The sequence below is a fragment of the Aphis gossypii genome, chromosome 2, assembly GCF_020184175.1.
Source record: "Aphis gossypii isolate Hap1 chromosome 2, ASM2018417v2, whole genome shotgun sequence".
Lineage (NCBI taxonomy): Eukaryota > Metazoa > Arthropoda > Insecta > Hemiptera > Aphididae > Aphis > Aphis gossypii.
The window spans coordinates 31959651-32103829 of NC_065531.1; the positions used below are offsets into that span (position 1 = coordinate 31959651).

General features: G+C 26.7%; 14 protein-coding genes and 1 long non-coding RNA gene across 24 annotated transcripts; 6 read left to right on the forward strand and 9 right to left on the reverse strand.

Moving 5' to 3' along the window:
* The first annotated feature begins 5174 nt into the window (after nt 1-5174).
* On the forward strand, nt 5175-9287 carry LOC114119825 (glutamate receptor ionotropic, delta-2). The gene is made up of 2 exons (XM_027981539.2): nt 5175-5908; nt 7823-9287. The coding sequence occupies exons 1-2, from the start codon at nt 5205-5207 to the stop codon at nt 9108-9110; spliced, it is 1992 nt and encodes a 663-aa protein (XP_027837340.2). The 5' UTR covers nt 5175-5204; the 3' UTR covers nt 9111-9287.
* Nucleotides 9126-14057, reverse strand: LOC114119824 (MICOS complex subunit Mic60-like). 2 transcript variants are annotated; one of them, XM_027981538.2, is made up of 13 exons: nt 13817-14057; nt 13636-13733; nt 13372-13563; nt 12989-13095; nt 12537-12647; nt 12072-12210; nt 11804-12008; nt 11563-11700; nt 10844-10975; nt 10561-10789; nt 9927-10082; nt 9575-9863; nt 9126-9512 (listed from the first exon to the last, which is right to left on the reverse strand). In XM_027981538.2, exons 1-13 carry the CDS (start codon nt 13841-13843, stop codon nt 9314-9316), a joined length of 2022 nt encoding a protein of 673 aa, XP_027837339.1. In that variant the 5' UTR covers nt 13844-14057; the 3' UTR covers nt 9126-9313. The 2 variants fall into 2 exon arrangements, with proteins under 2 accessions (XP_027837339.1, XP_027837338.1); XM_027981537.2 differs by having other exon boundaries at nt 12537-12680.
* Nucleotides 14058-14263: 206 nt separating this feature from the next.
* LOC114119816 (structural maintenance of chromosomes protein 3-like) lies at nt 14264-18817 on the forward strand. Its single transcript, XM_027981521.2, has 2 exons — nt 14264-14425; nt 14489-18817. The coding sequence occupies exon 2, from the start codon at nt 14607-14609 to the stop codon at nt 18219-18221; it is 3615 nt and encodes a 1204-aa protein (XP_027837322.1). The 5' UTR covers nt 14264-14425; nt 14489-14606; the 3' UTR covers nt 18222-18817.
* A 1163-nt stretch (nt 18818-19980) lies between these two features.
* Nucleotides 19981-25869, reverse strand: LOC114119819 (serine/threonine-protein kinase RIO2). Its single transcript, XM_027981530.2, has 7 exons — nt 25491-25869; nt 25253-25394; nt 23131-23299; nt 22824-23033; nt 22544-22735; nt 20696-20788; nt 19981-20606 (listed from the first exon to the last, which is right to left on the reverse strand). The coding sequence occupies exons 1-7, from the start codon at nt 25554-25556 to the stop codon at nt 20069-20071; spliced, it is 1410 nt and encodes a 469-aa protein (XP_027837331.1). The 5' UTR covers nt 25557-25869; the 3' UTR covers nt 19981-20068.
* Nucleotides 25870-26015: 146 nt separating this feature from the next.
* On the forward strand, nt 26016-27188 carry LOC114119820 (DNA-directed RNA polymerase II subunit RPB3-like). Its single transcript, XM_027981531.2, has one exon. The coding sequence runs from the start codon at nt 26152-26154 to the stop codon at nt 26971-26973; it is 822 nt and encodes a 273-aa protein (XP_027837332.1). The 5' UTR covers nt 26016-26151; the 3' UTR covers nt 26974-27188.
* A 1440-nt stretch (nt 27189-28628) lies between these two features.
* On the reverse strand, nt 28629-37904 carry LOC126550519 (uncharacterized). The gene is made up of 3 exons (XR_007604643.1): nt 37780-37904; nt 36170-36302; nt 28629-28811 (listed from the first exon to the last, which is right to left on the reverse strand). It is a non-coding gene; the product is annotated as an uncharacterized LOC126550519 (long non-coding RNA).
* A 225-nt stretch (nt 37905-38129) lies between these two features.
* Nucleotides 38130-42754, forward strand: LOC114119829 (zinc transporter ZIP3-like). Its single transcript, XM_027981544.2, has 4 exons — nt 38130-38567; nt 38625-39243; nt 41708-41932; nt 41999-42754. The coding sequence occupies exons 1-4, from the start codon at nt 38433-38435 to the stop codon at nt 42070-42072; spliced, it is 1053 nt and encodes a 350-aa protein (XP_027837345.1). The 5' UTR covers nt 38130-38432; the 3' UTR covers nt 42073-42754.
* A 2139-nt stretch (nt 42755-44893) lies between these two features.
* On the reverse strand, nt 44894-46673 carry LOC114119828 (uncharacterized). The gene is made up of 3 exons (XM_027981542.2): nt 46149-46673; nt 45321-45519; nt 44894-45220 (listed from the first exon to the last, which is right to left on the reverse strand). The coding sequence occupies exons 1-3, from the start codon at nt 46569-46571 to the stop codon at nt 44988-44990; spliced, it is 855 nt and encodes a 284-aa protein (XP_027837343.2). The 5' UTR covers nt 46572-46673; the 3' UTR covers nt 44894-44987.
* Nucleotides 46674-46714: 41 nt separating this feature from the next.
* LOC114119826 (trafficking protein particle complex subunit 13) lies at nt 46715-49127 on the forward strand. Of its 2 annotated transcripts, none has more exons than XM_027981540.2 (10): nt 46715-46785; nt 46852-47078; nt 47149-47317; nt 47382-47591; nt 47655-47763; nt 47861-47957; nt 48021-48247; nt 48411-48511; nt 48737-48890; nt 48953-49127. In XM_027981540.2, the coding sequence occupies exons 2-10, from the start codon at nt 47027-47029 to the stop codon at nt 49046-49048; spliced, it is 1215 nt and encodes a 404-aa protein (XP_027837341.1). In that variant the 5' UTR covers nt 46715-46785; nt 46852-47026; the 3' UTR covers nt 49049-49127. The 2 variants fall into 2 exon arrangements, with proteins under 2 accessions (XP_027837341.1, XP_027837342.1); XM_027981541.2 differs by having other exon boundaries at nt 46721-46785; nt 46936-47078.
* Nucleotides 49128-49604: 477 nt separating this feature from the next.
* Nucleotides 49605-61880, reverse strand: LOC114119814 (kinesin-like protein KIF21A). Of its 4 annotated transcripts, none has more exons than XM_050202315.1 (21): nt 61406-61880; nt 60613-60835; nt 60281-60535; nt 60001-60219; nt 58526-59023; nt 57975-58446; nt 57631-57870; nt 56971-57520; nt 56711-56915; nt 56485-56640; nt 55570-55736; nt 55014-55154; nt 54801-54938; nt 54466-54619; nt 54301-54406; nt 54057-54234; nt 52117-52263; nt 51766-52054; nt 51491-51690; nt 51249-51393; nt 49605-49915 (listed from the first exon to the last, which is right to left on the reverse strand). In XM_050202315.1, the coding sequence occupies exons 1-20, from the start codon at nt 61447-61449 to the stop codon at nt 51297-51299; spliced, it is 4479 nt and encodes a 1492-aa protein (XP_050058272.1). In that variant the 5' UTR covers nt 61450-61880; the 3' UTR covers nt 49605-49915; nt 51249-51296. The 4 variants fall into 4 exon arrangements, with proteins under 4 accessions (XP_050058272.1, XP_027837319.1, XP_027837318.1 ...); XM_027981518.2 differs by having other exon boundaries at nt 51272-51393; nt 55014-55157; XM_027981517.2 differs by having other exon boundaries at nt 55014-55157.
* A 3034-nt stretch (nt 61881-64914) lies between these two features.
* On the forward strand, nt 64915-65952 carry LOC114119823 (uncharacterized). Its single transcript, XM_050201918.1, is given in 3 exon segments — nt 64915-65082; nt 65422-65751; nt 65753-65952. Coding segments are annotated over 2 exon segments (363 nt in total). The 5' UTR covers nt 64915-65082; nt 65422-65433; the 3' UTR covers nt 65798-65952.
* A 1362-nt stretch (nt 65953-67314) lies between these two features.
* LOC114119821 (rab3 GTPase-activating protein non-catalytic subunit) lies at nt 67315-73926 on the reverse strand. Of its 3 annotated transcripts, none has more exons than XM_027981534.2 (23): nt 73621-73919; nt 73458-73544; nt 73297-73384; nt 73050-73179; nt 72775-72979; nt 71894-72221; nt 71755-71829; nt 71543-71671; nt 71307-71486; nt 71100-71240; nt 70789-71027; nt 70578-70726; nt 70318-70516; nt 70051-70251; nt 69871-69984; nt 69597-69791; nt 69102-69488; nt 68851-69032; nt 68537-68770; nt 68332-68472; nt 67900-68052; nt 67674-67829; nt 67315-67608 (listed from the first exon to the last, which is right to left on the reverse strand). In XM_027981534.2, exons 1-23 carry the CDS (start codon nt 73703-73705, stop codon nt 67465-67467), a joined length of 3942 nt encoding a protein of 1313 aa, XP_027837335.1. In that variant the 5' UTR covers nt 73706-73919; the 3' UTR covers nt 67315-67464. The 3 variants fall into 3 exon arrangements, 2 of the variants coding, with proteins under 2 accessions (XP_027837335.1, XP_027837334.1); XM_027981533.2 differs by having other exon boundaries at nt 73458-73547; XR_003592063.2 differs by lacking the exons at nt 67315-67608; nt 67674-67829 and having other exon boundaries at nt 67913-68052; nt 68251-68472; nt 73458-73547; nt 73621-73926.
* Nucleotides 73927-76264: 2338 nt separating this feature from the next.
* On the reverse strand, nt 76265-88120 carry LOC114119831 (uncharacterized). Its single transcript, XM_050200141.1, has 11 exons — nt 87723-88120; nt 84572-85158; nt 82153-82375; nt 81624-81843; nt 81301-81550; nt 79693-79738; nt 78458-78724; nt 77761-78350; nt 77458-77680; nt 77148-77367; nt 76265-77026 (listed from the first exon to the last, which is right to left on the reverse strand). The coding sequence occupies exons 1-11, from the start codon at nt 87955-87957 to the stop codon at nt 76750-76752; spliced, it is 3138 nt and encodes a 1045-aa protein (XP_050056098.1). The 5' UTR covers nt 87958-88120; the 3' UTR covers nt 76265-76749.
* Nucleotides 88121-90675: 2555 nt separating this feature from the next.
* LOC114119839 (ATP-citrate synthase) lies at nt 90676-108777 on the reverse strand. 2 transcript variants are annotated; one of them, XM_027981558.2, is made up of 14 exons: nt 108362-108777; nt 95860-96025; nt 95604-95789; nt 95347-95537; nt 95027-95285; nt 94390-94923; nt 94146-94325; nt 93917-94040; nt 93741-93856; nt 93476-93672; nt 93118-93398; nt 91994-92682; nt 91642-91915; nt 90676-91300 (listed from the first exon to the last, which is right to left on the reverse strand). In XM_027981558.2, exons 2-14 carry the CDS (start codon nt 96013-96015, stop codon nt 91209-91211), a joined length of 3279 nt encoding a protein of 1092 aa, XP_027837359.1. In that variant the 5' UTR covers nt 96016-96025; nt 108362-108777; the 3' UTR covers nt 90676-91208. The 2 variants fall into 2 exon arrangements, with proteins under 2 accessions (XP_027837359.1, XP_027837360.1); XM_027981559.2 differs by lacking the exon at nt 108362-108777 and adding an exon at nt 98157-98341.
* A 1665-nt stretch (nt 108778-110442) lies between these two features.
* LOC114119836 (serine/threonine-protein kinase 16) lies at nt 110443-114163 on the reverse strand. Of its 2 annotated transcripts, none has more exons than XM_027981552.2 (6): nt 113794-114163; nt 113047-113290; nt 112774-112960; nt 112543-112697; nt 110804-110932; nt 110443-110718 (listed from the first exon to the last, which is right to left on the reverse strand). In XM_027981552.2, exons 1-6 carry the CDS (start codon nt 113868-113870, stop codon nt 110566-110568), a joined length of 945 nt encoding a protein of 314 aa, XP_027837353.1. In that variant the 5' UTR covers nt 113871-114163; the 3' UTR covers nt 110443-110565. The 2 variants fall into 2 exon arrangements, with proteins under 2 accessions (XP_027837353.1, XP_027837355.1); XM_027981554.2 differs by lacking the exon at nt 113794-114163 and adding an exon at nt 113364-113769.
* Nucleotides 114164-144179: the final 30016 nt, after the last annotated feature.

Here is a 144179-nt window from a genome sequence, read left to right on the forward strand (position 1 = left end):
AGGGGCGGATTTAAGGCACTCCGAACTATGCGGTCGCATAGGGTGGCAAAGTTATGTTGAATATTTATTTTGATTTTAATGATTTTATAAAATTATTTTTAAAATATTATCTATCACTTCAAAATTTTGAAATAGTGGATTTTGTATATTTATTTTTAGCAAAATAGTATTTATATTTTCCAGGAACTCGTCTACAACAACGATTGTATTTTATTATAGCTTATCTTATTTTTTATGAAATATCTCGTTAGAAAAAAATATGATAAATTTTAAGTATTGAAAAAATTTATTTATTTGAGGATATTTTATTAAATAGAAATTTAAAAGTTTTTTTGGATAGGGGCGGCAAATTTAATTTAGGATAGGGGCGGAAAATTGTTAAATCCGCCCCTGTGGAAGGTATATCCGTAGTGTACTCCTGAAATTATTGAAATTATTTGTATACAATAAACATAATACATATATAATATTTTATTTTGAATTTAATTACTATAGCAAGAAACAAAAAAAAGTTTTTGATATGTCACGTTAGAAAAATTTGCCACTATTAATTAAATTACTCGTAATCATAATAAAATTCTATGAACTTTCAATTTAGGTACATAGCCTAATGTATAATGTATCCAATATCCACAACCTACAGCCAACAGAGCATAATGCGTACATTACATCTCGTACTATAAAATTATAAAATATACCCATGTAATTATACTAGATACCTAATATTTCAAAAACCAAAGTTGCATGTACAAAACTGCAATATTCACTTTTATTATAATAATATTGCATTACTAACATAATTACATAAATGTAAAAATTAAATTAAAATAAAATAAAAACAACTTTATTATTCACAAAACAGCATTTTTTATAAATAGAATTAATGTCGATCACGCTGTACCTATACATATATACGCTGTCCCTGTAATACCTACCAAATTATATTATTATTAAGCATATTATTATAAATCCAATATTCATTACTTATTACTATTTTATAAGAGCATATTATAATATTAATTACATTTTTATGAAAATTACTAAATTAATGTTTCATAAGCTCTTTACGTATACTTGAATATAAATATTAGGTTTAGGCTATGGGACATGACAATATGACATATTGACATGTAATAGCTTTATCAGTTGCAATGTAAATTTAATGCACTATAAATAAACTGTTAAATAAGCATTATATAATAATGCTTTTAATTCACTTATACATGGGGAAAATGCCCCTTGCCATGTAGTTTATTTAGAATCTATATCACCATTAAGTAGATTAAAGGAATGGATGAGTAAAATTTTAATTTAATGATAAATCATTGCATCGGTTCGAAAAACGATTCTGAATGGATAAGGTTTGACGGTTTTTATTTCTAAAAATATTTTAAAACTCATTTATAACACTATATAACTAATTTATTTTTCTATTAGTACCTATTTCGGTTTATGATTAAACTGATTTATAATTATTATTTTATAAAAATAAATTATATATGATTATTTTAAATATAAACAGCTTTAAATTAGTCTAAATGTTTTGAAAATTTAATTGTCTTTCAAAAAAAATATATTTTTTTTAATCACAACAAAATAACGTTAAAAGAAAGATCATTATTTTAAATTTTGTCTAATGTTGAACTCTAAAATGAATATACAAAAAATTACACATATTATAATATGTGTGTGGATTTTCGTTATTAAATTGTATTATAAAAACAACTTTTGAGGAATCATGTATAAAATGTTAAAGCCCTATAGATATTAAATTTAATATATTTATAACTACAAAATTATTGGTGAATTGTAAACGTTATTTAAATATAAAAAAATTACACGATTAGAAATAAATTAATTTGTTGAGCGTTTATATAATCATTCTACTTCTTACAATTTATTATTATACGATGAAAAATGTATTTTTTGATGATAGCTATTGAATTGTTTGAAAATTGAACTCGGAATTAAGTTTTATAGTTTAAACTACCTACCTAATTCTTTAGTTTAATTTTTTTCTGTAAGCGGATAATAATTTATTCATCAATAATTGAGCTCCACTTGAGTAGTTTTTTGAATACTACGATTTATCATCACTTTAAAATCTAAGATGAACACACCTCTACCAGACTCGTTCAAGAGAAGGTTACCTATTCAAAACCTATTACACGTGCAAAGTATTCTCCACGTACGATGAGCGTTTTTTTTTTTTTTAATTTTTTTTTTTTTTATATATATAGGCATAGGTACAACATTTTTGATTTAAATTAAAAAAAAAAACGAATAGGTACAACTATTCTTTTTATTTTATCAAATAATCGTTAATTTATTTTACTGACATTTCTTTTTGTAATAGTATAATATGCATTATATTATACTATTAAACATATGAAATCTATTTATTTTTTTTTCATAAATTATAACTTATTTAAAAAATACAAGTTTACTATGTTATAAAGATAAATTATGATATTGAAACAAAAAATTAATAAAACCGGTTAATATTTGTGTAAACTATAAACATTTTAACATTTTATTTATGTCAAATGTTATGTTTTATATTATTTTAAAATCATGCTTATTAATATGTACCTATTAATATTAATATCCTACTAATTTACCTAACATTAGTACATTGCAAATAATACCCATTTACCACGCGACTTATCTTTTATCAGAAGTATCTATAAAAGAAAAAAAGAAACTAACACATTTTTATAATATGGAGTATGGGCGTGACAGTTTGACAGTAGTGACGTAAATTTTTTTGATGAATTATATAAAATCCACATATTTACTTGCTCAGTACCTACCAAGGGACTAGGGAGGAGCTGTTAACAAAATAACATTATTTGATAGCAGATTTGTTTTACTGCAAATTCTTATTGAACTTCAATAAAATTATTTTTTTATAATTACTAAATACTACGATTATCAAACAAATCAATAAGTTTTAATTATTATATATAGGTACAAATTATAAAATAATTATCTATTAAATAATTTACAGTAAAAAAGAGGTTCTCATTTGAGAAACAAAAATGTATATTTTTACAGAACACTCCTTTCATAGTAAAAAAGTACTTTAGTACCTACCCTTCTTATTTAAAATTTTAATTTTTCTTAAATTTTTGAATCTATGTGGTATGTATATTGAAAAAACTTGAAAATTTAATAAAAGGTTTTAAATTAATTATTCTTACAATACAAAATTGTTTTTTAAATTATATACTTACATTTTAAATGCTAGTATAAAATATTAAAATGATATTTATACTTATTAGCATTTTAAGAGAACGATACAAAAAATCGATACTTTCATGTTACATTATTATTTGTTGCATAATTGTATCGTAACATTTTTACAAAAAAAAAAAAATTAATATGAATTTATGTATTTAAAAAAAGTATTATATTTTATTTAATTACAATTTACTTGTAGGAAAAAATTACAAAAAAGTATAATGTTATTTAAATATGTATTTTTTTATTTTTAATTTTGATTATTTTCTTATTTGTTACATATATACCTATTATAATTATATAATAATATGATCTTTTTTTCCATTTCGACTCTTCCATATTTATCTATATATTGGGTGACTTGCGAGAAGAGTCTCGCTGGCTACCCATGGACAATAGCCTATATATATAGGTATATAGTTATTATTTAAATGTTTACTCATTTTTTATACAGACAAAACTGTTTAAACGTGTGATTTGAACAATATCGACATTTATACATTTTGACATTTCATGGTTTAAATAAATACTATAGCGGTCCGTGATTTTTGTACATAATATAATCATAAATCGCACCATATGTGTCTACTTTATACACATCCACAAGCTTTAACAGTTATTGTACTTATGTACACATCATTGCAAAATGTGTAATTCCGTCTTTATATATATCTACGTGTAACATATTTTTATAGTATATTATAATAATATTTTATCTATACAAAAACATCATACATACCAACAACTACACAATACACATACAGTGGCATTCATTTCTAACACATATAATTATTTTCCTCAAGTCAAATACAATTACGTATCTACTTATATAAATAATATTTACCGTAATTAGAGCAATAATATAAAAATGTACAATGTATAATGTATATAATGTGCAGTTTTTCCATTACGTAAATTAAGTCAATTGTCATGTCAAACGCCAACGTGCAGTATTAATAATATCGTCACATATTACTCGCATAGTATCTATCTTACAAAACAGTATCCAAAAATTCGGCCAAGAGAATAACCTAATAATATAATTTATAGGTACGCAGCAATACTGTATATATTATATTGTGTATTTTATTAGAATTTAGTATTTACAAACTGCAGGATTATGAATTGAACGAAATTCCATGTCGATGAATTTATTCTAAATTTAAAAAAACAAATAACTATTACACAAATGTAATTATAGACATACAATTTTTAAATACCTACTATATTTTAGTTAGCACGAATAAGTGTTTTAGATGATATGATTATATAAAATTAAGTCAACCATTTTTTGTTTAATGTAGGTAGTTATTGCATATTTAAGGGGAAAAGATCTATTGATTTGGTATTTTATATTAACATAATATATAATACGCTGCAGGCACCTATAATATGTTAAATATTTCAGTGTAAAAAGTTTATTTTTCATAACTTCTTAAAAATAGTTTATCTATATTATACAGCATACAAACACGTCTATTATTTATTGGAACCCTTTAAGCCGAGGTTATACCTAGGGGAGGTTTTATAGGTTCAAATCATATAATCATTGAAACTTCAAAGCGCATTCTTCCTCATTTTTGAGTACATAATAGTGCTTACTATGCATACATGGTTATTTTATAGTGCATTAAAGCCCTCCAAATTATAACTTAATATTATATAACTATACAGTCTATAGTTTTTATACCATATAGACTTTCGACAATAGTCTTATATTATGGTTTATACACATTACACCGCGCACTGTACGAACTTCGGATAAACGACAATAATAATGACATCAATTCTCAGTCGCTCTAAAATCTAAGTTATTCCCAATATAGGCACGTAATAAAATTATAACTATAAATGTATGATAGTTATATTACATAACATATCATATATCAAATACTACATGAGCCAATGAACGTTTTTCAGAGGTGACTTTTAATGGAAGTTACGTATTGTACAGCAACAAAATGAAACGTAGTGCAGGTGCTGTGGTCGCGGTGGTCGCATTGCTGCAGGCGGCCGCGGCCGTTGGCGGCCCGACGACGCGACGGCGGCTGCGGGACCTGGCGCTGGACGACGACGCTCACCGGATCCGGCTGGCCCGTCTGGCCAGGTCCGTAAACAAGATTATCGACGAGTACTTGGGCACTAGGTCGGTGGTGATGTTCGCGGACGAGGTGGACGTCAGCGAGCTGGGCCAGCGGCTGCTGGTCGACATGGGCCACCCCAGGCTGCTGGTGCAATCGTCGGCGGCCACGGACGCGCGGCTGGCCAACGGGCTGGTCGTGTACCTGGAACCCGAGGCCAGAGCGCAGCGCCGGGACGGCCGGTCGGCCGATTACGACGCGGTGCTGGGCCGGTTGCCGTCCAGCGATCACTCGCGGCACATGGTGCTGTGGGAAGGCTCTCAGCGGCCGGGCGACCGCGTCGACCTGCACCGCATCCAGATGCTGTTCGAGGCGTTCTGGCACCATCAGCTGGTCGACGTGGCCGTCCTGGTGCCCGTGTACACCGGAAGCATACGCGTGTACTCGTTCAACCCTTACACCGGATCCCGGTGTAACGGGGCCGGTCCGCCGATCATGGTCAACGTCTGGAGCAGCTCGACGGACGCTTTCGTCAGGCCCGACAGAGTATTCGGATTGGACAACAAGTTGAAAGACTTGCACAAGTATACAATGATATTATGTGTGTATTATGTAGTATTGCCTACCGTGTCTACTGTTACTGTCGAGCTTTAATAATTATTGCGAGAACACAAAAATTAATTCGACTTTTGTAAGGGTAGGTATTTCGTTTTAGATCTATAACATCGAAAACAACTTATTATACACAATTCGAGAGGCAAGAAAAAACCTTTTTCATAAATTTTATGAAAACTATTCCCATATCTAGTTCTATATTTTTATCACGCTGTATTATTGCCAAAAATCAGTGAAATTTTTCTTCATTTGAACTTGAAGTTAATCTTAAATTAATATAATAAGTACCATTGATTTTATAATAGACATAAAAATATAAAATATTCGTTATAGACTACGCAGTCTATTTTATTTTATATTTTACTAACACAACATTTTTTTTGAATTATTTTAAAAAAAGGTATCAACTATGCACACCTACCAAACCTTTTTTATCGACATTTTAATAGAAGTTTATTTTTGAAAAAATGGTCTCGTAATAGTTTGTTTGCTGTTAAAATATTCGTCATATTATCTGTAATACCTACCTATATGTTAATTTAACATATCAATAATACACAATGTATGGTAGACACCAAAGATACAGTAGACGGTCGTGTTCATAAGTCGAATTCGAAAGATGATCCTTTCACATTGAGTTTAGTTGATGTGAAATGTGAATGATTATGACTTCTTGGGCAAACCAGAGAAGGTAGTATTTTTTATGTTAATTTTCAAGGATCATGAAGTTGCTTTATGCACACTCAGACTTGTACCGCAAAATACTTATACCTATGTAATGTTTATCTAGTTTTGGTAGATACACCTTGGCACACTGCGTACAATCAACTTGTTTCTTTGTAAGATTTTGCCCGTTTGTATAAAATAAATTTAGAATAGGTATAGAAAAACAGCACCAAACAATTACGTTTATATCGACATGCTACTTATAGAGCCATATAATCTATGTAGGTACCTACCTATACACACTTTACGGTAATAATAGTTGAGTAGTTATTAATTTTATAAAATATTTATTTAAAATGACTTACAGATAAATACATTTTTTTTAAAAAAAAATTGTAGTTAATAAAATAATTAACATCGTAATCCAGTTTTCTATCAACCTTTAAATATCTATAAAAAAAATAATATCTTTATATACTTTTTAGTTTTTAGATTTTTTTAGTATACAAGTATAAACTATTTTATATTAAATTTTCAAATTTAAGCTATTCAAATCAATTTTTTTCGAATTATACTGGTTTTACTTAAAAATTCCCGTTTTTCTTAATTTATTTTTTTTTTTGCGTCTCCGATTATTTAGAAAAGTATTAAAATTTTCAATTTAAACTACCCCTACGATACCAACTAGATCCAATTTGTTACCAAAAACGAACCACAAAGTTTAAATCTAAGCATTTTTACTTATACTCAAGAGGTGATAATAGACAGAAAAAACACATCATATAGGTATTGAAATCAATCCACTCAGAATCCCAAAGTATAGGTATACAGCTATTTAAATTTTACCTAAACCAATTAATTTTAAGTATTTTCCATATTTATTTATTAATATACCTTTCTATACATTCCATACTCCGTACCTACATACGTTTGTTTGTACTTAATTCTAAATCGTTATTTAAATGGGTTAAATACATCAGGTTATAAGACATATTAGGTACATACATATTTTAATTGAATTAATTTATTTTGAATTTCTGATGAACGATGAACTAAATCTTTATTTTATAATTTAATTATTGTTTTTAAGTACAAAAGTTTCAATAAGAATGAAGGATTAGAAAAATTAATATCAATAATAACCATATATACTCAGAAGAACTTGCCTACCGACATATGGATAAATAATAAATATTTTTCTGTTATATATTATTCAGATGTCCGTTGAAATGCTTGGGCATACACAGGCCACCCGTGTCAACGGTAGTGCAAACAGAGAAAGGCTTCAAGCTGTCGGGATCAGGTTTACGCATTATCAATTTCATTCAGGAGTATATGAACTTCACCGGTATTGTAACCATGGCTGTAGGCCATTCCGGCGTACATTTCGTCTCCGAGACAGCCTTATCGGACAACGATAGTTCACCGATTGGTGTGAAAGTGAAACATAAAAAGGTGGACTTGGCGTTCGGACGGTTCACGAGAATTTTTGACAGCGAGTCCGATGTGGAGTTCATCAAGGAAGACCAGATGGAGTGTTTCACTTGGGGCTTGCCCAGTGGCATTGGTCACGATCCAACGCTGTGGATCAATTACGTGGCAGAATTTTCACTAGTCACATGGATATTAATCATAATGAGCATAATATTGGCGTTTGGCGTTGTCGTCACACTTTCACAGCTCACGTCCATGCTGAAACAGCCGGCGGCGACAATCTCGTGGAGTCCATTATTCATTCTGTTCTACACATACGGTACATTCATCGGTGCTCCCATCAAGGTGACACCCAAATCCTGCGCACTTCAAGTATTTCTATCCAACTGGTTATTGTACAGCCTTGTAGTGACGAGCGCGTACCAAGCGTACTTGGGTAGTCTGATAACCATACCACAAACGATACCCGAAATCAACGACCAGCACACATTGTTGAAGACCGACTTAAACTTGGTAGGTAGACAAGACATGTACTATCTAATAAACTCGTCGGCGGGCTCAAGTAACGATTTCAAAGAGTTGGTCGATCGCTATCAAATATTACCTCCCGAAGACTTCAGTCATTTCATCCAGAGGATATTATTGAAAAGAGACACAGCCGTTCTTGCATCCAAACGCGAATTAATATTTTATGCACAAAGATACAAGACCATTTTTAACGACTCGAGACACCTACACGTCTTGCCCACATGCACAATCGAGTCATACTCATCGACATTTATGCTTCGAAGGGGATCACCGTTTCGGCATAGAATTAGCACCATTATGTCACGACTCTCAGAAACGGGTATAATGCAGCAATGGGATAGGGAAAACCTCAGAGAAGAACAGGTACACAATATTGTATTTACCGAGGATACGATTCTTTCTATGTCACAATCTTTCGGAGCGTTTGTAGTTTTGTTTTTTGGTTTGTTTTTGGGCTTCTGTGCGTTTATTGGTGAAATAATTGTATACCTTATAAACAAATTTTGCATAAGACATACAAAACAAATAATGTTCATAAATTAACTAAAAAACAAAAACTAGATTAAACCTACATTTAATAACAATGTATAGAGAATCAATAATACAAAATTAGCTGTACTATAGCTGTATAATTTGTTAATTTAATTAATAAACATTTTGTATTAGATTCTGCAAACAAATAAATTACAAGCTAATAATAATTCTATGAATAAAAATAAACATGTATTCAATTAGAAAATGTTACATTATTTTGATGTATTATTAACGCCTACATGAGACCGTAAACTCTCTGATGCATAAGCTAAAAGAGTCTGAGCAGCTTGCTGTGTTGTTAAATAATCACGAGTTTCGTTCATCCAATCATTTGCTATTATTTTAGCACCTCCCTTCAATAAATGCATATACTGCAAAGCTTGATAATAATTGTCTCGTTCAATCCAATACCTAAAAAAAAAGTTTGTATATACAATGTATTATTATTATTATAATGTAATGTGTTAAATTACCTGGCTCGTTGGAGAATATCAATATTATTTAATTCATTAACATTAATAGGTGCATTGTTTAATTCTTCTACAGAAATTGGTACAGCCGATTTAAAAGTAAAAATTGTAAATACAAATGATGTTACCAAATCAAATAGTTTCACATTGGTATCTGGTACTAAAGCCATGTGAAAAGCTTTATCTTCAACATTAAGAAATCTGTCCTTTAATGTTTCTTCTGTATAAACACCTCGAGTTAATACTCTTTCAGGTATTGTATCCAACAATTCTTTTATTATTTTATGGTTTTCTAAATTAAAAAAGTACAATTTCATTATATATTTTTATTTTGTTTCAAAATATTCATACATACCGCCTCCTGATTTTTTTATATTATTTACTAAATCTTGTAAAGGTATTAATTCATGTTTTGAATCATTTTGATAAGTATCAATTGCTGCAAATAATGACTGACAGGCTTTCCATAAGTAAAATGACTCATTCAGTTTTTCTCGTTTTTTGGAATGCTCTGAAACAATAAAGTAAATTTTAATGACCACATAAGTTTCTTTAAAACTGATCGCTTACAAAAATAAGCATTTCCTTTGAAAAAAAAATGAGATTGTGATACAATTTTTTTAAAACATGATTCAAGAGATCTACATTAAACTTAATTATTATAATTTTTTTTTTTTTTTTTGTTACTGATAAAATAATGAATAAAGTATTTTATATTGATTATGTATGTAATATTTATTAAAGGATTAAAAATTGTTTTATTCAATTTATTATTATATTTCTTTATTTTTTAGTCTAAATTAAACATATTTTATTACTAGAATATTTTTTTTGAAAAAAAAAATACCATTTTTATATTAATGTCTATTACAAAATGTTTCAGTATTTAAAAATATAAAAATAATATTTATATAGCACAATTAAATGGTATCACGAATAAAGTGTTATTTTTTAATAAAGTTTAGCAAATACAACTATAAACTAAGTACCTTTTACTGCATCATTAATGCCATTCATAACAGCTATCATGCTCAAAACTTGTTCTTTATATTTAAGCTTCTCGATTTCAGCTTTTTCAGAGTATTCTAAATGTACACGGCGTTCAACTTCCTTTTCAGCTAAATTAGCAGCTTCTTTTAAGTGATCCATATGCACTTCAGTTTGAAATCTCAATTGTTCCTTAAATTTTGCCTCACTATTTGCCTTTGATTCAAAACTCTAAAGAAAAAATAATTAAAATAAATTCTATAATGCTATTAAACAACTCCTTACTTCATTGATAAAATTATCCATGTGCCGTCTACGATTTTTTTCTACTTGAAATCCTATGACTTTATTGATAGCTTCAGGATTACCATTTTTTAATGCATGAACTACATCATTTACTTGTTCTTCGCCAATTATCTAAAGAAATAAGAAATAACCTTATAAGTATGATTAATTAAAATTCAATTGTAACATTAAAACATTTAACACTGTTTTGTTATTTATATAACTTTATTTCAAAACTTTACTGATATTTATTTAGTCTCTGATATAATAGTTCAGAAAATAATATTTGTATTAAACCCTCAAAAAAATAAAAACATAATGTCTAGCAAAAACTGTGCATTACCATTAGTGATGGGCACAATCGAGTGAAAACTATTGAACTACTCGATGGTTTAAACTATCAAATGTACCAAAACTATCGAAACTATTGAACTACCGAGTGATTTATTCAGTAGATAGTTAACACTTATAGAATAATATCACACTACCGAATGAAAACTATCGAGTAATTTACTCAATAGTTTTTCTAAACAATCGAGGTTTAAAAATATCTATTCAATCGGAGAATCCCTTGGTTGTTTTATAAACTATTGATAGTCAAAACTAGTCAGTAGCGCCCATCACTACCATTCAATATACAATGAGGGAAAATACTCATTGGACACCCTGAGCATATATAAAAATATAATAATATAAAATAAAATAAATTAAACATTTACTTCTTGTTTAAGCATTTCATTTTGATAAAACATTAATTTTTGCGTTATGAAATCAATAAACACTTTAAATTCAGCTTCTGTCAACTTCAAATTTTTTTCATCGAGCCTTACATGAGGAAATAATGATTGTAACTCTTCCTAAAAAAAATTAACAACACAATCATAAAGAACGGTTTATCAGTTAAAACAAGAATATCAAACATTATAGTAAAAAAAAAAATTAGAGAATTGATTAATTTACTGAGAATTGTTTTCTAATATTCATAATTTGTCCATTATATTTATTAAACAGTAATAAGTCATCTTTTTCAGTTTCAAAATTCTTTTCCAAAGTTTTTATCTTCATTTTTAATTCCATAATGTTATTTTTAATAATTTCTTTTTCTTCATTAGTAACATCATTTTTAGAATCATCTAATGAATATTGCATTTGATCTAAACGCTTCCTAATTATATACAAAACCAATAAAATATTAATGAATATAACACTATAATTATCACATAATTACCTAGCTTCTTGAGCATTTACTTTAGCAGTTTGAAAGAGTTCGTCCTTTTCCAAACTGACTTTTTGTAATTTTTTCAAAGTTATAGAATTGTTTTTTTGAGGAATATTATTAACAGTTCCATTTACTAGTTCATAATAGTCTACAAATAAAGTTTCATAAAGAATAAAACTTATTAGTTTAATAGAAATGAAAAATAATAATAATACAAATATAATATTTGCATAAATTATTGATAAAATATTTCATTGTTGATTTAGTATTCTGAACAAAGTCTTTAAATATTTATTTAAATAAATATATATAATATTTAATAAATATTTATTTAAAAGAAAAATCAACTTCTTTTTAAAAATTGTTACAAAATCAAGAATAAAAAATAAAATAAAAAAATGATTTATCATATTGAACCAAATAGCCTGAAATCATTTTAAATAATTAAAATACAATAATGTATTGTTAACTCACTTTTCAATGCATCCAATGCTTCAGAATAAGAATTTGAAACTTCATTAATTATTTGAGTTGCCTCACTTCTTATTCTTGTTAAGTTCGAAGTATCTTTTTCAGTATTACTTTCTAAAATGTTTTTTTTTTCAGTTAATTTCTTATCTAATTAAAAAAACCATTAATGTAAACATAAAATAATAAATTAACACATTAACTGTCAAATGACTGCCAGCGGTCATCTATAATTGAATTATTACAATTTTTTAATGTAATACATTTTTTTTTTCAAATACATAGTAAATACAAATTTGGAAAACATTGAAAAATATACCAGGCGTATATCAAAATCTTATTGTATGACCGGAAACAGTTGTATGGCAGTCAACATGTTAATAGTTACATGAAATGATAACTACCATTAATATCATATATTTCATTATTTTATTTAAACAATCTCAATTATTAGTTACCTAGAGGTTTGTCTGTTTTTGTTGAAATTGTTTGTGATTCTTTTGATTCATGTTTCAAAGGAGTTGATTTTGTAATATTAACATCCTGTTTATTAACTGGAACTAGTCTAAAATTAATACAGAATAGGTATTATACACACATTTTTAATTAATTCAAAATGCTATAAGAAAATATAATATTAATATTTTTATTTAACTTATTTACTAATAAAGTGGATTCAAATTGAATTAAAATATATCCACATTTCTATAAGTTTAATTTTTCACAAATATACATTTATTTTTATTTTTAGTCATAGATTAACCCTACTAAAAATTATGATTGTTTTAGTTCTGTATACTATAGACACTAATACACTAATTTATTTATTAAAAATCCTCACTTGAGTTTTACATTGTTTGATTTATCTTGTGTGATTTTATCTTCAAATAGTAATACTTTTAAAAGTTCATCTGAACCATATACATTAGTTTTTAACCACTGCCTAAAATTTGTATCGTATTTTGCATAAACAACAATGGAACTAAATCCAAATAATAATGAACCAAATGCATATTTTCCTATATTTGATTTTCTGCCAACAAAAAAATAATAATCCATAAGCCATAAAATTAAACAAGGTGTCCATTACATGATGTTAGCATACCCAGAACTTGAGGAATCCGCATGAACAAATCTATAGCACAGTGGTTTTTTACGGGCTAAAGCAGACTGCCCAAATTGAAGTTTAACACTAGATGAAGTCTTAAAAGAAAAAAATATAAAAAGATAATATTAAACACACTTAATTTATCTATAGTATCTTATTTAATTTTTAAAATACTTACTTTTGAAAATCGTTTCAAATTCAACATGTTTAGCGACCAAAAACCTTTTAAAAGGAATTAATTATTCTAATGATTGACACTCTTTCATCTACCTTAACTATGTTAATGACAAATTGACAAATGCGAAAGAGTAATAACAATCAGCAATCAGATATAGTTAATATACTGATCGCAATTTTATTCGGTCAATCGACGACCGGAGCTACAAAAAGCAATAAACTTACCCTTTTTAAAGTTGATAACACAATGAACTGATAGTTGATAGCTGATAAATACAAGACCCCAAGGACATTCAATTTCAAATTCAAGATTGCATATTATCACAGAACAATTTAAAATGATGATAACAAACAGATTATTATTTTATTAATGTGGTATAACGATAATGTTGGCAGACTTCGATTTTTCATTAAGGTAGCACTGCTTATCATTGAAAAATTGTAAACAAAACACAACTTCTTGTCTTCTTTAATACTGCTTGGCTAGTTTACCGACTTTTTAAAAGACGTATTTTATACTTTTTATGTTTAATTCCGAAATAATTTTATCTGGCACGTATTTTTAATAAGTTTAAACTTAATTTAAGATCTCTAATTATGTTAAAAACAGGTAATATTCATATGATAAATACTTTAGAATCCATTTAAGTAATTAGTTAATTTTAATTTTTAGACAATGAAAATGAATATAAGAGATTAATGACGGGCACTATGAAAATTCAAAAACATAATCTTCGTACACGGTTTTGTCAAAAAGTACTAACATCTATTGTAACCTATTAAGAATCACCATGTTTATCAAACAAGTAATTATTCACGGTTTTAAGAGTTACCGTGAACAGACAGTTGTTGAGCCATTTGACAAAAGACACAATGTTGTTGTTGGCCGAAATGGTTCGGGAAAAAGTAATTTTTTTTATGCTATTCAGTTTGTACTCAGTGATGAGTTTTCTCATCTTCGACCTGAACAACGTCAAGCATTGTTACATGAAGGTACTGGACCCAAAGTCAACTCTGCCTATGTGGAGATCATTTTTGACAATACAGACAATCGACTACCAATTGACAAAGAAGAGGTTGTGTTAAGAAGAGTTATTGGTGTTAAAAAAGACCAATATTTTTTAAACAAGAAAATGGTACCAAGAAGTGATGTTACTAATTTATTGGAATCTGCTGGATTTTCTCATTCAAATCCTTATTATATAGTTAAGCAAGGTAAAATTAATCAAATGGCAACATCCCCTGATTCACATAGACTCAAGTTATTAAGAGAAGTAGCTGGCACTCGTGTTTATGACGAACGAAAAGAAGAATCAATTGAGATATTAAAAGACACTCAAACAAAATTAGACAAAATAGTAGAATTTATAAAAACTATTGAAGATCGTTTAAGTACATTGGAGGAAGAAAAAGAAGAATTAAAAGAATATCAAATATGGGATAAAAAAAGAAGGACTTTAGAATATTGTATTCATGATAGAGAACTTAAAGAAACTCAAAGAAAATTAGAAGAATTAGATAGCCGAATGAGTAATGTTGATGAAGAACAAAAACGTCTTACTGCAAAAGTAAAAGAAGCAGCACACGAAGCTAAAAAATCAACCAAACACTTGCGCGATGCCAAACGGCTAGTACATAGTGTCAAAGAAGACAAAGATACCTTAAATTTAGAACAACAGGAATTGATTAAACAAAAAACCAAATTAGATTTTACAATTAAAGATCTTACAGATGAAGTGCAAGGTGATAATAATTCTAGAGAAAGGGCTGTCAGAGAATTAGAAAAGTTACAAGAAACTATTAAAACAAAAGAATCAGACTTGCAAGAAATAAAACCTAAATATGAAGCTCAAAAGAAAAAAGAAGAAAGTTGTACTAGAGAACTTGGACTCAAAGAACAAAAGCGTAAGGAATTATATGCTAAGCAAGGACGTGGTAGTCAATTTGCATCCAAGGAAGATAGAGACCAATGGATTCAAAAAGAATTAAAATCTTTAACCAAACAAATAAAAGATAAAACTGATCATAAAGAAAAATTAACAGAAGATTTAAAAAAAGATGCTGAACGCTTATTAGAACTTGAAAATTTGGTACATAGTAACTCAACTGAATTAGAAAAACAAAGAACTGCGATCGATGAATATAATAAAAAATACTACGAACTGAAAAAAAATAAGGACCAATATCAAAGTCAAAGAAATGAATTATGGCGTAAAGAGAGTTCATTGCAACAAACTTATTCAACATTAAAAGAAGAATTAGGTAAAGCTGATCAATTACTTCGAAGTATGGCTGGTAAAGCAATTTTAAATGGGAGAGATAGTGTTCGTAAAGTCTTGGAAATTTTTAAAGAGCGCGGTGGATCTCAAGCCAATCTTGCTAAACAATATTATGGCCAAGTAATTGAAAACTTTGATTGTGATGAAAGCATACAGACAGCTGTTGAAGTGACTGCTGGTGGAAGAATGTTTTTTCATATTGTTGATTCTGATAAGATTGGAACACAAATCTTAAAAGAAATAAATAATCAGAATTTACCTGGTGAAGTAACATTTATGCCTCTTAATAGATTAACTGCCAGGACAATAAAATATCCACAATCCAAAGATGCCATTCCAATGGTAAATAAATTGAATTATGCATCTCATTTAGATAAGGCTATGAGATTTATTTTTGGCAAGACTTTGATATGCCGGAATTTAGAAATAGCTACGAGTATATCTAAGCAAAGTATGTTAGATTGTATTACAATTGATGGAGATCAAGTATCATCTAGTGGCACACTTACTGGAGGGTATTTCAAAAATGTCCGATCCAAATTAGAAATACAAAAGCAACGTAATGAATTAACAACTCAAATAAAAGAATCTGAAGAACAGTTAACTGTACTTAGAACACAATTAAATGATGTTGAAGGCAATGTTAATATAGTCATGGCGGATATGCAAAAAACTGAAACTAAAAACAGTAAAGCTAAAGGAAATTTTGACAAATTAAAAGGAGATATCAGACTTATTAAAGAAGAAATGGTTGGAATTGAAAGATATAGGGTGACAAAAGAAAGATTACTTGTAACTGCATCTTCAAATTTAGAAGCAATGCAAACTACGAGATCTGGTCTTGAATCTGAATTACACCAAGAACTTATGGCACAATTATCTGTCACTGATCAAAAAGAAATGGATAAACTTAATAATGACATTAAACAATTGACACAAGAGAATAAAACTGCATTTTCAATGCGCATGAAATTAGAAGCAGACAAGAACAAATTAGAAAATCTATTAACTAACAATTTGATTCGTCGTAGAGATGAATTGTTACAAGCATTACAAGAAATATCTGTTGAAGAACGTAAACGTACATTAGAAAGTAGTAGGTTAGAATTAAATGCTATAGAAAAAAAATTAGACACAATTAATGTAGATATGAAAAATATTGATACCAAAGTACATGAAGCAGTTAAGAGACAAAAGAAATGCCAAGAAGAAGTGGACAAATGGAAAATTCAAGAAAAAGAAGCTCAAGATAAACTTGAAAACGAATCTAAAGATCTTTGTAAAGTATCTTCTAAACAAGAAATGTTACGTAAAAAATTAGAAGAGTCAGAAGCTAAAATTAATGATCTCGGAGCTTTACCCAATACAGATCTGGTTACTAAATATATGTCTTATTCTTCAAAAAATTTATTTAAAGAGTTAGAAAAAGCTAATAGTCACTTAAAACGCTTTAGTCATGTCAATAAAAAAGCATTAGATCAATTTATAAATTTTTCAGAACAAAAGGAAAAACTTGTTTCAAGAAAACAAGAACTTGACCGTGGTTATGAAAAAATAGAACAGCTTATGAATGTCTTAGAACAACGGAAATGTGATGCAATACAATCAACATTTAAGCAAGTATCCAAATATTTTTCTTATGTATTTTCCAAACTTGTACCTGCTGGTCATGCAAAACTAGTCATGAAAACTGTCGGGGGTGAAGAATCAACAACAATTAATATGCGAGATGAAACCAGCGTTGGTAACTATTCTGGTGTCATGATCAAAGTGTCATTTGTTGGACAAGGAGGTGAAATGCGGGAAATGAATCAATTATCAGGTGGTCAAAAATCTCTTGTAGCGTTAGGTTTGATATTTGCTATTCAAAAGTGTGATCCTGCTCCGTTCTACTTGTTTGATGAAATTGATCAAGCATTAGATCCTCAACACAGAAAATCTGTTGCTGATATGATACATGAAATGTCTTCTGAAGCACAGTTCATTACTACAACGTTTAGGCCAGAGTTGCTGCAACATGCGCATAAGTTTTATGGTGTTAAGTTCCGTAATAAAGTAAGCCATGTGGAATGTGTTACCAGGGAGGATGCACACGACTTTGTCGAAGATGATACAACTCACGGGTAATAGATTATTATTAAGTACGCTTTATCTCAAAAGTTTATATTGCGTAAAAATAATAAATTATTGTATATTTAATCAAGCTGTTTAATTTAAATCACATCAAAATTAATATTAGTCTAGCCATTGTTGTCCATTTGTTTGAACCATATGTAGTGTACCTACCTAAACATTAAGTGAATATATTTTTTTTTATTTAGTGATTATAGAGCTACTAATAATTTTCAGCATATTACATTGAGTTACTTTTAAATTCTACCAAATATTAAGAAACACATGTTAACAATTCATGTCCAATACCTATTAGATATAAGATAATGACTCACGCTTTTCATTGAACATATGTATTGTTTTATGTATTTACTAGATTACTAGACTATTAGCATAATCACTATTTTGTTGGAAGGTAATGGAATTCCTTTTACAGTTTTACTCCACCATGGCACCTCAAATAGCAAGCATATTTGCTAATCAGTAACCACCAATTATACGAATGTAGTAGAATCTTGATAGTTAAAAACAAAATTGTAATTATTGAAATATATTTCATATTATATATGAGATTATACAAGAATTTTTTTATTTTAATTATCACAATTTAACATTGATTTTTAAATTACATTTTTGTTTTTTACTTTTTTGTAAATGATAAGATACCTACTAAAGATATTAATTATTACAGTGAGTAGTTTCTATAATATGCTGTAAATTTATTGAGGAATTTATTTACATTAAACAATAGACACATAATTGTATAATTAACCAACATTGAATTATTGTAATTTTTGTAATAATTTTGACATATATTATTAAGTTTGCAACTTTATAAATTATAATTATAAATAGTTAATAATACTTCTTAAAATTTAATTGATTTAATTCCAAAATAGATATTAAGTTTAGTAATGTAAAGTATCAAAACCAAGATACTTAGCTTAAAGTTGTTAATTTTTATTTTTATTTTCTTTATGATCAAAATTTACAGGAATTCAACTTATAGAACCTTAATATCAAAATATTTCATTTAAATAACATTAAGTTTGATATAAAACATGCTTTAATTGAAATATTTTTATAATAAATACAATTTCTTATTGAATTGTTTTTATTTTAAAATACTTTTATGTTTTTAGAACAGTATTCAATTTTAACCTTATAAAAATATAACATTTAATATTTTAACATAAATAATTATTATAAGAATTGGTTTTAATATTTATACAGTAAAAATGTATACTACATTAAATATACATATTCTTTTTTAGAATTATATATGGTTAATGACCAAGCTGTCAAAGCAAAATAAAGATCTATTAAAAATTAAAAATAATTTGATAATCTGATCAATAAAATATTTTAAATTAATTTTTTTTTATATTGTTGTTTGATACATGATATTTTTCAATTCAAGTTTGTTTTAATTTGAAATATTTTGATAAAGTATTTGATAATACAGTTTTAAAATCATTTTTGTTAATTATTGTGATTAATATTTGTCATAAAAATGATCAAAATTATTAATAATTACTGTAAAAATTAATTTTTATTTTTAAATACAGTTATACTATTACAATGTTGCTACTTTTAAGTAAATTAATTACTTTGCAAAAATTAAATTTTGAATTTTTTATTCTTGGATGTGAACATTTATATATTAACCTATGTAAAATACTTTGAATATAGTTTTAATTAAAATTGTGTTGTTTTTCTTTTAAAAGGAATATCCAATGGTAAGGAACTACGTCAAAATAAAAATCACTCTAAATGTTTAATCAAAAAAATATTGTTATTATACAATATCCACATTATATTATACTCAATAACATAGTTCTAAATTGTACATAACAAAATATCTAACCCCATATTCCAAAACTATCTTTTATTGTATCTTTGTTTTCTCTCCTTTGACGATTTACAGCACTAGCTTCACCTTTAGCAAGATTTCTATGTCTTACAGCTGCTCTTTCTCTTTTTGCTAATGCTTTTTTCACTCTGTCCCTAATTACTTCTGGTGGTATAGTTGTAGCTGTTGACATACTTCTAACACTATGTATATCTGAATAACATACTTTTGATGATGCAACACTTTCACAATCATCATCTTCACTCAATGATACATATTCTTCAGAATCTGATTTTACATTATCTAGCTTTTCTTGAGCTAGTGGGATAGTAGAATTACCAAGAACTATTGAAGATTCTTCTTTCATTAGTTCAGCTACTCGTTCTGCTAAATGTTCCACTTCATCTTTTTCATTTTCATAAAAATCACTTTCTTCTCCCGATTCTTCTTCGACACTATCGACCATACCCAGTTCATGCAATAAAAATTGATCCATATTTTTTGTAAAACCACTAGCAGATACTTCAACATCTAAAAATTCTTCACGGCTGTTAAAATGAAAATTATATTTTTAAAGTAATTAGTAGAAAATATATAACAATAAAATAATTTTGATTTAGTTTTAAACATTACTTACATAATATCTTCAAACGTTGGATATAAATGGCTCTCATAGTTAAATCGCTTTTTGAAAAATTCTCTAATGCATTTAACATCTCTATCAAAATACCTAAGATAAAAAATAAAGAAGTTCGATTTCATTTTTCTAGATTTTAACAATACATTTTTTTTTTTTATAAAATTAATCATTATTAGGATAAACAATAAATTAATTACCAATAATAATAAGATTGCATTTTTCCAATATTCATATCATGTATGTGATATACATGTAATGAGTATTTATAATATTAAATAATAAATATATCTATCTACATACAGTGGAGTATTTAATACAACTTAAATATCTTGAATTTGAAAAACATTTTAAAAAAATTGTAGTCATAGAAAAAAATGTATATTATTATTTATATAAATATTTCAAAAATACATTACATAACATTTTTATCATAAAAAAAATTGTCAAATAGGTACATTATTTGTGGGTGAATAGAAATAGGTTTACACCTTTCAGGTGTTATATCTCTGGATCTAAAATATGTACAATGCTGTGAATTACATCAAAATTTAGGTCTCACCGTGTACTACATGATAGAAATTTCAATGATTACCTAATTATAAAATTTGAATTTACAAATTTTTTTAAGTGCGATGTTTCTATTCACCCATAGGTATGGGTGAAAAAAACAGCTGCTTAATTTTAATAGAATTTGTTATTTAACCCTAATACGGTTGAATAAAAACAAAATTTTGATATATTAAAAAAAACCGTACAAATTACTTAAATACAGCCTTTATTATATAAAAAACAACATTTTGCATAACCGCGGGGATCTGGTTTGTATACATTTGGCATGTTTCTATTCACCCGGAAAACAAAATGTTTAGATTAAAAAATATATAAAAAATAAGCAATTTATTAAATAAGATTGATAATTATGTTACTTAATTTTCAACATCCATCCCGAAAATGTAAAAAGAAAAATTTGGAGTAATCACATTTTGTTCATAAGAACCATAATGACAGAGTTGATACACATTTTTTGGAGGTAAAATAAATTTTGCTCTTATCAATTTTTTTATCAGCGATTATTATGGAAGTAAAAAATTTTCAATTGAATTCAATTCTTCACAACATAACTAATTTAATACATCAACAAATAACAATAATAGTTATACTTAGATTGTAGTTATTGGTCCATGAAACTTATTTTGAAATTTTGTTTCTATTCACCCACAATTACGGTACCTAACTACTTTAGTGTACAATAGAGTCAAATAAACCTTGCCATTGAGGAGGTACTATTATTTTAAATTTAAATTAAATGAAATAAAAAAAGAGTAATGACTTCTTAATTTTAGGACAAAAACATTGTTCTAATAATAATAAAATTTTAACAAATATTTATACATTTTTTTCTAACAATCATCACCTATTGGGATAGTAAAAGTGCTTTGATATTAAACTTTGTGGTTAATTTTTAGTAATAAATTAGATATGGTTGTTATCTTGGAGGTCCAAAATAAAAAAATTCAGTGTTTTTCAAAACAACCGGGAAAAGTAAAATAAATTTAAAAAACCAGATACTTTTACATCAAAATTTATAAAATCTTTAATCTTTATAGTTTAAGTTTGAAAATTGAATATCAAAGAAGTCATAATTGAACTAAAAATAGGTATACAAACATAATTATTTTTTATAGATATTTGAAATTTAAATTTTGTCAAAATTATACATTTTAATAATGTCAATTATTTTGTTATAATTCAAAAAAATTATTCATAGGGACTAACAACACCTAGCCAAATTATGCATACCTATCTTATACAAATGAATGTTGAATGAAAAACTTAAATACTCACATTTTAGCATTAACATGAGTAACTGACACCATTTGTGGGAAATCAATTACGATTGGTTTTTCCTCATCATTAATCATTATATTAAATTCATTGAAATCGCCATGTATAACTCCGTGTTGAGCAAAACGAACAATTAAATTCATGAGATCATCGTACAAATTTTCCACATTATCAACTTCATAAAGACGACATCTAAATCATTTTAAAAATTAAAACTTGGTATTAAAAAAAATATACAGTAATTTTCTAATATTTAAATATAGAAAAGAAAAATACTCACAAAGGGTGTCCATTTACTAATTCCATAAGCACACAATGTCGATTAACATCAATTGGTTTTGGAACAGGAAAATCTCTTTTAGATAATGCTTCCATATAAGCATACTCTTTTGTAGCTGAAATTCTTGATAAATACAGCCAGCCAGCCTTGTGACGATGTGCATGATAATCTCGTTTTTCTTTTAAATTACGAAAACATGTTCTCCCCAATCTAAATAGTGACAAAAAAATACATAATAATGTAAAATATTAAAATAATTATATTTTATAATTTATTTTATAAATTATAGTTAAATATTCAAATATACCTATGTAATTTTAAACATATTGGTTTATCTTCAGGATCAGCAACAACATAAATATTTGATTCTTTACCAACACCAATCTGATTACCAAATGATGAAATAAGTTGACGAGAAGTAAGTGTTTTCAGTGCCAAATAGTCATAACCAGTATTAGTTAACCTATAACCATCATCTAAATAACAAAAATTCAAAATATATTAACTTTATAATTTTTATTAACATTATAAATATTATTTATGTATAATAACACAACATTATAAAACATTGTTTTATGAATATTAGAAGTTTAATTGATTGTATGTAAACATAAGCTAATAATACATTAACAACTTCTGAAATAATGTAGGTAAGTCATAGACTCTTAAGTGTATAATTTTTAACTAAAAATTGGTAGTGATCCAATGTGTAACCTACTAATTATTTTATTTTATACAATTAAAATCCAATTGACAATAAGTTTATTGTCAGTGGCATATTTTGAGTGATTTATTAACCTGAATAATTAAATTGGATGAAGTATTAACTAAGCTTAAAAATATACCTCAAAAAATTAATTATTTTCGCTAGAGCAATTTGAATACAAATAACCATATCATGATAGACATGAATAAAATACTACACATTGGGCCTTTTTTTTAAGCCAGAGTGTGTCCAGATATGAAGCAACCCCCCTCCCCCACAAAAAAAAGTAGTTATTTGGTATTACATTGATAATTATGTGCACATTGCCTACCTATAGTATACGTCAAACTGAAAGCTAATAAGATAAAATGGGCAAATATTTATTGTAGGCAGTTTAACAGTCCATCAGATTATGTTAGTGTGTGAATAAATGTATGCTAATTATTAAGAAAATTACTATGATTTTAAGTGTCAATAATTTGATAAAAGTGTCTTCTAAATTATATATTTCTATAAAAAAAATTGTTAACAATTATTATATTATTAGTTTTTATAAAATTATAATATTTAGAAAATAGACATAATATATTAATTTATTTATTTATTACTTTTATTACCTAAATATTTTTTTCATCTATATTAATATAAATAAAAAATGCATCAATTAAGTTAAAAGAAAATAACTAAACTGATATAGTTTTAGGAGCATTAAATGTCAAAAAAAAGTACCTAACCAGTCATACTAATCACAGATATACATAACTGACTGTAAACCAGCAACAAAATATTCTGAATAGACAAAAATTATTTTAGTTGCATGTTACTTAAAGAAAATCCAAGAATAATATAAAAATTAAAAACCAATGGTGCTTCTACTTTGCTCACTAGACATCTCCAGGAAGAATGGTGATTTCCTTACATCAAAACAAAGAAACAATCTTGGAATATCTTTGATTATTTCCAATACCTATTTAAAGTATTCTTAACAGGTTATTAGTGCAATATTTGTTTATCTCTCAGATCCACGTGCAACATAGATAACTCTTTCACCTAAAATCAGTTTTTTATGATATTTGAGTAACCTTACGAGGAAAATCACCTATTACAAAAACTATAGAGGAAAATATTTTTGAGGGTATGACATATAGGTTTAATGTTTTATTGTTATTTTATTTTATATTTGACTTTCAAAATAATAAAACAATGTTGTAAATTTAAATGATATTTATATTGTTTTGAGACAATATTTAGACAAATTGATACGTCATACCCTCAAAAATATTCTCTATCATTTTGGTAATAGGTAATTATACTCCAAGATTAATCAAAAATATAAAAAATAATAATAATTCTGCATAAATACATTTTGTCTATGTTGCGTATGGGTCTGACAAAGAAAACAAAACAGTGTGCTGATATACTCTTAAGGTAGGTATCTATTATTTAAATAGATATTTATAAAGGTAATAAGGTGGGTCAAATTACAATAATACATTTTTGACTAAGATGAGTCAAAAATTAAACAATCAATTACCAATTACAATCTAAATTTAGATTCATAAATCAATTTATTACACTTAATTAATAATTTCTATAGGAATTCTTATTGTTTGTACCTAGATATTTCTTTCTAAAGGTAATTCTAAAAATAAGATTTCTAATTTTTAACTACTGTTCAGTTGCTTGTGTGAATCAACATAATGAAACAAACCAAGATACTTACAATGTTTTCCTCTTTCATATGACAACAGTCTATGTTTACAAAGTTCCTTTAAGATTTTGTGAACACCACCATGATGTAGATTTGCAATTGAAGCAGCCAATGAGGCTGGAACTAGTTCGTGGTTTTTCATTCCCATTTCAATCTGTTAAATATATTATATATGATTATGACAATTACCTACATATTTTCATTTAGTTTAGTGTTAACAAGACAATTTTATAAATTTAACTATACTTACAGCAGTTAAAACTCTAAAGTCTTCACGAGTCAAGTAACGCAGCATAGTTACGTTTAACTTCCCCATAATTATAATTTCTTGGGATGTCGTAAGTTATACTAAAACGTCACGAGTTTGCTTTTACCCTTTAGTAATTCGAATGAATATTGTATATTTGTAGTACTATTGATAGTAGGTATCACCGCATCGGTATCCACTTCGTTTGTATTGTAATTTGTAAACGAGTAATGTGTACCTATCAGCTAATACATTACTACAACTTTAGTACTGTGAATAGTGAATAGAATATTAGCACGATACATGGTATTATACATTTATACTACTGCAAACTGCGAAGATCGTGGACCGTGGTGTGAAATGTGAATATTATCAAATTTCATTTATCAATTTAAAAAGATATTTCAATGATTCTCAGATTCTGTATTCTAATCACAAGCCATAACGTGAAAAACGGGTATTGAAGAACATAACCTTAAAATTTAGTTGGATTCTTTGGTGATTGCTTACAATGCATAACAATGATAACAATGTTTATAGCATTTATGCGTTATTGGTATACAAAAATTACAAAGTATAAATTATAAATTATAGTATAATATAGTTTATTTTGTTTTTAGTTAAAGTATTATAACTATTTAAAAAAAAAAAAAAAACAATAATAATGCCTTATGCTAATCAACCTTCCGTGCATATATCTGAACTGACTACTGACTCAATTAAATTTCAAATTGAAGACACTGATCTTAGCGTTGCAAATAGCTTACGTAGAGTTTTCATCGCCGAAACGCCGACATTAGCCATCGATTGGGTTCAGTTGGATTCTAATTCTACAGTGTTAAGTGACGAGTTTATAGCATCTCGTATTGGTCTCATACCATTGACATCTGATGAAATAGTCGACCGCCTACAGTACTCCAGAGATTGCACATGCTCAGACTTCTGTCACGACTGCAGTGTTGAGTTTAACTTGAATGTCAAATGTTCAGAAGAGATGACAAGACATGTAACTACTGCAGATTTGGTTAGCAATAATCCACGTGTAGTACCCGTTACTTCAAGAAACCAAGATAGTGATATTAATGAATACGGAGAAAAAGATGATATACTTATTGTCAAATTGCGTAAAGGACAAGAATTAAAAATTAGAGCATTTGCTAAAAAAGGATTTGGCAAAGAGCATGCTAAATGGAATCCAACTACAGGTGTAAGCTTTGAATATGATCCAGACAACACAATGCGACACACATTATTCCCTAAGCCAGATGAATGGCCTAAAAGTGAATATTCAGAACTCAATGAAGATCAGCATGAAGGACAATATAACTGGAGAGCAAAACCAAATAAGTTTTTTTTCAATGTAGAAAGCTGTGGATCATTAAAGCCTGAAAATATTGTTCTAATGGGAGTTGCTGCGCTCAAAAACAAATTGTCAAACCTTCAAACACAATTCACACAAGAAATGGATGCACTCGCTATAAATTAATTTTGATTTATATGTTTAAATTTAATAGTTTCTAGTGTTTACTACACTCAAAAAAAATCTTTAATTGTAATACTTATATTTTTAAAATTAAAATTAAAAATATTAATATATTACCTAATATTATTATTGTACTATCCTGGACTTGGAAAAAAAAATTATTTTAATATAATATTAATATTAATTGAAATTGAAAATAAATTATGATTTATACTATACTTTTATAGTTTATTTTATTATTTTTCGTTTCTCTCATGTAAAATTGATATTTTTAAAATACTATAGTAAAATCAATCATAATATTTATTAAGATATAGAAGTATAAATATTTTCATACTTCCTAACAGCAGAATTTAAATATAACAATTGCATAAACAAATAAATATCAATTACCCTCTTTAAAAATTAATCATTAAATTTAAAACTAAAAGCTTGTAATATTAAATTTTCCATCTTGAAAGACCACCCTCCACTTAAAAAAAAAATTAAAAACAATAACACAACATCAAAGTTATTAAACTTGGAGGTTGGTTTTTAATAGCAAATTTAATTTATTTGGTACCTAATTTGAAAATTCAAAAGTAAAAAATTATCTAGAAAATGGATAATAATCCAGAAAAGCAAAAACTTAAATTAGAAAAAATGGGAATTTTTACCTACAACAAATTGTTAGCTAAATAGGTTTCATTTTTCTTGTAATTTAAAAAATAAAACGGCTACCTACATAAATGTAAATATTTTAAATTTTAGATATATTTTTTTTGCACTTTAAAAGTTAACTTTTTTATAAATGAAAAACCTTAAAAAAATAAATGTAAGATTACTCTTAAATTGTTATTCCAATAAATAAAAAGTATCAAAACTACATGACACCAATTTTATCAATTTAATGAATTCAAAGTTCAAAGTTTTACAAAATTCATAAATGTTTTTTTTAAGTTCAAAAGTTTTAGAAAAATTGATACAAGTTCCTTACACCAACATTTAAAAAAGTAACTTAAATTCAAAATAAATAATAATCTTTATCAATTATATGGGTGGTAGAAGTTGAAATTTTGATGACATTTTTTATTCCAAATTTCCAATAATTAATAAAGATAAATCCTCAACTAATATTTGTTATATTGAGATATTAATATATTATATTATATACATATATTTTTCAAAAAACATAATTAATTCCTATTATAGGTATACCTACTTTAGAGTTTAGACTAATATAATTTGTATAATTAAGGTATAGGTACTTACTTCTTCAAACCTCGGAGCACGACCTTCCTAACTCACACGGTGTACACTACCGCATCAAAGTCTTTAATTCCTATTTAAGTTAATGATTATAATAAGCTAATAAAATGAGAAATAAGGAAGATAAGATGGAAATGTGACTTCGGGAACGTCAAGTGGCAAGCCGACTCAAGATTCAAAAAGACGGAATCTAATGGAAGAACCGAAGAACGTAAAGTAATTTTAACGCTATTCCCTCCCTACGATGTAGACGGTTCATAAAGGAATAAAAATGTAGTACCAAATACCTGAAGTACTAATAATAATTAGTATATAGTACATCAACCACAACCAAAAGTATTACAAGTAAATGTTAATAATTTGTTTCTTTACTATAATCTTTAATGTTTTTATCAGCTTCCATGCAGTGCTTTCACTAAGATTTTCCATTCATTTTGTCCATTCCAGACTTCAGTACTACTAATTCATCGACAACTCTTAAATCTTGCATCACTCAATCTAGACACTGCGTCATCGCTGTCTAGGTCTTCCACTATAAGTCGTCAACAGGGTAAATTCTTGCAAATTACTTTATTTCGTTATATTTCCATCAGCTATAAATAAAAAAATATATTAAAAATTCCTGGTAATGAAAAAATATTTTTTTTAGATTAAATATTTATATGATAATTTTACTAATAATGTAAAAAATGTCCTATACATATTACTTAGTCGTGGATACTATAGTTATTATTATAAGTATCTACGTGACATGGAATTAAGTTGAAAAAAATACACTTATTAAAAATTCTTGTTAAAAATAGTAAATTTGTTCACAATTCATACTATATAATAACTGCGTGGTCTTGTACTTTTATCTTAAATTTTGATCTTAGCTGTACCTTGAAGTCTTGGGTGAAACCTTGTAATCAGAGTACCTAATAATACAGTTTCTAGTAATCTAGACGATCTATTGTGAATAACTTAAAATTATTATTTATAAATAAGTTAATAAGTATATATTTTGAACATTTCATAGATATAAAAATAATAATAAACATAATGAAAAAAATTTTTTTTTATTACAAAAAAATAACTAAAATCATTGATTTTCTTCTTAAATATATCCGACCATGTCAACATTTAAACTAGAAATGTCCAATGTCGCAACTACCGTGTGTGCAAAGTGTGCATTCCACATTGGCCCCCAAACCGTTATAGCCAGTTACCTATAGACCCTACACCATCGATAAAATCATTGGAGTAACAAGAAATTTTTCTTAAATTGGAAGTAGAATTTTAGTAGAAAACTGTAAACTTTATCACTACCAAAAAAAACCTACTTTTTGAAGAAATATTTAGACCCCAAATTAAGACTCGCACACCAGTGACTATAATAGTCACTTGAGGCACTGGAGATGTTTATAAAAAAAGTTAGATATGCAAAATAATTTGTAATTTAGTATTTATTTTGGTTTCTGCAAAAACAATTTATAAGGAATTATTTTATTAAATTAACAAAACAATTTGTAAATTTTCATAAATGATAAAATTCAGCGAATAAATTAACTTTATAATGATGTGTATTTTTTGTCTGAAGACACTTTTTAAAATAGAAAAACGCTTTGATTTTCAATGTCAGTATATTTACTGGTAATGATTAATTGGATGTCAAAACTAAAAATCCCCAACACCTAGTACCTACTTATTTTAATTATTAGGGGGAGGTAAAATCACTCAGGATTTTTTACATAAAATTAGAATTTAATGATATTGATTCTCTATTAAACTGTAAATACCTATTATTCATAAACAAATAATCATATAGATACACGAAATTTACAATAAATGTTGAGTTCTTATGAGTTATGACTGGAACAAAATAAAAGTTAGTGTTATTTCACATCATTTATAATGTGCTAATTTTGAAGGAATTGGATATTCACGCGAAAATAATGATTTTCATTTTTGTTGAAATTGAATATTAAATAGGTACATTGGAATGTACTTGAAATGTCGAACACATTTTTTTATAATGAAATCTCTCTTAATGGACAACTCTAGTCTCTAATTAGTGGACACTTCTCAATAACAAACTATATAAATAATCGGGATAATTTATTATACTTACCGAGAAACACGAACCTTTTGTACATAGTATTAATTCTATATTTCCTATAAACACATTTATCTTAATGTATATAATTGAATGAAATTTATGAATACAATAAATGTTATAATTAGTATAGCTATTATAGACAATTATAGTAGGTATTTAATATTTTCTATAAATTATATGTTTTAAAATATTCTGACTGTTTTTAGCTATTCATAGAATGATATTTTTTTAGTTTAATTTCAGTACATTAAACATGTGGAGTACATTTTTAACAGACACAGATCAGTTTAAATTACTAAGAATATGAAGGATAAAAAGTAGATAACTCGTTCAACACATATAAATCAAAAATATTCTAAGAAAATCAATCTCCTTAATTATCTTTATATTATATATCTACTTGGCTACTTCATAGCTTAATAAAAAATTAGGTATTTTACATTATCTACCTATATCTATATATTATATATATTTATTGCATAGCATCAAAAATTTTTTTGTAAATAGGTACCTATAAAAGATTACTTTTTAACATCAGAGTATGATACAATATTGCTTCATATTGATTGTCTGGAATGTGAAATTTCGTACAATTATCATCATATTTTATACATTGATATGTTTTCAAAATCAAACTATATTAAAGATTAAACATGTTTAACATAGCGAATAGCGATACAGACTGTTATATATTTATATGGAATATATTATTATTATAATAGATTATAGTCTACACATTATTCTATATTGATGTATAATATATACGTATGTCATACATAGGGCTAAATAAGAAACTATATAGCTACATATTATAGACAGTATCATTTCAAATGCCAATAAGTCATACTATCAACTATGTAAAATTTAATATAGTTAAATCAAAGATAATCTTAATATATAAGCCATAATTTACTGTGGTCATGTCAATAAAAATAGATAGAACTAAAATATAATTCAGTAGGCAGATATCTAAATTTAACTACGGACTATATAAGTATAGAGACATAGTTAACCATTGATTATAATAGGTTTACTGTGAATGTCTACCGTATAGATAATCATGGTATTAATGTATATAGTAATATACCTATTGCTCAGTAATTTAGATCAGTTTCAAATGTTGTTTATGAAATAATATTGTTGAAGAGAATAATATGAAATCAACATTTTAGAGTTATGCATTCTTTGAACCAAGTTTTTATGCTGCCCAGTTGTGTTTGATAAGATAAGGATAAATAAATATATACACGTTTGACGTTTTTACATAAAATTATACTTAGGTACCTACATGATATTTTTATATGTTTGCCCATTATTCAGTTATGTAGCCATATGTATAGGATGTACTATGTAGATAATAAAATATGTATTAACTATTAATATATACAACCAAAATAGAATATTTTTTATTCGAGTGATATTTTTATTACAACTTATAAAATATATAATATAAACTATGCATAGATAGGCTTATACGTTACGTATGATGATTTATGTTTATTGATGAGTCTCTTTTTTCCTTTAATAATAAATTTGTTGTAATGTGAACTTTAAATACCTTTACTTATGAGTCATATTTTCAGTTGTAGGTTATATATTTTATGCTATTTTTGATAATATTTAAAGATAATCTTGAGACAAATCAAACTTTTTTTTTAACAAACATTTTTTTACTGTAATTGTGCGCTAGTTTTTTCAAAAATTTTAATGTGTCCAAATAAAAATTCATTAAAGTAGAATGTGAGTTATTAGAAGTATATTAGAGATCTGAACATATTTTGTCAATTGGACATTATTATAAAACCAATAAGTACAATATATAACGCACTGCTCAAAATCTAAAAAAAAATTCGTACCAAAATAACCCTTAAATTGTAAAAAAATTTAAATGTAAAATATGGTCATTTTAAGCTCGATCAAAAAACTTGAAAATTGAAAAGGTAAAAGGTTATTATTAAGTTAACCCAAGTACCAATAGCTTTATGATACCTATATAAAATACAGTAAATTATATGTTTAAATATATATATATATATATAACTTGTCAGGTTAAATACGCCTCCCCTCTCTCGATATGGCTATTATTAGTGTTATATACACTGTATGTCTATATAATATATCTAGCCACGTTTATACGGCTAAGCCAAATTCTACTGTGTTGACCTTTCCCATTCCCATTCTTATTTACTTTCTTTCAAGTTTCCACCCATTCATCTTAAACGCTTTCCATACTGAGAAAACTTAGTACGACACTTCGATCTCAAGAATATTTTGTTTAAATGTTCATCCCCCTAAGTTTCAAAATTTTCTTCCCCTAGAGCCTTATTGGCTATAATATCATATCTAACCATACATTCTCCTTATAAATTCTCATAAACTTCTATCTTATTTACTCTTTAATTTTATGCTACTGAGTACTGAGACTAATAAAAATAAAAATAAAAAATTATAATTTTGTTATTTTTAGTTAGAAAGTACATCTTTAGTATGTTTTTATAATATTAACTTTTGAGATAACTATCCTGAAACAACATTTTTTCAATTCCCATCATCTTAACCAATTACAAACTTGATTCATAAAATTCAGAAAAAATATGAATGAATTAAAGTCCTCCTACATAATCATTAAATATTATACCCTCGTTATTACTATCCTGTCTTTAACAATAACAGATATATACCAACTGACAAATCCGTAAAATATCTTGAGATTCATCTAGTCTAGATAGACGATTCACATGGAAACTCACATTAAAATTAAATCTTTAAATCATAAAATTCATCAATTATGCTCTTTACAAAATCCTAAAATATCACTGCAAAAAAAAATATTAACTATGTACAAACTACTCACTTTGGCTTCTTATGGAATTCAATTTTGAGGAACATCTAAAAACTTAGATTTAAGAATTAAACAATCTTTACGATCAGTATCCTTCAGAATAATAATCAATGACTAATGAGTCTTGGTATTTTAGTAGGTAATCGAACCCGGCATAATCATACGTATAAAATACGGATCATTGATGCAAGGTTCTCATAATTATTTATTATTAACAAAAAAACTCGACCAAACCACTGCAAATGGTTATTAACAATTTTAAAATACCTAGCATGTTTGTAGACATGTTTATTTTTTGTCCACAAATATTAATTACTAAAAATTTCATTCAAGTAAATTCTAAGGGATGGCAATCATAAAAAGTATACACCTATTCAAAATTTATCACCCATCCACAATGCTGCATCCGAATTACATGCTACCTCTTAGAGAAGTATGTCCATATTGCATGCCGCTACATGCACCCACAAGCTTATTTACCTATACGAACTACTAGAAATTATTTATTCCTAAATAAAACAATTTGTCAATATAATGCGGAAAAAATATTTTAATCAATCTTCTTTTTGATTGTTTTCTTATATAATATAATTAGTAAATACCTATACCAAGTATTAACGTTGATTTCACTTAATTTTAAATATATCTCTATACATTACGACATTTCTATACAGTAATATACCTACGTTTGAACCTATTATGATTAAAATTTTAACTTTTGGCTGATCAAATAAGTAAGTACTTAGTATCTATCTATACATATATGACTATTATATTCCAAGATCTTTAAATATAACATAATAGCTAGTAGATACCCAAAATTATATTTTTAAAAATACTGCTACAAAGGTTTTCTATAGTTTGAAGCTTCCATATCTACTGATTAGTGATTAGAAAATAGAAATGAAAAATTATATTAATAAAAAAAAAAAAAATGATATGTAACTAATAAAAAGATTAATTTATATTTTTATAAATATTGTCAGTACAGAGATTGGTTGGCATAGAAGCATACCGAAATATAGTGGTCAATCAGCTATGTTCCTGGAACCTGTAATCTGTTATTTGGTTTATTTTTTCTTTGTGAAACTATGATCGATCTAAAAACTAATTGAAATTATATTTTTGATGACTTTTAAATGTCAGCCATTAATGATACGACCATGAACCGTAATATCGCTATAACAGGCACCTGGCACATGTCACACACAATATTACCTATATAGGAATTAGCATCACATATTTTATCTACAATAAGTAATAATAATGATATTATTCATTTTTCAAACTATTAGTAATAAACTTCTTTATAAGTGTGGTCTGTGTCATAAAGTTATTTTTTGAATAAGTTATCGAATTCGAAATCGTATTAATTTCATTTTGTCCGTGACGACTAACAAAACGTGTAATTTTTTTAAATTTAACAAGCAACACGTGCATATAACTGCTGTTGCGTACTAATTTTTTTATTGACTATTACCTATTAATAAGTGTACAAATAAATATAAAATGTCTAAAATCAATAAAAAAAAAAAAACTCCCACTTAAGATCAATTATTAGTAACTCCAGATACATATATTAACTAACAAAAATTATGACTGAAAAATCCCCTCTGTTATATAATATATAATATATTATATATATAAAAAAAAAATATAGTGCCACTTCTTATTATGTAGTAAAAATTCATAAATGAAAGTATCACTTATGAATTATGACTAATGAATGATACTAATTTTTTCAATTATTTATGTAAAAATGTAATAACTAACAAAAAACATGCTAATTGTGTATTACAATAATGTATATGATATGCCTAATTGAATAAAAAAAAATAATACAATAATTACGATAAAAAATATATGTATTATAGATATTAGATAAATATAAATATAATTGACCTGTATATAATCAACATATATTCATTTTTTACGTATAAGCTATAAGTAGAAGTAGAAGACACTTTTTTTTTAAAATTAAAAATATATTTTATATTTTGTATTTTAAATAGACACCTATTTTTGTGTATCTTATGTATATTATTAAATAAAACAAATTACCTAAATTTAAAATTACAAGATTAATAATCAGTATTTTTTAAATTATTTATGTCAGTTCTACATCAAAATAGCAACAAAAAAAGAAAATTTGAGCGAAAATTAATTCCGAACATAAATTGTAACATAACCTACTGCTGTAAATTATAGGTGCCACTGGGACACTATTATGAGTGTGTTAAATTTAAATTTAAAATGTTTATAAAAAATAATAATTGTCATTTATATTTCTTAGATCTAAGAATGAACTATAAATTACCTATATCTTGTTTTAAATTTTGAAAAATATTAAGCCAGCAACTAATTTGACATTAACATTAAATTGATTAAAAAAAACTAAAAATATTTAAAATTTCTCACCCCTGTAAATAATATTTAATTCATAAATAGTTTTCACTTTGTAGTAATATATCTATTTCCTGTTAAACCACTATTCATTATAGACACGCGTGCATAATAGAAGATAGTGATTAAATCTTTTATTTATGTTCATATAGAATATATTTTATATTAGCATTTTGCAGTAATATAATTTTAAAAAATATATTGAATGTTTTTAAGCTATTTATTTGAATTTTGATATAATTTAACTAATTTAATAAATTAATTTGATTTTTTAAATGTTGAACATTTTTTCTTATAACCAGATAACCTATAGGTTATTATTTTGATTTTTGTTTATGCTATTTTCATTTCTTAATTAAAAAAACTTAAACAATTAGTACGACTAGTACGAGTTTTCATAAATTTTTTACAGAAGCTTAAAAATACCTATCAAAAATACATATTTATTTTTCATATACGTTATAAATTCAAATTTTTATAGATTCGAAACTTTCAGTATTGTGAATTTATTTTTTATACAAAATAAAACAATTCGAAATTGTTAGCTTAATTTTAAACCATTTGCCTATATTTTTATACTACGAATCTATTCAAAGTTTTATACTTACCAATCTATATTATTCGGTATTTCGTATATATGTTTCCAATACCTTGAGTGATGTGATTTTATTGGTAAACACTAAACATTAATAGTAGTTTCACATCAATATCTTGTTATTATTATTATTCATATCTTGTTACCTGTTGGTAAATTATAAGAAAATGCTATAATATAATAATATACCTAATTCAAACAAAATATTTTTGAAAATATAGATGTTAATAAGTAATAATGGCTTAGTTCAAAATTTAATACATTCCTATCATTGAATTAAAATGTAATATTATATATTATCCATGATATATTGATATAATATTATCCATTACCATAAATTACTATACACTCATAATGTACTATAGTAAAATTTTACTTCTGCCATTTTTATTCGTTATTTTCAGTAGCGCTAATGTTTTTAGTTCACTGGGATATAAATATAGGTATATACCTATTTCAGTATGTACCCCAAAATTATGTTGCCACATACTAGGTATTTTAAATTTTTAAGCTTGAAACTGTGATATTATAGAGAATAGAGATTAAATGGGACATTTACTTTGTTTGAAAGTCGACATATCGGAGACAATAATCATTATTGTCGTTTAGGTACCTGTGTAACTAAATAAGTATAATATTTAATTTATTACTAAGCAGTTGACAATTTTTTATCGTATGTATTAATATTATAATTTAAAATATATAATCAACAGAGAATGGAATGTAATATATATTTTATTTATATTGCATAATATAATTAGATAGGTATTTTAACTTCATGTCATTAAACACATTGATTATGTTGTACATGGTTTTTACGATGTAATTGATTTTTAAATTTGTTATTAGTTGAATTTTAATGCACGACAAGCGTTATTTTTTATTATAAACGTTTTAAATAACGTACCTGTTATTAAATACTAGATTGGTATAAATGGTTAAATTGTTAATACGTAACATAATATGAATATTTTTTTGGTTGTTTTTGTGTTTCTGCCTACTCATTTTTCACTAGCGAAGTAGCAAATAAAGATAAGTATGACGTTATTACTTAGCACTATTTAGCAGGTACCGAGTAATTATTTTAATATTTATGAATTGTAGTATTTTTTAGTACAAAGATTAAATCGACCTATTTATGACTTTGAGTTTATAAATATTACACGATGTCTGCAAATATTGCTAATATCGACATGATATCCTGCGAAATATCGAATTAAATTGTCGCCGAACGCTGATTAATATTTTTTTATTTTTATACTGCGTCTCCGTATTTAGTAACTGTATATTAAATATTAATGTGTTGTGCGCTCTTCAGTCCCTACAATATATTTAGCACCAATATAATTGCTGTCCGTTGCGCAACGCTTAAATTAGTAACATTAAAACTGAACATTTTTGTTTACTTTAAATCATAAAAAAAAGAAAACAGCAGTATAAATAAGTAAGTTTGTCGAAAGTCGTTACCTACGTCATATTAAAATGTTAATTCAATTTTATATCACCTACTAACATTAAACACAATATTATAGTTTAAATAATAAAATACTAAATAGTCAAGTAAAATATAGCAAAAACTAAAAATGTATTAAATCCTCAATCCCTCCTATTTTTTTTACCTACGTAAGTAAAACTAAAAAATGTAATCTCCGAGCAGAACTGTTTTGTTCCCATGTAGGCACAATAAATGAATAAATGATCACCACTCGCAACTATAAATAAGTGTACATTGTTATAATTACAGTCTTAAGTAGAAGCTGTCAACTTCTAGTTGTCCGACCACTGATTCCGACCTTATCTTCTATAAGACCATTTTTGTATCACACTATTGTCGCTTGTGATTAAATTGTGAATCACGGCGGTCGAAATCTTACTATCGTCTTTGGGAGTTCCGAGATAACCTCAATCATTGAAAATGCCTTTTCCAATTTTTTAGAAGCACTGAATCCCGTATCTAATATCCGTTTGTAAATTGGTTGCATACATGCACTTGTACTGCACATGTAGTTGTAGGTATACGTCCAGATAACTTTCCCGACACTTAACAGAGTCGACAGTTCTGATAAATTTATTGCCACCGTTGGTCGGCAATTCGGGTGTGTGCAATTCGTTAATTTTTTTTGTGAACAATTGATTTGAATTTAGTCTAAATGTAACGCAAAGTATTCTTTCGCGATGGTGGTGGCCGTTGGAGTTGGGCCTGTTTCCAAGTGATGTCAAAGACAAACAACGAATAGAAGAATCTTAGTTTGGTGAAAATACATTAATAGATTAACATGGATCAGTACAGTGCCAAGGCGCTGATTATTGCTTTATCGATAGTTTCAAGACTATTTTTTGGTTTCACCCCGTTACTTGTATCCAGAAAGTTATTATCCAATAAATCTACAGATTCGCTGACATCCAAGACAGTAAGTATTCTTAAAAATAACTAAATTATAGTGTATTCATTAAATTCTATGTTTCAGCTGGAGTATCTAGTTTCATTATGCTTAAGTTTGGGTGGAGGTGTGTTGCTAGCTACCTGTTTTGCTCATTTGATACCAGAAGTGAGGGAGAGCCTCATCGGGCATTTGCCAGAACACTATCAACATTACCCACTTACTGAATTGGTTGTTTGTATGGGTTTTTTTCTTGTCTACTTTGTTGAAGAATCTGTAAAGCATTTTGTTAAGAAACATAAAAAACGTAATAAAGCAAAAACTACACGACACTGTGATAGACTATTACAATGGACTAACAGTCAGTTAACAGCAGTAAAGTCTGCTGATGATGTTAATTCTGTTAGTGTAGATCAAGGAACAGGAACTCCAGATTGCCAAATTGAACAAAATAATAATGAAATGTCACATGTACATAACTTAAGAAGTCTATTAATTGTACTAGCATTATCATTTCATTCAGTTATGGAAGGACTAGCTATTGGCTTGGAAGAAAATATGGAAAATATGGGTTTCCTGTTTTTAGCGGTTTCTATTCATGAATGTACTATATTATTTTGTATTGGCATAAAATTAGTGACTTCGTGTTCGTCTTTGACAAATATCACATTAAATATTGTTGTTCTTACCCTGGTATCGCCTTTTGGTAAGTTGAACATTTTTTTATTTATAATTGATTTTGATCTCATTTATATTATTAAATGTAATTAAACCATAAAAACAAATTCTTTTAATTTACAAAATGTAACAGTTATAACTGGCAAATCTAAATAACTAACTCCTTTCAAAAAATATAAACATATTAAATAAAATATTAATTTGAATTGAATAATGTAATTAATTACAGATTTGTCAATTATTTCTATTATGTTGTTAATATAAATAATATAACTTTATTTAATAGATATAGAATATAAATATATTTTTCTGTGTTCATTTATATACATAATGGTGAAGTAGTCACAAAGTAATGGAATGTATGTAGATTATATTATAATATAGAATATAGTAATTATGGCTAGTACTGTTAGTCTTTAAAAAACAGTGCCTTACATACTTGTGTAAATTGCTTTTTATGATTCTTGAAATATTGAAAAATATCAACATTCGATTAGACAATTAATCCTTTTTTATAGGCAATTTTATTTATTTTTGAGGTATTTTAAAAGTGATTTTTTGATTTTCTTAATTAATACTGCATAGTTTTACTTAACATAAACATAAACTGCTAAAATATAGTATAGGTACTAAGCAAGTGTCAGTTATATTACTTATATTAAGCTCAGAATTGTTTATAATAATAAAGTATTAGTATATAAATATATTATAGTTAACTTACATTATTAATATAATTTTATAAATAATAGTTAGATTAGTTCATACAATTTTAGATTATAAATGAAGTTACACATATTCAATTTAATTTACAGTGATTACTTACCTTCTAAATTATTTGTATATACAAATTAGAAATTGAAGCATTTGCTTAGTATTAGGAAAGTTCCTATTGTAATTTGATAAAATACATATTGATTTGATATAAATCTATTTGGTTTATATATTTAAAATACAATTATTAGAATGTTATAATCATTGAGCTTATTTTTGTTATTAATTAAAATGTTCTAACTCACAAAGAATTTAATGGTAATGGAGTAAAAATTTGATTATTTGTTCTATAAACATTCAGCTCTGTTAAATATTGTTCATTATTTTGTGAATATAAATAAAATACTAATATTAATAGGTATTGCATAATAATATTCCACAAGACTAGACATTTTTATCTAACCTATGTCTCTACAAACATAAAATAATTTTAAAAAATGTTGGAACATTTTCAATGTAAATATAGAATTATTTAAATCTGAAAAATCTCATCTTTTATGGTAATTTTTAATTTTAGTAACTTAATCTAACCATATTTTATTTTAGATTTTAGTTTTTACTTAAAGCTGTATTAAAAATTTGGAATTATTTATTTTTTTGTTATTATTGTTAAAGCCACAGTCAGTTAATTGGCCTATGGGCTTAGAATTAAAAGTGTCCAATATGGTAATATTTAAGTTGTTCATTACTCACGGCTAACAATTTATTACTTATGAGTTATTATGATTATAAACTGTTAGTTTTGTAACAGTTATATGTAGATAATTTTTTTTTGTAACTATAATTCTTAATATTATGTTATGAATTATATAATATGTTTTCCCCGTAGGGATTTCTTTCAAAAATGTATTGTAAAGAATTTTAATTACAATTGGATTATGTTAAATAAAATATGTATATTTGTGGCCATAATATTTAACTGTGTTCAACTGACAAATTGATCATTAAATTTTCTTTCTTACTTTATATTTAATTCTCTTGTCATAAGTTTTCATTACAAATTAGCATTCAAAATCTAAATACAGTAGTAGTATTTAAAAACATAATTTATTATGCACATTTATTTAGAATACCTTATTGTAATTTTTATAAAATTAAGTTAATATAAAACACCAAAGTAAAGTAATAAAATTCTTCATATTTAATCTAAATATAAAATATATGTTATTTTTAATGTAGATGACCAAATTATGAAAACAAAATGTTCTGTGCAATGTTAAAATAGTTTTTTAATTCCGATATCTGTATATTATGCATAATTTACATTTATTGCAATTTCATTTTTGCTAAGTAATAACAATTGCATCATAAATTAAATTTGTATTCATTATGGAAGGCGAATTAAATAACTTTCTAAAAATATGTTTTAATAATATTTTATGTAATTTACTTTATATGACCTTGTGGCTTGTAAGCAGTATTTATTATGTATTCACAATTCTTGATTTCTTATCAGGGTTTAATTTTAAATTTCTTTACCAATATATAAGATAGAATTTTATTAGGTTGTAATGACCATTATATTATATTGTATATTATGTATACTAAATATCACAAGCTTAAAAAAATTTATAAAATTATATTTTAACATAAGTAATAATTTTACAAATATTAAGCATTTAATTTTAAAAAATTCTGTACATACTTATTATTTTAACATTTTATTTCAAACATATTTATAAATTAATTATATTTTTTAATTACTTTTAATATCTTTTTAGGAATATTATTGGGATTGTTATTAACATTGAATACATATGAATTGGACCAGAATTATCATATAATTGGAAATGCAACTTTACAAGGCTTAGCTGCTGGTACAATCCTGTATGTAACATTTTTTGAAGTTCTAGATCGAGAAAGAAAAAAGGACACAGCGCCTGGTTTGCTCAAGTTACTGTTAACTATGATTGGGTTTTTCTTTATGGTTATGTTAGAAATTTTTGGTAAATAAAAGACAAATTTATACTATGAATTTAACAAGTATATTAAAATGAGTTTTGGTATTACAGGTGGACACACCCATAAAGAATTTGATCATTCGAGCCATGAACATAACAACTGCTCCACAATTCATAGACCTTAACATGTATTTATACTGATCATTTCAGATGTATTTGTTACCAGATGTCCAGATATTAAAGTAATAATAATCCTGTACTCCTTAAACATACACAATTTGCTTGTGTAATTTTATAAAAGCCCAAAAAAATACTTCTGAAATGAATTTTACTGAATTACTCGCCTGGCATTAAGATTAAATTAAGTTGTAACAAGAATCATTTTTAACGATCTTCCATTATATTAATTTTATGAGTAAATAATAATTTTAATATATAAAATAATATTCCATCATGGATTATTATTTTTATTTTGACGAAATGTGAAATTCATACAATTTATTATACATGATATGTATTTGACTTGAAATTAGTCTTAACTTTGTTTTAGTGTTCCTGATAATTAACTGAAACAACTATGAATTTAGTTTGTAATATTTTTTAGTTAGCTTAGTTTCAATATTTTTATATTATTTTGGGTCATGTTACAATTGTATACTTTAAAACTAATTATTTATTTACATTGTAAAAATTATTTATATATAAAAAAAAAAAAAAAAAAAAAATACTTTTGTCAATTGAAACTTAACAAAACTGATTCTTAAATGGACTCATAATATTTTGTTATAGCTCTAATACATGGAACAAACATTAATACTTATTTGTTCAGTATTTTTTGTTTGAAAAATAAATGTTGTAAATCATAAATCTGTTAAACTTTACTTGTAACATTTTGTTATCAGAATCAAGGAAATTTTATGGTAGATACCATATCAATAAATTTTTTTTTTAATTAATGTTTTATTAATTATTTTCTTGTAATTCCTTTAAGATATTTTAGTTTCAAAGTAATAAGTAATAACATTATTTTTCTAACTTATGTATTAAGTATTAAAAAATATATATATAATTTTTATTTTTTCAGTCTAACACAGTTGTCTTAAAAGTATTTTTGAATTTAATAAAATTCAAGTGCATAAAAATATTAATTTAAACTATATAGAGTCTTGAAATAATTTATTTGTTTAATAAAAATAAATTATGGAATAACTTGATAAGTTTATAATAGTGCCTAAAGCCTAAACACATAAAAAGTGTTATTCAAAAATTCTTAATATCAAATTTATAGTAAATTACTGAACATGAAAGCAAAGTTATTCAAAGCTGACTAACAGAAGTAATATAAAATATTAAACAGGGGCGGCTCGTCAGGAAAGACTTTGACACTGTGTCTCCCCTTTTAAAAAAAAAACTAGTTACTTGTAAATAATAATTAATAAAAATAAAAATGGATAAGAATATTTTTATTTGAATTGAAAATATATAATATAATTTATAACGTTTTCTTTGTTTATTATTATAAATTGAAAGCCACTAAGTCTAAAACCTATAAATAGTTATTTTAATAGAAACGCTATATTAGTTTATTCGACGATGGTGACGGTCGTCGTTACAGTGCAACTGCCGCCCAACTCTTTCAATCATAATATGTAAAATGGTACGACCAGTTTGATGGAAAGCTGGAAGGGGCCAGGGAGAATAAGGTGCATATTATAGACGCTATTGAAACTGGGTTCACGACAATAATTTTGTTGCCGTATCACGTGCTGTTCTTAGTCGTCTTCATAATTGAATGTATTTTTATTGTTAAATAATTATAACACATTTACCACAGCATACTATCTTCTATCTAATATTTATTATATTTGTCATTATTTTAAAAATGCAAAAAGACCAAATAATAGACTTTTTATTAACTAGTGGTTAACTAAATATGTAATACTGTAATATAATTAGTTTTTTTTGTTTGTTGTTGTAAGGAGCTTATGTTAAATAAATTTAAGTCTCCCCAAAATATTAACTCACGAGCCGCTACTGATATTAACTTGTTACCCGATAGCATAATTGTGTAATTATGAATTTAAAGATTAATTTTAATAATTTTTAATAACCATCAAAATTAGTTAATATGCCCATGAGCGAAACTTTTATGATATTAATTTAATGATTTACAATAATAAAAATTTCTTTATTTGTTACTCAAATATACACAATAAATTGACTAAACATTTATTGCTACAACACTCCTTCTAAGTTATGTCTGTGTTGGGAAAATTAAGTTCTAAATATAATTGTTATTTATAGTAAAATTATACAACACAAAATATACATTTTAATATAATCTTATGATTGAAATGACAAATACTAATAATTTGAAGATTAAAATCACTTGAAATAAATGTAAAGTAAATAAATCCAATCATATTTCTTAGTAATTACTAATTAGTGTTTTATTAACTTTGTAACTTGGTATACGCCATGCATGAGATTGTTTTATAGTTAAAATAAATTTTGGAATAATAGTTTTAAATATAATAGCTAAGCAATCACAAAGGTTAATTGAATAGATCTAGTTATTTAACTTATAATTTTATAAACAACTGTTTTGATCAAGTTGAATAAAATCGAATTTTAAACCCTACAAAACACAATTATAACTGTCATATCACAATACTTATTTTATGTAAAATTGTATAACTTATTAAAACTTGTTACTTACACAACAGTAAGATGTTTAATGGTTAAAATGTACAATGTTTTAACAACAGATGTACTTATTCAATTTTATTATGAAAATGCAAAAACTAATATTCATTGCATTTTAAAATTTTAAAACAATTACAAAGAAATATGAAGAAATTGGAATTATATTGGCCTAAAGTTTAAGTAAAAATGTCACTAATGTTATTTTTTTAAAAAAAAAAATCAATTCTATTCTGAATTCAAATAATTAATAAATCATATACCTACATGGTATTGGATAATATAATAAGTGAGATAACAACATGTTAATAAATATTATTTAATTATTAAAAATTATATAGTATGAAATCTAAATTACATTAACATATTTAGTTACAAGAAAATTGTATAATACCATTTACAGAATTGTTTTATCGTGTTCTTCAGCTTTTAAATGATTGATCGCATTTATAGTCCATGCATCCTTGACTCCTTCTGTATATTCTCTAATGAATCTATAGTTCAACACAAATATATTACTCTTTAATTCTTTTTGTATGTCTACAATTTCTTCAGATCTTTTTTTGATCTCTTCTAAGTTATGAATTGCGTGATAGCACATTGTTATTTCAACAAAACGCCGGTCTTTAACTAGAAAATAAAAAATTTTTAATATACAAAAATGTCAGTAAAATATGCTTTTATTTTAATAGCACATATCAATCAATTCAATTGAAATAGCCACACTCACGCTTTGTGTCATTAATAATATCTAACTGTACTGGTAAAAATAAATACATGTCATCGTTATCAAATGCCATGTCTTTTATTTCATTGTCACTGAGATCTGATACGATCGATTTCACCTGTTCCAGCACATCATTGGTGACCAGTCCCTGTAGTGTGGAGAAGTCACGTTTAGAAATGCAATTAGAAACTACTTCAACAGCCTGCAAAAGCAACAAAGTGGTAAATAGAAGCTTGTATGCTTCATTTCATAAATTTAAGTTGTACAGATTTTAATAACCAGTTAATGTAAGCAATGTTAAGCATTCCTGTTCATTTATTAAACTTACATAGTAAGTACCTACTATAAGTATAATTTAGTTAATACAATTTGAATAGTTCACTTTAAATTTGATAATGAATATGTCTTGATTGTGTACCTCATTAAATTTATTTTGTGCCTGTTACTATTACTCATATTTCTTAAGAATTTAAATTGTTAGATAGAAAAAAAAATTACAAGGCCTATGCTTCATTCAAATAAATAATAAATTGGTATATTAACTACCTACTCAGAAATACTTGTCCATTAAAATTTCACGTTCTAATGAATCTTATGTTTAACTATACAATGAACTACTTTAAACATGATTTTTCAACATTCAAGATAAAATAAATTGATCTCAATAGTTATAACAAAGATTTGTTATTTCTGTTGGTTCTTTTAGTTTATACCTACTTATTTAAAAATACTAGATGTACACTATAATTGTGTTTGAGCATTTGGGATTGCTCGTTTAAAATAGAGTAAAAAAATTAATGTAACTACAAAAATCTGTAATGATAAACATACCTTTCGAGAGTTTTTGGCAAACTCTCCGAGACTGAAGTCTTTATCTAGTTGTGGTTTGATTATTAGATATGAATATAGCAGAGCTTTGATGGACTTAAAAACGTTGGGCCAAATGATTGGTGGAAATTCCGGTACTTCCGGGAAAGGCCTGTAATTCTTGCTGCAATAATGCCGGTGGTTGTCGATTGATGTAATGCAACTGATGCTGTTGGGTGTCGGACGCAGAAACGATGACTGTTGCAGTTGTGTTTTATTCGGTTGAACTCCGTTGCTATTTGTGTTGTGGCTAAAATATTTGACACCGAAAGAACTATTGCTCAGCATACTAATCGCGTCAACATTCAGCGATCTACCCAGGTCATGAAAGGGTAAACCGGACAAAAACTTTTTACATACAATTGTTGAATACATCGTTAAACTCATATAATTGCTTGTGTGAGTATTTAATTTAGAAAAATTTTAAAGTTAATGAAATAAAACATTAGGAAGTAGGAACTACAAGTGAAATCACATACACATATTATTATTGTTAAACACTGATAAGCGATAACGAAAAATGTTATCAATGTTATGATCATAGTAAGTTTCGTTTTCACAGATTTCTAGAACAGAATATTTAGTATAGATATATTCTGTGGTAAGTTTTCCTAAAATCTGGATAAAACTTTATAATTATAATAATATGGAGATTATTTTATATTAGGGAATTTCTGTGTGGATATTAAAAACAATTAAATGATTATTTTTGTTTTTCCAAACCATATTTTGTAATCGTTGTCTTTTGCAGTCGAAACTCGAAAGTTTTCATACCATTTTTACGTAACAGTATTTACCTTATTTAGTTCTTCTATAGAAATAACAGTACCTAATATTTAAGTATGGCTTCTATAGAAGTAAAGGAAGTGATCGAGCATCCTATAAAATTGAGAGGTATATCTAACAGAAGAAAACATTTTTGAATGGTTACATGAACAACGTTTGTTTTGTATTTTATTTTTAGTAATGCGCCTCGGTAAGCCTGTTATGTTTAACTCAAAAGTAGTCACTTGTGATTCAAAAGATTTACCCGGAACTGTGTTCAATACACAATTAAAAAAAGATGTAACTGCATTAGCTGATGCAGAAACGTTGGCAGCTGGTTCATTTCTAATGGTTCCTAATGTCCTAGAGTAAGTAAATTTTGAAAAGTTTAATAATCAATCAATTTATAGATGTGTATTGATGTTTTTTTAGAAATTTGTATCTTGGTGAAACATTTCTGTGTTATATTTATTTGAAGAATGAAAGTTCCCAAACAGTCTATGATATTATTTTAAAAGCAGAAATAGATACTGCAACATCACATATACCAATTTTGGGGCCAAAAGCTTTTCCTAAGTTGGACCCATATGCTTCGATTGATGTTATTGTAAAACATGAAGTAAAAGAACATGGTAGTGTCAAGTAAGAATTGTGCTTAAGTGAATTTGAAATGTCATTGGTGTAAAATAATGTATGTTTTCTTAGTAAATTGATTTGTCAAGTGGAATATGATAGGAAACATTCTTTTGAAACAATATTCAGCTATAGAGTTCCAAAACCTTTAGATCTAAAAACAAAATTCTACAATACTGTAGTAAGCTTTTTAGAAATTGTTATACTTCAATAAATAATAAATATATAAACTACAAAAGTATACACAACTTTAATTTATATTGTTATTTTAATTTTAGACTGATGAAGTTTACTTAGAAGTTCAAGTCCAAAATATTATGTCGACTCCAATCTCATTAGAAAAATTCATCTTAGAATCATCAGTTGGATATAATGGTAGTTATAAAATTATTATTTTTGATAATGAATAATTATTTACATTTTTTTTTTTAATTTTAGTTATTTCAATGAATCATTTACTTGAAAGTTCTGATAATAAATCTATTTTTGGTGATATGGACATACTGGATGTGAAAGAAACACGCCAATATATGTATAGATTGAGTTTAGATCAAACTGCTGAAAAAAATCCCACAAGAACAAATAATCTTGGAAAATTAGATATTTTATGGAGGTCTAATATGGGCACTAAAGGTCAAATACAATCTAGTCCATTAGTTAGACAAGTAATTTCTTGATTATTTAAGTTTTATTAAATGTTGATAGTTAAATTGGGTATACATCTATCTATTTTATGAGAAATAACAATTTTTGATTACATTACTGTTGATGTACTGTTATAGTACTATTTAAAAAATTTAATTAGACCTTATTAAAATATATTGTTAGATTCCAGAGTTAGATGACATAACATTTTCCATAACATATTTGCCTGATATGGTGTTTTGTGAAGAACAATTTGACTTCACTTGCTCAATAAAAAATAACAGGTAATTTTTAAACAAATATTATTTCAAAAAACAGATTTAATACAATGTGAACAATTTATGAAATACAATGATGTTAAAAAAAAAGAAAATAAATAAATTCAATGAATAATTTGTCATTTTAAAGGCAGATTACAATGTAGTTTATTGTTGGATAATTTTGAAATTTTTATAGACCATAAATATTAGTATTTATATTAAATTAATGATTTACACATTTTACTTCAGAAACCGTGACATGCAGCTTGTTGTTGAAGTCAGTGATGAAGAAGATAGTAATCTTGCTTGGACTATGATATCTGGCATACAATTAAGACTTTTACCACCATACGCAACAATTAAAACTGTATTCTCGATGGTAGCATTAAATCATGGCTTACAAGTATGTTTTTACTTATAAATGAAATTGAAAAATATTTTTTAATGTTCTTTATTTTTTTTTAGGTCATATCAGGTATTAAACTAAAGGAATTAATACTGAACCGTACATATTCATACAATAACTTTGGCCATGTATTTGTTACTCAAAATGTTAGTTAATCTTTATTCTTTAATAATAGTTTCTGTGATATTTTTTTTTTAAATATAAAATAATTTAAAAAAATATTGACCTTAATCATTTAACAGTTAATACTTATTATTGTTATTATTTTATTCACTTAAGTAATAACTAATAATTAATAAGTATCTTTAAATATTATACACATTTTAAAATAATCAAATTTTTTATTTGAAATTAAACGTGTAATACAATATTTTATTTATTTATAATATGTAAATATATTTATACTATGCTAAACATTGCTGTTTTGATCAGATCTATTTTCAAATAAATATTAAAAATAATACATTTTGTTTTGATTTTTAAAATGGATTAATTAACATATATATTCTATAAAAAAATCAAGTATTTAATGTATTTATTGCGCATCAAATTATTAAATAAAAAAAATTGTAAGTAATAATCAGTACCAAATACCATAAAAATAATACTAAATGGTTATTTGAAAAATATTGAGCGTTTTTTTTTTCCTAAAAATAAGCATGCAATTAGTCGTTTTCTTTTTGTGTTCAAAATAATAAAAATAATTCCCTACCCATAATAAATAATATTTTGTTACGAAATATGCATATCTTTGGAACCAATTCGTAAGGAACACTGAAATACACAGTTCAGTAAAAAGATACTCAAACTAAGTAAATATCACAGATTACAATATAGGTTTTGTTTGCTTCGGTTTATGACAAAATATAGCATGTACCGAAGATATCAGGTGGCTAATCAATACGATTATGGTCAACACAAGTATACCGATGTACTGGAGTACTGTTGCAATGCAAATGATTGTCCGTCAAGCCATTGCGTCTAAACGATACTTAACACGCCATAACTTCACTGTTCCATCACTGTAAATATCAAATAATGACTAGTTACAACTTATAAGTTTAATACACACCAAATAACGAAAACACAAAACATGCGAAGCATCATGCATATAATAGATGGAATTATCAAAATAATGAATATAATTACAATATATTATAATATAGTAAATATATATAAATATATTAATTTTACTTTATTATTTATTTTAATGGACTGGTGTAACTAGTAACTACACAATTATTACTTTAAAATTATTGTTTAATCTTTTGTTATTATTAACTCAGGTTAGATCATGATATAATGTTAGATGTGTTCACAGATATATAAACATGAATGTTTATGTGTCATACAAATAATGAATAAACAACTTAAAACATAAGAATTAAGAATTTATGAGGTGGACTTGAAATGTACTATAAAAAGGTTATAATTTATATTTTATTAAGGATTAATGACTATATTTATAAAAATATTTCAATACGATAAAAAATACAAAAACAAGTCATTTTATTACTAAATATATTTTTATAAATTTAGTCATTTACCTAAAATAAGGAAAACTTAACATATACTTGTAGTTTAGTCAAGCTAACCCGATTAGTTATTACACACTTATTAATGATTAACATGAGTAGAAAACTATACTAATTATTTGTAGTGAATAGTAAAATATAAAAAGTATGCATATTCTTTTTTATAGGAAAACATAATAAATAAATAAATAAAAACAAATATCTAATTTTTGTATGGAAGAAATAACTACAATAAAAAAAAATTTTAAAAAGTAAATACGTGGAAGACAAGTGAACACAAAATTTTAGGTGGTTAGGTGTAAGGTAGGTAAAAATTACCTCAAATAACAACAATGCTTATCAGTGGTGTGATGAGCTTAAAAATATTTTTTATCAATCACCTATTTACTTAAATTCTTTTAAAAGTGATTAGTAATACATTTAAAAAATATATATATATATACATTATAATATGATATACTTTTGATTCTCCGCCACCAGTTAGACAAATAAAATATTAACAGTTGATAACAAAAATATAATGATAAATAAAAAAACATTTATAGCTAACCCTAATTAAGTTCAAAATAAAAATTCACAACTAAAACAAACATAACATTAAATAAATATTGAATAACGAAACAATAACAATAATAAAAATAATAATAATCAGATTCCATGCAAAATAAAAAATGATTTTCAGAAAGAAGCGCAAAATTAACTAATAAAATTGTTTACTCTAATAACAATTAAAATAAAAAAATAAAATATTTGAGCAAATAAAATAAGAAAATAAATAATTTAAAAAAACTAATAGTTAACTATAAAATGATGTTATAACCGCGTTTATAGATGAACCCATACATAATGTTTTCAAGAGTTAGAATATTCACATGTCCAGGTTAAACATACGTCCTGTTGACATTGTCATGGCCGTTGGAAACGAGATATTTTGAGCCACTCGCCACATCTTCACTTCTCCACGGCTGAAATCATCGCATACACACACCACATGCAAAACTGTCCCTCCACCATACCACCGCTACATATGTATACACTAATATAATGAGAATTAACACATACTGAGCTGCAGTAAAGACATGCGTTGAATTTGTGGCAATAGCATTAATTGGAGAATCGTGTGCTTTCATCTCTCCAAGAAGTGAGCAAGACGACTCTGACCACATTTTCAAAGATCCACTACGGCACACACTCAATAGTATTGGATGATCAGGAACAACAGCCAATCCACAGATCCAATCTTTATGAGCATTATTTATTGACTAAAAGTAAATAGGTTATTTATTGACAAATAATAATAATTACTAACAATGAAAAACTGAGGAAAAATTATTTACAGTTACTAATTCTTGTTTGTCCAGATCCCATTTTTTAATAGCATAATCTCTTGAACCAGAAAATAGTATTTCATTATGTATTGCAAGTGTTTGTATTCCATCATAATGGGGGGGTTCGAGATTAACCGTAGGATTATATGTTCCAACAGCCTCCTCATCAACTTCAAACATCTTAATGTAATGGTCTTTAGATCCAGTAACTATAATATCTTTGTTATCAAATCGACCTACTGCTAAACACATAACAGCAGCTGTGTGACCACTACTCAATTTTCCTCGAACTGTAAACCTTAAAATCAAAATAATTTATTACACTTAAATTCTCAAAAAAGTTTTAAAAATAAATATTACTTTCTCATATCCCAAATTTTCACTTTGTCGCCAGATGCCATATACAATGTTCGTCCATAATTATTTAGTGCAATATCATTCAATAAAATTTCTCCAACTGGAATTTGTGATGACATTACTGATCCATTGTTAACAATACCAGATGAGCTATAACAATAAATTAAAAATAAGTTAATATTACTATTTTAGTATCAAAGAAATTTTTTTCATAAGTGAAATACAATAATTAAAAGACATAGTTAAAGATCTAATATTTTTAAATCTAATTACCTATTTAGCTCAGTCAAATTTAACAAAAAATAGGCTTAAAAAAACAAAAATAAAAATACATTTAAACTTTTGGATACATCCTTAATACATATATTGTTATGAACAATTTGTGAAAAGCTTACATCATTATTATACGAGTTTCAAAGGTTATTAAAAGTCAAATGTCACAAAAACAACCTTTTCATAAATATTTCATTTTATAAAGGTTTTATGATAAAATATTTATAAAAAAATTGGTAGAAAAGAAAATGTGATTTTTTTACTAAAATCAAACGACCTTTTCGCAAATATTTTGCTTTATATGGATTGCACAATAAAAAAAATTGTATGGAAAAAGTTCTATAAAACATTTGTGTATTTCATAAATTATACTAAATATATTTCATAAATATTGTTAGCAAATTGACTGCAGAGCAACATTATATTTCCAATATCATTCCATAGTGATGTAAATTAATTTTTTTAAGTATATACATAATATAAGGATGGCAATCGATTATGTATACACTATCAATGACTCAGTGATTAATAGTTACAAAAAAAACGACTTGGACGTTATTTTCACTGCTGATTTTAACTTTTGCTCTCACATTGACTCTATCTGCTGCTAAGCTCTCAAATCACTTGGCTTCATAATGCACACCATGAAAGTGTTCAAATTGTCTATATCTCTCAAAACTGTTTATTGCTCTTTACTCCGAAGCTTACTAGAATATGCGTCTGTGCTCTGGGACCCATTTGAGGTAATTGATTCTTGCCACTTAGAGCGAATTAAAGGCGCTTTTTGTCGTTCGCAGCTTACATGCTAAAAATTGTCTATCCTCCTCATGACTATACTCCAGTGTTGCACGCACTTAACCTTACATCCTTAGCAGACAGATGCGTTAAAGCTAATCTAGGCTTTTTAGAAAAGTTAATCGATGGTTCAATAAATGCCCCTTCACTGCTTGCGGAAATTAACTTTAAAGTTCCACATCGTGCCACAAGATCTTGAGTTCCTTTTATTGTACCTTTCCATCACACCAATTACAGTAGAATCAAACCAATTAACCGTATGATGTGGTTGGGTACGAGGACCCCACCTTTCTTAGTTCACCTTAATATTGTGTTATTGATCCTGTAGTATCTTTTATTATTTTGTTATCATATATGTAATTTTATTTGTCCTAATTATTATAATTTATATTTATTGGATCTGTAATTTTGCTGTATTATTGGGCCATCACCCCTTTTATATGTTAATTATGTTATTTACTGTATTATTGTTATGTGCTGTACTAATAAGAAATTTTTATTCCGTAAATTAATTAATAAACAATAATCTATTAATGCTACTATATCATAAAATCCGAAATGTTCTCCTCTATGCCATCATTTTAAAAAATATTTAAATTTACAAATAAATGGATTAATGACAATTCATTCATTCATTTTTTTTTTTTGTATAGTGTATAAATTATAAATAATAATATACAACTACTGGCGTCTATAAAAATACTTATATAGTGCGGTTGATAACAGTCACATTAGCAGTCAATGTATTGAGATAAATATAATGTTGAATTAAATAAAATACCTACAGACTATAGTAATATTAAAAACTTAAACAAGAAAAATTTGTTCTATTAACATACTTTTATTATTTTTAGTTAATTGTTTACTAATATTACCTGAGTGTCTTAATGCATTTAGATAATCTCATATCCCAAACTCTTACATATGAAGAAGTTACACTAAATACGAGTTGAGCATATTCATCATATTTTATTGCAACCACACTATTTGGGTGACCAGCTAATGTTTGAATTTCTTTACCACTGTTAAGATCCCAAATTTTTACAGTCTTATCTAATAAAAATAAAATTAATTAAAATTGAATATTAGTAATTTGCATAAATAATTTAATATACTAACCTTTTGAAGCACTGAACAGCATGTCATCAGTAGCATAAACTGCAAGAACTGCTCTAGAATGACCTTCTGTGATATGTGTACACACCAAAGGAGTTTTCAATGAAGTCTAAAATGATAAAAATAATTCTAAGATAAATATATGATTACACTAAAATTAATACTTACTTTTCCTTGATATGGTTGTATTACACCTTTAGATCGATGTTGTTCATTAGGTTGAGTAGTACTGGAGGTGAGGCGAGAAAAAACATTTTCATCACGACTGATTGCTCGACGATAGGTAGGTGGTGAATTTGGAGGGCTTTTGTTTAGTCGATCCCTGTTAGGTTGAAAAATAAGCACCAACACCAATGAGTTAGTATAGTTAATTTAATTATGAGATTTATAAAGCGTAATAAATAATTTTAGTTAATTAATTGAATTTAAATTTTTTTTAAAAAAAAAATGGTGAAAAAATAAATTAGGATTTTAAAAAGTTAATAGTTAGTAGGAGCACTCACATTGAACCAGGTTTGCCTAGTAAATTTGTATTGGGAGAAATTATAAAAGTTCCTCGCCTAATGGGACGAGGTGATACAGATTCTTGTCTTTCAATTTGTTTTCGGCCCATTACTGGTGATGGCTTAAACTTGTCAGGTCTAAAATATATTTTTATTGCATAATGAATATAAAACCTCTAAGTTAGATATTAGAATACTAGATATACAATATACCTTAAGAAAGAAGAAGCACTTGGCACACGTACGAGAGGTACTCGTTGGTCTACATTTTTGGTGGCATAAAGAAGTTCTTGGGCTTGAGCAGGTCTGCGTCTGTGTTTACTTGCCCCAATATCATTTTTGGAATGTGTACTACTTCTGAAATCATAATTAAACAAAATAATTGTTAATTACAAAAAGTTATACAACTTAGTATAAAGGATATCTTCACAAAAAAATTGTAATAAATTGAAATATTATAGATTTGATAATAACCAATAAATTGCATATTTTTTCTTAAGTTAACTTAAAACAATTGTGTAAGCAAAAATAATCAGTAAATACTAATAATTGAAATATAGTAATTAGTAATAAATATTAGTTATATGTTTAACAAGGCATATTAATTAAATTCTTAATACTTAAAGCAGATTAAATTAACTAATTAACTACTTAAAAAATTAAAATAAAAAAACATGGATTTTTGCTTTAAAAGTAAGAATTAGAATCTATACATTTCTAATAATAATAGCCTTAAGTCTATCAGTAATTAAGGTTAGTTTTTACTTACGCCATATCTGAAGGAGAGGTAGAACGTGATGAAGATGAAGAACTCACTACAGATCTGATATCTCTATCACTACTGGTAGTCATACTTATAGGCATTTCATTAATACGTTCTCGACTGGACAACATGTGTTCTATTAACTGTCTTTGTATTTCGTTTTCTTTTTCAAGCTGAGATTAATAAGTCAATAAAATTTAAATGAGTTTTAATTAATGTAAAAAAATACTAAAGCTATATTTAAAATATGCGTTAATTAAATCAGTATTAGATAGAATTAAATAAAAATCAAATATTAACTATGTAATTTTATTAAAGTGATATAGTCTTAATATTTTATACCTTTTTAATAAAAAAAAAAGTCAATATTATAATATATTTGAATAATTAGACCATATCTCATCTTAATATGAGAAATGTGTTATTATAATGTTACATTTTTCTATGTGATGGTACAATAATGTAACTAAAAATAAAATAAAATATATTATATTATTATCCATTAACTATTGTTATAATTTTACCAGGATTTCAAATGGATCATATTAAGCAGCTTGCACTGTATTAAGAATTAAAAATAAAATATATTAATAAATGTAGTTAAGTTTCTGTACCAACTATATTCAATAATTATTGTTAATCAATTTATTTTTAACTTTATAAGCAATGATTGTAACAATATGGATAGTAATACCCATCACAACAGACTGAGGGTCATTTTTACAATGTCCTATTAAGTGTCAGTTAAGACTAACCGGTAGAATTCTATCGGTTGACTGATGATAGATTCTTCCGGTTAGTGTTATCAGGCACTAACCAAACATAAAAACGGCCCTTAATCTGATATTTAAATTAAAAATTTTATTCAATCACAATACTTTAAAAAAAACTAAATTAATAAGTAAATTAAACAATCATTACTTGTTGCATTTTAGTTTCTAACTCTTTCAAATTCATATCTCTCTGAGCTGCAAGACAAGAATTATGTAAAGACATTTGAAAAAGTTTATCCAACACATAAATAGCATCTGGTAGATTATTAACATGGCCATTTAACTCCAAACTTTCAGTAACAGTCTGTAACACATAATATTTATTTAATATACTGATTAAAAATAACCATAAAAGAATAAAATAAACTAAAAACCTTAGAATCTTCAATTTGCAATATATTCTCTTGAAGTTCCTTTATACTTTCATCAACATAATCTAAATTAGCTCTGATTGCTTCAATTTCATCTTCAAAATCACGATGTAAATTACTATCACGAGGTTGTTGAACATGAGCTTCAGCTAATTTTTTTAGTTTAAAATCTAAATCTGAGTGTAGTTTTTTACGCTCTTGCAATAATCTAAAATTAAAATGTTATTTTTATACAAAATTAAAATGATAAATAAATAATTTACCTTTCCATATTTTTTTCTAAAGAATATAATGTCTGTTTATTAAGTGTTAAAGCAGATATATTCTTTTCTAAATTAAGCCATGTTTGTTTGGAACTCTTGCGATTAGCTTGAGAGCCCACAGCACCTGTCCGGTTATTATTTATAACTCTTGCTGCACGACGAAGTGCAGTTACTTCTTCTTGTTTTCTTTTTAATACTGCATCACGAACACGAGATTTTGATTCAAGATTTCTCATTCTAATTTCTGCTCTTCTAGACTCTTTTCTCAGTTGAGCTATTTCTTTAGCTTTTTTCATTTCTGCCTCATGATGTCTGGTAGTTTCTTCTTTTATTTTATTCATTAATTTTACTTTGGTGCGTTTCATATCATTTACTTCATATTTAAGTGTTCGTACTTGATTTTCATACTGAGATTGATCTCTTAGAAGTTTTGCATGTTCTTTTTTAGCAGATTGTAATGATTTTAATTCTTTCTGCATAGTACCAAGTCTACGTTCATAATCGTCCTTTACTTTTTTTACTTTTTCAGATGGATTATTATTATTATTACCTAAATGTAAAAATAAACATTCAATATGAAAAAAAAAGTAATAATAATTATATTGATTAAATTTAAATCAATAAAATTTATTTAGATAATAAGAAAAATTGTTTAATTACCAAGAGAAGAAAGGACTGTATCTCTCTCATCTTGAGTTAATTTAATTTTTGTTTGTAGCTGTTGAAGTTTGTCTTCGTAATGTTGTCGTAAGTTGGCTAATCTACGCTGAGATAACTCTAACTCTTCAATAAGCTTTTGCTTTAAATTAATTTCAGAAGTTAAATTTGCTAATTCTTGACTGTATTGGCTGTCTACACTTGCTCTCTCATTTTCATCATCAGATGAATTATCTTCACTATCTGAAAAATAAAAAATAAATATTAGAAATAATATTTAAATCTGTAACACAATGAAACTATCAATTTATCACTGGTTTTTTTTTTTTAGTTAATAATAATAATACCGTCAGAAATTGAAGGTTCACTTTCTGTTTCATGAGACTTAACAGACATTAATCGTTGTAGCGTTTGTTTTTCATTTTCTAATTCTTGTTTTGCTTTTGCAATTAATTCTTTTGAACTGTACTCCTCATTAGGAAAATTCACATGAGTTTTTATTGCTGAAGAAGTATTCTTACGTAATTGACCACACATATGTTCTGATTCAAGTAATTTTGCTCGTAATTCTTCTATTTCTTTTAAATAACCTTGTATAACATCAGTCATATTAGATTCTATACCAGCATCTGTGTTTAACCAGACTCCAGTTGCTTTTTCAGCTAACAATTGTGTATTTTTAGAAGTTAGAACATCAATAGTTTCTTGCATGGCTTTAATACGAGTTCTCATATTAGCTAATTCAGTCTGTAACATGGTATTCTCAAGATATGTATCATTTACACATTCTTCGCCATTTTCATTTACAGTTCTTTTACCCTAAATAATTTTACATAAAATTAATAATTGTAGAAGTGAAATTTACAGTAGAAACTAGAATTGTGTCATTATAAATTACCTGCTTGTATTCCATAATATCTAGTTGCAGTTGTTGTATTTCTTGTCGTAAAAGTTGAATTGTTCTTGATGATTTGTCTTGGTTAATTACCACCTTGTTTTGAATATTACGTGCCCGATTGGCATATTTTAAGGTATTCAGTGTTTCCATAAAATCTCTGTCACTTGGCGAAACACATGCAATCATCACGGTACGACTATTACCTCCCAAAGAGTCTTGAAGTAGTCTTGTTAGTTTTGAGTCTCTGTAAGGTACATGTAGAGCTTTTCTAGACCTATCTCCTAGTGCTGATATAACATTTCCTAACGCTAATAAACCACAGTTAATTGATATCCCTTCTTTGGCTCTGTCTCCTGTAGCACCAGTCCGTTTCAACCTTTCCGAACCAGCCAAGTCAACAAAATGAAATTTGGCAGTAAGAGTTTCAAATTCACCAGGATTTTGATTACCAGTAGAGTTTGTACCACAATCTTCTAAAGTAGATTCAGTACCTTCATCCTAAAATCAATTTAAATTTAATTGTTTTGAATAAAATCTTAGATGTCCTATACTGGGTAATTTTTTTATTGAACAACACTCATTATTTCAAAATCTATTATCTGTTTTTGAAAATATTTTGTTTTTATAATTTACAGTTGAATTAAAATATTTTTTGTAGTATTTCGATACATAAAAATTTTAATTAGGATGAATAGTTTATGAGTTTTAAGTATTTTAAGTTTAGATGAATGGAGTAGTAGACCAATTGTTTGGGGTATTCTTGTACCATTTCACTCTGTTCATCCATCTAAATTTATAAAATATTAGTAATAAAAAAATGTTGTTTTATTTCAATTAGAAATTCCACACTCCTGTTGTTTTGAAAAAAGAAATAGATTTACATATGATCTAATATATTGATTTAAGTTTTACTCTAATAATAATATTGAAAACATTTAAATTTATAGAGAAGTATTCAAAGTATCTCCGCTGGGAGGTTTCTTCACTCTGAGTTTCATGTGTACTATATTATATTCATCAAATAAGCATATTGTTCAATTTATATAACAAATTTCAGAATTATATAAAAAAAAATAAAAATTTTGAAATCTATTTTACATCTTGATAGCGAACAGTGTAAGCTTTACCATCCGCTGTGTGTGTCAGAAAATGTCAAAAATCAAAATTATTTTATGGTGAAATGATGTAAATAATAGATATGTTATTTTTCTTAAAAAGAAAAAATCTAACTTGAAATTTAAAAGAAAAAACACGGTTTTTTTTAAAAAAATAATGGAAATAAAATATAATTTTTACTTGGCAGATTCAAAATATATTTCATAACAAAATCAAATTTGTTTTCAACATTTTAACTAGAACATTCAAATACATATAGATCTATTTTACTCCAAGTGATAAATTTCCTAAATAGATTTTAAAATAATGAATGTTGTTCAATAATGATAATCACTCTGTACATAAAACAACAAATATACCTCTTGTTTAACAAATCGTTTTTGTTGAATGTTAATAGTAAAGACTGCATGACTTCTTGATGATTGTGAATTCATAGCGGTTGCTGCAGTTGTACGTGATAAAGCTCCTTGACGTAAATTAGATAATGCTTCAGAGGCTGAATTTATAGGTTTCCACGATACACCAGTTACATATATATTATGTTGCATATCTTCATGAATACGAATACCACTTTTATTCTAAATAAAATTTAAAAGTGTAAAAATAGTTATTATAATTGATTAATTACAATTAATATACTTTAGCTATAGAATAATCATTGGCGGTGTCAAATAAATCAATTATTTCTTCATTATATAATTCTAAAAATTGTGCAGTAACAGTAAAATGAGGAGAAGGATCTCCAATATCCAATGATTGTTGTTTTATTGATTGTATTCCATCAAATAGTTGATGTATAGCTCGTGGAATGATGCCTATGGCGGACGGGTCTGTATCATCAATATTCTCCAAGTCAAAACCTGTGCCCATTGTATATGTTTTTCCAGATCCAGTCTAAATAATATAAAAATTTGTTTTAAATATTTCAAATATTTCAATGTATGCACTATGCAGGTTAATTATTTATTTACCTGGCCATATGCAAGGACTGTTGCATTATACCCTTGTAAAGCACCAGCAACAAGGCTAGATGCACAGTTTTCATAAACAGTTTGTTGGTTTTCATGTGTATCAAACACAAAATCATAGGTAAATGATTTATCTGAACCTAAAGTCACTTGTGGTTCACCGGGGGTTACATTAGTACAAATACGACAGCCATCAATTACTTCACGTGCAATTTGTGGACGTATTCTATAAAATATTATCTAATCAGTACATAAGAATATAGGATGTGAAAAATGTGTCATAAAGAGAAAGTTCAAACAAAGTGAGTATAATAAAAACTATACAATGTATATAGTGTCTATACACATACTCAATGTAAGCTAATTAAATGAAAACTATTGTTATTTGTTCTAATTTTAACAAAATAATGACCTCTGTTGATGAAAAACAAAATATAAACAAAACAGAAATTAACTATCCAGCTATCACCATATATGGAAAAACCACTTGTTCCCCCACATGAAAAATTCATTTTTTTGCCACTCCTTGTCATTCATAGAGATGGGCATTGTCGGCTTATGTCATAAATTATGAAGGCCATGTGACCCATTACGGATTTATTATATACCATATTAATAGATATTATAGAAATCATGGATAGTGATCGAAGGCCAATGTAAAGTTAACACCTGCAATACTTTAGATATCACATTACCTTTACCCAATACAACAATTACACATAGATAGGTACAGCAGGACTAATGCACATACCTAAGAATCATTGAAAGTAATATGTTTATAAAATTTATTCCTCACCTGACGGCTACTTTCACAGACAACTCATCCTCTGAAAACGACATTATGACCGAATAAAAATAAAAATAAACCACGCACTGGAACGTCAATAACGAGGAAAATAATAATAGTTAAAACAATGATGTAGAAGGCACATTCGGCTGATCATCAGGAAACAAACTACAGTAATATTAAATACACAATGTACGTTCGAAGTTGGACAGCAACAATTGATTCCGGTCCATTATTGCAACGCATGAAGTCATTTTGAGTATTGAGTAATAAAAATAATTAGTTACTGGTCAGTGGTGACGACAACATGTCGTGGTGATAAAAATAAAAAAAAAAAGCTCGTTAACTGGACGACAAGACAGGTACCTACAACAATAGTATAGCCATGATACTATGATAGTAATATTAAATATATAAATAATAAAATAAAAGTGTTCCGCGGACGATCGCAAGGTACGGTGCGCGCCTATCAGACGACTGCGGCTGCGGCGCTGTCGATTGCCGTTGTCGGTCACGGCACGCTGATAACGAAAAAAACAATAACAAAAATAACCGTACCGAGTAAATAGACGGGGTCGGTAATTGGCTTATAGTATACTTGTCCTCGGTTGTCCATGTGTTACAGTTATTTGTCTGGTGGGAGGTTGCAGTGGGATCTCTATTCATACTTTAAATACTGAACGGATTAGTGAATGCATTGATTTTACAATAATGTTTTTTTTTTATGTGTTATGTGGGAACTTTTTACAATAGAAAAAATGTATCTATCTTCAACTTCCATACGTTTTCTCATAGGAAAGAGATTCTCGTGGGTACTTAGGGAGAAGGAAGTTTCCCACTTCTTTTTTTATCGTTGAAAAAAATAACAAAATTAGTAATAATGTGTAGATAGGTACTTGAGATTTTCAACAAATTTTGGGATTTGCATTTTATATCAACTACTAACTAGGTATAGTCTTGAAAATATTTTGAATTTTTTGGATTATTTATAAACAAATTCAATTTTTGAATGTCGTTTAAAAAACTTAATACAACTAATACAAGGTATCTTACAAGTTACAAGTTATAACTGGAATTAAAATAAAGGGAAGTAATCACTTAGCTGTAAAATGTACTATAATGTAGGAGTACTATGAGTTAAATTTTAATTAAATAAGAAATTACCACTTACAAAAAACGATTCTAATTTCTAATCGAAAACATTTTTAGCTTACTTATATTGCTAATTGCTAGGTAGTATGCTTCATATCTTTATTATATAAAATTAATAATTATGTTTTTTAACATTGCTATTAGCTATTTAAAGTAATTTATTTAAAAATTAATATTGCGTTAACGGTTAGGTGGTAGGTAGTGAAGGGTAAACACTAAACAGTGAACAGCCAACCACCCCCCAACTATTTGTTTTTTCAAATGTTTCAAAATTACAAATATATAAGCTCGTATGACCTCAAATACGAGGACACGAGCCACGAAGTATACTCGATACCTATAGGTAGTAGGTACTAACTGTAAGAACAGAAAATTGGTTATTTGCCACTTATTTTATCTATAGTAGGTATTCAATTTAACACTTCGCTGATCTCTCTTTTCTGGACACAATTACTCTATTATATAGACTATAATATTATCATAGTTCTATGTGATCGTATATTGACGTTTATACACGTACGATTATGCAAGTATCGAATACATTCATGTATTTAGACCAGTAGTTTTCAAATTGTGCTTCGAGGATTCCAAAGGCCAAGAGCGTTTTAATGGTACTATACGGTCAAATCATACATCTAAATTCAATTAAATTCAATATTTTTAATTGAAATATACGTAATAATAAAAAATAATGATTTTTTTATTATTATTAAATATTAATATTCACTTATATTCTCTGATTTTGCTATATCGTCAGTGGCGTATTTACGGGGGTGGTCCTTGGGTACTATAGACGCCCCCCAGAGAAAAAAAACCGATACATATAACATATCTTTGCAGTCTAGTAAAGTTATAACTAATAAGTATGTAGAAATTGGTATTCTGTGTATTCTGACGACGGTTTCCAAGTTACAGTTAAATATAATGTATGATAAAGCCATAAAGGCAATAGGTAATATAGTTCTCGTAGTTTATATAGGTAAATTATTTAATTATGTATAAACTGTGGACCCCCCCAGAAAAATGTTGAAAATAAGCCACTGTATATCATTATATCGGAGTAAAATATGTTACCTACAATATATGCCCACAATTGGTAAATGCTGACAGTCACCTGGTGAATGTCGACATACATCCTAAATTGGTGTATGTACTATGTTGACAAATTAAAAATGTGGTAGGTAAGTGGGTACCGCTCTGCTGTACATTAAGTGTAGAGTAGGTCATTATAATGGGTGTGTTAAATTTTAATTCAATAAACCTGGTACCTATAGTATCTTTATATCATAATTCTGTATGAAAAACGATTCTGAGTGGAAGCGGTCATCAGCCTATAGTCTATATTCTATAGCTATAGGCAATAAGTAAGTATATTTCATCATATGTGTTTTTGATGTAGTTATTAAAATTAAAGTTATTTATTTTACTTTTATATAGTATTACAATATTTATAATAATAAAGTTAATAAAAAATTTTCCTAATAGGTATATTGCATTTATTATATATTATTACCTACTTATTAGTTATTAGTACCTATTTTATATTTAAATATTATGCAAATACGACTAATACGAGGTGTGTTCAATAATTAATAAATACCCAAACTAAAATTATTAGGTATACAGAAAAACGTTATGGACGTTATAAATAACCTTAAGTATAGAATTTTACGATGAAAATTTAATTTAAATTTCGTCAAAAATAAATTATTCGTAAATATTACATTTCATATAGTTACCAATCAGGGACGTACAAGGGGGGGGGGGGTATTTTGGGTGTTCAAACACCCCCCGAAATCTATGGTTTTTGTAATAAAAAATTGATACTAACAAATTAAAACAATTTATATAATTTGAATAATGAATAGTATATTACATTAAAATATAAATTTAAAAAATCCACCTAAAAGTTTAAAACGGATACATAATGTACGAATCGAAATACTTGAAATCCTCATTAAATCATTATTATAATAACCAATTAAGCCAATAGGTATCATTGGGTAAATCATGATGGGGAATGGGGATATCAAAATCTAGCAAATTTAGGCCTTAGCTATAACTATGGCATAAACAGGTATTATAATATTATAATATCTATAGCCGTGGCTAATGGCTATAACCAAAACCAATCATTGTATTACCGGATCGTGACATTTTAAAACATGCTACGCTAGCATGTTATTGTTTCTATAATTCATGGCCCGATTTGTGTTATGCCCGGTTAATAATTAAAAATATTAACCCGCTAGATAGGGACACTTGAGCATGGATTCCGTTATCAAGTAGTTACCAGACCCTTTAATCCAAGAAGACCATGCGGCGCTGAGTAGAATTCTGGAATAGATAGTACTATCACTACTATCTTAAAAAAAAAAAAACGTAATTTCGTTATAGGAAAAATTATTTAATTATTAATTATTGTTCTAAGCCTGTTCCTATATATTAAATGATTAATAATATTTGTAAGTGATAAATTATAAATTAATTGGAAGTATAACTTTTATAATAATACATTATACTCATTATTTATAGTAAGTTTAAAACCATGAATGTATATTAAATAATAGGATATTATATAGGTACCTAGTGACTAACGATTAGAACTTACAGTTTATTATAAATTTATGAGTAATTGTGTATTTTAAATGGTTACATCTTATGTACATTCCATAGACCATATCTGTCTAATGTTTGATTAAATTTTTTTTTCTGTGTTTATTTTATAAATATTTTTTTTTAACTCACAGAAATAAGTAGTACCTATAATTTATTAATATTGTTGCATTACTTATAATAATAGGTAACTAATAATAATAGCTTAAATAATTTATAAATGTCAAATTTCTTACATTTTAATTTTTTTTTTTTAGAAAGAAATTAATATGGAAGTTGAAACTTTATGCTCCAAATTAAAAGGTGAACGTCCACCTGTTCAAGTAATTGAACATAAATCAAGAAAGCGAACAAGCCAAGTTCAAAAAACCAATTATACAAAGTCAAATACTTTGGATTCAAAGACTGATGAAAAAGTTAATTTAAGGAAATTACAAAATGAAATATTAAAATTTACAACTCATTTTGATGCAAGAAATACTAAAGCAAAAGAACAGCTTGCTATTAAATTAGGAGCCAAACCTAGAAAAAAGGAAAATTTAAATTATAAGCAATTAAAAGAAAAATTAAAGCAAGAAATTGAAGCAAAAAAAAATCAAGAACAACTTTTTCAATTACCAAAAACAATGGTAAGGACATCAAAAACTCATAAAAGATTAAATATTAAAAAAAATAAGTCACAATCTACTGATATAATTAAAAATTATGGAACAATAAAAAATAAAAAATAAAAAATTTATATTTAAACTTACGGATTATTAAATAAAATCATTGTTGTATAGTAAATATTTGTTTATTATTTTTAAATTTCTAAACATAAGATTATTCTATCAACAATATTTTCACATAAATATTTTGTATTATTGTAATATTAACTATCTGTATTTTTTTTTTTTTTTGATTTATTACATACTATTTTAGTATGTACATAATACATTATAACCCAAAGAGAGTCTTAAAGGTAGAAAGACCTTTTTGTAATTTAGTTAAATTTTAGTGGACTTAGAAGAATTATTGTGTATTTACCTATGAGATAGGTAACAATTACCTTTATAAAACTGATGATCAAATATCAAAAAAAAAAAAAAAAAAAATTACAATAACTTGTCGTTAATGGACAGGATGTGAATTATGCAAAATAAAAATATTTTTAAGTTCCAGATTATGTTTGTAATCTGTATAACTTAGATATTTAGAATATTAACATAGATGAGGACAATTTATTATTTTAAGGATGTACTGTACTACTGTGTTGTTTAAAACACTTTAAAACTTAATATTTTATGACAAACAGGCATGTACACAAAAAAAAATTTGGAGGGTTCATAAAAAAATTTACAATAATCAATATTTATCGATGATTGATGATATAAATAAACTATACAATTATTAATTTTCGGAGGGGGTTGACCCCAACCCCCTCCTGTATATGTGCCTGATGACAAATTCAGGTCCAGATTAAGGTTGAAAAATATGTAAATAATGTAGGTTACAGCTTAAAAACTCATAATTGATGCAGTAATAGGGTTACCATGCATTGGATTATATTTTTAAGATACAAAATACAAATTATTTAAGATTTTTTTTTTTATAAAAAATATAAGTCAGTGCATGTCGATTAGATTGTATTCATTCTTAAAATTATTTCTTAGTTCTTACCATTTTGTTCTGTATGTCAAATAAATCCTATGTCATCTTAATATTTTATTAATTCAAGTTGAATGAGGATGGATTTTGTATGATGTTTAAAAAATTTAAAAAGTTTATACAATAATTATTATCTTATAAACACAGATAAAATACTTATTAGTTTTATTTTTTTTATTAGTATATAATATAGTATATACAATCTGTAAATTAGTTTTTTACAATAAGAATATGAGCTAAAATATTTAGTATGACATATATCGCATGATAAAAGGAGCAACCCAGTGGCTACACTTTATACATTGATTTGTTATGTTGGATATTTTTTTGGGTGGATTAAGAATTAATTTAGGTCACAGCACCATATTTTCTTAAGCCTTCTTTGGGGATTCCTAGATAAAATACTAAACAAATATTTTTACAGAAGATATGTTAAATAGGCATATTATGCAATAAAATAATTGTAAAAATAACCAAACAACAATTATTTTTAATAAAAAGTATTATGTGCTGCTTAGCACTAAGATTTATATTTATTGGTCAATCAAATATTCTACAAAAAATATATTACATTATAATATGGTGTTATTATTTATTGCATTGTGAAATATTCATAGGTAACATTTTGTAACTTAACATTTACATGTTTATTATCAACTATTAATTAAGGATATCAAACTATCCATTAGATTGTTAACAAATTCATGTTGATTATTATTTTCTGGTAATAAAGTTATTACAGTTTGTACTAATTCTAAAGTTTCTTTTAATGATGACTTTTCAACATCTATTGTCACCTAAAATCAATAATTAGCATTTATTTTAAATTTAAATACTTAGTATTTTATATTGTAAAACTCACCGGACTTTGAAGCCAAGAAACAATTTCTGGGCTAAAGTGTACAATTTTGGCATGAAAGTCTAAATCACTTATGCATACTTCAAATTTCAATCTATGTTTGATTACATCCATTAAATGTTTTATAAGGTTTTCTTTATTATGAACAACTGGTATAACCTATAAAATAAATTACATATTATAATGAATATATTTTTAATTCAAATAAAAAAGAAAATCAATCTTTTACTTCTTCAGCTAAGCGATCGTGTCCTTTACTATACAGTGAAACGACTTGACATATTCTAAGATCTTCTAAATTAAGTTGCCAATCAAAAGCTAATTGAAATATTTTACTTATCCAAAACATACATTCATTACTTTCAAATTCATATTGGCCATCCTAAAACAGTTTCATTGTTTATAATTAAAATTGAATAAAAAAAAAAAATTATGTTAAGCTTGGCTAATTATTTTAATGCAATATTATTTAAGCTTGAATAAATATTCATGTATTAAATATTAATTGGTCAACACAAAACATCTATTGTTTCATTAATAATTAAATATTAACTGTAATTATTGATATTGATTACTTAACATTTTAAAAAATATTCTGCTAATTGATTACAATGTTCAATTATTTTTACAGTTAACCGCATAAAGATTAACACATATATACCTCACAATCTTTTTGTATTAGGCAAACTGCTGAATTAATAGAATTAATTAGAAAATTAGTTTTGGATTTTTTAACTTTTGTTCTAGGTGTTTCTTGATTGAAGGTGTTTTGGTTCAAATTAGAAACATCAATTTCATGAATCTATATAAAAGATAATATTATAAAATTAAAAATATATATATATATTTGTTTAATATTAACTTACATTACAGTCAAATAGACTGTTTATTGGTTTATTGATGTGTAATGAAAATTTAGCCAATATATGAAATGTTCTAACAAACTGATGAGTCAAAAAAAGAGTTTCTTGATCAGGACTAGGTTTATTTAAAGCTATTTGAACAAGAGTAAGTTTATGTTGGTTACTGTTTTTCCAATTTTCCCAAAAAAAATCATGTTTTATTTCAGCAAGCTCAGCTTCTTCTGCTGATAAGGATGCCTGAAATGTTATAACTTGATTACCATTAAACAAAATAAAATATTAATAATTTATATTATATTATTAATTATTATGCCAACCTTAATAATGATGTCAAAAAAATGTTCACATAAATCAAAAAATTTGACTATATATTGATCTGGCATCCCAACATCTTGAATACATAACTTATCTTTAGGAACTTTTCCAACGCGATCAATAAGCCTTACAGCTGATAAAAAAACTGGTGATATATGTGTAGACCACACCAAATAACACATATCTGAAAGTTTAATTAAAACACAAATTATAACATTAATCACAATCTTACATCATAAAATATTATACTTGCTTTCTTTTGTATGCAAACATGGTATTGTATCAGCAACATTTAAAGCTGTTTTAAGCGGTCTAAGATCAGCAACACAATTTTTCCAAGCAGATGAATATTCCCAAAAAATATTACTTAATAAAGTATTCCCATTTAAACTATGTGGAAAACATGTTTTGAGACGTTTTAATGTGTCTAATACTTCTTTTTCTGCCATATTTAATGCTTTCACTTCAATTGCTGTTTCTGTATCTATAACAAGTCCTTCTTGAATACCCATAATTCCTTTATTTTGATTAAATGGTTTAGTTTTTTTTTTATCGAAGTCTATTAAATACTCGTCAATCACTAAAGTAGGATCTAGGCCTATACCAGTTAACCATTTACTAACAAGTGTAGACACTCCACCTAAAGAACAACGATAATGTGAGATATTTATGTAATTAAGTAGCTATAACTATTATAAAATATTATAAATTATAATTTATTACTAATAAATGTAATTAGTAATATTACCACGTCCAAGTTGTAGTAAATCTGTTAGTGTAATGGACGAGTACTCATATTTTAAACAGTGAAGTGTTCCAACTGAACTTTTTGAACAATATTTTAATGTAGCATTGAGATGGCACAATTGTTCAAGTCTTTCTATTAATAAATTCCATTGATAGTCATCATCAGAAATACATTCCCATTCATTATTAACATTAACTATAAATATAAATTTTACAAATAATTCAAGTAATAAAAGAACTGACTTTCACTCAAGTAACTATGCTCCTAAACCAACCTGTTTTTCTACTAGACGCAATAGTTTTACATATTATGGCTCCAGTTAAACAAGCAAAAGTATTCGAACTATTTGAAAACTGATCTTGAGTTATTTTCCAATCAAATTTTATTTCTGAAAATAAAAATAAAGAATTTTAAATAAATAAATTTCTCATTAGTTTATAACATAAACTCATACCATTTGAATTACAAATTGTGTCAATTGCTCTGTGAAAATTTAACATTTCTGTTACAATTGTTAAGGTGAGAGGTTTTGATAGCCAATATTTAACAGCTAAATATACCATATCTGGTAATTGAATACCACTAGCTATCCATGCAGAATTCCATTCTCCAATATCATTATCAAAGTGCATAATAGGTTCAAATATATGTTTACCTAAAATATAATTATTTTTTTAATGTGCAGTTTTATAAATACATATAAATAATGAGCAAATCTTACATAATTCATCAACATTTTTATTAATATTTACAGACACAATTTCACCAGTTGTATTAAAATAAGACAGTAGTTCAATTAGATTCAACGATTTAATGTCATCATAAAACATCACTACAGTTTTTTTTTTTGGCTCTATAGGAAGTAAAGAAATAATTCTATCCATATCTTGATCGGTTAAACGAAGCGTTTTAGACAATTCCTTTAAAAGAGTGAATATGAATAAATGTAAATATACTCATTAAAATATTATACTTGTATACTTGTATTTTATCTTCAGCTGATAAAGATGATGCCTGGACACGATGCTTTTCTTGAAAATTGGATAAAAATGTTAAAAACTTTATAAGTTTCAAATGATTGTCAGTATTTTTCAATAAATTTTCATTATAATTTTGAGATTCACTTTGCTCTAAAGTTAAATTAAAATAATCATATAAATGTAAATATTTAAATTGTTTAACAAAGTTTTACTTCTTTCTCTTAAATTTGCTTGAAAGCTTTTCAAAAATGTAACCAAGGCATTTTGTGTTATACTTTTACTGGTTGTAATATAATCAAATGCTTGTTGCCTTACTTTATCAGTCATTAAATTATTGACTAATTTCACAACTTCTTCACAGAGTATTTCATCATCAACATTTTCACTCTTGCATAATGATTTGAATGTTTTAAACGTATACATATCTTGAGAAAGTTGACTATTAGAGCAACTAAAAATATTAATTTAATAATATTATGTGATTATGTGTATCAAATATTTTAGTAAATACTAAATAATATACCTTTCTATACAGTGATAAGGCACATTTATTTCTGTGATATTTTCTGTTTCATCAATAAAATAACAGCGATAATTAGCATTATATATGTTCATTCTTGATGTACTTAGAGCTCCAAACAAACCAAAATTTGTATAGAATAGTCTAAAACATTAATAGAGTCAATAAGATTTTAAATTAATGTCTTTAAAAGTTTGTAATAGAACACACCTTCCAGTTTTAGAAACTTTGGAGACTGATATTTTTTCATAGTTGTGCATCGACCATACTTCGAGTACTTCTTTATTTGGTATAAACATTATTAAAAATAATGCTTGTTTAGAACTAGAACTCTTATTTTCATTGACAACAAGCCATCCAAATTGAACGTCTTTATATCCATCCCATGTTCTAAATATTGAAAATAATTATTGTTAACATATAAATTAACCACAAACCTTAACTACCGTATTATTCCTCCAGCATTGACCTCAAAAAGTGTTACTTTTTCCAAATTATCAGAGATCACTCCTATGGATAATTGGGGACTTAATTCAATTTTCAAAGCTTCACAATCCATTTCATTGAGACTAAAACTAATTATTAATTTAATATTTTACTATGTTTATTATTAATATTATACAGAATAATTTGTATTTTATTTTAGTTTAGTTATTACCGACATCCAAGCTGTTCAGGTTGTTCTTGAGTATCAGGGGTTTCGTTTAATGATAAATTATAAGTCAACCAATAGCTAAAATTACAAACATAGTTAATTAATTTATCTTCAACTTGTTATGAATCTATTAAATTCTTACGGCAATGTCTGTATAAAAGAAGATTTCAATTTATTTGTAACTGCTTTGGTTATATTCCCAAAAGTAGGTTGAGCATGTCCTCCAATTGTATAATGAATTGCTAAGTATGGTTCATGGCCAGCAGTTATAATTTGAGTCATTTGTGGTATACAATTTTGTTTATCACCACTAATACCTTTACAGATATTGGCTGCTACTATGTGTTGAAAACTAGTAATATCATATTTTGGCCCAATAGCAGCATCATTTATTTTTTTCTGAACATCAAAAGCCCACTTTTTATATACTAATGGAGAGATACTTATATCCCCTGTACAATTTGCTTGAACTAAAATATTAATAATATTCAATTAATAAATATAAATATTTGATTATAATAATAAACTTTCGTCACTCAGATTTAGTTGACACCCACCACTTACATCTTTATTGTTTTCGATGTTATAATCAATAATCAATAATTTACATAAAAATGTACAAATAATAATTATACATAAATTATATATTATATATTTAAATAATTAATATTACACATAAAAATTTAGACGATTAAAATAATATGAATAAATAAATCGTAAAAAAATTAGGCATCATTCATATATGAATAGATATAATATTCAGAAAATAATAAAAATTAAGCAGGTGGCCAAACCTACAGTACATACATTTTATAATATCGAAAACACTAAAAATCAAAGTGACGGGGTCAACTAGACCAGTACCACTTTTTCTATAATTGTTTTATTATTTCAAATAAGTGAGATTTATAAACATATATTATTAATTTGTGGAGAATACAATTTTATTTAAACCCAATGCTTTTAATTTGATTTAAATTAAATAAAAAAAGAAAAATTATAAATACTTATTTTTACACTTACTTTTAGCCAATTGATTTTTACAAGACCTCAAACTATTAATAAACATTGTGCCATCAACTGTACACATAACTTTACTATATAATATTGCAATTTCTTCAGGTTGTTCTACAGTTGGAGGATTAATTTTAGCAGGCTGATGACTTTGACACCTTAATTTCAAAACAGCACTATTATGGAATAATTGTGATAGTAATAGGTCTCCATCCTAATAAATAAAATAGATTAATAATTATTTGATAAAAATGAATTAAAAATAAAAATTAATTGAGAATTACTTCAGTATAAAATTTGACAAAACCGCTTGAAAATCCAATGGCAATGCAAAACCAATCAGGACTACAATGAGTAGACAGTTTTGTATCGATTGCTGCAATCGGTAGACATACAATTGATGTAATTTTTTCACTGAAAAATATGAAATATATTATATTAAAGAATACAAAAAAAAAAAAAAATAATAATAATCATCATTTTTTTTAACAATTATATAAAAAATGTAAAACAAATATAAGTATAACATACTTGTTTTCTTGGGAAATGTCATTACTATAAAATGTTTGAAAAGTCTGGCTTATAATATTATCATTGGTTGAACTGGAAAACCACTTAGCTATAAAATTAAAAATAGCAAAATATATTTTATTTTATATACTAACAGATACAAACAAAATAAATATATTTACGTGTAAAGGTAATTATTTTATTGTCATAACCAAATACTATGATTTCACCTCCAGGAGATACACAATTTACAGTGTCATTGAAAACATCTACTTAAGAAATAAACAAATAAATTTTTAATTTTGTTATGTAAATAATTATTTTTATATTTCTATCATATAATACCTTTAGTGTCATTAGATCCAAATAAATAAGCTTTAATTTTTGATAGATCAATAGCTCTGGCAAATACTTTAAGCTGAACCGACATGTTGAAATGTTAATGAAGAAATTGTTAAACACCTACGTTTGCATAATTAAGTATAATATAGGCATATATTTTTTATGTTAAAACACTTGAAACAGTAACCATTAATATATTTTAAAAGCAAGTATAAACATTATTAAAAACAAATATAAAACAAAATTTCTCAACATGAAACATCAATCTTTATTGTTTCTTTTGTAAATTATTTGTTATTTATTTTGGTTTGTTATCTATATTATAGTATCAACAATTATTTACTTCATCACAGTGATAATACCACAGACATAATAATATTCTGTGCAACAGAGTTGTGTGATAATAGTACCTACTACGCAGTTGTACTGCAGACCTGCAGTATAGTAATAATACGTAATAAATAATAACATTGTATTGTACATGTACTATTACTGCTATTGTAGTTAAGATGAATAATTGATAATTAACATTCAATCCACGTCGACTTCGCCCAAAAATTATTTATTTTGTCCTATTGACCCCCGTATGGCCGTATAATATAATATTATTATGTAATTGTATTTATGTATCAATTAACCGTACTACTGAGCTACTTATAAATATTCTTCTGTGATTTTGTTTCTGTAGCAGAATTTGAAACTCGTCATCACCAATACGGCAATATCAACAATAGATTTTATAGAAATTGAGTAGACAAAAACCTATAATCTGCTTCATTAATCGTATAATTTGCAACCCTCTTCAGTGTATTTCTAAAACTTATTTGTCCATCACAGATTGCTACATATTTTCAGTTAAGCTTAAGAAAAACACCTTTTCAAACTGGGAATATAATAGACTACAGACATGGTTGAATTGTAGTAGCATTTTTTCCGATATTATACAAATTCTAATCACTATTTAGTTGGGAGTTGTAACCAATTCTCAACTAAATAAACTAATAGCCTTCCAAATGGTAAATGAGTAGATAATAATGGTTTTGCCACTCCGAGTTTTTTATCAACTTCGGAAAAAAAATTTAATCCCAAATGGCTTCATCAATTACAATAAATTGTTTATCTTCAAATTCTTCTTGGCTGTACCAAAATATGTTAACTAAAGTTCCATAAAATGCTTATAGAAATGAAGCTAAAACGTAAAGGAGAATTAGAATAATTGAAATCGTTGCACAAAAAAACGTGTATATAATAATTAATAGGAGAAAAGAGGAGATGAATTGCAAAAGACAGAGAAAGAACAACATAAGTCATTTCTGCAGACCAAGAGCCAAACATCAGCTTAGTTGAAAACATATTGCAGGTACACTCATAAACTATAATCCATACAATTATAATAATATGAGCATAACTGAACATACCTACTAATATTTACAAATAGAATAATCGTAGGTACAAATAATTTGATTTGAATACCATACAGTGATTACAGTGTCCCTGTATATTATTGTTACATACATACTATAATACCCTACCAAATTCTTTGTATATTCTAGCCGATATTTTAACAGAGGGGAAGGAGTCTGTACTCTGTAGATCAGTGTTTCCTAAAGTGGGCAATATCACCCCCTTACGGGTGATAGAGCTATGCAGGGGGCGATGAAAGTTCAAGCTTAATTAATTATTGCGTACTTTTGTATACATTTTTTATGATAAAGATTGTTTGTCATTTTTTTTTTTTTTTTTTTACAAATGAATGGTAAAGATGAAATGTTTAATTTAATAAATGTTCGATATCTGGCTTAGTTATTCAAGAATACCGAATCAACTTTTGCGTAATTACGCTAACCTTAACGTATTATTTAAACAAGATAAAACTTATTTAAACTTTGAGATTCGAGTTTATCGTAATAAACAAAGACTGTTAATGCGATAACGGACGATGTCATCACGGATTTCAATATTGAACAATCCGAATGAATTGATTTTTCGTTTAAAGCTTCTGGTTATACAGGTGTTTCCAACGAAATACTATAGATTTTCGAAGAATTGCGCGGATATATAAAACCCTAGAACAATAAAACTTATTATAGATAAGTTCTCCAAATGTCTAAGTGAGATATCGTATTTGAACTACACAAACATGCTAGATAAAATTATACAAGTAGCATTGATTATAGAATAGACCAGTGCCGAATCTAGTATATTTTTTACCCGGGACAAAGTATAAAATTAGCGCCCTCCCCTTTGTTATGCCCACAATTTGGCACCGCAATTTAGCGCCCCCGATAAAAACTTCCGGGCAAGTGCCCCGGTTCGCCCCCCCCCTAGATCCAGCCCTGGAATAGACTATAAGAATAGTCTATTCTATAATCAATGCAAGTAGTATAATAGGCAAGGTATATATCCACCTTGAGTACCATAGGACAGGTAATGTGTAGTGTGTACGATAAAAATTATGCGCCATAGACTGTTTTACGATATTTACATGGGCGATAGCACTAAAATCAAAAACTAATAAAGAAGTTTTAAATGCAATGTCGAAAATATTATAACTCAAATGCTCACCAAAACTATTACACAGCTCGATAAAGGCTGCGAATTGTATTAGACAACATGCGCCTGTAAGTATTAAATTATAAAATAAAAGTTTTAATTAAAAAACTCATAATAGATAATTTATTAGGTATTAATAAAATCTAAATATGTAATCTTTAAAAACAAAGTCAAATTGTTGTATTTTAAAGATTTAAGCTATACAATATGAAAACAGTAACTATACTATATATTATCGCCTATGTGAAACACATGGACGCGTATCATACGCGACGTATCGTATACACACGCATTATTAGTTTACATTATAAGTTCATAAAACCGCTAACTTCAAGAAATCATAAAGTATATTAATTATTAATAGATACATGCTAAATATGTTGCAGGTGCAGGATATTATAATGATTGGCTGTTTTGTACATCCTATAGTATAGGTATATTTCAGTGTATGTATTATTAAACTTGTTATTAATCAAAATTATCAAGTATTAGAACTAAATATAGTAGATTTACTACTTACAAGTTTATGTAAGAATACCAATTATTGTGATTGTAACTAATAATCATAATACCTATTTATTATTTTTTTTTCTTAGAAGAATTTATAGTTTTAGCTTTAAAAATATATTTAATCATCATCGCTATCACAAATATACTAATAGCAGTTATACTAATAACTACAAAACAAACGTCTCCTAGGAAATATTGGCTATAATTTAATACAATACTACTACTCTTAAGGTGATTAGCTCCACCATAGCGGAGAACATATTCAATCCAATATATCGCCCGGTCCATAGGTCTTGGATGGGTATCTTTAAATATTTCACTTCGTAACTTCGAGTTTTCTTTATACCTAAAATTCATCATAAATTATCATTATCTATACAATGTATTATTTTGTATCTACCTATGTCACTATAAATTAATACGTATTTAAATAATACTTTTTTTTTTTTTTAAAAAATTATACTTACTTTGGATTTGTAAGAACTTCATTTATGGCAGATAACATGGATTTTTCATTCAAACCAATATGATCTACCATTTTCCCGATGCCATTACGTTCAGCTAATTTCATGTTCATGTGTTGGTCTCCAAAGAAAGGAATGCCAACAATTGGCAACGCATTATAGGTAGCTTCTTCAAGACCGTGTACACCTCCGTGTGTGATGAACAGACGAACGTTTGGGTGACCTATTCAATAAATATTATAATAAGTATGTTAGAATTTAGGTAGGTATCAGTGTATAATGAAAATTTTAGTAATAGATAGTTATTAGATACCCAAGATATCGGGTTGCGGGAACCAATCGCTAACCATGACGTGATTGGGCAATTGTGGCAGATTTTTTGAATCCCACTTCCACATTACTTTTTGTTTCACTTTCTTTAAAACGTTTATAAAAATGTCTATAGTTGAATTTGGTAAAGTGGACGGATCCACAATGGTACCAAAACTGAAATATATTACTCCGTACTCGGCAGATTCAACGAACTCCAAAAATTTCTACAAAACAAATTAATTTTTAACTATAAGTAGTACTCGTACTTACACCAAAGTATCCAATAATAGTAAAATGTTCGTACTCCGGTTAATGGTTTTGGTTCGTTCACATGAAGTCCTGCAATTTCAATTGTACCAGGCAGGTAGGGTCTTGTAACACCAATACTGTAATGTGAATTGATTAATGTCACTGACACGTTTCTCAACATGTCCTCAATGGGAGGCCTAGATTCATAACCTTTATATTTAAAATATTTATCCATGGTCTCTTTTTGTAAAGGTAAATAATAATAATCTTCCAAAAATAATTGATAAATTCCAATGACAGTATTTTTGAACCGTTCGATGAACGACATTTGATCAGTTGCTCTGGTTCGCTGATCAAGTATGTACGAAAATGTAGATGGTTCACCAATCCATTTACTATTGGATGGCCACAACATCGAAACACCTAAATTAATAACTGGTGCTTTGTATTTATGGCCTAGTGTGATTGTGTATTCTTGGCAAAATGGGAAAACCATAACTAGATCAAATTCGTAGTCTTGGGATAAAATGAAATTTTGCATTTCTGGTTTGGAAACCATTTTTGAACCTAAAGATGTAGACATACGCCACATACCAGGTAATACTGTTAAAAAACTATGACTAGCTAACTCCATTGGATCGACACCTATACCAACAAATATTCATAATATCCATATTAAAAATATTTAAAAATATGTATTCATTTTACACGTTTTATATTATTTGTTATTTGAAATAATTAATATCACTTACTTTTTAAAATATTTTCATCTACTGAAATTGGAATGTCTGTATAGTTTGCCAATGGTGTCTTCAGTGGAAATATGCTAACTACTGTAAGATTATGTCCTCTAGCAGCAAGTTCTTTAAATAATGGTTGAAATCCTCTAAAGTGACTTTTAAATGGCATCGGTGCAAAAACAAGTATATTAGCACTTTGTGTAATAGTGATTAGTGTAAGAAGTTTAAAAATCCATATGATAAAATTGTAATTTTTCATTTTAACTGTGTGAATAATCACTTATTTATGTTGATCTGCTATTTGTTTCAAAAATATTTACCTTTAACCAACATAATCAACAAATAACAATATAATTATATATTTATATTAAATATAGCAAATTGGAATATTAGATTTGTTATGATTATTATTTTATAATTCTAATATTAAATAAGAATACGATTTATTAAAATAGTTTTAAATTTATACTTTATACTTTTAATTTATGAACAAATTAAATAACTGTTCAAAATTATATCTTATTTTAATTTGCACTGCGTAAATAGTTACGTAAAAAAATTGTGGCCACATTATCTCAACAGTCAACACCTAGTGTCAAGTAATGTTTAATTTTTTGGTATCGTCAAAACAGTTTTGATTTTACACTAAATTATTTAGTACAACTTTTTATATTTTTTTCTTGCCATAAATATGTATACATATAATATATATATATTTTTTATCGTTAAAATATATTAACAAGAGCTATTAGTTACATAATAATATTAGGATATTGATTAAGTAATTAGTAAAGTAAATAACTAGATTAGATTACGGAAATATTGGTCAAAAAGTCCGAAAATATATAATATTCTCTTTATATTTTTATTTATAATTATATAATTAATATAAATAATTTGTTAATTTATATTTATTTTAACTGGTGTATTTTAATTTTAACTGTACCTACTTATTTAAGAATATCTGAATATAACATATAAAAAAATATAATAATATAATTTATATTTATAAAATTTTTAAATTTTACTAAAAAAAAAAACAAAAATTAATACTAATTATATTTTATTACATACAATCATATAGTAGGTATATATAATATATATTGTGGTCTCAAACACGCGGCCCGCGAGCTCTTTCGATGTGGCCTGCAATAAATATTTAATTCTTCAAAAATTTTTATTTTTTATTTTTTTATTTTAGATTTAGTATTAAAATAAGTCAATAATAAAGTGTTTCGTCCGCTAACCTTTGACGTAAGTATATATGGCCCGTTGGTAATTTGTGTTCGAAACCTATATAATAAATTTTAGTTATAAATATCAAATAAAAATTTAATAGAATATTTTGTATTTTTTGACTTTTTGTCGCTGGAATTTTCGTCATAGATTCCTAGATTACAACGATTTTTTTTTTAAATAACATTATATGATTTTGTTTGCTTAAGGAAAATTAAAATAGGTAGGTACTATCGTGTACTTATATAATTATACTGTCATAGCGGTTATCGACTATAGGATTAATAAGAATAACATTTTAAATCAGAAATAGATAAGACAGTTATAATTAGTATAGGTGTATTGTAGTGATTCCCAAACTTTATATTTACTGACTGCTCATAAAAAAAAAAAAAATAACAGACGCCCTTTTTAAAAAAAAATGTATTAATAAAAAAGTGTCTACGCAATGAAAAATTAATTAAGCTTTCGTCAAACCCCTGGAAAGCCCTAGGGCTTATAGTTATCGCCCACTTTGGGAAACGCTGGTGTATAGCAATCAAGCATGTAACCGTGCAATTTTTAGATCTATTACTTTGATTCTTATCGTGTAAATAATTTACATATTAAAAATTAAAATCATGCATACTATTTCATAATAATCTTAATGTATTTATACGTGATACATAGTTTATTAATCTAATAGACAATTTTGAATTACGAAGAATCAGCTAGTTTAAGTTAGATAAACGTACCTTTATTAAAGAAATCAGATCGTCCCGAACGAATAGGTAATAACTATTTACAACGTAGGTTAGTTAACATCTTACATTAATATTGATATGAATAGAATTGTTAATACTTGCTACGAGAACTCAAGGTTCAATATGATTCGACAATAATTGTTTAGTAAAATGTATAATAGGTAGTGGAAAGAATATAATACGTTAATGTGTATGAGGCAGACTGGTCTGAATGTATAGCAATATTAACATAAAAATATAAAATAGTCTGACAACTGAAAACCTTCAAAATCTTTAGCTTCAAAACCTTTCTAACGAGAGTCCACTCGTTTATAAGATTATTTAATTTAAAACACTTCACTCATTTGCTATATATTTTAAAAGATATATATTGTTTATTATCATTATTACACATCACAATGCTATTAAAACTTGCTTTGAAAATAATTGCATTTTAAAACTGAAAAGTGTTAAAAAAATTCTAATTTTAATTTACTATAGGTAAGTACCCTCTTAAAAATAAACTAAGAATCTAAAATTCTGTGAATAATGGATAATTGGACAATATAGTACTATTAATTATTATCTGTAGTTATTTGTCTTATATTTAATGTTAATATAACATTTTTTATTACATCAGGAACATTTAAGTATGAGACGGAATAAAAATATTGAATTTAATATTTATATTTTATATAATAATATAATATATTGTATATTTGTATACCTATTTATCAGTATATCACTGTAGTCGTATACGGTTAGTTTAACATGGTATTTTAGATTTTTAGATAAGAACTAGTTTTAAATTTTAATATTTTAAATAAATTTAAACTAAATGTTTAGCTCAAGTGATCAAGGTTTAAAATAATTAGGTATATGTAGTGTAATATTTTAATACAGTTTATATGTAATTTTTACAAAAAATAAATAACATGACCAAATTAAACATACAATTGGTATTAGTAAAAGAAATACTATGTCTAACAAAAAATACTGTACATCATTTAACCCCACTGAGTCACTTTTTAGATGCTTAGCACCTCCATTTCGAATAACATACTCAACCCAGTAGACAGCTCGATCCAATGGTTTCATCGGTTGATCTCTGTAGATCCGACTCTGGATTTCTACATTCTTTTTAAACCTAATTAAAGAACATATTGGATAACTTTATAACACAGTATGGTATATTATAATCAATTATTTTCAGCGCTTACGTTGGATTTGACAATACTTCTTTGATGGAATTTCCGAACGATTCTTCAGTCATTTTTGAAAAATCTACTACTTTACCATAGCCCGTTTTCTCTACATATTTCATGTTTAAAAATTGATCACCAAAAAATGGTACAGCAACTACAGGTTTTTCGAAATAAACGGTTTCTTCTAAACTATGTAGTCCTCCGTGAGTAATGAAAAGTTTGACGTTTGGATGAGCTATATATAAATAAGTAATATATAAATATTAAAATGTGTGAAAATAAAATCTAATTATTTTGTATATGAGGTAGGTATATATTATTGGTAGGTATCTATTGACAAACGCATCTTGGGAAATAAATTATGAGAATCCAGCCATCTTAAAAATGATTACTTACATAATTTTAAACAATATATAAAAAGTATAAGTAAATCAAACGAAAAAATGATTTATCAGATACTTCCCATTAAGCATACAGTTAGTATATCCCTATACCTACTTATCAGTTATTTGAGTTATAACTTATATTGTACTAATATATTTACCTAAAATATCATTTTGAGGAAACCATGAACCAGTCATAATATGTTGAGGTAATTCAATAGTAGAATTTGGTGTCCATTTTATTATTACTTTTTGTTTTAATTTTTTTATTGTGCTAAGAAAGATGTTTAATTTTTCTTGAGGCAAGTGATTTAAGTTAATCGACGAACCAAAACTGAAATAAATTACTCCTTGTTCTGCCGAATCCACAAATGTTTGAAGATCCTATAACAAAAAAGAATACAACACAATATAGTATATATATTTTTAAATTCATTTTTTAAGAAGCTCATATATTTTATTTAACGATGGGCTTATCATAAAGTACCTATAGATATAGTTGTACAATTATGTTATATCAACAAGCTACAAAAATTAAAGGAAAACCTGATATACCGCATACAAAATGTAGACAGCATATTTTAATACGAATATGTAATTTTCTTGTTATTCATAATTATATCATCTAAAAGGCCCATTGCTGTAAAATCTATACTAAATAAATAATATGGGAGTAGCTATGCAGGTAGTATAAAGTATGCAGTAGTTATACCTATTCATAGTAATAGGTAATTAATATTATTTATTTTAAATTTAAATTTAATTTAAACGTTCTAAATACTAGGTACCTATTTAACGATATTAAATTAATACAAATACAAACAAATCGAATAAATAGAATCGTTGTCGCGTAGGTATATAAAAATCATAGAAATAAAAGTGAATAGGTAATATTTTTTTTTTAAATGTCATAGAAATAAAGTTTTTAATTGAATTAATTAAAAATTATGTTCCGGGAAGCATTTTAAATCTTAGCGGGCTGTAACTTTATTCTGTTGAGTTTATTCATTTTCCATTGGTAATAGCTCTTGGCTTTAGTAGAATCCGTATTAGGTGCAGTCTCGCCTATCACCATTCACCGGAATGCGATGGCGTTTGGAAAAAAAACCTAAATTTGTATAGAGGTGTCTGGCGGTGTTGGGAAAAGTCCAGAATCAAGTCACCTACCATGGAAACGTTCATTGGTGCTGAAAAAGCCTTTGACTGCACACCGTACTATATATAGGGAAAACCCTACATGTCACGCGGAGACGCCGGGAGTCGATTCTCTATGGTTGTTTTTAACATCTACGATCGTCCTAACTAATTACTATTATAGTATTATACCTTTTGATTCTATAGGTGCATCTTTGATTGATTTTGTTATGATTTATCATTTATAACTAGGTACTTATTATATAGTTTGCATTAGTAACTTAATGTACTATGTAGGTATGTGCTGACTGCTGTTTAAGCTGATTTCAACAATTGAAATATTGTTACACGCATAAAAACCTTACGATATAATAATCATTTATCCTTGTATACTGAACGCGCATAATATGGTCACCAAGAATAAATCGATTGTACAAGTTTGTACGTCATGCTGTGTCCAGTGCTTGACTTGGCAAAATTAAAGTAGGGGGACTCTGTAAACTTTTAAAAAAAGAGCGTCCCCATCACTTTTTAAACATAACTGAGCCGTGGGGGCTACGCCCTCACACCCCTTATTCTCCCTCTTTAAACATATAAAAACTATTTATAAATTATCAATTACAAAAAAGAATTACTGTAAATATTATATTGTATTTTATAGTTATACCTTATTACATATAACAACAAACTTAAAAGTAACTAAATAAAAAACAATCCATTAACTACTTATTTAAATAGTTCCATAAATTATTATCAATAAATAAATTGTCAAAATTATGATGTTATCTCGTGCATTTTGATAAAATTGCAAAATAATGCAGCGTGCTACCATTCCGTACATTCTCCTTATAAATATAAGTAGAGGTACCGTACGCTTAAATTTCTGAAAAATTAGTTGGGGTACTCTGTCCCCCTGCGTCCCCCCCAAATCGAGCACTGGCTGTGTCTTGTTATTGCAATCGATGCATGCCATCGGCCAGACCCGCACTCTACATAATACTTAGCTTCCACCGTAAGTAGCTGACGGAAGATTAGAACTTATATGTTATAGTAAGCCAAATTAGTTGTAAAATATGTTAGGATGCATTATGATCGGAAAGCACATACATTATGCAGCTAATATTGACCGAAGGTATAGTTATACCATTGATTAAATATACATTTATATCCTACTATAAATGTATATTAATTAATCAATGGTTATACTAGAATCTAACTATAAAGAACTATAAAATGTCTTAAAAAACATGTCTAATTTTATACTTAAAAAACATACTTCGAGCAGTGAGAACAAATTAATATACACCTATTATAATAAAGGTGACTTGTAGTCTGCTCCATATATAGTCGGAAGTGAAAGACAAAGAAAAAGAGAAAAATGTATACGGTATATCTAAGGTTAGTAGTGTCTGTATTTTATAGTTTTACTAAATTAATTATACGTACAACAGACAGAGATTTGGGCTCTTTGATGTGCATACCACCAATATCAATAACACCTGGAAGATATGGTCTGGATATACCGATCGCATAATGAGCGTTCACTAGTGTTAAGGATACATTATTCAACATATCTTCAAGCGAAGGCCTGGATTCCCAACCTTTGTATGTGAAGTGTGTATCCATTATTTCCTTCATTTTAGGTAAATACAAGTAATTTTCAACATACAATTGTAGTATTCCAGTAATGGTGTTTTTCAATCGTTGAATGAAACTCATATTGCTTGTTGTTTTCAAAAGGACGTTCGGTATGTAAGAGAACGTGGAAGGGACATGCAACCATTTGCTAATACTGCTCCAGATCATGGCCGGCGCCAGATTAATAACGGGGGCGTTGTATTTATGACCTAAGGCCACGGTATATTCTTGACAACACGATTCTATTATAACTAAATCGAACGAGTCAGTATTTGTTCGAAGAAACTCCTCCATTGATTTATGTGTCAATACTTCAGAAAATTTGAAACCAATGTCCCATACCGAGAAAACTGAAGTTAGAAAATTCATGTCGATCGAATCCATAACATTTCTTTCTAAAACAAATTAATTATAAATATCATTACTGGAATCAGAGAGCTCTGTGCAAGAACCACACAAGTCCATTTTTTAAAAAAATCTAAAATTGGCATTTGATTAAGAAAAAGATTTACAAGTTTTTAGAGTATTTATCTAATATTTGTACAAAAACGAGACAATTTCAATAACCCGTAGATATAGGTAGATTTGAATGTAAGGTATTTTATTAGTTATTTTCGGTATATGGAATTGTCTGGTTTTATAAAGGTACGAAGAATAATCGATACAGTCATATTTAAATAGGTAAATAAAACAAAGTTTCAGAAAAATTTGAATAAATAATCTTATTTTTTTGAATTGAAAAAAAATAAAGAATATTAACTGTATACAATTTATATAATTCTGTTCAAAAAACAACATAACATCAATAATTTGAAATCTATTATAATAAGATTGCATCTCGAATAAATCATAAAAATTAAAATTAGCTATGAGTTAATACCACATATTTTTTATTATATGGTCTAACGTACTTAAATATATTTTAACATTGGTTTTATTGTTAACTCAATACTTCTAAGTTTTTAAATATGAAATTGTTCAGTTTTTGAATGGCTATTATTATTATTAGTATTTACCTGGCAAACGTTTGTTTTTTTTAAATAATAACGGTAAAAAATAATGTAATAGGTATCAATACGCATAATAATTATAAAACACTTAATTTTTAAATATTTTTACATACTTTCAGGAGGGAGGGTTTGCAGCCTCTTTTAACCACCCTCATAAATAAGATCCCGGCTCAAAAAAATAGTTAATAGATATTTCATAATGCAGATAATTTATACTATATTTTTATATAATTTATTTATAATATTAGGTCGTATTACAATATTGATTTTTGGTAACAAGTACCTTTTTAATTTTCTGTATTAGTATTGGTTATACCTATCGGCTATCATAGCTTATTATGATTTATATACCTGCCATAGACTTTATTCTATATTATAATATATATGATACATCAGACCTGTGTGCAAGATTTCTTCATGGAGAAGGTTATGACATGTTGTAACTATTTCTAATTTTTGTTCATATTTATTTAATTTTTTTAAGAAAAAAAATTAATATTCTTAAAAATGTCGATGGAATCTGCGTTTCCTATATTCCTTAGTGAATAGAATAAAGGAGTATGCTATAATAGAAGAAAAATAACTTCGTCCCCTCAATTCAACCTCTATAATAATAAATATAACCGCAGTAATAATAAAGGCGCCCGGTGCCAATGCGTTTTTATACACAAAAGTATACGCTCTACGGGAATATGGATCCTGTCCTGTAGAATTAATCAAATTTATTTTAACTAATAGAGGGTAATATTCTACAGGCAGCATCGATCTCCGTTTTTTAATATATTAATCTCAAACTTTATAATCTGTCTTCAAAAACAATACAATTTTAAACTATTTTGTATAAATTATATTTTACTATTATTTTTAATAAAATAAAAATCGAAGTTCGATGCGGCCTGTAGGAAGTCTTCTTCCTTCAAATAAAAATATAGGTAGTTACCAAAATCCGATAATTCTACAAGGCCTGAGAGTTATTCCCATGAAGTCATTTTTTTCGATATTACACACCCTACAAACCCCCATAAATAGGTATCAGGTAGTAAATTAGTGGAAAAGTATTATAATTAAGGTGGTAACTAAAATACAAAATTGAATGTTCAAATTTTATAGAATTGCGGAAAATTTTAAAACCTGGCACCGGGCCCCTTAATGCAAAAAATGGCAATGGAACAAGGGAGTCAACCATTCACCCTTTTGTACCACGAACCTACGATATACAGTGTCTAGTACTCTAGTGTATACAGTATTTTTTTTTGTATTAAATTTAAATGATTTAATAGTGTCTAAAAACCTAAAAATACAAAATAATACTTAAAATTGCATGAAAAGTTCATAAAAATTCTAGGATGATTTTTGAAAAATTAAATTGATTTAATCAAAACTTTATCGCGTTGTCATTTAGTCAGTTTTGGTTCTAGAGCTGTTATGGTAAAAACAACCAAATTGACTCAAAAAATTTGATCTATCCGAATTTGGTATTCAAAACACCTGTTGCCATTAAAAAAAAAATGGAGTTGTATTGCGCATGTGCACATGAAAAGATCTAAAAATGTAAAAATCATCAAGAAATGCGTGTATTTAGGTATTCTCTATCTCCTCCCGAAAACCGCATATCAATCTGATGTCACTAGACAGAATAATTTCGTGTTAAAGATATACTTTTAAAAAGAATTACACTGTATACACATATTATATACATTTTATATAAGATTTTTCAATTTTCATAAATTGTTCTAGCATTATGTTTATGTAATAATGCAATAAACAAGAAAACTACCATTTATTAGGTGCTTTTTAAATTAAAAACCTACTTCAGAGATCGAATGGTAGTATTGTGGTAACAGTTCCCACCCATTCTTTGTTTTTTCAACGGAAAAAAAAGGTACCTAGGTACTTCAATAATTTTTACCGGATTAGAATTCAAATATATTATTTGATGGTTAACGAACCATGTCCTTTGGGAATAAATGGTCCAATATCTGTGTAGTTGGCAATCCGACGATTTTGAGGGTATGAACTAACTACTGTTACGTTGTGTCCTCTGTGAGTCAATTCTTCGAACAACGGTTGAAATCCACGAATATGGCTTTTAAACGGCAAAGGCATAAACACTAAAATATTCGACGCACTTGTGACGGCGATTGCAGAACATGAAATTATATAAATAAATATACTTGGTAACATTTTGTATGTAAAAATTCAAAAACGTAGTTTTAAATGAATAATATAATTCGCTAGGTACTATACTAGTACGATTAATGGTAAGAAAAATAAAAGATAATTTTATATAGGTACAGGATGCATAGAGCATTCATCATCTACGTTATAATATAGGTATATAACTGACGTCCTTTCGAGATTATAATTTTATAATGCATATTTATGTTGTATAAACATAATAAATTGTGAAATGGCTAATTATTATAATAGGCGTTCTATTATATTGATATAATTTATGTAGAGTGACCTATACCTACTATTTATTTTAGTCGATTAGCCATTAGGTATGATATCTTCATACAGCATTATATTATCATTAATAATCGCTATAGGAACCATTAAAATAAACGCTAAGGTATTTACATAATGATTCACTTATATATTATTCACTTCCATTTTAGATTCTAAACGGGTGAAGAATATAATATTGATTTTACGATGATTCGATCTTCATATACAAAATTGAATCTAGTTTTTAATTTTAAGAGGTCGAAATTAAAAAATCCCATTTTACTTTAAAAATTAAAATTTAAAATTTTCATGCAAAATAATTTTTTGATAAAGTATGGATTTTATTTTTTTGTTTTAACTTTTTTATCGAGTTAAATAAGTTATTCTTATAAATACTCGTATGTACAAATGTTTAAAATACATTGGTACAATTTATTTTTAATTTTTAGTTTGTACAATTTGTAGTTTTTTTTATAAGCAGTAGGAACAGTAGATGGAAGGATTCAATATTAGGGCTTCATGACATGGGTAGTAGTGGTTAGTCAATTAGCAGGTCATGACACCAGCGACGCTTGTGTAAAATCTAAAATTTAGAGAAATTTAATATAAATTCCTCATTAAGTATATCATACAGAAACTTAGTTTATAAATTAACTTCAAGAATATAGATGTATAACATGTATATTCTTTCGAATTTTTATAATACGTAGACATTTTCAGAAAAATGATTATTTGAGTAATCAGTGGTGGATTCGGGATTTAATTTTTCCTTTTTTTTTGTGGGGAGAGGAGGTACGGGATAATAGTAGACAGTAGTAGCAACCCTGCACGGTTATGAGATACAAATATAATTTTGTTACAAACGTCACACTCCAATACTCCATTAGGTACTCACCTATATTTACTATCGATTTAATAAAACCTAACTAAGGCTAATGGGGAGAAAGGTCCCACGAGCTCCCCTTAAATTTGCAATTGTAAATAATTTACAATTATAGTAGAAAAAGGAGATTCAAGTACAAAAACTATCAAGAATATGTTCTTTAAGTGTACCTACTTAAAAGTGATAAAAACTCCAAAACTCAAATTTTGAATTACTATCTGTATTATCATCTATTTAAAAAGAAATAAAGATAGATAGGCATAGTTAGCATGCTTGATAATGATAAATCACTATGTATACACTCTATACAATCGAGACGTAGGCTATCTAATTAGCAATTACTTATATATTTCATTTTAAATATAATATTTAATGATATCTATTGCATGTTGATAACACACTAGTTAGAGGCATTGATTATACAATATAATCTATAATCAATGCTAGAGGTATAAAGTAAAATTTAATTAAAACTGTATGCATGTCCAATGATTTATTACTATGAATTTAAATTCAAAAAATAGGTAGCTAAAAAATGTACCTATTGCAGTGACTTACTTTTCAATGATGAGGTATACTTGACACAATGACACTCTTATATTTTTATTTGATTTCATTGTCGTGTTGTATAAATAAATATAGTTTTGATAGGTATGTATTAAAAATAAGGCGCAATTTAAAGTAAGCATAATATAAAATATAGTAGGTAGTCATTCAAGACCGAATTGAATAATTTCGGCTTCCAAAGTTTTAATTTATGTCAGTATTTAACACATGACTGGTTCTAGCTCATATTAAAATAAAATATGTGCCCAAGTTTTAGATTTTGAACGGAGAAATTGATTTTATGTTTCTTTTTGTGGGGTTGCTACTTTTTGTAGCATTAAATTTTAAATTTAGAGAGTGAAGTTTGATATTAAACTGGATTAATCTATCTTAGTATTTTGAGAGGGTAAATGGACAAATACAGACAAGTTTTTAGAAAATTCGATTTTGTTTTTAAATGATAATTAAAAAATGAATAACTGTAAATTTGATTTCACCAAATTTTTATATTAACATTTCCTAGCCAATACAATTTTCAATTTATTATGGTTTATGTATAATACATTTTTTGTTTTTGAATAAAAAAGCTTACCATATTTGCTAACCATCAAATCATAAATTATGTGTAGCTAATTAACTAATTTTTAAAAAGATAAATTTAATTTATTTGTTTACAGTATTTTATATTAGTATCATTTTGATTAGAATTAACAGGTACACTATATGATAGCTATTTTTTTTAACCAAACAGGATTTTTAACTTAAAGCTCCATTTATTTCATCTATTTTAATACTTGCCTATTTTTAAAATCATATTACTTTTATCTTTTAATACATAAATAGTATTACTTAAGATAGTTAATATTTAAGTATTGTACAATGTTTGATTAAAATATGAAATTTGTGGTTAAGTATTTATATTATATTATGTATTTTAATTGTTTATTTTCTGAGTTCTATCAAAAGTAACAAAGTTTAAAGCACTAGGACATTAAAGGATTAAAAGAAAATTAAGAATGTAGTAATGTATTACCTCTACCAACTAAGAAGTTGGAGAAATTTATTATACATTTCAGACCGGTATGAGAATTTACATCTGAAATAACACTAAAAATATGAAAATAAAAATCTAAAAATTGAATATTATCACCATTATTTAAGTCAATACATAATCAAGTCAATAATAACAAACTTATTATATCTTAAACAATTTCTAAAAAAATCTTTTTAAAGACCAACAAAAAAAAAAAAATAAAAAAAAAATAAAGACGGTGCATTAAAAATGTATGCAATTTTTGTATGGGCTTACATAATAAACCCAATGAATAAATAGTAATTATTATGTACAGAGTAATAATTATTAATAGTGGTATCTAATCAAATGCAAAACTGTTTTAAATATTGAAACTGAGATGCTATTTAAAAATGCTTGTGTGTAGACTTATCAGGTAATAAATTGTGCGCAACCAAAACTTCTATTGGTGTTTATATAGCGCAAATGGATTTGTTCACTTGTCGACCAATTAAAATAGAAAACAAAATTTAAAAAATTCTCCTAATTATATTGTTCTGGTAGAACATAAGAAATGTCGTCCCATGGATGACGATAGAGTCCTTGTTTTAATCTCTTCTGATCCATAAAATGTCCTAAAAAGAAATAAAAACATGGAGTATTAATTAAAAATATGTTTTTGTACTGTTTAAAAGGATGTTAGCACACTATGTTTTCTTTCTCTGGCTCATGGGAAACATTAACAATAAAATTCCTTTTCATCAATCTTTTTTTGAGAAAAAACTTAATATTGATATTATCTCAAAACAATTAAAGATCCATTTAAGCTTACATTTTTTTTAATATAAAGCTAAAAAAATAATTAAGTAGATAACTGATATATGAATGTATGTATATAATAAGTATATGTAAGAGAAAACAAATACTGTGCTGACATTTTTTTGAAATATTCTTTATATTATGGTATATTACTAACCAATAAATCCAATACTTCTTCCAAGTACAAATAAACTGTTAATTGAACCCATATCAATATACTCTTGGGCTTCTTCTCGTGTAAAACTTCCACTATTTCTCAATAAGTCACAGAATGATACAGCAATACATCCATCAACATTCAATATAAGATTGGGTTTTTTGGATGTAGTGATTTTTTCTACTTCAAGAGCATAGTTCAATAATGGTGTGGCTGGGAAGTTTTCCAAAACAAATTCTTTTATGATCTTTACCCTCATGTCTGGATTGTTGATCTAAAAAAAAAAAAAAAATATCCATAGTTAATATTAACATTTAAATTTCTAAGAAAAATAAAAAAATAAATCGCTTACCGATTTTACACGATGACCAATGCCCATAATGAGTGATCCTTTTTTACGCATTTGGTTCACAAACTCCATTGGAATCAATCCAGAGTCATATGCTTCAGTAAATTGTTTAGCAGCTCCATCCAAAGCACCACCAAATCTGTCTCCAATAGTCAATAATCCAGAAACTAGAGATGAAACTAGATCTTTACCAGCTCTTGCGCAGACAATAGTATTGTGAGCACCAGATACAGCTGGTCCGTGATCAGCAGTTACCATAAGACACATTTCAAAGAATTTGCACACATATGGTGGCAAAGAACGTTGGAACCACAAAAGTGATATAACTCCTCCAATACCCATATCTGCTTTTAGAACATCACTGATAGGCATACCAGCATACAATAACTCTTGTCCACGTTCATCACAAATACTAGTCATGAATGAAGCTGGTTTACGAATAAGGCCAAGTTCACGTGCCCAAGAGTAGTCCATGGGAACAGTTGGTGGTGGTAATTCAGCTTGAGGAATGATAGCACCTTCTTTCACTAATTTCTTATAAACATCATGAATAATATCACCCAAAAAGTCAAATGAAGTTGGTACAAATGCACCAGCCTCCCGGAGGCTGGCATTTTTGGTAGTAGCTGTTTCTTGATCAGAGTTGGCACATGAACCAGCATGACCAAATTGAACTTCAGACGTAAACATACCTGATAGAAATACATATTGTTTTAAAACATATTTTTATATAAAGATGATCTGTAGCGTGCTTGACGTGCTAAAGCAATCAGGGATATAAGGAAAACTACAGACTTTTGATTGAAAAATACTGAAAAAGTATAGACGGGTTTTTAAAATAATAACTGATAGTTTCCAAAGAACTAATGAAAACCTGTTATAACTGTATATGCTAGGTAGTAACTAGTAAGTATACTAGTTTTTCGTACAAAAAAGAAATTAATGAGAAACAATTAAGAGGTTAGATCTTGGCAAAGATGGTATGATAAAGTAGAATAAGATCAAAAAAATCATTGCACTGTTGAAAATAAAAACGGTGTTTGATAGAAAGAAGAAAAGATCATAATAAATGTGGCACTGGTTGTAAACAGATTGTTTTAATCCTATGATAATGTGTTTAAGCTTACTTGCACAAGTTCCAATACACCAAGCCACAAGTGGTTTTGTGATTTTCTTTTGAGTCAAGGCTTCGCAAACCTCATATTCTTCAACTCCTCCAACTTCACCCAACAGTACAATCATTTTAATTTCAGGGTCTGCTTGGTATCGCATAATGTGATCCATAAATGTAGTGCCTGGATAACGGTCACCACCAATAGCTACACCTTCGTATACACCATCAGTTGTTCTTGAGATAATGTTATTTAACTCATTAGACATACCACCAGATCGAGAAACATATGCAACACTATAAATACAATTAAAATATAATTAATTTCAAACTTTTATATAAATAAAGAATTGCCTCAAAAATTGAAAAATTACCTTCCCGCTCTATATAATTTGGAATGTAAAATATTGTCCATCATACCACCAGTGTTACCAATCTTAAAACCACCAGGTTTTAATCCACCAACAGTGGCAGGTCCAATAATTGTAACTTTCTTTTCATTGGCTAATAATATTAATTTTCTTGTCATATTTTCAGGAATGCCTTCAGCAATAATAGCAATAGTTCTTATCTATACAATTTACAGTAATATTAAAGGATGAAACAGTTAGGATAGAAGAATCAGTGTTTTAATCTTACTTGAGGATAATTTAGAGTTTCAAGTGTACTGTCATAAGCAGATCGTAAAGAGGCAAAATTTACTAAGACATCAGCATTTTGATGTCTCGACATGGCATCTTCCATTCTTTTGTACACTAAAATATAAAAAAAAAATTTGATTAGATGTATCAAATAAATAGATAGATATCACTTACCAGGAATTAAAACTTCTTTATGTCCCCAGTAAAATTTCAATTTATGATCACCAGTGAATGGATATACAAGACAAGCAACAGACGGTTCATGTCTCCGGCAAACAAAATCAAAATCAAGCATACTCTGGAAAATAAAACCAGTTTATAATATTTTAATTAAATAAGACTTATTTTAAATAAAGACTGCATTAAAAGATAATAAAAATTAAGTATGATAATTATGATTTACCTGTACAGCTCTAGTTTGCATTCCCCAAACAATAGCTCTTGTATTGCTTCCAAACAAAGGTTTAACAGCAGGGGCTGTCAAAGTTAACTTAGGTCGTACAGATGATGTTACTGTTGGACTTGTAGCGCCATTTTTAGATCCATCAACAACTTCTTGTTGTGCATTCACAGAATTTGAGTCCTGAACAATTGATTTTTTATTTTTCAATATCAATAAATAACTTAATTATAAGCAAATGTATTACCTGTCCACCAGGTAAGAGAAAATTGGCAGTAACAGATTCTTGTTCAGTTTCTTTTGGTATTGGTTTTTTACCCAGAGCATACCCAACAATAGCTGTCATATGAGTTTCTGGTCCGAATACATAAATGGGAATACGTAAAGTCTTTCCTACTTCCCTTATGATTCTAAGACCTTCTTGATAGTTAGGACCAGCACGACGTACGTATATTGTGATATTGTGATCTAAAATTTTAGTCTGGTATTCTGTCAAAGCTGTGACGATACCTTTAAATGTTGCTGCTACATTAGTGAAATTGGCAATTCCACCTCCAGTAATTAAAACTTTGCCATCAGGATGTTTTTCTTGAGTCATCAAACCCAAAATTGTTTTTGCATACTCATAAGTTTGTTGTTCTGATGGAGCACCACTGTATTCTCCATAATTGGCTAATTCGCTACTACCACCATAGTCACAAATGGTATCAGCATAAATAACAGAGGCACCACCTCCAGCAACCATTGTCCAGATACGTCCTTTTTTGTTTAAAATTGTTAACTAAATAAAATGAAAAATAATTAGAAATTATTAGAAAACCTTTTTAAAAATTGAAATGATTATTATCAAAAATACTAAATAGCATTATTTTTATATAAATTACTTTAAGTGAGGCTCCACTTTTAGCATCTAAATCTGCAATGTATGCTTCTTCTGGGAAGGCATCTCTTCCAAATGGTGGTGGGTATTCTATTTCACCCCAAGAAGAACGACAAATAAAATCAGCAGTAGAATCAATTTTTGCAGCCAAATCCAAAATATATATAGCACTATCTGTTACTACCAATGGGTTAATTTCCAAGTATGTGAAGTAAAGATTAACATACATTTTGTATAAAGCAACTATAAATGTTGCAATGGTTCTAAAATATATGAATTTTTATAAATTTTAAAAATGTATTAGTTATTTTACAATGTAATTACTTTTGTTTGGCTGGGCTGACTTTGGTTAATAACTTTTCTAAGATTTGTTCCTCAGTTACATTTTGTCCAATTGGTACTTCAAGTTTTAATGCTTTAGCATCAACATCTCCAATGTCTACACCACCCTCGTGATGGAAGAGAATTGTATCAGCATGGCGATGAGAGTAGATACATACATATGCTTCTTCTTCCTACTCATAAAAATATCTTTAGATATATTAATTTATTTTAAACAAACAAGCATAAATTCTACACACATCTTTATGAGGAATGAATGGTTCAATGATGAAATTTTTCAATTTTCCACTGGCACGACCAATTTGTTGGTCTTTTCCCAAACGCTCTAGAATCCACTGTTTAGCTTCAGAATAGTTAGTTTTTACTTTGATCAAGCCTAATTTACCACGACGTTTTATTAACTGATCAGGTTTTGCAACTAAGCTCTAAAAATATTAAAATATTCATTAACTATTATTAATATTAATTAAAAATAAAATATTTAAAAAAAAATACTTCAGTTTTAAGCCATGGGTTATCTAGTACGAGATCTTCCCATTTTGTGTTTTCATTAACTGAAGCAAACCGGCATTTCACAGCAGATGTTAATGGGGCTAAATTTCTGTTTATGATATCTTTACCGGTTGCTTCACTAATTGCTTTGGCTGACATTATGAATCAACTGAAATATAAAATATATAATAAGTAATTAAATTAATAGTTTTTAATTTTATTAATTAATTATTACATTTTTTGAAAAAAATATAGACCACCCATAAACCCCAAATAAAAGTGTGTTTTAATTTTCATGTGTAATATAAAATTTACATTGCTTTATACTGCCAAGAACTATGAATTTAGACAAACCATAAAATATAATATGATGTTAGATATTGCTGATAGCAATACTTCGATAATACTTTCTTTCTAACGTATAATTTATTTTTATAATCTTACAACAGATCACTTGTGTTTTAAGTCACTCCTCTAGGAGGATTACCTTATATTATTAACAAAGACCAAATTCTTGATGGATAAATTAGTTAAATTAAAAAAATGTTAAAACATTAAATCCAAGTACATTTTAACAAAAAAATGCCTGGTCAATTTATTAGTGACTATTGAGCAATTTTTTCTATCAATTTCTATAGTATTAAAAAAAATATAGATAACATAGGGGTCATTAAAGGTCAATTTAATTTATAAGTAAACTTGAACGACCTTAAATATTATATATTATTCTTAAAAATATATCATATATATATATATATTATATAAGAAGCATATTATTGAGAATAAATTAAATAAAAATAGTTTTTTTTGTTATTATTAAAATACATTAATATATTCTATTAAGCAAGAGTGAATATCAAAAATTTGTTATAAATTTATAATCATTGATTCTTTATAATATTTATTTTATAATTTGAATTTATACCTATAATTATATAATGACTTTGTAGTTGAAACAAGGATAAATCATGTATGACGTGTAGGTTTGATTAGAATAGATATATTGCCACAAATTAATGAACATAATATATTAGACTATCACTAAATATATCAATATAATTGCATGCTTAATTGTTAATTAACAACACGTTAAAAATAATACAAACGAAACATGCTTTAAAAATAAATATTAAAACAATATTTTACTATTTATGTAATTTCGACAGTTTTCTATAATTCGTTATTAGGTACATATGAATATAATATAATATAATATCATGTATTGTTTCAAATGAATGAATAAACAATGCATTTATACAATAATGTATGTATATTACATAAAATTCTTGCTAAAGTAATAGATTATGACACATGTTATGTGATCCTCGTATTAATTGCAATTTTAATATTAAAAAAAATATACATTCCTATAGTTACAGATAATATTTTAGTTTATTTTAATAGTTTAGATATCTATAATAATATTTATTTATTTATATTTATTATTAATTTAAAAATATTATATTTTCTTTATATAGATTTAATTTAAAAACAATATTTTAGAAATTAATTTTTAATATTTTTTTTAACTGATAAATATTATTACAACTACTTTTAGTAATACTTTCTTAATTTAAAATTCAATACATCTTCTATACTAGTAAAAATACATCAAATAAAACTACGATTGCTTTTTTTAGAAATACCAAAAACATGGTTAAAACCAGTTTTTTTTTTTATTAATTTGGTTATTATATTGAATTGTTTTTCATAATTTACTTATGTTTGAAAAATATCAAAATATGAGAGCATCTATTGTCATAATTTTTAGCATTTAACAATTCGTACAAAAATACATAATACAGGATTATAAGAATGTATATTATAATTATGAAAATATTTTAATCACTTCGTTTAAAATCTAAAAACAGTCATACATCAATGCTATTAAATTTCAAGAAAATATTACCTATCAATAGAAAATTATGATCAGAATGCAAACATTGTTGATACCTAATTGTTATTTTACTGTTATATTTAGTAAAATGAATTATTACTTTTAGTTAAAAGTGAGCATGACTCAATCATTTAATTATATTCACTTATTTTAAAAGCACAGGTTTTTGGATTTTTAGTATTTATTTAATATTTTCAACTCCTAAATAAAATAATTTTTCAAAAATTACAAAAATCGGGAAAAGTATCCGTTATTGTTTTAATTTCTAAACTAACTTAAAATCACTGAAAAAAACTACTATTTTTTAAACATTAATTTTAATAAATAAATAAAAATAAAAAATAAATGTAAAATTAAAATATTATAACTAAATAAGAAAAAAAAATTGCAAAAAGCAAATTACCGTCAGTATAGTGTTTATGTGGATAAATAGACCGATGCCGATAAATGGAGATCGTTATAATATATTAAATGTGTTTCTATTAAAACACGGTATTAAGTTAATACTTAATAATAACGATTCACCACTATGCAGTATACCATGAGGCGGAAAGTGAACACCGTCGATGGCGCGAACACGACTGACACGATCGGAGAAAGTTATTAAGCTCGCCCTTTCTTACGTGACCAAGGTCGTAACAATATCCAAAGCAATATTATAACCTATTGACTTAGACCGGTATAGATAATAATGATTAAGACTGAGAAGCCTGTTTTGTTCGGTCAATTGATCATAAAAAAGCTTTCGATAGCAAATCTTCGGGTAAAAAATAAAACAATTATATATTTAACTCAGAATGTTCTTAAAATTGTTAGTTTACAAAATAATCATTTAAGTTACGTTATTTGTATACACAAATAACTCTTTTAATAGAAAAAATGTAATAAATTACATTCGATAATTTAGTAATTAAATTATGTATAGGTACACTTTAAAATAAAAATTTTATTTACAATAGTATTGATTTAGTGTCGTTTATAGTATTCGTATGTATAAAAATGTACACTTAAATTATATGATTTTAATATAAGAGCATATTTCTAACTTTTATACGCCTACCATATTGGTAGTATTGATGTATATTGTATAATGTATATATTTTCAATTTATTTGAACTAGGTGTCGGACCTAGTACTTAAATAATTATTTTTCATAATAATATGATTATTTTATCATTTATAAATAGTATAGGTGCTATAAAGGATAATAACGAACGTGAGAATGCGAGATCAAAATAATATTTTAATATCTGTTGAAATAAAAATCATATTATTAATGATTGATATCTACAAAAGAATTCATAACTATTTGGGAAAAAAAATGAAAATGTTAAGAATAGTTGAAAAAACTTGAGATTCAAATTGAGAGAACCAGAATATTAAAATATATTGATACAAGTTTTAGTAATTAATTATAATAGGTATAGGATACGTTTATAATTAAAACTGAACTAAGAAAATTAATTAAAAAAATACATTGAATGTAGTATCTGAAAAAATAATTCCTAATGAATAAAAGTATTTATTTAAGTTATAAACCGTTTGAATTTTTACATAAAACTTTTCTAAAAGCATTTGATTTTAAAATATTTTGTCTAATTAAATGTAATTACTACATTACTTATTTTGTCAAATAACTGATACAATTTTATTTTAGCGCATATTCTTATTGTATATACAACTTTATAGATAAAATGTTTTTTTAACAAAAAATATAAAAAATAATATTTTGTATTTGTGATGCTGGACGTGTTGCGTGTGTTTATTTAGGTAATTAGGTATAAAGGCCAACTACCACTAAGTTGTTTGAAATTAATAACTGAAGGCCGTCTTCATAATTCGAAATTAGACTAGAATTAATATAAAACTATATAGTAGTATATCGAAGAATACAAATACGACGTAGGTATACTGTTTTAATTATCAAACCAAAATTTAGGTCTGAAATAAAACTCGTCATGTCATAATATGTAGTATTACAAGTTTTCCCACAAGTAAGAATCTGGTTAGACTTAACTTATAAATAAGCAGGAAACTAATAACATGCATGTACTAGATACTTTTCTTTCGACCTTGTTGAAAGACAAGGTTATGTTTTTCATAAGTTGTTAAAATACGAAATTTTTAAGTATGTCTTGGAAAAAAGTACGTAATAATATTAGATGCTATGATCATGAATGATCTATAAGGCTTATTCTATATATTAATCGTAAAAACCCTCCCTACATACCTCATGAAGCATTACAATTTATTTATGTTTATTATATTTACCTTAAATACAAGAAATCAAATAACTATATTGCAATATTAAAATAGTGCATTTAAAACATGTTTATAGCAATTTAGGTAAAATACAGTAAGCTATTTAAGTAAATCAAATAAATCATGTTTATTTTTCATTGCATAAAAAAATTGTTGCCAATTAAAGACACTTATATTTCATAAAATCAAATTTATTTTCCACTTAGGCAATACATTAATGGAGATACATTTAGGAGGCCTAACTAATAAAGAAATATTATTAATGTTATATTTCTAAGAATTAAAATAAATTTTAAATCTCATACCGATTTCACCTAAGTTAATATACAACGATAAAAGTGAAAGTAAAACGTGTCAACACGATAAAGTAAACAATATGATGTAAGGACGGGAGAAAACACGGATTAACAAATTATCTATTTTTGTATATTTGTCGTTAGAAACGTTGATATCGAATAATAATATTTGACTTATTAACTTATTCAGAAATACAATTATTTCAGGCGAAAAGCTAACAAATGTATTTATACCGAATCAATAATAAGGTCAACACAAATAAACGAGTACAAATATACCATTACCATTGAGGTTATACTATAGTTTCATTATTCTATTGAAAACTCAAAATAATAAAACATAATATATTAATATACATTTATAATACATTATATTATAAGTAATAAGTAATAACCAATTCAAAAATACATAAATGTATAATTAGTCGGCAGAAAAAAAAACTTATTTAATTTTAAATGTCGATGTGTTTAAAGTACAAGTGTGAGAAATCATAAATACTTATAAATGAACTAAAGTTACTCCAAGGACTCCTTGACATTGATAAACCCTAACCCTGCTGGTATCAGTATTAGTTCGTAAATTCGTATTTATATTAATATAGACGCATTACTATCTGACGTATTATTGATACTATATATACATAATAATTAAACTATTTACGAGCTACAAGGTACGTGTAAGATCTATTATACCTAGTGGATAATAATGTTGTGATGTAACTACGAACGACTTTTTTCCCATATTAAAATATTATAAATATATCTAATAGTAAGCTAGTTCATATGTATTTTGTTATAGTAATAAGTATAAATGACCAAGTCAATTTGTACACAATGGAATTAAAATAATAATATAATTAATATAATGATTCAAATCAAACATCAAAACGTAAGAATATTATCTTCATTGATGATTATTTTTAATCAAATAGAAATGAATTTAATTTTAATAGAAACTACAAGTATATTGTATAAATATAATTTGTACAGTTACAAATTTCAAAAAAATATTCTAATTCTTAATAATATATTTTTCTTATTGGAAAATTATTATTTTTCACAAACTTATTACAAAGGTTATGTATAGACTTAGGAATATTAAACTATTATTATGTACATAAATACATTAATAATCTAAATAACAGATAAAAATATAGTTTTGTTAATAAAGATGACATAGACTTTCAATAGAATAATCTTACGAAAACAATGTATTTAGAAAATTCTAAAGATTCATTTCATTCAGTTTTATTCATTCATTAGATATTTCATTAGGTACACTTTCAAGAGGAACAGTGTATCATTGTATATCATAATTATATTTTTAGTAAAATAAAATTAATTTAAACGTAATGTAAATTATTGTTTACTTTGTTTAAATAAAACTTATAGAATAAAAATAATTAATTAGAAATTAGATATTAGAATTAAGAAGAGCCAAATTAATAATTATATAACATTAGATTTTGATAAAATAATAACGTAAAAGGTACTATTAATAATATAATAGATTCTTTGCAAAGCATGCATAACGTAACATTATAATAATTAAATATACATTTGAAAACAGTTTAAAACGGTCTACTGTGATCTTAGTTCTCAATATAAGTATTACAATACTTAATAAAATGTTCATAATAATAATTTATCGCAACATTCAAACATTTTGAGATTAAAATGTAAATTGTAATGAATATCTTATGCACAGCCTAATGGGTTATAAATGTACAAATAATATTTCCCTCCAAAAAAAAAAAAAGTATTAGGGTGTTTAATATTATACATTATACTTCAATTTCAAAATCGATAAAATTTAACGTGATTAAAATCTTATATGTATAATAAGCACAACAAAATTGCCACAATAGATTTTCAAAATTTATTAACATTTTTGAATATCACAGTCTCTATAATACAATTTACAGGTCTTCGGATAAGTGATTCTCCATCTTATAGTTGCGCAATTTAATTATAAGCACCATATTGAGTTTGTTTATTTTCTTATTTATCCGATAAATTTATGTGTAAAAGTAAAATTAATGTTAAAATATAATTTAATTATTAGATATAAAATAGATATGATTTAATAATACTAAAATAATAAATAATAACAAATAAAACTGTTTTATTACATTTTTTTTTTCGGTAGGTAAATTTTGAGTGGAGTAATAAATATTTGAATTATTGATAATATAATGATATTTATTTTTGTGTCTGTTAATATTTGTTGGGACAAAAAAAATCCTTCAACCTCCAACTTTAAGAATGGTAGCAAATTAAATCTAGATAGTATAGTTTGGAGGGGGAGGAAGTATTGTACTATTTAAAGTAATATTTTAATAACTGAGAAAAATAATCAAACATATGGGAAAAATAGGAATATTAATTAATGTAACACCATATTTTGACAAATTCTAAATTATACTGGGTGATTCTTTTATCAAACAATAGTATACTCATTATTTAAAATCTAATAACGTTATTTCGGTATAGTTTATGAATTATAACTGTTATAAGTATGTTAAGTTTAGGTAAGTGAAGGTAGGGACTAGAGAAGTACGGGATACTCTAAAAATGTTGGTCTACCAGGCACATACACAAAAAAAAAATCGGGTGGGGGGGAGGGTCATAATTTTTTTTTACAATAATCAATATTTATTGATGAATGATGATATAAATAAACTACACAACTATTAATTTTCGGGGAAGGGGGGGGGGGTTGAACCCCAAACCCCCCCTTGTATACGTGCCTGTGGTATATTACTTTACTACTCCGCTTACTTAAACTTTAAATACTTGTAACTCGTAAACTACTTGTACGTACTTTGATTTTGATGTATCAAAATACTTATACCAATTTATATGGTATATCAGTATTAATTTAAATAAAATATGTAAATAAAAATTAACTGCTATTATAGTATTACACGAATCATATATATAATGCTTTATGTAAAGAACTAGTTGAAATTTCAACCTACCAACTAAATTAATAATAGTAGTATAAACAGTAAATATATGTTTAGAAATAGAGGGAAACCTTCAGTTTTTAAGTTTCATCATTGCTCAGAATATTTTTTCATGTACAATGATTTATTATTGAATTTGAATATTACCTATCCATTACACTGTAATGATTACAGTGACCTACTTAATAATGATACAAATTCAAAACCAACCATACAGCAGTTCTTTGGATATTTTTTCTAATTAAAATTTTGTATATTATATTTTATTCGAGATTTTATTTTAGTATAATTTGAATAATAAGTTATCCATTAATATGACTTTATGAGGGAGGAGAGGAAAATGAGAATCGAGAAATAATGAAGATATACAAGAAAAACAGCTAATTCATTGTGTACCCAGACCAAAAATTGAAAACTAGTGATGCTGTGACAATTGGAAAAGTATTTAGCAATGTATGCATAAAATTATAAAACTATTCAAAATATATGCTGAATGAGTGGAAAAATTAAATCATAAATAAAATTAATTTTGATTAATATGAATTATAAATTGACTTTTAAATAACAGATTAGTTGATTATTAAACAAGCTTAGTGCTATATAGATGAGCAGTTATAATTTTATAATATAGAAATAAAACACTGAAAAAAATGAGAGAAATTATGTTTTTATAGATAAAAATATGAAGCTGTTTAATTTATACTAATATATAAATATTTCTCTTCAAAACTTTTACATATTTGGTTTAATAATTGACAATTCAGAAAGTTTAATAATTGCCTAATTGAATGAAATCATGATTATAATACACGAGGAGGATCACAAAAGGGATACTAATTTTACAATTCAAATTAGTAACCTCTATAATTATATACTGTATATTTCAATAGATAGTCAAGAATTGGTGAAGAAGTTGAAATATTTTTATGTTGCAAACTACATTGTCTTAGACAGATAAAATTAAAATAAATTAATAATAAAAATTGTTCTAATTTTGTATAAACAAAGTCAATTTTTGTTTGAACGAGCTAGATATAATACAAAATATTATTATGTTAAATAAGACTATACTATACAGGGTGATTTTTTTATCAAACAACACTCATTATTTCCAAAAGTATTGATGTTTTTGAAAATATTTTTTTACATAGTTTCAAATTGTTAAAAAAACAACATTTTTATAAAAGAATTATATTTTTAAATATTTTTTATCCTTATAATTTTTTTACTTTTTTGAATGACAACATAGATTTTTAATTTTATATTCCAAAGCAGAATAATTTGTTGAGTATTTTGAAACATAAAAATCGAATTTAGGGTGAGTAGTTTATGAGTTATACTTATTCAAAGTTTAGACAAGCGGAGTAGTGGACAATCATTTTGCGGGGTAACCCCGTACCACTCCACTCCGCGCAGCTTAACTTTAAATACATATAACTCATAAACTACTCACCCTAAATTTGATTTTTATGTATCGAATTACTCAGAAAATTATTTTGCTTTGGAATATGAAATTAAAAATCTATGTTGTTATTCAAGAAAGTAAAAAACTTAAAAAATTATAAGGATAAAAAATATTTTCAAAAAAATAAATTCTTTTGGAAATAATGAGTGTTGTTTGATAAAAAAATCACTCTGTATAAAATAATATTACTATCTAATATCTATGATAATATATTTATTACAATTAACATTTAACCACCTTGAAATCTTAAAAAGTTTATATAAAAATATCTTATAAAATAATATATTAAACAAAAAAATCGTTAGTTCATAATTTTGTTTTATAATATACCTAATAAATAAAAAAAAAATAAAAAATGAGGAATCATTTTAAATTAGGTATATACCTACTATTTTTATGCTATAAGCAGGTGTGACCAATATTTTTTAACTCACGAGTCACATTCAAATTTTATATTTATACTGAGGGCTGCATATACTTCATTTTGATAAAATGAACATTTTTCTATATTCAATTTTAATAATTAAAATTAAAAATTGTACGATATTTTGTAATTCTTAAAAGTTAAAAGCTTATTAAAATAAGTAAAAACAAATAAATTTAAATTTTTCTTTTATACCTATAGAAATTTCTATTTTTTATTAAATGATCATGAGTTGGTTACAATTTTCTCCTGCGAATTCAGCCCGCGGGTTGGGTATTCCTGCTATAAGTGTATGAATGTATGATTTAAAATAGGTACCATTAAGGTAGCATAGTTACAAAAAATGTTTCTATAATATAGAAACATTATTATTGTACCTACATAATATTATTATGAAGGTAACTAGGTACAAAATAGAATCAACAAATTACAACCAGGAAAAAATATACCTAACATTATATTTACTATTTTTTAATCTCTGATATCTGAATTAGATTTTGTATTAATTTATAATACACACAATTCAGTATTTTGCAAAAATAAATTATCACACATAGAGGTAATGAAATTGCATACTTATGGAATGTGCATTTGTATTCCATATGTGAAATAAAAACTGTTGTATCCTAATATAAACTAATCTTATTTCGATACAAATAAAAATTGTTATAGATATATTAATATAAGGTTACAGTAGTATATTAAAATTATAAACAAATTGTTTATTTTTTTGAAAAATTGTGTTAAGAACAATGAAATATTAATATTAAATCCATGAATTTAATGTTTAACAATGTTGAAAATTATTTTTATTTGTTGTTAAATACATAGTTATTAATTTTAGACATTATTTTTATGTAAAATAAGTTTAAAAAAAAGTATAAAGAACAGGTTAATTTATATTAAGTACCTAATTTTATTAAAAACCCATTTTATCATTGTACCTAAAAAAAGATATAATGTTTATATTTAAAAAAATAGTCTATTATTGCATTGAAAGTAAATTTATAATATTCATAACAATCATATTATATTATATATATTTAAACAACCACATTTTTAAGCTTTTAAAACTTATAAAATGTTCATTAAGATTCTACTAAAAGGTAAAATATATTTTGATGATGAAATCTAATACTGTGACATTAAAATTCATATCATAATTTGTAATTTAAGTAAGTCATTATTAAGTTTATTAGATATTTAAATATCTAAGTTATATCTATTAAATCGATATAGAATGAAACTAGTAAGTGTTATCATCTTTTATTATCAAATATCATTATAGTTAATACTGTCATACTATCACTCTTTAACATGACTATCCTTCCTCAATACTTTTTTAGATTCCTTTCCTTATACTTGCTTATAATCTCATTTAGCACCTACGTACTGACCTACCTATTATCTACTAAGTAGTAACTATACACCAGGGGGTCACCAAATGGTGTCCCATGAACAAATTTTATGCAGATCATAAATAAAAAATAAAAGGTATCATTACTTACAATTTTTTAATAGTAAAATGTAAAGAATTTATACTTTGAATGGTATTTTCTAATTGTATGAAACTATGGCTATTATCATGACTATCAACCAAGACTACCTTCGTAAAACAACTATGACAATATATTTGCAATATCTATGAACTGAGTACTAGCGTTACAATTTACAATTATCTATCATTACCTATATTATTAGTTTTTGTAAAGTTGCATTTCCCTTATATTTACGTGTTAGTTTAAAGAACTGTCATATTATCACTCTTTAACATGACTATCCTTCCTCAATACTTTTATTGATTCCTTTCTTTATACTTGCTTATAAATCTCATTTAGCACCCACCTAAATGTCAGTGTAGTAATTATGTTGATCGCGTATTGTTTTTGTCTGTATATTTTAATTTATAACTAATTTTTTATTAATTAAATAATATTATGAACATTTAATTATAATAATATATTATATTATCGTGTACAGTTTATAAAATTTACAACGTACGAGTGAATACTGTGTACTTAAATTTGTTTTTTTTATTCTTCGAATATGTCTATACATAATACATATTAAGAAAATTCACAAAGAATTTAATAAGATTGGTTCATATGAATAAAAATGAGGTTGTTAGTGATAATGCAAAAGTGGGCAAATTTGGCAGTCTCAGCTTAGATAGCAAATTGTGATGTTTCACAAAACAAGGTAGTTTTGTACAACAAGAAAGATCCTAACCTTTGAATTATAATTGTCCTTAATGAAACCTTTAATATTTAAAAATTAATTGGCAACCCCTGCTATAGTAGTTTAAAGTTTAAACTGCCTAGTTTTACACAACTATTGTCAGTATATTATATTGTTGGCACAACATGATTTGTATCAATTTACCTAGTTACAGTGAGTTACATTGTATACATAATTACTTCTAAGACACACCTTAAATACAAATTAAATATTATACCTATTTCTTGATATAATAATTTAGTTTACAGAAACATGTTATGTCTGTTATAACTAATTCTTATTTAATCATCAGATCATAAATAATTAATATTACCTATAGGTACAAGGCTGAACATATTTTAAAATACTATTTTAACACTCCAATTTAATTACTAAATTTTCGAGTAAATTTTAATGATATTTGAGTACCTAAATAGAGTAAAATAGAAATTAACTGTAATTGTTTTGTCCTAGGATACAACATAGTAGTAAACAACACAAGTTACAACCATGTACAGTCTTTGAATATGATAACATTTTAAATGATCTCAACTTCTAAATAATTTAGTCATTACCGAATGACTAAGCACTTCACTAAAAATTATACGGTTTGTTTTAGAATATATCACAATTCTCAATAAGCTGATAATTTTTTTTATTTGTGTAATCATACTATAGTATCATTGCATTGGGTTATATTTTAACAGACGGGGATAATAGCTACCCAATTAAGTTAGTAGGCCAAGAAACATAAGGATGTGACTAAATCGAGACGTCTATACATTTTAAATTATAATATAACAAATCATCATCACCCGTTGGTAGCAATAACATTTATCTGTTAATATAATAACAATGCGATCAATACACGCATAATACAAAATACCTAGGTATTATGTAAAATAACAATTATTAACAATTGAAATAACAGTAATAATAATGTAATATATATATATAACGTAATAAAATGCTTACATTTCGAACAATAATAATTGTAGGTGTAGTATCTCGTCGTGTGCGCGCGTTATTCGTACCGCGTTGATGCGGGCGTGTAACAACAATGTAATGGCAATAATATTATTTTAACGTGTTTCGTTTTACGTCGGTACCGGCAGTTAAAAGCGAAACGAATGTCTTTTTAGTTATATAAAATTTGTACTTGGGACAAATTGGCGACGGCGATTCATAAACGACTGACGTACAAACTAGTATTATTATTATTATTATTCTTCGATGTGACGTATGGGAAGAATAACCCGAACAGGAGCGATAATGAATTTTCGGTATTCGATAAAAAGAGTATAATACGAACGAGCAATGGTGATTTAAGTAATCGGTTAACACATTGCCGGAACTGGTTGACAGGACACTACGACAACTCACGCCATCGTAACGGGAAATGTGGCAGGTAAATTGGCCACAGTGGTTGTTATCACGGTGGACAGTTGACAGTGCAGGCAATGTAGTCTGTTTGCCCCCGATCTTGGGCACACTGCGATCTGACGGACGAATCGTTTTTTAGGGGGTTTTCACTTCACGAGCCGCCAGATTTTACTCATTAGAATTAAATTAACTACTTAACATTTAAAATACGATGTGCCGAACACTTACGCTGTATCTCGAGTATAATAATTGCTTATAAAATATTATCTAGTTATTACGGATTGACAATCATTAATTTTCTAATTTCTTATGCGATGGCATCAAAACGATTGTACTATGTCCAAATCAGCAATATTCAAATTATTTCTATTTGACTGTAGCTTAGGCCTTAAAATATACTACGAGTTTATGTTCTAATGAATAATGTTTATTCATTAGGTATACCGGTGACAAATCTAATAGGAACTTATTGATACTAAATTATTGTGACATTAACTTGTAAACGACCCGCTTAGGAAGTTATTACTTGCAATCACGATTAGTAGTAGGTACCTACTGTATTTTTGTAATCGTATTGGTAACTAAGTAGGTATTAACAATTGGCCATAGGACATTTAATTCTATTAAGTTGAATTGGGAAACGGTTTGGGGTAATAGCGTATTAGCGTAATAAAGTTCATTGGGAAGTGTATTCTCATAAATTTATATTTTACTAAATATCATTATAAAATAAAAAAATATATTGTATTGTCCAATATCGACATTATTCTGTCTTGTCCTAATTTTAGAGGTCATAGCCCATATATTATATAACTCGTGTGGCCGTATCTCATGGCAATTTATGTACGTCAATACGTCATAATATACCATTACTCATTACGTATTGTATTGAACATTTTATTAGTTCAACAAACGTCCGTCAAAGGTGAATAAGGCAAATAGTGGTAAACTAGTAGGTAGTCTATTTCATTAAAAAAAACACGCCGTAAAAGACCACAATATTTATCATGTATAATAGTTTCAAACGAAATCTCGTTTACAACACGTAGTAATTATACGTTATGCTTACTATGACGTGAACATTTAATTCGTATTTAAAACGGTATGCTAATTGCAAACCGTTATTGTCTTGTAGAAAACGATTATGAGTAATTCATAAGCAACGAACAGTCTTATGTGTGCAGGAAATACATTTAATTTTTTCTACAAACTATGAGTAGAGGGGAGTTTTATAGATGGCCCATTGTTGAATAAAAATGTACATTGATAATTGTTAATTTGAAACAAAATTTCTGATAAATTATTTTATAAAATACATTTTTATTAAATTATATTTATTCATATTTAATATTAAATTGATAAAACTATATGTTAAATCAAATCATTTATTTAGATTAAAAATAATATTTTTAATATTTACTCAAGTTTAAATAGTTATTATTCTTTATGTATTTTAGAAATTCTTAATATATTATATAGATTTTACATAAATGATTGAGTACAAAACGTGATAGAATCATGTACAAATTCAACATTATAAATCTTAAAATAAAACTAAACGGTTATTCAAAAAAATCTTTAATTAATAAATTTCATATTTTTCTGTTTAAAATTTTAAATGAAAAAAGAAATTTCAAAATCAATGTACAAATTTAAAAAATAAATGTTTGTAATAAAATTAAAATAACTGTTTTAGCTAATATATTTGTAAAAATATAAGTGATATTACTAACAGATTACAGTAAAGACAATTGAATTTATCATATATATTTATAATATCATATTTATTATAATTTCTAAACAATACAATTATTCGAGTATAAAATGTTATGTTCATTAATATCCTGATCAAATTCATCAATAACTTTGACTGATTCTAATACATCATCTATAAATGGTCTTTTGAAATGATCTACTGTTAGCATTTTCTTTATCAAACTGTTGACACTCTAAAATAACATAAAAAAACATTTATATTACAAAATATTACATAGAGAAAGATTTTAAAGTAGCATTATCTATAAAAATTATTACTTCATTAGAATTTGGAGGAAAAAATATTTTTCCACTTATCACAGCCAAAGCAACAGAATCTCCTCGTTCATAAACCAAGTCAAAAGGAGACTTTTTATAAAGCATTGCATACAGTAAACATCCTAAGGACTAAAGATGTAAAAGGTAAAAATAATTAGTATAATATTTAAAAACTAAATAAAGAAATACATTCATAATTTTCTTTGATTATATTTTTAAATATACTTCAATAATATTTTATTTATGTTAAATTTAACTTGTACCTCTATTTAATTTTAATTTATAAGTGATAAAACAATACCTATCTATGATCAAAATAAATTATAAAATATCTATAATTTCATTATTATACTTTTTACTTGAGGGTAATATACAATATTAATACAACTTGTTTACTGTCAATGTCATACACTCGCATTAGTTATAATTATATCATATAAATATGAAATATGTATAAAAATATTAATTATTATTTGATTAATATAAACTACAAAAGTTTAATTTATGTTTTTTTTTTTTACTAAATTACATATTTTAAAAATATTTTGTTTATCAACAGTATAATAATATGTTAAATTATTTAAACAATTTTTCTGTTTTTATTTATTTTTTAACATTTTGAATATAGCTAAAAGCTCAAGATGAATAATATAAGAACATATTGTCATCTAATTGACAATTAAATATATGAGAAATAAAATTTAATAAAATTAACACTAACATGTTAGAGTCTCAATGAGTAGGTAAATTATTTAAAAGAGCAATTATTTTTAAGAATTCAATTTGAATTTTGATGTATTTGAAAAATAGGTAACTAATATTTATATAAGTCTTTAATATTAGTATGTAGTTTAAATGTTTAATTCAAAATACATTGATTTTTTCGACCTATTTACTAGACATATGCATTTTTTTTTTTAAATGATTGGTGGTAAAATATTTTCTGTTCATCCAAAATTTTTGAAAACTGTCCTTATAGTTCTTTTTCAGAAGACAGAAGTTCATACTGTTAAGGGTAATTATAATTAAATACAATGTATGAGGTATAATTAAATCAACTTATCATAATTTATATTAATAATAAAATAATTATTATAAAGATTAACAGATTGTCTTTACACAGAATTTATTATCTTTATATTATCATCAAATTTAAAATTATTCCATTAATTTTAGAGATTAATTCAACGATTACAATATATACTTGACATCTACAGCAGATCAGTTTAATACTTTTTCTTTTTCTTTTATAATTATTACTACACAACATAATAACATTGTCGTTGTTGACAGTTTATATTTTTATATTGTGCAATAATTATGACTACCTATCATTTGTTCAGCAAAACTATTGCCAGAGAGTTTCAACGGTAACATGTAATGATTTGGTGGGTTTGGTGATGGAGAATAAATAATATATTAAGGGAGTAGGTATTGAAATCGATTTAATTAAATTTTATCCTGTGCCACCAACTGTCTCAACACTATATTTAATGCTTTCAATATTTAATCACTGATTTAACCATTAAATTACATTATTTCAATTTTACAGGTATATTTATGTTTTGAAAATCTTTAAAGATAATTATTAAAATGTATAAGAATACAATTTAGAAAAATTTAATAGGATTTCATGCTTAAAAAATAATAATTTAGAATATTTTTATATTTTGAAGTATTGCTTATGAATTTATTTACTTTTTTATTAGTATAATAATTGTATACTTCTTTGTTCTTACCCAGATATCGATTCGTTCATCAATAACAGAATTAATATCTATATTAAACAATTCTGGAGCTCTATATGTCATTGAACATCTTTCACTCACTTCATCCAAAAGTTCTTGTGCTTCTTTTTTTGAGGTAACTGTTATTTTGGCAGGAGCAGCAGATCCTATAAAATACATTCTTTAAAATAATATTTAAATTGTTTTTAAACAGTTTAACAACCTCTCAAATGAAGTAGTCACCTAAGTCAATTATCACTGGTTCATTATTATCATTAAATAATATATTTGCAGGTTTTATATCTCTATGCGAATAAGATAGATCATGAAATGTTTTCACACTCAAACAAATTAATCGAAAGTTTTTTAATATATATTTCAAATCCATGTGATAATGAGGTTTAACTAAATAGTCATGTAATGATCCATTCTAGACAAGGTAAATAATAAAAATACATTTTATATGTGATCAACACAATATTTGGATTAATTATACCTAAGTAGGTACCTACTTACTTTGTAGTATGGTAATAACATAAGAAATGTATCTGTTGGTGTTTTTGAAAATTCTAATGATTTTTCAATCATTCCACATCCAATTAAATTAAGAATATATTTGTTTCCACTACTTTGTAAAAGTTGATGAATCTTGGCTTCATTCCAAGCATTCTCGCGGTCTTTTTGATCATGACACAAAATACATTTCAATACAAATTTCATATTATCAATATTTTTCACAAGAAATACTGAACTAAAGCCACTGAAAAATATTTTAAAAAAAACATAAATATTATCATATTTAAGAACAAGAAATAAATTAAAATATACACTACCTATAATATATGTTGGGTATACAATAAACGAGGACTGTGAATGATGCACATTCAATGATAATTGTGACATTATGATTAATTTATTAGATAGTTACCTCTATAGGTATTCATTAGAATAAAAATAGCTTATAAGTGTTAATATATTTTATCATGGTTGAATACTCATCGAAATGTGAGGCCACTAAAATATACTTAACATACATAATAATATGTATCTGATACCTATATCATATATTTACATAAAAATACCACACATATTGAATCACACAACTCAACTTATAATGAATTTGGTTTTGAAAATAATAGTATCTTATTAGTTTTTCATTCCATTAAAAAAATGAAATAGCTCTATAATAGCATGGTTGTGGTCCAGCTTAAATATTTAAGCCATTCTGTAGACCAAGAATTTATGTAAAATTAATAAAATTACCCTTGTCCAATTTGATCAAGCACATAATACTTGTTATCTTGTATTGTGACATGTTGTTTTTCACAAGCGCAACCCATGATTACTTAATGGCTTTTAATGGAGTTTGTTTTCATTAATAGTTAAACGGCATCGATTATTTTAATACATAATACATTGACACGAAAAATAAAGATAATTAACTAAAACTCGTACGTAATTAGTAAGTATCGCCAAATCGAATTGGTGATGAATATTGTAATTTTGCGATTTTCAGTGTATAATAAATAATAGATCAATAAGAACATAAAATACCTAATTAATTTTTAACCTATTTTACGTATTAATAAATTGTAGGTATTCAATACTTTATAATATTAAAATAACTATCTACTATTAATTTATCACTTTATCAATATCTACCATGATAAAAATATTATCATTGCTCTTGATAAAATGGAGTTGATACTAGATCATAGAGTAACTCTATGCACTAGATGGATTCATTCTGACAAGTGTCAAGTATCATCTTAGAATACTATAGTGGATTATATATTTATATATTATCAAGGTGTACTTATTTATTTATTTACCTTGTATATTATAGAAGTGTCATCAAGGTCGATTGGTATCAATATACCTTGTGCATAAACTGCGATTAAATATATATATATATATATATATATATGTAAATACTAAATTTCACGATGACGATTAATATTAAGATAATTAAAGAGAGTCAACAATTGTGATTGTGATAAATCTTAAATTGTGGTAGGTACCTTATAAATTGATTGAAAAGTGAAATGTTTAATGTGTACACTGTAGCACTATACAATCTGTACACTAGTATTGGAAACGCCGACAAGAACGCTGACTACCCGATCTAACCTAACCCGATAACTCATTATAAATTATAATAGGTACACGAAAATACTCTCTATACCTACGTTAAGTTATACAGATATAAAAATTAAATATAAATAAAACTAATTTAATGAATTAGTCGACTGATAATTTATATAAAATATAAATTATAAGTTAGTTTTTTTTCTAACTATAACTCAAATATTAAGATTATAAGACTTAGAAAATTTTATTTGTGTTTGAAATAGGGATATACCTAATGGAAATTAGATTAAACAGTAATTTACAAATATGTCTTTTAGTTCTTAATTTATTAATTTCTTTACTATTTATTTATTATCATCTATAGAAATATATAATTGGTAATAGCTAAAATATAATTTAATGCAAATTATTAAGTTATAGATAGGTGCCTTATATTGTCTTTGTAATTTTATATTTAAATTAGTTACCTGCATTTTTATTATTTCATTGATTTGGTTCAAATATTTTGGGTTAATATTAGAACAGAAAAACAGTTAGGTAATCCACTTTTATAAAAAATGTAATAAGAAGCTGACATTATTAATAAAATATAGAAAATCGATAATGAAAATTGTATAAGTCATGATGTTCACAATAGGTATTATAATTGTTCAATTTTATAATAAGTCGATTGTTACCAATTCTTCCTATTATTTCATCTATTATACCTACAGTTAAAAATTAGTTATAATTAAAAAAAAAAAAAAACAATTTAATTAGATTTAAGTACTAATTAAATAACCTTATAGTTGACGCTCAAATAAAAATCATAATAAAAAAAATTAATTAGAAGTATACGCCCAAAATCCCCTAGTACTCGCCTAAATAGTTGAAAAATCACTTATCGACACGCATATTAGATAATATGTTGCACAACTTGCCTAACGTATACAATAATTAATATTATAAATTCTTAGCATAGATATGAAAAATACAAATTTAAAACCAAGAATATAAAAATTACAAATTTGCATGTACTTATCGCAAATTATATCTATTTTAATTTTGAATAGGTACCTATTATTTGAAATCGAATTTTTGATTAATAATTAAGTATCAAGTAGGTACCACATTGTGTGTCATCGTCAATTTTGATAATTAAGCATTATTGAAAATGGCTGGTTTATATTGACTTTGATTATTTTTCATAGACATTGATATTATTGGCTAGTCATTTTAGAGAATGTCTAACTAAGACAGACAATAATGATAGAAACAATTTAATAGTAATACACAATTTTTATGATTGGCTTGTCATTGTTTGATTATCATTATTAACCAAGACTATATAGTATGTGGTCAATGACAATTTAGTTAATAAAAAAACTAACATAGTTGTGATAAGGTATAGGTAACATCGTCAGATTTATCAAGTCAATATCATAAATATATGTCCATTATAGACAATGATTAACTTACCCAAGATATGAAATTATATGAATTGACTATGATAAATATCATCATTACCTGAATTTATGACGTTTATGGTAACATTATATAATAAATAATAATAATTAAAATTAACTATTTGTTTTCAATTAATTTGATTTTACGTGTTGCATCTCTCAATCATTGCGCTGTTTATTGTACCATGTATATTGTAACTTGTAAGTACATTTTATATTAAATAATCCTCCCATTTTCTTTGATGATATAGTTTATAGTATTTTATTTTATATAAGTAGGTATGTATTATAACATACAATGAATATAGAAAAACTAAATAAGCAAGAATTGAATGTAGTACCTATACGTTACATATACTAGCTAGTATTAATCATATTTTTTAAATTAATAACTGACAATTGATTAATTAATAATTTATAATATACGTTTATTAATATTTTTAAAATTAATTTTAAATTAATAAATCAACACAATTATTGGTTTGTGCGTAATTTTAGGGCGCGAACGAAGAGTCAAAACTTAAAGGAATAACGGTTTATAATATTCAAAATAATACTATAAAAATAAACATTTCATACATTTTTTTCTAGTCGCTTGTAAATTATAAAAAAAATATAAACTTATATAATAAAAAAAAGATAGAAGCTACTGATTAAAAGTATTTTTTTCTCACGCTTTGAAGAGTTAAAAACGTGATACACATTTTATATGACACGTGTTTATATGTACTTAGTACCTAATATCTAGAATAGTATAATAATATAATATGTACTATATCGTATATATTATATATAACTAGTATAATAATATAGTTACTATAACGTATACATTAAATGTAACTAGATTACATAAATACTCCCTAATGAGTTATTATAAATATAAATATAAAATAAAACAAATTGAGTACCTATAGTTTTTTTTTATAAGGTATCTTATTTACAATTAATATTTACCTATTTGTATATATATATAATTATTATATATATATAAGTTTTACATAAGCATAGTTAATTTTAAACTTTAATTACATAATATGCTAAATTATTAAATTTATTTACAGTTTGGTTTTTATCGAAAATAAAAATATATATACAATCTATATAAAAAATTGAGTACATAACGATAAGCAAATTATATTATGATTCTCAATGGAATATATATAATACATTTATTTATTATAATAGATATACGTATTGCACGCATATTTCATTAAAAATATAAAACAACACAATCCGTACCTATAAACAATGTGGTATAATAATTAACAAGCAATTTTAAAAATACTTATATAATAATAAGAAGTATAGGTGGAATTAAGAGGAATTATTTTTAGTAATAATTCAGAACTCTGTATTTATTTATTTATAAGTTAGTTTAGTAAATTGAAATTCTATGTATGTTTTATTTAGCTAGAAGGGTTATCTTTATTATTTAACAGGAATATAGTAAGAGATGACATAATATATTTTTTATTAAAGGGCACTTGGTGTGGCACTATAATTTGTATACATGTCCATATGACTAAACCGGTCTGATCACGACTTTGTTCTACAGGTAAATATAGTATTAAATAGTATTGTTCAGAGATTTAATTTAGACTTTAAAAGAGGACAAAAAATATGTAGTTTAGTGTTGGTTATTTTTCTCTTAGTTTAAAAGTTTTTAGATTTACTTAGTGTTGTGTTACTGTAAGATATTTGAATATTTGAATTAGTTTTTTACTAGAATATTATACATGCAATCAAGTATAATTTAAGGGATTTTTTTTTGGGCTGGGAGGAAAAGTAACTCGAATAATTGTGTTTTGTTTACTTTTAATTGACAATTTCTTGACTAGATTTTGGTATGAGTTTAACATTTTTTTCTATGAATCAGATTTCTGTATACTAATATTGTTATTTTTCTTAAATATAATTAATTAATAGCAAAGTTGTGTAAAATGATTTATATTGTTATATACAGATTAAACATTTATTTAAATACTTAATTTATTATATCATTTAGGACTTAGGTATTCAAACAATTCATTAAGAACATAAAAATTGAAAATATAAAACTATATAAATAGGAAATTTAATCTTACTTGCAGTGTAATAATACTAATGTGATTTGAATTTGTAAATTAATATTATTATGAATATTTTTTCAAGCTAGTTTTCTCTTTCTGTCCAATAAAAAATATTAATGACTAGCTATCCCTGTGCACTTTGTTGAACGTACAAAATACATAATTCATTTGTGTTAAATTTAGTTGCCTAACACTAACATTTAGCGAAACTTGTGTGGATAAATAATATTTTTGGTTTTTTTTGCAGATTTGGTAGATAGATGATATTTCCGACAAATCTACTTTATTGCATAGTTGTCCAACTCAGCTGGAGATTTTTTTTTACCATTTAATTGCAGAATTTTTTAAATTTCATTCAGTAAAAAAACCAATAACTCATAAAGTCTCAACAGTGTAATAACTAAAAACAAAAAAAATGATTTGTATTGTCATAATACAAACATTTTTCACTAAAGTACTAACTTTTAATAGGTTATTATAAATAATTTGTAACATGGGTGGAAAAAATCGTAATGTGAGTATTTGCCGATTATTTAAAAAAATAATATCTGCTACGCGATATACCTACTTTTTCATTAAAATAAACTAATATGAGTAGTTTCAGAAAACATGCGTAACAAAGATTTTCATTTTCACATTTATATAGATTACATTTATTTTTCAAATGACCAATGTAAAAAGTTCAGACACAAAATATTTATTTATTGACAATTACTTTGACCTCTCTACAAAGATCTTAGTGTAAGTACTAAGTATACTATAAGTTAACACCTGAAGCATTCTTGTTTTTGGTTAAACTTTCATAAGATCAAAAGATTAAAGAAAAAAAAGCAGGTAAGTGGTTACTGGGTACCGCTCTGCTGTACATTAGGTGCCGTATGGATCATTATTATATATTATAGGAGTGTTAGATTAGAATCCAATGATAGGTATCATTGTTTACGAAAAACGATTCTGAACGAAGATGATTTGTCAGCCTAAAATATCATTTTGAATAGTTGGTGAAAAAGATGGTTTATGTTTTAATGGCCTGAATACACCAAAATGTAAGTTCTTTTAAAATTATTGTAAGCTTATTTGTTATCAAATTTGTTATCTTCAACAAACAAGTTGAATTGTTATTGACTGCAACAATAACCAATAAAGGTAATAATGTTATAATACTTAATGATTTTTTACTTTTCTAGATTAAAAGTTATAATGTTATTTTCTAAAAAAATTAATTTCTGATTTTAAAACATGATTAGTTTTTAATATGTATAAAAAATATATTTTAACAGATAATAGGCATTAATACATATTTCTATGATAAACTTTAAAATAAAAATCTATAACTACTATAAACTTTAAAAAAAATAATCTAATTTACTATTGTAGACTTTTTTACTTAATTTTTTTCATTTATAGATCGAGGGATTTTTTTTCTCTAAAATAGGTGGTGGAGAAAGGGCGATATACTTCTTCGATTTCCTTCCCCTTTTACCACTTATATACCATTTATTACATTATAATATTATATATATATTTCTATTCTTCGAACGATTATAGACTTAAATTGTAAGATTAAATGCTTTTGCTAATCAGCTTTTGCGTGTGGTATATATAGGTACATTTATATGGTGGAGGGGAACACCTTGGTGTATATAATATTATATACCACAATATAGTATACTCTTATCCGCACAAACCGTTTGGTCGACTTGTGATGCAAAGAGACAAATTTATGTGCATATACAACACACACACACACACACACACACACACACACACATATATACATGTATACGTTCGAAACAGAGGCGAGTTTGCCGGTTTTGTTCCTCGAAAACTTTGAAGGAGTCCGCGCGGTAAGGACAAGCGGATCTGTGGGGTGGCGGCGTGGGAGGACGGCGGTGGACCAACACCGCCGCGGAAGGACACACAGTCGAACAATAATTATCTCCTCGAAGGCATCTCCGTTGTCCGACTGTGTGTGTGTGTGTATTGTACCTCTATGCGGACTTTATGTATACATAAATCAATACCCTAGACCGCGGTCGGAGGACGGGCGGTGGATAGTGGTGGCGGTAGTGGTCGTCGTCGTTGAAGGAGTCGGAAGGGATCTACTGTTAGGAGCTTAGTGTGCACGGGTGCGCGCGTGTGTTGTGTTTAAGCACGCGTGTGTGTGCGCGCGTGTACTCCGCGCCACCTCGACCGTGTGCGTCGTTGTAATTTGCATTTCACTTCCTCTTCGTCGTCGCCGTCGTCTCCATCCCATTGTTGTGTGTCCGTCCATCCGTTTGCCTTGTCCATATGCATGTAAGACGGCGGCGGCGGCGGTACTAGCCCGGCCAAACTACCCTTCTCAAGGATCTCCTCGGACATCGGTTTCTCATCCTCCTACTCCCCGTCCTCTTCCTATATTCCTCGTCCGCCTCCACCACGCTGTCCAGTTTCTCTCACCAAAGTCCCTCGAGGGCCCCTAACAACGAACACCTCCCACCCGTCACAACTGAACACGACGCACATCCCCGTTCGCCCACGCTGCAGGTTAACCACCCCGGACGCCTATAGTCATCATCGTCCTCGTCGGTATTACACCACGCGCACAGAGTCCCATCGCAGATAACATATCGTGAATAATAACCAGGCGGCCTCCACTTCCTCGTCTATCTCCGCTAATTCCCGTTCCGGCACAGGCCCCTTTATTATAATATATATTTATACACGTAGGTTATATAATATACAAGTAGTAGTGGTGGTATAATATTAGTCGTCTCTGAAGGTGCCCTTACCAACTTCAGTACAAAGTCCGTTACATTGCGTCAGGTTTATTATAGTATAATATATTGTTATATACACTATGTATATATTGTGATATATAATGATATATACCGTATGATAACGTGCATAATATAATACAATCGAATTCACCAGCGAACTTTTATACCATGTATTATAAATAATTTTTAATAAGATCAAGTAAAACGTGCTTAGAATTTGTGATATATTATTAGTTGGTATAAATTTAATAAATATAAAACAAAATAGTGTTATAAAAAGTTAATGATTCAAAAGGAAAAAGTAAAATTAAGTCAGTAAACAATAGCTATTTGTATAATGAGTCAATGATGTTTATACTGTTTATACCAAAATATTTATCCGTATATTTTAAACTAAACCACATAATTTCTGAAATTAATGTTTTAGTTAATTTTTTTACATTTTGTAATTCGTTTATATACAAATAGATGTCGCTGCAATGCCTAACGAGATATTTTTTTTATTAATAATTAGATGATATAACATTATAACGCTAGGCAGTTAATTATTTTTTAAAAATCGATTATTTCGATAAAAATGAATATAATAATAATTATATTTAATTATAATACACTTAATAAACTCTTTTTAGTATTTCAATATGTTTAACTAGATTTTGTGTACTTGAGCATTTGGTATATCTCACTTTGAATATACAACAATATTTTAAATTTTAAGTTAAAAAGTTGCATACAAACTTATAATTATTGTCATAGTTATTCGGATTCAATATTCAAATAGAGAATTAGTGAAAAAAATGAGCACTAATTTGGTTGATTGAATATAATGTTATATGATGTGTATTTCTCGTTTGTTTTTACACACAAAATTGCAGAGATACAAGCTAACTGTCGGTGTATAGTTATTAGTTACCTATCTAATAGTTTAAATTTAAAATGTTGAAAAGTTAGTTATTATGCTTAAAGCAACTTGGCAAAGCAATGGCGTGATAAAGTATATATTGACCTGGTGTCAAGCGGTCAGTCGTCTGGATTCAATGACACCACAGGGAAATGGTTATCAACTGTAATAATGGCAACCACTTTCGAAGGAGTGGTGTTTTAAAAATAATCAAGTCCAAAAGAAGTTTGAACTTAGTATATTATACGTTAGTTTATCGGTAAAAATATGATTTAATAATCAAACTAGGAACAATTTATGATCATTGAGCACCGTATGTTTTATAAATAATAATTATGTACCTATATACTATATGTGTACACATTATGTATATGTTGTAAACTAATTTTAAATATTACGTTATGTAGACTGTAAGTTAATTAAAAATCGCTTTTAATTATTATGCATTTTTAAACAATCAAATCAAAAGATTTAAGAGATACCGGTAAAAATAACTCACGACAGTGGTGTAGCTAAATAGTCTATTCAAAACGCCGCATGATAATAGTTCAACTATTGAGATTCATTAATATCAAATGTGGTACGTAACGACTCAGTTTTCAATAAATGAATGCATTATTTTTATAATAATATAGATGGTCTGTTATCGTTATTATTATTTTTATCCTTTTTGATAATTTTGGGTAAATATGAAATCAGTTAAGTATTAATTATTTATCATTATCCTAGATTCGTAATATTAGAGCTTAGAAGCAATTTATAATTTATTACAAAAAATAAGTTATATTGTGTGATATAATAATAAAACTTTAGACACACGACATTTAAAATATGTAATAATATATTTTTTACAATATTTTTAAACAAACTTGACACATTGATTAAATTAATTGTAACCTGCTCGAGCTGTTTCTATTACATAACAAGAAAAAATCTCTACTCAGAATTGTATAAATTATGCTCCATAACTTATAAATTTAATTACATCACTGAAACTTTAATACATCCGTTTCCAGTGGCTTACCCGTAGTTATATTATAAATGAAATGTTTCTGGTTTTTAAGTTATTAGTATTTTTTCTGTATGTAAAAATTTTTCGAACTTATGCGTTTTATATATTATTTTCATAATCACAATACTTAATAATTACAACGATATCTGATCACAATTTGCTATTATACATTATGTCATAAGTTGGGAACTCATTACGTATTGAAAATTTCAAACCAAGGTTTGAAAAAATAGTAATATTATAAGTGGATCATGATATTTTCAAGTTTATTTTATCTAGTAGAAGAAGTACAATAAAACGTTGTCTATACTAGATTATCTATACGGGCAAGCTTAAAGTAATATAACTAAATTAGATATATTGTAACAGTTATGTGTATGACTATAATTTACTTGTATAAATTCGGCTTAGGTATTAGCTAGAGTATCTAATATAAACCGTTCAAAAACGATTATATCGACGAACAATTTGATTTCAATTTCGTGAATTATAGTTTTACGGGCTATGTTATAATTCGCAGTTATTTTAACATAAATTAATATGATGGCACTTAAATTGATTACGAATTATCTTAAGTATAAAGTAGGTCGTAGGATATTAATCATCTAGTTTCTTTTTATTCTGTCAGTTTTTTCTTATTGAAACATGAAAAAATATAAGTGCATATTTTCTTAACATTAAATATCATAATTATTGTGATAAAAAAGTTGATTGCATTATTAAAGTGAATGTTTTTAAATAATTATTGTAGAATATATTTATTTTTTATTTTTTGTTTGATAGACTCTATAATATTACTTGACGCCTTTATGACTATACAGTCGTTTTTTTATCATACGAATGTGGCATTTCAAGTCAAATACAATCACAGTATAAACCATTGTTAGACACATTGAATAAAAGCAGCTCGACTGTCCAAAAAAATATTAGTGATTTTAAGTTATTGTAAACATTCGTCAGTAAATATACACAAAGTATGTCTTTTACAAATACATCCCGTCCAGGGTGAATTGATTAATATTATTAAGAAAATATTTCGAAAACCATTCTTGTTTAAGTCACATATTTTTTGGACCTTGTTATTCAAAGTCTGAACTTCGAATGTTTACGAATAGTTTTGTTACTTATTTACAATATGATGTGTTTACCTTTCATTAAATGTATGACGTCATTATAATCTAATATTAAATTATAATAATATAATATTATATGTATTTATTGTTTTAAAGTAAGTTATACCTACCTGCTACCGTAGTTTAGAATTATATCTTTTAAGGTTTGATAAAGAAGTTATTATACAAAAATTAATTGTAAAATCATTAGGTATATAACAATAAAAAAGATATTTTTCAGTAATTTTACAATAGACAAGCCAATTATTTATGTACATTTATAGCGGGTTTATATTAGGTTAGGATATATGATATTGTAAGTTTTTTTTGGTGATTTCTATATTATGCTAATATTGTTAATGTTTTAATGAGAAATAAAGTTAATTGGATTCTTTTTATTTTTAAAAACTATTTTAACTTGATATATTCTTATATCTATTATTATTGTCTCTTTCATTGACAAGCATTTTTGTTTTCTAATTTGCATATTCATACTTTATAGGTTAAGCATTTTTATTTATATTTAATATTACATACTTAAAATATAAAAAACAAAACTATTGTTGTTATGTTTATATGATACATATAGTATTTGTAATTAAAAATTGAAATTTTATTAATGAAAAACGGTCAAAAGAAACTAAAACTCACAAAATATAAAGAAATAAATATTTTTAAAATTTAAATATCTTATATTTAATATTAAAAAATACATTTATTTTTGTTATAGACGTTATAACAGTAGGTACTAGCAAGTTTTCGATAAAAAATTGTTTTATACAATCTAAAATAATATAATAATTGTCTTCTGCACAGCGTTGGACGATGACTGAGAATAATGCTTGTTATGAGTAGGTATTATATGTCTTATACTCTTATAATATTATTATAATTACCTACTATAATATGGATTGAAGATTTATGGGATTTTACAATATTATTGTTGATCGTTGGCTATTAAAACTTAAAAGTACCAAGACAAATTAAATCTGTTTCTATGAGTAATATAAAACATTATTATTATATGAATTTCCTTCAGGTTCTGTTATTTTCTTAATTTTTATGATAATAATGTATATTTTAAACGCGTTTTTGTCATGATTTTCATCGATAACGATGCAGCTAAGATCCTATGATATTATATAAATAATGAACATTTGTAAGAGTTCTTTGGGGCGTTGGTTTGTGCTTGTGTGTGTGTGTGTGTCCCGATCAACATCATCTGTGGTGGTGTTTTTGGATCTCATATACATATATATATATATACATACATTATAGTAGCTATTTAAGTGTGTAAGTAGTACTAGCAACTATTCTCGGTGGACCGTTCTGTGACAACAACAACAAAAACAACAACAACAACGATAACGATAATAACAATAATAATAATAATAATTACTGTAGATTCAGCGTTGTTTTAAAACATAATTTTTTATTGTACCTAAGCACGATTTTTTCCTTCGTGTGTACCTATGACGCCAAAATCTTAACGTCGAGTTATCTGTTTTTTTTTTCTTACAAATATAAATATGACGTTATGTCAAAGAAAATACTACGAAGACGGCGGCCGGTGGTGGTAGTGGCGGTGGAGAATAAAAGAGCTTTGCGCCAGAGCTGACGGGCGAAAAAGAGAAATGACGCTTTCTTTGCATGCACGGCCAACGACTATATAGCGTATACGCGGCGCGGTGCGGGAGGGAAATTAATTATATTTGGATTTCGAACGGGCGCCGCCGCCGCGCTCACTACTCCTCCGCCGCCGCTGCCGCCGCGGTCCGTCACCCGCTTGTGGAATGGAAATTAAGAATAAGCGAGAGCAGTGCGAGGGTCTTGATGAGCGGCCATATTTTCTTTTCCGTCACCGCCGCCGCCTTCGCTTTTACTCTTTTTTTTTTCTTTAACTATACACGCGCGCACACGAAGATCTCGCCCGAAAGAAAATTCCTCTCCTCTTCATCCCCTTACACTTCCTCAGCCACCGCGTTTCATCCTCTCTTCCTCTGATGGTTCGTTATACATACATATATATACATTTCCCCTTCGTTGTTTAAAAAAAAAAAAAAAAAACAAAAAAAAAATAAAAACTACTCGCCCCGCGAATTACGTGTGCCGCCGCTGCCACTATATACATTCTTCGCATTATACGAACGCGCCATCCTGCACCACCCACACCCGACTGTGTGTCCGCTACCCATCGTCGACATCGTCGCGAGGGAGAGAAAAAACACAAGCACACACACTCACACACACACACAATGGACCCCGCGGCGTCTCACGATAATAATAATTATTGCCACTACACGTGCCACCGGTTCGCCGCCAACGTTGAATATTCATACAGTCGTGCGTAAGACGATGATATATATATATAATTATACATTGTATAACACACACACACACATATATATATATATATATATACTTCGCGCTGCGGTCTCCCGACCAAAGGGATCGAACACGGCCACCGCGGTCTAACCGACCCAATAAAATCATTTCGGTATCGTTTTCTCCTGCCCGAGAAGTTATAATATTTTATGTATAGGCAGGTAGGCGTCTTTATATACAGTGTATATAAGCGCGACCAAGTCCCGGTCGTATTGTATAGACCTTTTTACACGGGACACGCGGTAATCAGCCGTAACAAAAGTTAAATCTGCATTTAACTACCAGCGGGACGCGATTTGATCGGCCGTACTAAATCCGTAATTTTGTTCTTTAAAATTTAAATTTATACTATAACTGTCGAATGTACGATTTTATAAAATCGAATTAAAATTAGGATTTTCAAAAAATATAATAATCTAACAGATTATAATAGGTACAGCTTCTTTTGTACACATTCACATACATAAAGATCTTCAGATTCTTTGATAATATGCGTGTATGCAGGGTTCAAACAAAAATTCACTTAATGAAAATGCCAGGGGATACTCGATACAAACATACACCTTTTTAATAGTTTGACTTTCTTTTTTGGTCTACCTATATGATTCACATCAATTTTAGAAAAGAGATAAATTCAATGATTAAAACAATTAAACGAATATTGGTATATCAATGATAATAATTAATTGCAGTAGAAATTGAACATATTCTCCTTGAAATAATTTTATTAATAGTCAGATAGGTAAATGACAATATGTGCACAATAATTATGTTATATTTTGAAAATTGTTTTCGCATTCATTTTTATAGGTTTTAATGATTTCAAAATAACTTTATTTTCAACTGATTTTTTTCCATTTTAAATACTCGAATTTAATATTTATAATCTTGCTTATATTGTAAATATTATAATATAACACGAGTCCCAGACTCGTGTTTTATTTTATTATTAATTACTTCAATTTCTTCGTTATTAACTTTTTATAGTGTATCATTAATCACTCAAGATTTTAAATAATTAGATAAATTAAATAAATACTTTTTTTTTTATTTACGATTGATTAATTTTTGGAAATATTTTTTTAAAACTTTCATAATAGGAAAATATACTCGTAGTATTTAATTTTAATTATAAATAATATATAGGTACCTAGTGGTTATTAATTAATATTAAATTTCTAACGTTGGTTTATATTCACAATATTAGTTAAAAATAAGTATGTTTTAGGAAATTCAAATTTAAAACCAATTGCATAGTACCTTGTTAGGACTTTAATATCATAAATGTTATCTTTCGAGTACTTTTTATTTCAATAAAATATAATATACTTAACTCTTACAACTATAATAATTGTTTTACCTATCTAATATGTTTTTTCTTTATGAATATTTACTAATAAATTATCTCTTAAAACGTTTATGTATAAAATATACGAAAAGTATTCTCAAAACATAAAAATACTGCGAGAATTATAAAAAATAAAAGTTTTATTATTAAGTTGTTTGATGTATAAAATTAATATATTAGGACATTCAGAAAAAAAATGTAATTTGCATTTAAATCTGTGCCCTAAATCCTAATTATTATAACGTACAACTCACAAATGCTTGTAATAACCTTACTTAAAAATATGTGTACGATTTCAAAAAGTTATTTTGGCCCTTTCAAATATGCCATAATGGTATTATGGTCTTTAGTATACTATTATCGTTTTATGAATTTGTTCTGCTGACGACCGGAAAAGCCCAATGGATAATCGCAGTATAAATGTTATCGGCATAAATTTAAAAAAAATACCTTTAAACATCCATTGTTTATTTCATTATTACGAACACTATAATATTTTAGTTTATAATATTATTATTTTTTTACACGAAGACGGCTCAATGTCATCATATTGTAACGTTATCGTAATCACAGACTGTCTGAAATATATATCACGAACGTTACTCGTTGTGCGTGTTTACTGCCGTACTCTAATCACTATCTGCAGAAGGAGACGTAGCACTATACTTTGTCGCGTACTGGACGACAACACACACACACACACACACACATACACAAATTGTTTATGGGCACGAAGTACTGGTATTTATGTACTACCCACATATTGGACAAAGGGTGACACACGCAGTTTTTTTTTTTATTCTTTTACATCGGTATAAGTAGGGTAGATGAGCAGGTTAGTTTTGGTATAGGAAAGTTATATAATATATATATATATACAGTATACTATAAAAAAAATAGACTATGACGTCGCAGACACCGGTGCGCAGGTTACTTCACATGTGCGTTATCTTCGGAGGTAATAAAACCGAAACCCGAGGCACTCGTAAACCGATAGCCAAGCCGTCCGACGTACCGACCTGGGTACGCCATTTAATATAATTAAAAATATATACTTACATATTATTGTGTATATAATATCTTTAGAGTGATTCGCGCGCTGGCGGACAAACAGCTAAAACGGCGACGCGGCGGCGACGGTGACCGCGCCCAGAAACACGGGAATGTGATTTCCAAAATTATTGCTCGCATGACTGAAACGACTAAGGAAAACCTCGCAGTTTACTTATATATATATATATATATACATACGTGTATTTATGTATTTCAGTTTTTATATTATACCCATGTAGTAATATGATACGTACCTTTATAAATATATTCAGTTGAAGAAATTAAAATTCAGTAGGTAAATATTATAAAAGAGTCCACGTTATTAAAGCAATAAACTAATAACTAATTAGTTATACATATTATTTAATTATAATATACTAAAGATTTGAACTATAATATAATAATGATAAAGATCCACCGACTTTTGTTTGAATGAGTATTACATTTAGTTTTTTTTTTATGGAAATAAAAGTATTTGATAATTTTCCATCAAAATCTGAATGTTATACTTGGGTTATGTGTGCGTGCATAAAATTCATTTCGAGTAATTAAAAACAAAATGCTATTCATTCACAAGACTCTTATAATATTTATAAATACACTGTACATGGTAATATAAGAGTTATAAGAAAAAAATTCGTATTTTTCTACATCAAAAACTTTGGTTGTGCGTTTTTGTAACAGGAATTTTAGTGTGTGCTTATATGAAATCCTTGTACTGAAAAGTATCAAAGAGTTTCTTGAAAAATAATTTAATGAAAATGTTTATCTTATAAAAAGGGTAAATTTTATCCTTCGAAAAAAAATAACCTTGAATAAAAACACCGAGAAAGTCAAATTTTTTAGAATATTATCTAAGTACTTATTAACTAATTAAAATGTTATATACATAAATTATTATTAAATATATAATATATATATTAAATATAAAATTTTATATTTTTATGTTGTTAATTATTACAAAATAAACATTTTTTATATTCTATAAACATTATTTGTTTTAAAAATAAAATTTTGAAATATGGCTATTTTTAATTTTGGAAATTATTATTCGATGTTTAAATGTTAGTACGTATTTAGTGTAAGTATGTTAATTTAGGTCCACATTTCTCTTTTTTTTTTAATTTATCTCATTTAATTTTTATTTATATGTAAAAAAAAAAGAATTAAAACATTTCATTTTTTAAAAGTTTTTATACATTTTATACAGCCTTATAATACATTTTAGCAGGTAATAATTGTATAGTTTATTTTTCAGTACCTAGTGTATTTATTATCGTTCCCTGTAAAAACAAAATGAATTATAATATCTCTTGGTAAATGAATCAAAATAGAAGTTGGTAAATAATTACAGTTACAACGGTTATTTCATGAAGTTAAATATTCATTGCCGGACACTTATTGACAGAGCGTCTCGGACTTAACTGGGTCTGCGGCGTTAGCACTCAATTCGTCAGCATTTGTATTGTTTGTACGTCGATACTGTTGTAATGGGGTTTTCTGTCTTGACCCTTGTTGGGTATAAGATAAACGACTGAAATGGAGAAATGTACACACACAACTAATTCCTCGCATAATGAACGGTTTGTAGTTTTGTACACATATATTGTTTAAGATGTACCAACCCATTTATTATTATTATTACTAGTACATAACAATACATCTAGAAAGTATTAGTACATCAGAAGTTTAGATTATAAAAGTTTAAAAAGATAAGTTATTTAAACAATAATTATTTGAATATTATTATTATACTAGTAACTTTTTTCTCCCGTTTTTAGTATTAATATTTTAATTTGTATCTATGTAGTATCAAATAGTTCAAATTAATTTTTGAGAAGTTAGTTAATTATTCAAAATATTAGAACTCATAGGACAGAAAAAAAATTTATTTTGGATAGTTTAAAAGCACGAATGTCAAGACTTTTGGAACAGAAGATGTATAAAAATAGGCTTTCATAAAGATATTTTTTTGATTATTATTGAAATAATTTTGTTCTTGACCTTTATGCAACGATTAGTGATTACATTACATATATACCTACTATAATTTATAATTAATGATACCTAACTGCTATTTTTTTTCTTTAACTCTGAATACTTATCAATCGAAAATGAAAATTATATACTATATATTTTAACAGAATTGTGAGACTGCCACTATATAAGAAAATATATTATTTTGTACCCAAAATATCACACGATTACGGAAAAAAATGTTGTAAAACTCTGTCGACGTTGTATGACATAGTCTATATATCATTAAAATTTTTGTGATATATTTTTTTTAACAAATAACTCATACTATGGCACTGCTAAAGTTTTGATGCTATTTTTTGTGAATTTTAATTTGTTAATTTATAACTGTTTTTTATTTAAAAGATATCATATAGATATGTTATATTATGGCATATTATAACTTAAAAATATAAATGTATGATAAATAAATCTTAAAACGTTATGTATCAATCTTACAGAAGTTTGAATAGTAAGTAAAAAATTTTAGGCCGACATTTGGATTAGATCTTATTTTTCAGTAATCTTTGGGACGCACAACTAAAATTCTATAGGTCAGATCGGTTTAAATACCTTAAATTATAAATCTTTTTGAAATAAATGAGCCGACGTCTATGTTATATTGTATTTTAAGTCGGAAACGGATGTGTTGGACCGGAACGTACCGGAAAAAATATCTTGTCGAGAATAATTCCTACGGATTCTAAAACGCGTTTTGATCCATATCACCACAATAACAAAACTATAGTAAATACGATTCTGAGGAAAACGATTTCTTATTTTGGTACAAAATTGCAGGTATAAAAAATAGAACATTCAATATTTTGTTAGTAAACTTATGTAAGTAGAACTACTTACTAAATACGTTTTTCGAGTATACAAAAAACATGATTTCTACATAATTTATGTGTAATATTAATATTTTATACGAGTTTAAAATACCGTCATAACATAGTACACAATTAATTAATATAAGTACATTAATAAAAACATTAAAATAGAGTTGAAAGTTCCAATTTATTTAGATAGTTGTAATTTATATTTTGTCAAATACATAAATACACAATAGAATAAACAATTCATAAATACATATTATGTACTTCGATATCCGCACATCGTTTATGACCGGCATACTATGATTAAGCGAATCCAGAGAATATTTTTTCGATCTGCATGATTGATCAAAAAATTGGTTATTGTCTAGTTTAGCTGATCACCGCCTTGCAAATTGCAGTCAATTATTTATTTTTGTTTTCAAATCTATTACGAATCTAGCTAAATTCAGCTTCAGATTTTTAACACGTCCCTAACGCTAGAAACAACGATCCTTTTCGTGTTCTCCCTTCTATCCCTGTAAAATACGCTTATAAGTGCATATACGCGGAAACATAATAATATAATATTATATAAATGCATTTTATTATGGAATTCATTACATTTTTCAAAACGCATAAAGTTCGAATTCGCGGAGGACTTCTTTTGACGTAGTCTGAAAAAAAAAAAAACGTACAAACTCCTATAGAATATCGTCGTCAGCAGCTCTCTAATTATTACGCGAGTATATAAACAGTTCGGCAGAGTCGCGGCGAGGGCTTACGGGCGCGTGTGTAGTCGTCGCTGAAGTGTTTACGAAAGTTTTGCCATGTGCGTCGCGGAGAGGTGGCTACCGCCGTGTGTGTACGTGCGCTCTGCGAACGAGTACAACGAGGGAATTGTTGGGGTAAAATGACGGTCGCGATACGTGTGCCGACGTATGTATGTATTTTCATCGGGTGTAAGGAACGCGCGGGAAAACTCGTGGAAAGCGCCACTACCGCCTGTGCATCGGTATGTGTACACATAGGTATATATGACGGCGGCGGCGGTGAAAGCGACACACACACTCGTGCGGCGGGAAACTTCCGTTTTCTCCTCTGCCCCACGAAGTTCACCCGTTTTCCCGACGAGCCGTCTCTCCGACACGGGGTTCCACACACAAACACACCGCCGCACCGTCTCGTACTCTCAATATTATGTCTGCGCTCGGTATTTCCTTTTTGTGTCTGCCGACGTACGCACACACACACACACATGAGATTCCGTAATTTGTTACGCTCGCTGTGTACACGTACACACACACACTTACACATAACGCCCTCGCTCCCCACTCCCCCGCAGACTCTTCTTTGCCGACGCCTTCACACACGTACACACACATATTATTATATGTGAATGTGTGTGCACTCTCTTTCACACCTGTTTGTATGAATGAACGCCGCCGCCGCAGCCTACCACGATACGTGTATTATACACGATATTATTTTGTGAATGAAACTCACGATCATCGTCGTGTTTTCCGAGTGTTCACGTAAAACATTATTATGTTACCTACCTGTATACAATACGTGCGTAAGTACGTACGTACGTACGTACATGTATGCGTGTGTGTGTGTGTGTGTGTGTGTGTGTGTGTGTATGTGTTTTTTTTAATATCACGTTAGAAATATTTTTCTGATGATAAAATAAAATATAAAAACGTCCGTGACGGACACGAGGTCCCCCTCCCCCCTATCTACTGACCATTTCATCGAGATTATCGAGATTTCCGAGCGGAAACCTTGAACCGAATGTTCACACGAGTCCGCTCCGTTGAGACGGACAACGCACACTCGTTTTTATCGATGGAATACATAATTTTTTCGAGTTTTTTTTTTGTATTTTCTTCATATTATTATTATATATGCTCTCATTTTATCACTCAGCCTCTTCTTTTATCTAGCTCTTTTCTCTGTTCATCTCATACATTTTTCTTCTCGTCAGCAGAATTGCGATAACGGATTCGTGTTATTACACAAATATTATATGCACCGAATTGTGCCCCGATTCGTATGCGATTATTGTTTTTTTTTATTTAACTCCTCCGCATCACAAATATTTCACTGTTTATTCAAAAAATTTCTATACAATAGTCTGTTTAGTTAAATAGCAATTAAATCAAAACATGTCATACATTTACATCAAAAATTAATAATATTTTCATAATATTTAATTTATTATTACAATCACTTAATTATCTCAATTTTAACTGTGAGTTTTACTTATATTATGATAGGTTATGATTTTATGAAAATATAATTTATTATATTTAGTTTATAGTTTATAAAAAGTATACTGAGTTAAGGGCATTATAGAATTATAATTAATTATTTTATTTCGTAATTGTTTATTATATTTATTTAATTAAGTTTCTCGGCAATGTCACATGATGTTTAATGGTTTTTGATAGAACATAAAGTAAATAAGAAGAAGTTAAAAGTTATATCAGTATACGTGTTTATTTTATATACCTATTTGAAATACTTCGTTACTTATAATATTTTTTTATGAAATGAATAATTTTCTATAATTGCTAGTAGCAATAGATATTCTTGGTGAACGTAATACCCTCATGTATCATAATTGTATTCAATGATATTATAATCAGCTTGAAGTTGATGTGATCCAATTTTCATGAAACTATACATACACAATGAATCATTTACCTATACACTTTAGGAAATTGGACGGACTAATCCAATGAACTCTGATGAATCTTGCCAACGATCTTAGTCGAACTATAAAGTAAAAATAATTGCTGTAGTATATCGGTTGGATAATTATTTTGGTCTGGTCGAAGGCGCCACAATAAGCATTAGTCCATAATGTAGAACCTTCATGTGCGTGTATATGGTACATGTTTTTTATTGTATTATTCGAGAACTATGTTTATCTGTATGGAAAAAAAAACTAAAAACAAAACAATAATAATATGGAAAGAAATCGTAGAAAAACGACGATTACCTGTAATCGTCTTTTCTCATTTTTATCTCCATCTTGGAGAAACATTAAAACATTAAATACATTATCACAATACAATACACACACACACACACGATGAAACTACTTACCTACCTATTATTTTGCAAACTTAGTCGTGTATATAATATTATAGGCTACATGCATCAGTGCAACGCTCACATTTTGTATTAGGTATAAAACTCGTAAAAAGATTACGTACCTATACGTACAAAAACTAAGAAAAAAACATTAACGTAAAACGTAATTTGTGTATGAATGTACATTGTACACACATTACGTATGAGTATATGATTTGATCAACGAATGGTGTTAGTTATAGTCTTATAGACAATACATGTTGTACGATATATTTTGTAAATCCTTTTCATTAGTTTGTAATAAAGGACTAAACCATTGGTACAACTAATCAATGCATTGATAATTATTTTATTTAGTTCTTCATAATAATTATGATTTTCAATATACTTAAGTAGTGAAAATATAAAATATAAATGATTATTTACGAATTATAAACCCAAAGAATAGCTTAATATAGGCATAAATAAATGGGTAAAAAATTTGAGCTTTGGTCTTCTTAGAGAGTAACATGTTTATCTTAAACAATTTTTTTTTAATATCTCAAAGAATTATACTTGTTTTATTGAATATTTGTATGTTTAATAAATCAACCATCAACTTCTTTCTTGTACAATTCTGTAAATAACGTGTAAAATTAAAAATAAAATACTATCAAAACTTATATTGTATATTGTATATAACATGTATTCAATTACAGTCTATTAAAATAAAGCTTCACCAATAAGCACTTTTGGAATTTTCAACGCTGTTCATAAATTCTGAACTACGTTACGTTAGGCTCGGTGTATTGTGATATTTATTAAAATTATTGGAGTTGATTTCAAATAATTTAACTTTAGAATTAATACGTAAACTTCCGTGTATGATTTATTTTTCAATTGTATGTATATAAACGTATATAATACATATTAGGTAAGCAGTTAAAACCTTAAGAAGAACTGCAAATAATAAGTAAAATTTCGTGATGTATAAATAATACCCCATACTAATGGCAGATAACAAAAAACTGCGATTTTAAACTTTATTTGCACTGGGTTGTTTTTTAATTTTACGAGTAATATATGTGTATTAAAGTATCGAATAATGAATTATACTTGAGAAGTATATTATTATAGGCATATTATATGACTTGTGGCGTATTAGATGTATTTTGAAATGTACATAAATACGATGTATAATATATGTATGTTCAATTACCACCCACCACGGGGCTAATCCGCTTTGCTAAAATGAATTTTCGGGATAAAACAATATAACATATATAATATAATATATAAGAGCTTGGGCCGGTGTGCGCGAGGAGGGCGAGTTCCGTTTGCTACGAATTCCATGGAATTACGAGACCGGAATAAGGAAACGAAAGACTTAAGGGGGTGGATGTGGTGGACGAACAATGGACCGGTCAGCCGTTGTGGCAAAGAAAGGGGTCACCCTCATCCCTATGCAAGTATAATAATAGTAATAGTAATAATAATAATAATAATAATAATATAATTACGGTTGGCCTAGTTCCGGGGGAGCGTAGAAAGCGGAATTTTAATATTCGTTTTACAAGGAATACGCCTGTGGCCTCTCTTTTGTTGTTTATAACAAGACAAACGTTTTATTTGGTGGCCACCGCGGATGTAATATTTATGAGGCCACTGGCAACGGATACTAAATAAGTCGCGTCCGGCAAAAATGACCGGATGTGCTGCAATTAAATGCTTGTACTTATTACGTAACCCCTATCGATTCTTACATCCGATCTTTAGGTCCGGTCCGTATTTTAGTTTACCCTAATTCGATTTCTATATAATTTTATTTCTACCTATATTAGGCACCCACGATGCAAGACTAAAACATCAAAATGGCTTAAGTTTTGCTTTAATCATAATGGTTACTTTGACGATAAATATAATTCAATATGGAGGATTAGGTTTAAAATAAGATTTTTAAAAATTTGAATCTCACACATATACCAAGCGGTAAACATATGTAGTGTCATTAGAGCTATTGTGTTCGAGTTGTAAATCTTTATCTAGACTTAAATACGAAAAAATGCATGATATATATATATCGGAAGTGGCCAACTTGCTGCTCTTGTCAAATGTGGTTCATATCTTGTTTATAAAACCAATATTTACTTATAATTGTTAAATTTTTTTTGTAAACATTTATCAAATTATATAAAATGTATTTATAAACATTTTGGCTTTTGGCAAAACTGTATTTGTCTATGTGGCTTGTGAACGTTCATGATGCGTTTATCACTGATATAATATATACATTTATATTTTTTAAATGAATGATCAAAAAGATTTTTAAAATATGCATTCAAAAATATTTAAAATACATAATTAATATATAACATATATTATAATCTATTGTTTGCTTATAAACTTTAATATTTGTAGATTTCCTAACAGTGTAATACAGAGACTAATGTATAACTGTAAAAAGTACATAGATTAAGCTTTTGCAATGTAAATTAAGTTGTTATTTGTTTCACGATTTATTTATTTTTATTTATTCTTCAAGAAGATAATGTAAGCCATTGTTAAATCAAATTAATACATTCATAGATTTTCATAAATAAATATTAATCGTATTTAAGTTTCAACTATACTAATGGATTACTTATAAATCATAGGTAGGTTTATATTACTTATTTACGTTCTGCGTAGTTATTATAATTATTTATCAAACATTGAGAACATGGTACTTTTTTTAATTAACTGACTTATGTAGTGATATATTTATTTTATGTTGTCAAATCATCCTGCAAGACTTATCTTGTATAAGCTATATAAATTGAAGTCTTGTAAAATAAATAACAAAAATAGTTGACATCATTATTATTATCCTTATACTGCGTATTGGTTGAACAAAATTAATGCCGTTTTTCTTTACTTTTAATACTATGTTTTCAGGACACCTTAGCTAGGGTAAACTAATAGTAAGTTTATTACTAATATCATAGTAAATTGACTTACTTTAAGTTATTTATGTTCCTCCTTCTCTCGTAGATATTTTTTGATGTTTAAATTGTTTAGTAACTTATGAGTACCTATTTTGAATAAAAAAAAATTTACAATTTTAAAATGCTTATTACTTGTTTTAAAATTATCCATGGGCCTTTACACGAGTTTATTTCAGTGAGACACAGTAATCTCATAAAAGATTTAAATAAATAAATAAATTAAAATACAAAAAACTGTATCTAGTGCCATAAATAATATTTTTAACTTAATATATGATGAGATGTTAAATCTTTCTATACTGAAATCAAATGAGTATGGATTATTCTGTACTTGTCTTATAATTTGCTATTGTATGCGTTAGTTAGATGGATATGTTACTATATGGGAATGTTCGCAGTTGGTTAATGGTGACAATAATGCCAGTGAATGTCGTCGTATACCAAATTCATTGGCGAGTGTTGACATATCGACTAAATTTGTTCTGTTTATAAAAATTTACTAGTGAATGTTGACATTTACATGACGATGTAGATGAATGTCAGTAATTCCGATATTGTTTTCTTTAATTTAAAGATAACGCAAATGCGTTACCAAATGTGGATACTCACAGTAACAAATACAACACACGTGTGGATATGACATTCCGAGAATTATAAATAAATGCATTAATGAATGAAATAATCATTCATATACAATTTCATTAATAAAAATGTACTCAGAAACGACACAGTTACAGAGAAATTAACTAAAAAAACTAAGAAAATGTTTAAAAAGCTTTAAGGCATGGTGGTTGATTGACTCCTAATATAGGCTATAATGTAGTTTTATAAAAAAAATTTAGTTTAAAATTACTGAATATATATATTTTTTTAAGATAGCTGGTATATTATGTTCCACAATTATATAAATGCTATACAAAAATATTAATTTTTAGTTTTAATAATAAGTAGGTATAATTGTTATGAATAGTTACATTTATTTTATGTATTAATTAGTTTTTAATGTCTCAAGATTTATAACAGTAAGTTTAGTTTTGTCAATTTATTGTTCTAATGATAAATTCGACTTATGAAAGTAATAAAATATTTAAGTATGTAGTGTAGTTTAGAAATATATTTATTATGAAAATAATTACTTATAATAATAAAAAAGTCAATGATAGTTAGTATTATATTATAAATTTCAAATAACAGAATACATTAAACCGACTGAACCACGCCTACTATAAGAAGTGTTACTATTATCAACATTAAAATCTGGCGATATTAACTAAAAACATACCAAGTTTTTCATACGTATGAATTGTAAAATTTAATTTAAATTTCATTGTGCTGTAAAAACGCGTAAAGTTTAAAACAATTACATTAATAACAATGATAAAATAGTTTAACGTATAAATTAAATTACATTTTCACCACATAGTTAACTTTTTAAATAGTTTTTCAAACCTTTTTATATCTCAAAGACATTTACACTTGTCGTGTCGGTACCTACACTAAGTTATTTACTAGTATATTAGACTCATAATAATTTTATTATTTTTTGTAATATCACTAATATCCAAGAACTTAAAAGAATCAATCATATTTAAGTAGGTGCTTATAAAACATCAATGGAAATAAAAAAAAAAAAACACACACCTTTTCTACGAATATCAAGTTCTTGCCTATGAAATATATCTATTACCTATACGTGCACGTATCGTGTAACCTGAAGTATCGACGAATTTATAATAAAATAAATATATAAATATGTATAGTGAACGTCGATTTCGTATAAAATATAAATAGGTGTACATCCTGTGTGAAATATTGTGTTACATTGCGTAGGCGTATTTTTTAGCCGAGTGTAAAAACAGAGTATAGTCCGTACAAACATATAATAATATACACATATATACATATATATTATATTTCTACTACTTATGCTATTGAAATACCTACTTCACGAGATATGTAAATAAAAAAAAAATACATTTTATGAGCAAAATCATCTTCCATGACAATAAACAACCTATATCTATCACAGTGACTAGTAACATTTTTTTTAGTGTTTCGATGTATTATATTATACCTACTGTTCAATATGTTTTTTTAGTTTTTTTCCGTCTCTTTGGACGCAATCAAATACACAATACAGTGTTGTTTATCAATTATTCAAATTATCGCCTACGTTTTATTTTTTATACATACCGTTACTGCGATAGTATATTATCGACTTAACGAAAATCTCTGGCTGAAATGATATATATTATAGTATTATAATATTGTTGTACAGTAGTTTCGTATAAATTATTCAAAAAAACAGTTACAGGGTTTGAGTTCGTATTTTTTTGTCTTTTTTTTGTGGCATATCCTTATGCAATCTTATAAGAGCTTCTAGCATTCTGTCGAATGTTTTTTTTGAAGTAAATCCTCATGAATAATAACAACTATTTAAGTATGTTCAATAGTTAAAAAATAACAAAATTACTTATTTCGTTGTTTACGAACGGCGTAGGCTTTTTTTCTTTCATATTATTATTCATCGTCACTTGTACATTTTGTCTTTTTAGATTTAAGAATAAAACTCAAAGAGCAATATTTTTCTTTCTTGTTCCATATTCTTTTTCCAATTAAATTAAACTCCTTCCGCTGGGAAAGCGACACTTCATGTCGTAACTCTCAAAGACATCTGGACTAATTCAAATTTACTGGATTGCTGTGAATAAAATTACATTTTATTAAGTTATGCGCTCGTTTTGAAATAGATTTATCGAATGTATTTAATGAATGAAAAATAAATAAAAAGAGAGAAAATTTACCTTTATGTATTCGCTGATTACTGATTAAGTATAAATTAAATTATTAACTAGACAGTGCAAAATATTATAACACATATCATGTAGGTAATATGTATACATACAATACATACCTTTGGTATTAATTGTTGAATTCGTATAATAGAAAAAATACTAGTATACAGGCATATAGCTATTACTTTAATTTGTAAGCATTGATAGACCAAAGACAGTATCATTTATATTATTAAAGTTATTGAATTTATTTTGTTATCTAATTTGCGATAGTGGCTTTGCTATTCGTCGTGTATAGTGTCTTATAATAATGGTATATTTTATATATTGCTTTGCATACCAAATGGTTTTACAGGTCGCAGAAGTGGTTATCAATTGTATCGATAAACTCATTCGATTCTTTCTCCGCTTCAGTGGATAATAATATTATTGTTATGATACACAGGACATGCATTTTTTCAATTAAATTACGTAGCCGATATACATTACACATATTGTCTTATTATAATATAATGCAATATTTTTTGTTTGCAAATAATAAAAAAAAAATAAATAAAAACAGAATTGGTGTCTTTTATTTTGTTTATTTATTGTATTTATCTAAATTGTTTAAAATTATTTGTTTCTTATTATAAAAGCTAAAGTTTTCCGTTCCAAAAACCTTTATTCTGTTTTCGAAAGTGAAAATGATGAAAAAAAATGTTCGTGGATGCGAAATCTAATAAAACCTTAATAACTGTGTTAGTTTTAAGACAATTGCATATATTAGAATACAGTTAGTAAAATTTATAATAGTATATAATTATTTAAAACATGAATTATATAAATGTATATTTTTAAAAAATTTCAAATTATAGTTCTATGTCTCATTATTATGAAAATATGTGTAAATATTTTAAAAACAACCTATACAAATAGTATTAATAAATAGTATTTTGTAAAGTTTGAATGCTATAAATTTTATTTTATGACATAATAACTAATCATAAAAACATTTCACAGAATTAAAAAAATTCAATTTGATGTTTAAAACGTATAATGATTAAGTAGATAATAATAATATAAAAATGTTATATTATTACTGGAACTATTTTGGTATATTATACAATAATATAATATACTTTTTTATAAATAATAAATATATTGGCAAATAATATAATTTTGGCTAACGGCGTAAAATGTTTACATTTAAATGATACATTTAAAGCTATAAAATTAAATATTTGCATAATCATAAAAATGTATTGTTAAATATCATAGAATGTGATTTATGTATTAAATTTCTTTAGTAATTACAACAACAGTTTAAACTATTAATTTTATAATGTTAAATTTTTATAGCTTATGAATAGATTATTAGATTTTAATTAATTTTTGTTATTAATTGAATTATAATTTGTTGTATTCGTGTTTAACATAATATTCGATTTTTGATTAAATCTGTATGTGATGTTTTTAATGATTTTCAAGAATATTTTTTTTACATACACGTTAAAAGTTAATGTATTAAAATTTTTTGAATACATGAACAATTAAAAAACTTTTTAAGTAAAGAATAGGGGTAAAAATATTTTGTTTGTGTACAACGTATAGGTATATCATATGTATAAATATTATTATGAAATCTAAAAATATAAAAAATTAATTGTTTTTAAAGTACACAGTAAGTTTTAGCTTAGACATTTATTGAATTTTAGAATTTTCGAAATAAGAAAATTAAAAAAAAAAAAAAAAAAAAAAAAAAATGATGGTATAAAGATATGTGGTATTAAACACTTGTATCGTTATTCGTACACTTACATTAACCAAAGGTATATCATTAAACTTGGAACTAATAATGACTTACTAAATTACAAAATGTATATTATGTAAAGCTCGGTTAAACATTTTAATAAGAAAGGTTGCTCAATTGAAATTTTTTTTATAATTTTTCGTAACTTTTCTTTTTGTTTATTACGAATACTGAGAAAATAAAATAATTAAATTTTCATATTAACAAATATCTTATAAATAAAAATGTTGTTAAGCACTCTATATAGTTAAAATAAAAAAAATAAAATCATTATCATAGTAATTTTAAATCAATCATATTTATGGTTTCATTCAGAATTTATAATTGTATTATGTTAGTTCTTAGTCGTACAAGTAACCCTGTCCTACGATTTACAAATTAGTAATTATTTACTACCATCATACTATTTTTAGGAGATAATACGATAAATTGTATACATCTAAATAACAAAATGAATAAAAAAAAGATGAAGTTTCATAATTATAATTTATAGTTATAATTTAAATATTTGTTTTAAAATCAAATTATATCAAAAACTAGGTAGTAAATATTGTTGAAGTATTTTGGTATCGTTTGATATATTTTAATATATGCGTGGTTATAATAAAAAAATTAAAGGCTAATAGTTTTGAGTGATTAATTAAAAAATGCATTGATGAAAATTTTATAAAAATAATAAGCTTCCAACTTCGCATGAACTCTATTATATAAAGTTCGTGCGAGTTGAATTAATTGACTCTGAAATAGCTTTCCTTTATTTTTCAAAGTTATTCTATGTAAGATAATTAACGGTAAAAAAACTAAAAAGGAAAAAAAAAGTTTGATATCCTTTTTAATTGTACATAAAAAAGTAGGTTTTCCATAGGTACCACAATATTGTTATTACTCACCGTCAATATTACATATCGATTACCAATACATTTATACATACCTATACTCGATTTAAAGTAGGTGATTTCTAATGAAAATAATATTAATACAATATGATAGAAAATATTAATAATGACTAGTGGAATTATCGCGATTATAGTGTATAATATTTTAACATGTGTGGACTTTGTGAATCATACTAGGAATATTTGGGGGGAGGGGTGGTGGTTGGTTAAGACAAGTCCTTCGGTGAGAGAACGGGTGGTAAAAAAATGCTCACGGGCAGAATAACTAATTAGCTGGGCGTGGTCGACGTTGAGGTGTGTGTGTATGTGTGTGTCAAGGAAGGGAGTGGAGGAGAGGGTACACACCAGTGGCGATGGTAAAAGAGAGTTTCGTTCGTTTGCCGTCATCATCAAAGAAATCGATGGAGGTCTTGCACAGTTAATGAGTATATAGCGGACCCGGGGAAAAAGAAACAGACAGAGGGTGTTTAAAAGACGCGGGAGACTAAAAAACACAAAGTAAATATATATGTATATGTACACGTAAATACGCGCGTGGACGACGTCGGTGACGATGGAGGCGGTGGTAGCAGTATATATATATATATACATGACGGAGAGTGGATAGCGGGCGACGGCCCCGGCGGGGCCATACGTGGAGGAAGTTAGGGGACGTGAATATTGATGAGTGCGCGCACCCCGGACCTCGGCTTACCTCCACCGATGCCGCCGCCGCCGCCACCTACCCTTCCGGTGTTTCTCCTCCGACCATTACCCTCTCACCGGGTGGTTTCCGCCCGCCCCCGCCACGCTGTCGCTATATATGCAGCACTCTTCCACAGTCGTTGCGGAATCTTATTATCTGGAGTATACGTATATACAATATAATATATACGCGAGAAGAAAGAAAGAAAGAAAGAGACCGCCGCGCGCCGTTGTTGAGTGAGAGAAACGACGGACGGACGGACGGACGATGGCGCAGAGAGACGGAGATAAAAAATAGTGCGAAAAAGAGAAAGAATTAGCAGAGACCCGGCGCGCGCTTGTGTGGACCGCGGCGGCGAGTGGAGAGATGAACGAGGCAGAGAAAAATGTGAAGTGTTTTAATAAGTAGAG

Coding starts and splice junctions, on each gene's coding strand:
- LOC114119825 (XM_027981539.2), top strand. CDS start 5,205: ATGAAACGTAGTGCAGGTGCTGTGGTCGCGGTGGTCGCATTGCTGCAG. Junction 5,909..7,822: donor AAGTTGAAAGACTTGCACAA/GTATACAATGAT, acceptor TATATTATTCAG/ATGTCCGTTGAAATGCTTGG.
- LOC114119824 (XM_027981537.2), bottom strand. CDS start 13,843: ATGTTGAATTTGAAACGATTTTCAAAA. Junction 13,096..13,371: donor TCAAACAATGTAAAACTCAA/GTGAGGATTTTT, acceptor TATTAATTTTAG/ACTAGTTCCAGTTAATAAAC. Junction 10,083..10,560: donor CATTAATGATGCAGTAAAAG/GTACTTAGTTTA, acceptor TTATTGTTTCAG/AGCATTCCAAAAAACGAGAA.
- LOC114119816 (XM_027981521.2), top strand. CDS start 14,607: ATGTTTATCAAACAAGTAATTATTCACGGTTTTAAGAGTTACCGTGAA.
- LOC114119819 (XM_027981530.2), bottom strand. CDS start 25,556: ATGGGGAAGTTAAACGTAACTATGCTGCGTTACTTGACTCGTGAAGAC. Junction 22,736..22,823: donor TTAGTAAATGGACACCCTTT/GTGAGTATTTTT, acceptor AAAATGATTTAG/ATGTCGTCTTTATGAAGTTG. Junction 20,607..20,695: donor CCAACGTTTGAAGATATTAT/GTAAGTAATGTT, acceptor TCATTTTAACAG/CCGTGAAGAATTTTTAGATG.
- LOC114119820 (XM_027981531.2), top strand. CDS start 26,152: ATGCCTTATGCTAATCAACCTTCCGTGCATATATCTGAACTGACTACT.
- LOC114119829 (XM_027981544.2), top strand. CDS start 38,433: ATGGATCAGTACAGTGCCAAGGCGCTGATTATTGCTTTATCGATAGTT. Junction 39,244..41,707: donor TACCCTGGTATCGCCTTTTG/GTAAGTTGAACA, acceptor ATATCTTTTTAG/GAATATTATTGGGATTGTTA. Junction 41,933..41,998: donor GGTTATGTTAGAAATTTTTG/GTAAATAAAAGA, acceptor TTGGTATTACAG/GTGGACACACCCATAAAGAA.
- LOC114119828 (XM_027981542.2), bottom strand. CDS start 46,571: ATGAGTTTAACGATGTATTCAACAATTGTATGTAAAAAGTTTTTGTCC. Junction 45,520..46,148: donor TTGCCAAAAACTCTCGAAAG/GTATGTTTATCA, acceptor TTGCTTTTGCAG/GCTGTTGAAGTAGTTTCTAA. Junction 45,221..45,320: donor TATTATTAATGACACAAAGC/GTGAGTGTGGCT, acceptor TTTATTTTCTAG/TTAAAGACCGGCGTTTTGTT.
- LOC114119826 (XM_027981540.2), top strand. CDS start 47,027: ATGGCTTCTATAGAAGTAAAGGAAGTGATCGAGCATCCTATAAAATTG. Junction 47,079..47,148: donor GCATCCTATAAAATTGAGAG/GTATATCTAACA, acceptor TTTTATTTTTAG/TAATGCGCCTCGGTAAGCCT. Junction 47,592..47,654: donor AAAGAACATGGTAGTGTCAA/GTAAGAATTGTG, acceptor ATGTTTTCTTAG/TAAATTGATTTGTCAAGTGG.
- LOC114119814 (XM_027981518.2), bottom strand. CDS start 61,449: ATGTCGTTTTCAGAGGATGAGTTGTCTGTGAAAGTAGCCGTCAG. Junction 59,024..60,000: donor AACGATTTGTTAAACAAGAG/GTATATTTGTTG, acceptor AATTGATTTTAG/GATGAAGGTACTGAATCTAC. Junction 54,620..54,800: donor CTAGGCAAACCTGGTTCAAT/GTGAGTGCTCCT, acceptor TCAACCTAACAG/GGATCGACTAAACAAAAGCC.
- LOC114119821 (XM_027981533.2), bottom strand. CDS start 73,705: ATGTCGGTTCAGCTTAAAGTATTTGCCAGAGCTATTGATCTATCAAAA. Junction 72,222..72,774: donor TAAAAATCAATTGGCTAAAA/GTAAGTGTAAAA, acceptor TTAATATTTTAG/TTCAAGCAAATTGTACAGGG. Junction 70,252..70,317: donor TAAAAATGTTGATGAATTAT/GTAAGATTTGCT, acceptor ATTATATTTTAG/GTAAACATATATTTGAACCT.
- LOC114119831 (XM_050200141.1), bottom strand. CDS start 87,957: ATGTTACCAAGTATATTTATTTATATAATTTCATGTTCTGCAATCGCC. Junction 78,725..79,692: donor CATATATACTTACGTCAAAG/GTTAGCGGACGA, acceptor AACATAAATAAG/TGATTATTCACACAGTTAAA. Junction 77,027..77,147: donor GAAGTTCTTACAAATCCAAA/GTAAGTATAATT, acceptor GATGAATTTTAG/GTATAAAGAAAACTCGAAGT.
- LOC114119839 (XM_027981558.2), bottom strand. CDS start 96,015: ATGTCAGCCAAAGCAATTAGTGAAGCAACCGGTAAAGATATCATAAAC. Junction 94,041..94,145: donor TGCAAACTAGAGCTGTACAG/GTAAATCATAAT, acceptor TTTATTTTCCAG/AGTATGCTTGATTTTGATTT. Junction 93,673..93,740: donor AAACTCTAAATTATCCTCAA/GTAAGATTAAAA, acceptor TAAATTGTATAG/ATAAGAACTATTGCTATTAT.
- LOC114119836 (XM_027981552.2), bottom strand. CDS start 113,870: ATGGGTTGCGCTTGTGAAAAACAACATGTCACAATACAAGATAACAAG. Junction 110,933..112,542: donor ATGAACGAATCGATATCTGG/GTAAGAACAAAG, acceptor TTACATCTTTAG/TCCTTAGGATGTTTACTGTA. Junction 110,719..110,803: donor TTCCTCCAAATTCTAATGAA/GTAATAATTTTT, acceptor ATGTTATTTTAG/AGTGTCAACAGTTTGATAAA.